Consider the following 141,883-nt stretch of genomic DNA (forward strand, 5'->3'; position numbering starts at 1 on the left):
GGAAATAATTGTGTTCTTCCAATAGCTTTTGCAATTGTTGAAAGAGAAACAGTGTCAGCATGGGAATGGTTTTTGGCATTAATTCGTTTTCATGTTACCGATAGAGCGGGAATTTATTTGATATCAGATAGACATCAAAGTATAAAAGGGGTTGTGTCAAATCTACACATTGGGTTGCAACCTCCAAATGCATATCATGCATATTGCATTCGTCATATAGCATTAAGATATAGCATTGAAGAAAGAATTCATCAAATTGGGTATATTTTATTTTTTTATCTAGATGATTGTTAAATTATTAGATATCCATTGAATTCGTGGATACATCTTTTAATGTTTTGAATGTTCTATATGTAGGTTATACACCATCGAAGGTCATTTTTCAGCAAAAGTTAACTAGATTTCGCAATGAATCTGAAGATATACAAAGGTGGATTAACAACAAACCAAAAGGTAGATTTCTCGAGCTCCTCGATGAGGGTTCCGATGAACATATCCTAAATCAGCAACCACACCAAACTCGGCATTAAGATCAATACCTGACTCTATAGGATGTATGTCTGATGGTATAGGGTCAACTTAACTGTATGGGGCACCTGGAGTCAAAAGCGAATGGTGCTCGTGAGGATCTGTGTGTAAGTCTAGATCGACGGGATTACCACTTTCTACTGGAGGATCTGAGGATGAAACAGGCTCTAATATGCGATCTTGCTCCTTCTTCAGTGACAGGAGAGTCTCAGACAAGTCCTTTAATTCATTAAAGGTAAAAGAATCATGTCCATCAGTGCTCAAGTAATGCAATCTCTCCATCACATCACCCTAAAAATAGTCAAAAGTAACTATTACTATAATTTTGTATATAAAATAGAAAGTAATAGTAAAAAAATTATATATTTCTGTAAACATATCGACAAAGCTGATACTGCTGCCTCCCTGGTCATCCAACGACGAGTGTGACTAATATACCATCGCATGTACTCTGAATTTGAGCTAAGTAAACCATATTGAGGCTCATTAGTCAATACCCAAAGTCGTCTACTCTCCCAAATTTCTAACATAGCACTAAACTTAGCTGATCAATCTTCTCCAGTCTTCCCTCTGAGGGTAAAGTCATGTAGCTAGTCAAGCTGGTAAGGAGTCCTTGGTACGTGCTGAACCATACCAAACTAACGCATTACTCTATTAGGTTAATGTTACTCACATACCTAAAAACATATAAGTGGCACCACTGCCCTCCATAAGTTCATATCGTCTCTACAAATAGGTGGTAATATATTGATGAGTTCCATATTATATGGCACCCACACAATCTGTATGATGACAAAAAAATAGGATTAATAATAAAATAATAAATTAATTAGTGTAATATACCCTATTTATAAAAGTTGGCTATAATACCTCATCATATGCTAGACGATAAAAAATATATCTATAGTACTAGACATCTTTCTTTCCCTTTCTGATACTGTGGGATAACCATTTGCAAGTAATTTTGACCATAAAAACATGAAGCCAAACAAATAACATTATAGAACACCTACAAATGCATAGAAAAACAATAACAATACCAACTTACCTAATACCGTACGAAAGATAGGGACGAGTATAGGGAGGATTGGTAGGTGCTATCTGGGGAAATCTATCCCAAGCCCATATCACAATCAACGCAGCAAGTCCTCCAATAGCAACACGATCAATGTTGGTGGCCATGCATAGCTCTCGGTAAAAATAACCTAGAACTGCAGAACCCTAACTATATTGACCAGTCAACTCAAAATCTTCAAGTAAAGGCAAGTACCTCACAGATACCCTACTGCTAGAGTGATCAGGAAGCATGAACCCTACAATAAGCCTCAATATATATGCCCTAGCAAACCGAGTAATCTACAGTAGAGTCTGATTATGCATGGCAATATGAATGAAGTGCTCGTCCAACCAGCTCATTTTCAAGAAACTCCCTTCTGATCCTGGTCTCATACCTAAGTTATCTTCCACAATCTGTGCCCAATCACCCTCAGTGGGTGCTATAACAAGTCTCACATCTATGCGTAATCCTAAGATAATAGCAACATCCTGAAGGGTAATAGTACACTCTCCAGGGGGCATGTGGAAGGTGTGCGTCTTGGGCCTCCACCTCTCTACTAATTCAGTAATCAATCTCACATCTACAGGAAGTTGAGACAAGTTAGTCACTCCAACAAAACCCACTAACTCCAGATGTGAAATAATTTCTTCCGGAACACCTTCTAATCCACCGAGAATATTTCGACTCTTCCTAACCCTCAATGTCGAGTGATCACGTTCATCCAAAATATGCTCAGAAATATGAATACTCTGAAACCGAAGAAGTGATGGATCTTGTGGCCCGAAATTAATAACCCTAATTTGTTGTGAAGATGATGTCATCTATACAACAACAAAAAATATTAGTAAAAAAATTTCATTCAATAATAATAATAATAATTTATATTTTACTAACATATTAATAATGCATATTTTATAAAGGTTAAACAAATTTACTAACAAATCATTATCACATTGTAATGACATCAATATATATTCATTACAATATATTATAAATACAAAAATCAGGTATATAAACAAAATTAAATAAATAAATTCTTTTTAAATATACTAACCTATATTCTATACATATTATAATTTATGCAGTATCAGTTTTATTTTAAATAAATAAATTCTTTTTAAATTTTCATACATATAACTAAAGATATATATATTTTTAATTATTCTAAATTTTTATATTAAATTGTATTTAATATAATTTATATAAATAATATTACGTTATTTAAATACAAAACTCTAATTATTAGCATAAAATTAAATTACATTTTAATTTTTTTTCATATTTTCAATTTAAATCTACATAAATTACATTTATTTTCTAATTATATAAATAATATTAAGTTTTTTAAAGTAAAAAATATTATTATTTACATACAAATTTTATATAAATACAAAACTTTAATTACTAGCATAAAATGAAATAATATTTTTATTTTTTCATATTTCCAATTTAAATCTACGTAAATTACATTTAGTTTATAATTATATAAATAATATTACGTTTTTTAAAGTAAAAAGTATTATTATTTACATACAAATTTTATAAATACATAAATTTCATATAAATTATGATTACTGCATTTCAAATTTCACAATTTTAAAATTTTACTTAATTTACAATATAGGTGTAAAAATTATTTATTACAATCAAACTAAGTATAAATTATTATATTTAATTTTATATAATTATTTTATTTAACTCAATTTTTATTATTCTATATTTTAATAAATATCTATAATAATTCCTACAAACAAATTTTATAAATATTAATTTAACCTATCTTCTTAACAATTAATTATAATTTTACATTTTAATCAACTATATCACATTTCATTTTTTCTAAAAAAATATTAATCTATATACAAATAAATAAAAAACTATTTAAATTTTAAATTCTTTTTTACTAACCTTTAATAAACCTTCAGCAAAATCTTCACTCACCCCCACTTAATCATCGAATTACCTGTATATAGTTTTAAAAAAAATTACAATATTATTTGTTGCCATTTATCAGATTTTCCAATTAACAAAATTAAATTAAAAATAATATATAAATACATATTATAGTTCCATACCTCTTAAATTCGTAACAGTATTTGACCCTTCATAATGCAAATCAAAATAAATTTTAAAATTTTTGTCTGCACGACAATGGAGAAGCGAAGATGGAGAAGAGAAAAATGGAAACAAAGAAGGAGGAAGAATGTCGGTCAAGGTTACTGAAGAATTAACCATGTGTCAATGTCTAAATGGTTTTGCCAATGGAAGGGCGAAATAGACTTTTGTCAGTAGCAGCGCAAATCATTTGAGATGTTGCCACATGTATCAAAATCTCCCTCAGTCGTCCATTTTGAATTTATTTTTATTAATTATTTTTAATTTTATTTACTTCCGCTATTCAAATGGCGAAACAATGGTCATTGGAGCCACGTGTCAACATCCAATTAATTGCGCTCTGGCTGTGGCAAAATTTGGTAATTATTTTGCCAATCAGGTCGCGAAACTAATATGTGTTTCACACGTGCTATTATCTTATTTATTTCGTACTTTTTGTGGCAAAATAAATATTAAAAAATTCATAAATAAATTACTTTCACCAGCCGTTATGGCGAAAAATGGATCCATTTGGCAAAAAAACTCCAGATTAGGAAATTGTTTCATATTTGCTATAAAGTGATAAATTATTTTTTAATTTACAATATTAAAATAAATTTGCCAAAACTATTTTATAATAATATTTATAATTTAATTAAAAACTATTTTTAAAATAAAAAATTATAAAAATTACTTTAAAATATTTAAATATAATTTTATATTTTCAAAATTTTAATTTTAATCTCTTTACTGTTATTTTTAATATATATACATATTATAAATTTTATTTGAAAATATTAATATTACATAGTGAAATTAATAACTTATATATTAAATATTTTTTTAAAAATAAGTCGATTAAATGCACACTTAATTAATCAACGACAAGAAATATATATTACTCTTTCAAAATAAATAATTTTAAAAATAATTAATTAATTCATCAAGATAAAAATAACTATATATGATAAAATTATATTTTATTTAAAATATTAATATTAAATAGCTAAATTAATAGTTTATTTATTAAATATTTTAATACAAGTTAAAAATTAAAAGATAATAGTTTTTAAATAAATTGTAATATTTATCATTAATAATATGTTAAACTCAATTCTACAATAAAATTTTATTATGTACTGATAAATTACATTAAAAATTATATAAGAAATAAGGAGTATTTCAATGACATAAATTTTATAATAGATTAATAATATTGAATATTATAATTTTTAATAAAATAGTACTATTTTTAAATTTTTTTTATATATCCCTGGCATTAAAATTTTAAAGTGGTTATAAAAAATCACGAAAAATGTTTATTTAACAATTTAATGTAAAAATAATGAATAGTGTTAATATATTTATTTATTGGTTTAGTGTATCTAACTTTTACATAGAAGATATCGATAGTCTTTCGTCACACACAGTTCTCCACGTCACCAGTCTGTGTCAATGCCACGTAAACTTTGGCTCTCTATCCAATTTGACACCAACCAATATACGCAATCAAGTTTTGCTTCTTCATTGCTCTTTTCTTCGTAAATATATAAAACACAAACATAAACATACAATAAAAACCATTGTTTTCTGCCTCATGTATGCACTGCCCCTCTCTGTTCTGATTATCTCATATCTAAGGTTTGCTTCTCTCTTTTTATCCGTACGATGATGAATTCGATTGCTTTAGCTTTTTATTGTTTTTCCCAAAATAATCATCACTTTGCAACTCAACTAAATCTACTTCTTATTTTTTTGTTTATCTCGTTATCTTATTCATCTTTCATTGAGGTATTAGCTTTATTTTATCAATCAATTTTTTCCTTTGGTAAGAGAGGAGCTCACCCCATTTCTTTCTACCACTGATTAAACAATAATCTTTGATTTGTTGTCCTGTGGGCATACTTGGACTTTTTAAAATAAATTTAATTTAAATTACAAAATTCGTTAATGAAATTTAATCAGCTAAATTCATCCTTCTAAAGTTTCTTGTAGAATTAACATGGTATAATTGCTTGATGTTGTGCTCATCCAGGGGCCGGCTAGTACTATAAGCACCAAGGCAAAATTAGTATTTCACTTGATGGCTATCACCAAGGTTTATGTTGTGTAAGTATGTTTCAACTACTACTTTATTTGCATTTTCGTTCTGATGCATAGTGCACTGCAGATGTTATGTTATAACCCAAGCATTCGTAAATATGATGACATAAAATTGAAATTTATGGTGTTGTGACTATTATGTATAACATCAATTTTTGCAGGTATTACTCCTTGTATGGACATGTAGACACTATGGCAAGAGAAGTGCACAGAGGGGCTGCTGCTGTTGAAGGTGTTGAAGCAACACTATGGCGGGTAATTTTCTAGATTAGTTAGAATGTGCAAGTATCTTGCATGTAATTAGCAAAATTGCAGGCAAATGCAGCTGCAATTGCACTTGCTATGTGTTATAGAGACCTCAAAAACTGCAATATAGTGGCCAAAATTGCGGTTTGAAGACTGCAATTTTTCAGTTCTAAGTTAGGATCCTTTCAATCTCAGTTGGTAGTTTGTTTTGAATATGCTGAAGACAGGTCCCTGAGATGTTTTCGGATGTAATATTGGAAAAGTTGAAGGCCCCTGCTAAACCAAATGATGTAGAAGACATAAGGCCAGAACAACTTCTGGAGGCTGATGGTTTTATCTTTGGTTTTCCTTCTCGTTTTGGCATGATGCCAAGCCAGTTCAAGGCCTTCTTTGATGCCAGTAGTGAGCTATGGGCATCCCAAGCACTGGCAGGAAAACCTGCTGGAATCTTCTGGAGCACCGGTTTCCATGGGGGAGGCCAAGAACTGTCAGCGTAAGTATCCATCCATCCCTACTTCACATTTCCTCACAAAGTGTTTCATTTGGTTCTTCTCACTTAAGCATAAAAGAATACAAACCATTTTACTGTAAATTAACAATAATAAGGCAAATGCTAACCAGTATTCACCAGTGTAAATAAGATACTGATTAAGAAATCAAAAGTGAAAACTATGAAGTGTAATAAAGCACCTCTCTCATAATTTCCAATGTTCTCTTAATGTGATTTTCAATTAAAGTTTCTAGTTGTTGATTCCTTAATTAGTATACTTAGCATATTTGTTAGCAAGACCCTGATCATAGTGAATGAATCAACTTGTCTCTACAATTGTTGATCATACATTGGAATTACTATTTTTACTTAAGACTTGATATTGCTTGGCATGACTTCCTTTTAACTTTACCAAGAACTTCCACTGGTATGAACTATTTCCATCTACAATGTCTCATGATTTGTGCAATCAGCCTATGGGCACTTGATTCTAGTTTTGAGTTCCTTTTTCTGTCATGGTTGCAGATTGACAGCTGTAACTCAATTAGCTCATCATGGAATGCTTTTTGTTCCCCTTGGATACACCTTTGGAAGGGGCATGTTCGAGATGGAAGAGGTTAAAGGAGGCTCCGCATATGGAGCTGGAACTTTTGCAGGCGATGGATCACGCCAACCTACAGAGCTGGAACTGCAACAGGCCTTTTACCAGGGTAAATATGTTGCTGAAATCGCAAAAAAGCTGAAAAACTAACCTTGTGTATAACAAATGCATAATAGATACTATGAACGATGAAGTGCTACATTGTCAAGAACTGATTGTACAGAAGAATTACTTTCATTTATAGACACACATTGAAAGGCCTCTTGTTGCTTTTCGTTTTCTGGGTACTGTGGCTGCAACAATGTATATCTTCTGTTGCCTTTTCAAGAAAACTCCTAAATTATTCTAATAACACAAATCAGAAAACAAAATAAATTATTCTGCATCAACTTTTTAAGAAGTTTTTTCATGTAACTTCTCCAAAAATAGATGTGTATAGGTTATAATTTTAACACAGGGAAATTTTGATCCATTTTATTTCTTTATTTTCTTTTTATTGTAAGTATTTGTTGAAAAGTTTACCTAAACAGGACTAATATCTGTAATATAATATAATCACAATTGTCCAGTGGAGTTCAGCAATTTTCAGCTTGGAAATAGAATCATCTTCTGGTGCCAATTAGTAACCTAAACTCTTCAATTTTGGTCTCTTCTGGAGTGTGGATCTAATTTTTGCCTATAGGCTTGGCCTTATGTTATTGGTGAGATGTAGAATGCATTCAATGATAGCCAAAACCTTTTATTCTGTTCTATTTAGTGGTTTATACCCAAATTTCTGGAAAAGAGAACCGCAAATGAGTATTACTGATGAGATTAAGAAGCTGTTTAGTATTTTATTTTTTATTTTTTTTGTTAACTTTTGATATTGTTGTAAGCAGAACAAAAAGTTGTTCTCTGGTTTATTAAGTAATAAATTTTAAGACTTTTTTTCTTTTACTTCATCTGTTTTTTTCTCTTTCCCATGACCATATTTTCCTACACACGTAAACATTACTCGTATATCCAACATCGAAAGTTAAATGTATATTAAAAATTTAAAAATATATTAATTTGTAATAAAAATATTAAAAACAGAATAATTTATTTAAAAATTATTAAAAATCTATTTATATGTGCGTATTATTAACTAGACGCAAACTCACTTCTACCCACTGTTAAATCAAAATCTAATTACTATCTTCAATTTAAATCCAGTTAACCTCTTGTGGGTGAAAGCTTTTTGTCAAGACATATTGTCTTAATAAATTTATTAATATTATTACTTTAAGGGACGTAGAATTTTTATATAATGTAATACCATCAATTTAGAAATTTCTTTTAATTTTTTTTAAATGAAACTAATTTAAAACTTATGAAACAAAAAGTAACCTACATTAAATATAAAGGAGTTAACGCTAACATTAAATAGTGTAATTACACACCTGTCGGTGTCTCCAGCTGTAATATTATAATAGCATGTTGATGATCAGTGCACACTATTATTATTATTACTATTATTATTATTATTATTATGTGAAAATTATTTGTTACTTTCTAATTATGTCTTTTTAATCTTATGCTTTGTTTGATAAAAAAGAATGAAGTAAAAAAACACAAATAAAGATTTATTTTTATTTATTTAGTCGAATAAAAAAATAGAAATTATTTTCAGGAACAAATTTTTTCTTTATAATTATTTTTCTTCTGTTTATTGTCTTGTTCCCGTACCCTACCAAACAGATGGATCATGGATAGTTTGTTTTTTTCTTTGGAACTTCCTGAATTTTCTATGCAGCTAAAAGTAATTGATTACACGTCTACACCATTAGTTCTCATTTCCCATCTGCATTTATCTTTTACAATGAAATATCAAATTGAAGTTTAAATCTTTAATCAAACTCACAAATAGCTACACCTCATAAGGCAACAGCTAAACAGAAACTTCCTCTGTTCAAAGTTCCACCATACAGTAAAATCAATGGTTGAGATGAAGGAGAAATCAGAACTAATCTTCTTTCCCTTACCAAGTATTGGCCACTTAGCTTCAGCCCTCCAATTAGCACAACTCTTAATCAAAAGTGACAACCATCTTTCCATCACAGTCCTCTCTATCAAGCTCCCTTACGCTCCCTCCTCAGATGAATACATCAAATCAATCACAACATCACAACCTCAAATCAAACTCATTGATCTACCTCGTGTACAACCACCTCCACAGGAGCTATTGAAATCACTACCATACTACCTCTTGACCTTCATGCAAGACCTCATACCTCATGTTAAAGCCACAGTGCAAAACATTCTATCAACTTATTCAAATCCAGTTATTGGGTTAGTCCTAGATCTTTTCTGTGTTCACATGATTGATGTGGGAAATGAACTGGGTATTCCTTCTTTTTTGTTTATGCCCTCTAATGTAGGATACTTGAGTCTCTTTCTTTCTCTCCAGAAACGCCAAATTGATGATGTATTCAATGATTCTGATCCTGAATTGTTGCTTCCGGGTTTCGCCAATCTAGTTCCTTCAAGCGTTTTGCCTAATGCTGTTTTTAGCAAAGATGGTGGATATGTTGCCTATTACAAGCTTGCTCAAAGGTTCAAAGACGCCAAAGGGATTATTATTAATACCTTTTCAGAGTTGGAGAAATACGCTATTGATGCATTATCTCATGGTGAAACCCCTCCTATCTATGCTGTTGGTCCTTTGATTGATCTCAAAGTCAAAGGTAATTTAGACCAAGCCAAGCATGACAAAATATTGAAATGGCTAGATGAACAACCACCTTGTTCTGTTGTGTATCTATGTTTTGGTAGTAGGGCAAGCTTTGATCCATCTCAAACAAGAGAAATAGCACTAGGACTTCAGCATTGTGGGGTTAAGTTCTTGTGGGCTATGCATTCTCCACCAATTAGAGACAATGCAGGGAGAACCTTACCTGAAGGGTTCTTAGAATGGATGGAAGGTAAGGGAATGTTATGTGAATGGGCACCCCAGGTGGAGGCTTTGGCCCATAGAGCCATTGGTGGGTTTGTATCTCATTGTGGGTGGAACTCTATTTTGGAAAGTTTGTGGTTTGGAGTACCTATATTGACATGGCCTATCTATGCAGAACAACAATTGAATGCTTTTAGAATGGTGAAGGAATTGGGATTAGCAGTGGAGTTGAGATTGGATTACAGAACTGGTGGTGATCTTGTAATGGCAGAGGAGGTAGTGAAAGGGGTGAAAAAACTGATGAATAGAGATAATGGAGTGCACAAGAAGGTGGAAGAGATTAAAGAGATAGCTAGGAAAGCTGTTCTAAGTGGTGGGTCTTCTTTCATTTCTGTTGGGAAACTTATTGATAATATGACATGTAGCAATTGATGAATGTCGCTTTTTTATCTCATGGATGGGTTGCCCCTTTCTTTGAATCAATGAATAAATAAGTTAAATTATTTTAGTTACTATAGTTATGATTGGAAGGCACTAATTGTATAAGCAAGATGTGGTTGTAACAAGACTGTTGGCTTAATGTAAGTTGAAAATTCAAATTGCTGGTGCATAGTGGCTTAGTTATTTTAGTATTAACCATGAAAAATTTTCTGATAAACCGGGGATTCTTTTGGCTCCTTCACTTGTCTTAAATATTACTAATTTATGTGGGGTGATTTCTTCAGTCGTGCAAATTCTGTTGAAGAAAATCGTTGAAGTACTGAATTTGGAGTTTCAATACAGGTCTTAGATATGACTCCAATATTAAATGCAAAGTTGAAGCTGATGGAAGCATAAAACTAATGACTTCACCAAACACTCCCAAGTGACACCTACTTGAACATGATCAATTTGATTGTCAAGCACATATAAACACTTGAACGGAGTTGAAGGAAGTCACTGTAAACATGGATAAAACGCAGAAGTTACAATTAGTTACGTTGAAATAAATTTAGATTCATCCCCATGTTAATGTGAAACCAAACACTGCAATCTTGGTGCAGCTCTCTTCTTTCAATAGTTTTTTGCTGCAAGTCAGTGTTCTGGGTGATAATAGTCTTGGAAATTTCTTATAACTATTGTTGGATATTCCGCTTGATCCGGTCAAGTTTATTTTAGAAATTTTGGTTAGATTATGTTATTTATTTTGAACAAGTGAAATATTTATATATAATATTTTTTACATTAGTTTAAGTTTAAAAATAAAAAAAAAAATCTTGTCATATATATATATATAAGAAAAGATTTTCTTACACCATCGATCGATCTAGTACTGGTAGCCTTTGCAGGTAGTTCGAACAACGAGATTGTTATATATATATATAAATGACTTAATTAATAAGAAATTCTTTAGTTAATAAATATATAAAATACAGATTATTTATTTTATGTCATTTTTTCTTTTTATTATAAAAATTGTGATGAAAACAGGAGTAGGCCTTATTGAGAGCGGGGAGGAACTATGGTAACCCAATTTTTTTAATATCAATCTGTTTATATACTAAAACAAATTTGGCACCCCGGTATCAATAAATTCACCGCTAGTAACTCTAAGTAGTTAGGGCACTAGTTAAATAATTGTAGTTTTATGTTTTTTTAACAAAATATTTCTAACTTAATCATTGCCCGTAAGCACTTCAGCACTGATTAGCATTTTCTCCCTCTAAAATAGCTTTACAAAGTTAACTGATTAATATTATAAATTAACGTAAAACTTTATCAATTTAAGTTAACTGATTAATATTTGTTTTAATTTTATAAAAAATTAAAAAATAAGAGCATATAAAATTTCAATAAGATATAAAAATGAATGGATACAAAATTTTGACTGTGAAAGTGAGATATTGTGGGCTGAATGCGCTTTAATTGAAAGAATACGTCAACTTGTCAAAGACGGATCATCCACGACTCCACGAGCATTCCAAATAATTGGATGCCAGCAAACGGTATCTAATCACAAGTTTGCTTTGTGTCATTTTTCCACACTCGCTAGACATTTCCACATTCTGGTGGGATACTAAAAGTTAAGAGCCAAAAGTGAAACATATAAATCCAAACACTCATTATTATCTCAGCACAGAGAAAATGGGAAGCACTGAGATGAGTAAACAAGCAGAGTTGATCTTCATTCCCTCACCGGGAATTGGCCATTTGACGTCAACTCTGGAATTTGTTCAGCTTCTAATCAACCGTTACAACCATCTTTCTGTCACAATCCTCTGCATTAAGTTCCCTTTAACACCCTTTTCAGACTCTTACATTAGATCAGTGTTAGCCTCAAAACCTCAAATCAAACTCATTGATCTCCCTCAAGTAGAACCACCTCAATTTGACATAACGAAGTCTCCAGAATACTACATCTGGACCTTCATGGAGAGCGTCAAACCCCATGTCGAAGCCACCTTGCATAGCATTGTATCATCGTCTTCTGAGTCAAACCCAGTTGTTGGATTAGTCTTAGATTTCTTTTGTCTCTCCATGGTTGATGTGGGAAATGAACTGGGTATCCCTTCTTATTTGTTTTTGACATCAGGTGTTGGGTTTTTAAGTCTCGCGCTTTCCCTTCCCAAACGTCAAATTGAGGATGTTTTCAATGATTCTGATCCTGAGTTGTTGCTTCCTGGTTTCCCAGATCCAGTTCCTCCAAGTGTTTTGCCTGATGCTTGTTTTAACAAAGATGGTGGATATTTTGCCTATTACAAGCTTGCTCAGAGGCTCAGAGACACCAAAGGGATTATTGTTAATACTTTTTCTGAGTTTGAGCAGTGTGGTGTTGATGCATTATCTGATGGTGAAACCCCTCCTATCTTTACTGTTGGTCCTTTGATTGATCCAAATCCCATTCCTAACCCAAATTTAGACAAAGCCCAGCATGACAAAATACTGAAATGGCTAGATGAGCAGCCACCTTCTTCTGTGGTTTTTGTATGTTTTGGGAGCATGGGAAGATTTGATCCATCTCAAACAAGAGAAATAGCACTGGCACTTCAGCGTAGCGGAGTTAAGTTCTTGTGGGCTATGCGTGCTCCACCAACCACAGAAAATGCAGAGAAAAGCTTACCAGAGGGGTTTTTGGAATGGATGGAAGGTAGGGGGATGCTATGTGGGTGGGCACCCCAGGTGGAGGTTCTGGCCCACAAAGCCATTGGTGGCTTTTTATCTCACTGTGGGTGGAACTCTATTTTGGAAAGCTTGTGGTTTGGGGTACCAATTTTGACATGGCCTCTCTATGCAGAACAACAGATGAATGCTTTTATGATGAGAGAATTTGGACTAGCAGTGGAGCTGAGAGTGGACTATAGGATCGGTAGGGACTTTGTAAAGGCAGAGGAGATAGAGAAAGGGCTGAAACAATTGATGGACAGAGATAATACCGTGCACAAAAAGGTGCAAGAGATGAAAGAGATGGCTAGGAAAGCTGTCCTCAAGGGTGGGTCTTCTTTCATTTCTTTTGAAAAACTTATTGATAATATGATGGTGCAGGAACTTATAATATAGTTGTATTTCATGGATGGAGTTGCTCCTTTCTTGGAATAATTTTACATGAAGAAGTCTTAGTGTTAGTGACTCATGTATTTCGTAGATGGAGTTGCTCCTTTCTTGGAATAATTTTACATGAAGAAGTCTTAATAATTTTACATGAAGAAGTCTCAGTGTTAGTGACTCATGTATTTCATAGATGGAGTTGCTCCTTTCTTGGAATAATTTTATATGAAGAAGTCTTAGTGTTAGTGACTCAGACATATGAAAGTTGATATTTCTTTATGTATTTTAATATTCTCCCTTCTCTTATAATAAGTGTATTGGTTTAAAAGCATTATTTTTGCATAAGTAATTTATATTTGAGTCTAAGCCATTGATGGAAGCAGTTTAAAAATAGATGGCTAAAATTAAAAGTTAATAAATGCAAAGAAGAGTTATGAGTGAGGCAAATGAAGAGAGATAATAACGTAAAACTGACATTTTGAATTCTGCATAAACTAATCTATATAATATAAAACATGCATAAATTTTTTAAATTTTTTGCATAAACCAATCTGCAGAGACCAACACATGAGTGTATAAAGTTCAAAATACAGAATTTTAATATCAATGCATTGTATAATTTTAAAATTGTATGTAATTAAGTCTAATTTATTATTTTTAAAATTTAAATATACAAACATGTGTTTATGAAAATGGAGTTAGGTAGAGATTAAAATCTGGTCTTTCCTCGTTGGAACTTAATATGTGGTCTTTCTTCGTTGGAACTTAATATGTGGTCTTTCCTCGTTCTTCTCGGTGACTTCCTTCACAATTTCATCTGAATCGAATGCTCTGCCTTATCAATCGAAACTGTTTCAATTTGTATAACAAAAAATAAGCTGAGATATGGCCGAAAAAATTTCATTGAAAAGTGAAAGACCTCCGAGATAACTGACATAGAAAATTATTTTTTTACTAGCTACTTATATATCGAATCTCTCATAAAGTTAATGTAAAAAGTATTTTTTTTAAAAAAATAACTTTCTATATTGATTCTTTGAAAAGAACTAATGTAGAAAGTTATTGTTTTATGCAGTAGTTACTTCTACATCAATTTTGTTGTTCAACTAATGTAAAAGATCTCAACCCCATTCCCAACTTAAACCTGTATAAGTTGTACATTTGTTCAATTCTATAACCAATGCTAAAACCTTTATGTATAATTTTAAAAGAATGCAATACACGACATCAGGTATGTCCTATAGGCACTATTAAATGATGAAAGCGTAGATTTGCATGTATTACTATTTTTAACACCTTAGTTCATATCACATTTTATTGCATTTGTACACCATAAATGGCTCCATCTTTGCAAAAGAAAGGTAGAAGTGCATAAACTATCCTACCATTGCTGAACATTGTCTTTTTTTATTTTTTGTTTTTGATATTTTTTTTGTAAATGTTGTACCTACATTGCCCAAATCTGCTACTTTGCTCATCTAGCCAGTCCATAGAGCTTTTGAAAATGCAGTACACCTAGATAAATTAGAAATCTAAATACAGAGGTTAAATGAGCATCTCACACTTAAAAGGTGCCCCACATAGGTCTTCCCCAAACTCCCCAATTAACTAAGGTAAACAACATAAAGAAAACACTAATTTCTATACTGGTTCCAGAAGAGCAAAGAAAAAGGAAATATTTTGTTAATGAGAATAAGTAAGTGTTTATAGCCGTAGCAATATAAAAAAGAAACTCACCTGAGCCGCAAGAACACGTACATTGAGAATATGAGAATTTTTACCTTATTAAAAATTAGGAAGGTTTCACAGTGACCACAATATTGAATTTACTAATATATCCTTTCAAACATATTATTTATATCACCGGTTATCTCTCTTTCATTTTTTACAGTTAGATTTTCATTAACAGTTCATAATGTTTCATTACTTTTTAAAAAGACATATATTCCTTAACTATTATAAAAGAAGGAAAGATATTAGAATTCACCGTTATTTCAAGAAACATGTCTATCACTCCACTTAGAGAACATGTTGACTGAATATATGTTGAAAATTGTAGTTCTTGCCATTTGTATGTGTAATAAATTTACTTAACCAATTGTTTACAATGAATCTCATAATTAGTAAACAACTAAATTTAATATAAACTATAAGAGTTCCATTTTAATGAGAACTATATTTAGATCTAGTCAACATACCTAATTGTTCATAAGAATTTAGTTTTGGGAAGTCTTTCAATCTCTTTCTTAATTTTTTTTATTTTCAATAAAATCTCTAGTACAAACTTTTTTTTGCAGTTGTTTCACAAGCCTTTTCTCTGGTCTAATTAGTAACCGATTTTTGACTAACTCGTGCTAGAGATCAGGCATTTGAACGTAATTTTATATAAAATAATCTTTAAATTTCCTTTGCAATTCAATCAATTTACTCACATAAGCAAAATAGCTGAATAAAACTAAATTTCTTTTACCTCAATCAAATTAAATTGTTGATAACTGTTGATAATCGTTAATAATCACTTCCAAATATTCTTGATGTTTTTCACATATTTCCTCATTTTTTGTTACTTGAATTTAGATTCCTATACTTGAAATATTTCAACTTTTTATGAAGTAAATTATCTTTTCGACAATTTATTAGAAACACATAAAAAATACCTCCTTTTTGACAAATTTTGGCATTTTTGTGTCTTGAATTATGAAACTATCAAAATTCTTCAAAATATTATCCTTTCGACTAAATGTAAGATTATTCTATTCGTCCTTTTGAAAATTTGCAAAAAGCTTAATCTTTTCAACAAAAAAACCTAAAGTTTTTTGTTTCTCCCTTATTTGACAATATTTGTCAAAATGTGGAGTTTTATTATCATATCAATTTTAGTAAAAAATGTGTCCTTTCATTTATCTAATAGTGACAAATTTTTTTAGATTAAGTATCGAATTTCTTCTTTCAAGAGCCATCACCAACTTTGTTAAACACAAAGCTCTGTAAATAAATAAAAAAATTATTTTTTCAAACATCAATTCTTTCATTTTTGTTCTATGTTTTCTTTGAATGATTTATGAGATACTATTTATTCATCTCTAAAGTTAGGAAATAAAATGGATTAAGCTTCATCAATACCAAAATGATGACTATCAAAGATAAAAAAAAAAAATAACTTCAACTTCTAAATTGTCGTAACTTTGATTTCAAGTAAAATTAAAACCAACTTGTGTGTGGGTATTTGTTCAGTTGGCAAGTGTATCTGTCAAAAAGTAATAAAGAGTTCTTAAATTAAGTTTCTAAATTATCGTCTCATAAGAATTATTTTCTAACTACTAAGAATTTTCTAATTCACAGGGCATTCCTCCAAACTGTGTAAAATTTTGAACAATAGTGATTAAGGCTGGCTTTAATTCAAAATTGTTGGCTTCTACATTAGGAGTTGTGATGTTTCCAAAAGTACCTCTAGTAGTAGATGTCATGTAGTTTTGAATCAATCTCTTTTCTTCTGTCATTTTTTGTTGTCTCAACTCTTTTGTTTGTCTTTACACAATTCTTTCGATCTCAGGATCAAATAGACAAACTGTAGAATACTTAGAACGAGTGAACATGCACTGAGAAAAGATTTTTTTAAAATTATAAAAAAATAAAAACAAAAATAAAAAAATGAGAATAAAAAAAATTAAAATTAAAACAACAAAACAAATAATTAAAATAAAATAAAACAAGAATTGTTCAAATCAATTAAATATAATATTTTCTTAATATTGGTAGAACAATCTCTAACAATTAGGTCAAAAACTTATTCGGTGGGTAAGTGTACTTATCGAGAAGAAATAAAAGATTCTTAAATTAAGTTCTTGAATTATTCCACAAGGATTATTTTTCAATTAATAAGAATTTTTTAATTCAATTATTTGAGCTTAAAAGATATAAAATTAATTAAAACAAGAATTTAATTATAACATCAATTGTAAAATTAAGAACAAGAGACATAATGCACATTTTGGTTGAACTTATTAGAGAAAAACCTAAAGCATGTAGATTTTTTCATTCAATCTTTTATGTTATTTTTTTTTTGTTTAACTCTAAATTCGATTTTTATGTGATTACTAATCATTCATACAAATATTATCAATACTTAATGGTCATAAAATATTAACATTCTTTTTTCTAAATTAACATTCACAATAGTCATACAAGATATTAATTCAAGAAAGTATAAAAGTACATATGAACTTGTTAATTTAATAATGATTGAAAGAAAAATATTGGTTTGGTCCACCTAATCCTTTATTTCGTTTTATCCTATAAATTCATTAACTAATCGAAGTACGATCGCTTGATAATATAATTAATTAGGATTTTACAGTTATACGCAATAGAATAAACACTAATCACATATAGAAATCAAACATAGATTAAAATTTTAAAATCTCATAAATTCATGAACAATAATTCTCGTAACCCTAACTATGAACGTAGTTACTCATGCTATAGAAAAAAAAAAAACTAAAACAATTATAAACAAAGTCAAAGAGAAAAATAAACTAGCATGAGATAAGTTTTCAGTCTTCAAGTACGGTTGCTTGAAACTTCAACTCCCGCCAAGAGTATGTTAAAGATCATATGCAAGAGAGACGAGATGAAAGGTGTATCAAAAAAATAAAAGACAAGATGTCAAATATAATACATGAGGTCTCTCTTTAATAGAGTTTAAAAATTCTAAAACTCTTTATAATTGGGTTTCCTGTAAATGAACACGGCTATAAGCAAGACAGTGCATGAACTTGAAGTACTCTGGTGTTTCTTGAAAGGATTTGGGCATGCTAACTATTGTGAAGTTTTAATTTTTCATCAATTTGAGCTTAAAACATATCCAAAATTTATTTGTGGCCTTTTTATACTAAAATACACAATTAATATATAAATTAATATAAAATTTAAATAAAATAAAGATCAAATATAAATATATTAGCTGTAAAGGATGAATTAAATACAAGCTTATTAGTATTTTTCTTTTCGGCAGTATTTGTTGCAAGAGTAAAACCTACCTGTGTGTTGTGTGTTGTGTGTTGGTATTCTCTTTTCAACGGAGATGAATGTATTTGTTGTATAATGTCAACCAAGACGCACCAGCTCAAGTGTAATTATTGAAAAATAAATAGTGTACGACTGATGCCAAATAAACTCTTGCAATAGACTCAACCCAAGAGAAAGACCACCACTTTATCATCACTTATGTGATGTACTTCAGTTGATGTCAAGTGCCGTTTATCTTGTGAGCCATGCGAATTTTTGCCCCTGAAAAATCTTCGGTCCATATGGGAGAAAGAACCAAATTGTCAAATAATGAGGGCAGTGCCAACGAACTCGATGTTCCCTCGGTCAAATCCTCCATTTATGTTTAAGGAGTTCCTGAAAGACATTTTAAACGACATTGATGAGTGCTGCATATATTTTTGTCTCAATAAACTACTCCAAGTCAACATTTATAAAATGACCAACAAAATGACCATGAAAATACTACCACTGCATCACTTTTCTTATTATCAAATATAGCTAAACCACATTTATATATTTTTTAAATATACTACTAATTCTCACTGTTTATTTCACATAAAATCAATAGAAATTAGTTTTATAATTTTATACTTTTATCTTTTATTTCATTTGTTACGTTAATTATTTTATTTTATACTTTTTCTTTTTTCCTTCTTGTATCTTGTATTATATAAATATAATATAATCAACACAGAGTCATCAACTTAGAAAAAAAATATTTTCTTCAAGTGTAATTTCAGCTATAACATTTTTCATAAATAAAATATATCAGAATTTTATATAATTAGTATAGAAACTCGTGAAATACATATATATTTTATTTTAATATATATATATATATATATATAATAATTAAAGAAATAAAAATTATACTTTTTATAAATATAAAGGCAAAATAAAAAAGGAGCCAAAAGTCATTGGTAAAAGTTATTTTTGTTATATAGTTATGGAGCTCATTTACTTATAATAATTAATAAGAAAATACTATAAATATTATTATATTTGACAATTTTTTCATGAAACTCTAATAGTATGGACGCTCGTTTTGTTTTAAATGTTTACTTTTTGTTATTATTATTTTAAATTTATTACTTAATAATTTTCACAAAATTGTGTACAATTAATATAAATTAACTTAATTATATTTAGTGACTCCAGAATGAAAACACCATGACGCTTTATACTAAGAAGTGGAAGGCAAGAAATAACTGAACACCAATAAAAGTCAAATTAAGTGGATTACCTAGTTGTACCCAGAAAAGTTAAAAAAGAAAGTAGATTACCTGCTCTTGATTATTAATCATTAGTTAATTGTGACAACACACCACTCACCAGCACGTTAAAAAAGTATTAATTTTAATTTCTCAACACCTGAGGTTTAATATTCAAATAAAAATGATGCCTTACCTTTTGCTTCTGTTGTGAAAAAAGTCACATCACATGCGATGATGCGAAGAAGAAATCCTCTCTTCAAATGTGTGAGTTGATGGGTCAATTTAGGTGGAACCGCTGCTTTCAAATCGACTCAAGACTCAAGCGCAAGTAGATTTCTCTCGAGTATAAACTTTAATTATTTTAAAGATTTTTTAATATTAAAATCTCCCTTTTCGATTCAAATCTATAATTGTTTTAATTTACCCTTTTATTGAAAATATTTATATTTACATTTCTTATTTAAATCACTCAAAACGCTTGCTACTTTTCTCTAAAATTAGCATTATTTATACATCATACGCTTTACTTATTTCGAAAAAAATATTTAGCTCTCTTTATATGGTTCTTACATATTAACGTTTATTCTTTTTTTTTTAAATTGTACATATTATTTATATGTATGATTAATATTTAAAACATCAATTTTGAATCTTTTATATTAAAATATTTTTAAATAATTATTATTCAAAATATGAGAACATTAACGTGAAGATACTATTGAAATCGTTTATATCACAAGAATATTCGTTTTTTATTTTCAGTTAAATAAAATAAGAATATTTTAATTGTGTAAGCGTAATTCATATTTTATTACACCAAAAAAATACTTATGGAATTATTCGTGTTAGCCAATCACACTCAACTCATTTTTATACTTAGCGCTAATCGAGTTTTATAAAACTAAGATTTAAAGGATTAATTGAAAGGGAAAAAAAAATGAAAGAAAGAAGGAAAACTCTTGTTTAGGGTTTAGGGTTGTTTTCCTTTCCTAGCAATGCACAACTTTAACAGATGTCCCTTGTCAATCACAAATCACGACTTTGTGCAATTCACTCAAAAAATAATAAAAATAAAGAATTTGATTCTTTTAAAGTAAAAAAATATAAAATAAAAATTATTTATTATTAATTTAAGATTAATTATGTTTATAAACTACCTAATTTTAAAAAACTCAAATAAATTGTTTTATATTATAAATTAACGTAAAACTTTATCAATTTAAGTTAACTGATTAATATTTGTTTTAATTTTATAAAAATTTAAAAAAATAAAAGCATATAATATTTCAATAAGATATAAAAATGAATGGATACAAAATTTTGAATGTGAAAGTGAGATATTGTGAGCTGAATACGCTTTAATTGAAAGAATACGTCAACTTGTCAAAGACGGATCATCCACGACTCCACGAGCATTCCAAATAATTGGATGCCAGCAAATGGTATCTAATCACAAGTTTGCTTTGTGTCATTTTTCCACACTCGCTAGACATTTCCACATTGTGGTGGGATATTATAAGTAAAGAGCCAAAAGTGAAACATATAAATCCAAACACACATTATTATCTCAGCACAGAGAAAATGGGAAGCACTGAGATGAGTAAACAAGCAGAGTTGATCTTCATTCCCTCACCGGGAATTGGCCATTTGACGTCAACTCTGGAATTTGTTCAGCTTCTAATCAACCGTTGCAACCATCTTTCTGTCACAATTCTCTGTATTAAGTTCCCTTTAACACCCTTTTCAGACTCTCACATTAGATCAGTGTTAGCCTCAAAACCTCAAATCAAACTCATTGATCTCCCTCAAGTAGAACCACCTCAATTTGACATAACGAAGTCTACAGAATACTACATCTGGACCTTCATGGAGAACGTCAAACCCCATGTCAAAGCCACCTTGCATAGCATTGTATCATCGTATTCTGAGTCAAACCCAGTTGTTGGATTGGTCTTAGATTTCTTTTGTCTCTCCATGGTTGATGTGGGAAATGAACTGGGTATCCCTTCTTATATGTTTTTGACATCAGGTGTTGGGTTTTTAAGTCTCGCTCTTTCCCTTCCCAAACGTCAAATTGAGGATGTTTTCAATGATTCTGATCCTGAGTTGTTACTTCCTGGTTTCCCAGATCCAGTTCCTCCAAGTGTTTTGCCTGATGCTTGTTTTAACAAAGATGGTGGATATTTTTCCTATTACAAGCTTGCTCAGAGGTTCAGAGACACCAAAGGGATTATTGTTAATACTTTTTCAGAGTTTGAGCAGTGTGGTGTTGATGCATTATCTGATGGTGAAACCCCTCCTATCTATACTGTTGGTCCTTTGATTGATCTGAATCCCATTCCTAACCCAAATTTAGACAAAGCCCAGCATGACAAAATACTGAAATGGCTAGATGAGCAGCCACCTTCTTCTGTGGTTTTTGTATGTTTTGGGAGCATGGGAAGATTTGGTCCATCTCAAACAAGAGAAATAGCACTGGCACTTCAGCGTAGCGGAGTTAAGTTCTTGTGGGCTATGCGTGCTCCACCAACCACAGAAAATGCAGAGAAAAGCTTACCAGAAGGGTTTTTGGAATGGATGGAAGGTAGGGGGATGCTATGTGGGTGGGCACCCCAGGTGGAGGTTCTGGCCCACAAAGCCATTGGTGGCTTTTTATCTCACTGTGGGTGGAACTCTATTTTGGAAAGCTTGTGGTTTGGGGTACCAATTTTGACATGGCCTATCTATGCAGAACAACAGCTGAATGCTTTGATGATGAGAGAATTTGGACTAGCAGTGGAGCTGAGAGTGGACTATAGGATCGGTAGGGACTTTGTAAAGGCAGAGGAGATAGAGAAAGGGCTGAAACAATTGATGGACAGAGATAATACAGTGCACAAAAAGGTGCAAGAGATGAAAGAGATGGCTAGGAAAGCTGTCCTTAAAGGTGGGTCTTCTTTCATTTCTGTTGAAAAACTTATTGATAATATGATGGTGCAGGAACTTATAATATAGTGTATTTCATAGATGGAGTTGCTCCTTTCTTGGAATGATAGTATATGAAGAAGTCTTAGTGTTGGTGACTCAGTAATTAGGACCTATGAAAGTTGTTATGTCAAGAAACATGTCTATCTCTCCACTGAGAGAACATGTTTACTGAATATATGTTGAAAATTGCAGTTGTAGTAGTTTGTGTGTGATAAATTTACTTAACCAATTCTTTCTTTTCTGTTCAATGTTTTCTCTGTATGGCTCATGCCATACTTTTTATTCATATATGATGTTAGAAAATAAAATGGATTAAGCTCCATCAATACCAAAATGATGACTATCAAAGATAAAAAAATAAAAATAACTTCACCTTTTAAATTGCCGTAACTTCGATTTTAAGTAAAATTAAAACCTACTTGTGTGAGGGTATTCTCTCTTCAGCAGAGATGGGTGTATTTGTTGCAAAAGTAAAACCAACCTGTGTGTCTGTATTCTCTTTTCAGCAGAGATACGTATTTGTTGTATAATGTCAACCAAGACGCACCAGCTCAGGCGTAATTATTGAAAAATAAAGAGAGTACGACTGAGCCAAATAAACTCTTGCAATAGACTCGGCCCAGGAGAGAAATCACAATTTTATCACCAGTTAAAACTCTTGTGATGTAGTTCACTTGATGTCAAGTGCCATTTATCTTGTGAGCCGTGCGAATTTTCGCCCCTGAAAAATCTCCGGTCCAAATGGGAGAAAGAACCAAATTGTCAAATAATAAGGACAGTGCCAACGAACTCGATGTTCCCTCGGTCAAATCCTCAATTTATGTTCTAGGAGTTAGAGAGACGTTTTAAAAGGCATTGACGAGCGCTGCTTATATTTTTGTCACAAAAAATAACTCCAAGTCAAAATTTATAAAATGTGAATGAAAATAAGATTAAAAATCCCCACAACCAAGCGTAAAACTCTACTGTACTTGGAATCATAATTTGGCGTCTTGTGGACCAGAACCGTAAAAATTGAGAGCTTCGATATGCCGATGCTTTTCATGTTTGCTAGCTGTCGAAAAAGATAGAATCACTGATAGATATAGACCAAATATATTATTCATGGTGCATTAGCATTGATAGTCGGAGACCGTTGAACCAAACAAAATATTTATCAAACCAACCGCACCATATGGAAAATTATCACCACTCTCGTATTTAAATCATATAACAAACAAAATGACCATGGAAATATTAGCACTGCATCACTTTTCTGATTATCAAATATAGCTCAAATTAAACTAGTACTCATTTCTCTCCACAAACAAAGAAGGAATAACATGCTCATACCCAGACCTCAAATACTGCCCCTTTACCTTCTTGAACTTTTCTCTCCTCTCCTGTCAAAATCATATCTTACTTTTGACTCTCTTCGATCACTATCATTTATATATGATCTGTTATCTTGTTTCCTATCATAATCTTCTCTTGACCTTGGTGCACATTCATCTTCAGGGTGCTTTCGTGATCTCCTGTCTTCCCTGTTACTATGAGGTTCTCTTGATTTCCTTCCAAAATCATCATCATCCTGCCTCCAGGGTCTTTGATCATCCCTTATAGTTATATCAGAACCTCTTGACTTGTGTTCAAACTCAGTATCATCTGGCTTTATTGATCTCTTGCCTTCCCCTCTGTTATGATCTTTTGACTCAGGTTCCATACCATTATAATCATTCCTTCTTGATCTTTTTTCTTCCCTCCTATATTGCTCTTCTCTCGACCTGTGTTCAAATTTGTCACCTTCATGCCTTCTTGATCTCTTTTCTTCTCTTCTACTGTTATTTTCTCTTCCCTCACATCTATCATCGTCATAATGCTGCCGCAATGTCTTCTCTCTTCTATCACTTTTCTTTGGTTGGCTGTCTAATCCAATGTCATGCCCATGGGCTCTAGAATGTGAATCGCTGTCTCTAGTTTCTGGAAAAAGATTTGATGGGTTGCTGCCATATTTTCTCTCTTTTTTGGGACCCTCATATTTGTCATGACCCCATTTTGAACTGTCTTCCTCTTGACCCCAACCTGTATTTGCAGCTCTCTGGATAAAGACAACAAAGACAGTCAAGAACTCAAAGTCAAAACATACAAAGGGATAGCTGGATAAACCATCTGCATTTAAGTTTTCATTCTTAAATTCAGCACATTTTATAACATCAACAACTTCTTCAAAAGTTCAACCATATGCAAAACACGTGAGGAGAAACTATACAAAGAATAGAACAGAGATGATAAAGCAGCAGCAAACAAGTATGCATAAATTTTGCTCCGCTTCCCTCAGATATAGTTAAATTACAATGCCCTCCCCTCTAACTTCATTAATTACATTTCCCTCCTCTGACAGATGAATATGGGCTACACTCAAGCCCATGTTAATATAAACAAACCTCTTATTGGTGGTGAACAACTAAATAGTATGGATAAAGAAAACATTCATTCTATGACAGTCATTTATGAAATAAAGAAAACATTACCAGTAATGGAAATTAAAGAATAATTTAAATTGATTATATAAAAATCATAATTTCATTTCCTTTCTCTGCAACTTGCGTCACCAGCAACTAATTTTAAGCACAAGGGTATTAATCTTAGGACCATAGAAAATTAAACAATTTTAAACACTCACACTATCCGCTTTGGAAATTCATCAAGAATTGTTAATTCAACTGCTTAAATCCCAGATTTGATTGTGGAGGTTTAAAACTAGTTGTCAATGATTCCAACAATGACAACAAGTAGGGGGAAAATCCCTGAGACGCTCATTCATAATAAATTAGACTAAAGTGTAAATATATTCATGCCCCCAAGAAGTGGAGAGTGATTTTTAACACTAAAGATGAATGCAGTGTTAATTGCCGAGTGATTTTTAACACTGGAGATGAATCCAGTGTTAATAAGAGTGTAATTTACTCAATATTCTAACAACGGAATGACAAAGAAAAATGAAAGCAAATTTCAAGTTAAAACTTAACACTAGAGATGAATGCAGTTTTGATCTTTGAATCATAATCAAAACTTGAATGCAATTCAATTCCAATTCTGTTGAGACTTGAGACTGAAATCACTTTTATTATTATAGTTAGAAATGCATTAAGAATTAGGATATAGAATTAAAATTTGTATTCTCATTTAAACTTTACCATACATGCTGATGCATGCATACTATATAGTTTGAAATTATGATTTTTATATAATCAATTTAAATGATTCTTTAATTTCCATTACCTTTATTTCATAAATGACTGTCATAGAATGAGGCCACAGCAAGAGCAGGAAAAATAAATCCTGACAGCAAGCCTAGCAAACATCAAGCAGAAACAAATATCTGATGTTCTGTATGTACATTGAAATACATAATCATAAATCTTTGCAAAGTCAGCGGAGTAGAGGTCATGGCTAGCTGAAGTCAACGGCTGACTTGAGCAGAACTGTTTAATACAATTGGTGACCAGAGCCACAGCAATCAGTGGTGAGTGGAGGAGTTAGGAGATTCAGTAACTGTACGTGACATAGTTGAGGGAGGAAGAAACAGAGTAAGTCTTGATCTTTGATCGGGCAAACAAGACAATTTTTTCAGAAATAAAATTTCATTCAAAAAGGAGAGACAAGAGAGTTCAAAATAGGAGAATCATGAATCCTACCAAGTCCTACAGCTATAAAAAATACAACAAAAAGAAGAAAAAAAAACTTCTCATCAACTTAGAAAGGAAAACCCGGACTCTTAGCGAGTCTTAAAACACACTTTAATTAACTCATGCGCTTCAACATAACTAAAGCATGTCTGTCATCAAGGTCACAGCATCTAAATAGAAATGAACAACTAATTATCTGAAGTAATGAACCTTTTAAGTCAGCAAAAACAGATCAACAACGAAGGGAAAAAATAAAATTTAGCTTTCGGTGTAACGCTCTTCTCTAGCTCTACAACCAATACCAAAATTCCATTCAGACAAAATCAAAGACCATTAATTCATTCCAATAAGCCAAAAAGCATTGCAAATGAGTACTTTAGTTATACTTTACCACAAATCAAACCTCTAAGCTCAAGTTTTCAAATCATGGGAGTTAGTACAGTAGCATATACTTATTTAAAAACAAAACACATGAAAAAAAAATCAAATTACTTTATGACATGATTGTTGAATGCTTATCTTACTTGTTCATCATGAGAAAATTTGCAGCTAGCTCCACGAGTACATTCTCCTCTTTGAAAAGCACGACAAACACCGCGCGCCTCCCTTTTCTGACGCGCTGTCTCTTCGTCTTCCTCCTCCTTCTTCTTATACTTATTAACGTGGTCCACCCTAATTACTCTCCCTAAAACCTGAGCTCCATTCAAATTATCTGAGACAATCTCAACAAAAAGAAATTCACCATTAGATTCATTAAAAAACTCATTAAAATAAAAAACATATTTTAGAATCACGTGACAGAAACCAACCCACAGCAAGAGTTGTGCTTCTTTGATCTTCATACGCAAGGAACGCAAAACCCTTTGATTTTCCAGTGCCTTTGTCTCTAACGAGATTAACATCAACAACCTCACCGTATCTAGGTTTAACAGGAATAATAATAATAATAATAATAATAATAATAACAATAAAATTGTTAATTAATGAAATGGAAGAGGAAAGAAGATTACTGAGCAAAAACAGCGAGAAGATCACCCTCGGTGAGATCGAAGGGAATGCCACCGACAAAAATGTAAGCGGAATCTTTGTATTTGGTGTGCCACGAAGCTTCTTCGCCGATGCCGAGTGCAGCTTCTCTGGAATTGATGTTCTGAATGCGCTTCACTAGGGTTAATGGGTTCATGTCTCTCTGCTCTACGCGAACTGTGCAAGCAATTAGCCCAGCAAAGAAAGAGGGAAATGCGATATGGCTAGGGCTATGCCAATGTGCAAACAAAAGCTTTTATCCAAAATAGAAAATCAATGACGCATGATCATGTTTTTATCCAAAATAGAAAATCAATTTCTTTTAAGTTTAGTTTAGTCTTTTCTAAAGTTTTACTTAACTTATTAATCTTTTTAATACTTTACATATTAAAGTTCTTTCATAAGTCATTAAGGTATGGGTAAATTTAACGATAAATATTTATAAGAAAAAAATAATATAAAAATAAATAATTTTAAATAGTTTAATTTATATTACTATAATTTTTATTTTACATTTTTTTATGAAATTATCTAAATTAAGTTTAAATCTTTTTATGAGACATATATTTAATATTAAAATTTTATAAATTTATTTAATACAACATTATAAATATATTATGTTTTGTAAACAATATTTTTTATAATATTATAATATTAATAAATCTTATGTAAGTCATTCTATCATATTTAATAAATGCTTTTTAATTGAAATATAATATTTTAAATGTTTAAATTTAATTTATTACTTAAATAGAGTGAGCGAAGGAAGTTAGATTTTAAAGTAGGTTTCAGCCGAACCTTTATTTGTAACTATAAACTGAAGTTGACCTATAAAAGATTAGAGTATGTTTGTTTTTAATTTTTAAAAGAGTTTTTAAAAAAAAACTAAAAATTATCTATAATTTTAGTTTTTAAAAAGAAAAAACTTTTTTAAAAATTAGAAACAAATATGCTCTAATATTTTACTTTTTAAATTTTGCATAAAATAACTTTAATTTTAAATTTTAATAATATTTATGTGTCCCGTGTGTTTTATTCATTTATTTTTATTCACAGGTGTTAGAGATAAATTACTGTTATGAAAATTTTATAATAGATTACATTTAAAAATTGGCCGTTGACGAACAGACATTAGTCATTAGATATGACGTAAAACACTGAAACTACTTTCCTCTTGGTGCCTTGACGCTAATGACCATATTTTCCAAAAAAAAATGTATAATTAAATGAGAAATGAGAAATGAAAAAAAAGTGCAATAAAACAACAGTGAAAAAATAAATTATAAAAAATATATAAGAATAAAATAACCCTTCAATATCATATATCTTTTCTACATATGCCCGTTAACAAATTTGCTGACCAAGATTTAAAAAAAGAAAAAAAAACTATTTTCGCATGCTTCTTTCTTATGCCTATAAACCATTGATCGGCACCAAGCCAGTTACTAATATTTATGTTACTTATGATTTGAATGTATATGTTTATGAACGCCTTCCACCATAGCGTCTTTTTCTCTGTTGAAATGAACTCAAGGCGTCTACAAACTCATCCTTCCCAAAATCTGGCCAAAGCTCTCGATTAAAGTAAAGTTCTGTGTATGCCAATTGCCATAACAAGAAGTTACTCACTCTAAGTTCACCACTAGTTCGTATTAGTAGATCAGGGTATGGAAACTCAGTGCAATTAGTTTCCAGTTCCTGTTCAATAATGCTTTCATTGATGTCTTCCAAATGAATAACCCCATCTTTTACTTTCTTGGCTACACTTTTACATGCTTGAACAACATCATATTTCCCACTGTAGCTCACTGCCACTATAAGTTGGAGTCCTGTATTATGCTTTGTTTTCTCTTCTACACTAGCTATCATTCTTAGTAGAGACTTGGGGAGCTTTGATGAATCGCCAATCACAGATATTCGAATCCCTTCCCTGTAACAAATGCAAGGATTACACAGTGTCAAAAAATGTTTATCCAATTCTCACTTCATTCATGGAAAAAATATTTTTTTTAACCTGTATAATTTACATGTAATATTTTTAAATAATTTCATAACTTAATACATTGTTATTATTAAATATCATAGTTTTTTAAAAAAAATATATTATGTATGAGTTTTTATTACATGCAATATTATATATAAACAAATCAAAAGAAAAATAATGAATAAATTTAAGTGTAATGACATTAGTATTTTACTTTAATAATTTATGTAATAAAAATAGGATTAAAATTCAGTAAAATTTAAATCTTAATTAAATAACAACATAAAAATGCCTATAATATTTCATTTAAACTTTGTCCATAATAAAATAAAAATAACAAGTTTAGGAAAATGTTCGATTTGACTTTTGGTCATAACAGTCAAAAGGTCAAGTGTCACCAATATATAATATCCTTGAATGAACATCTTTATCAGATGATTGCGTTTCTTGTTGGTTTAACATGATGTGATGCAGAGGAAAAACATACTCCATCTCTACTCTGTGTAATGTTTAGACGGCAAAGAAAAACTAGCAAGAAAACAAAATAGAACCCCCACTTGATCAATATAATTTCATTTTGTATAGTGACACCTGTCAAGCCTGTAACATAACTTAAACCTAAACCAGACGTACAAATAATAATAATAATAATATGGATAAGGAAAAAAAAAATTCTTTTAAAGATAAAATATATTGCACTTTAATTTATTTTAATATAAATAAAACTTTTAGTGATAGTGACTAATTATGAATGATATTTTAATTTAAGAACTTGACTACAGATTATTGATTTTATAACTTTATAAAAAAAAAATTAAAGTTTAACGTAAATAGTAAGGATTCAAAATTATGTACCCAAAGGTCCTAATAATTTCAGTGATAATAATTTTTAAGAATATTATTTATATTAAATAGAACTAATGTGTCATCTCTAAAGGAAGAGAATATAAATGTTCAAATAAAATAGAAGATTCTGTAATATAATCGAGAAAGCAAGGGAAAAAAAGAAATAACCGAGTAACTTATGTGCTTTATAAGCCACTAAAATTGAGCTAATGCAATGGTGAGGATTTTTATAATTTGTATGAGATCATAAGTCATTCTTGCATCGTAAACAAAAGCAATTTTAGTAACCATTCTTTTAACAAGAGAATCATGACTATTAAAATCAATTTGCACATTAATTTAGCATGTCTAGTAATTGTTTTTATGAAGCACTGGTAGAATAGATTCTGAAAGGAGTAAACATTTTAATTAATAAAATTAACAAAAGGTGTGAAATCTATATATATATATATATATATAATTTTTATCACACCTTTAAATATCATTCTTCTACACATTTTTCTAACGTCAATTATTTTAAAATTATTTTTATTAAAAAATAAAATCAATACACACCTGATAAAATCATGTTTAGACCCATAAAAATAGATGAAATTAAATTAAATTAATAATAATAAAATCATATTTTTAAATGTGTTTAAAACGATATAAAATGACTTATATTTCATTTTATTATGTTCATTGTTTCTCTTCTTCCTTCGTTGGATTTATACGTGAAATCAGATAATTCTTTTTCTAATTAAATTAATTAATAATATCAACAAAATTCATATATTTTTTTGTTTGTCAAGAAAACATAAATAACATAAAGATCTTTCATTTTATTAGAATTAGTATAATAAAATATATGCGAAATGAGATAAATTTTTCTTGTTTCAATATATATAATCAACAAAACTCTATATAACCTTTTTATTTATATGCTAAACAAACATAAATAACACAAAGAACCTTCATTTTATTAGAATTACACAGTCTTTAATATTTAATCATTTTATTAAACTAAGTAATTCCTATACATAAATATTAGAAACACGTTAAAAAAAAGACATAATTTGGTTTCAACTTTCATGATACTAGGATTATCTGCCACTGTATTTCATACACACTGAATGCAGCATGAAAGTAATTAAATTCTTTGGTACCTGATAAAAGCTTCAATCTCTGAATTTATGGCTCTTTCAAACAGCCGCATCAAGAAGTCAACCTCCACCTGCAGCATCACCACCACAAGTGAAACAAACCTCAGCAACAACACAACACCGTTCACTCTTCAAAATCAAAACACATCAATGAATAATGACCTTGGGCCGAACCCAGTTATCTGTGGAGAACGCGAAAACCGTCAGAACCTTAATCCCCCAATTGCAACACAGTCTCACCAACCTCCTCAACGATTGCACCCCCTCTTGGTGACCCGCCGACGGTAACAACCCTCTCAGCTTCGCCCACCTTCCATTCCCGTCCATAATCACCGCCACGTGCTTTGGCATCAGCTCCGGCACTAACTCTGCCGGAAGCGGCTCCGGCGACTCTCGAATTGCCACGTTCAGAGGAGCAGTGGCAGTGCCGCGTTTGGGGATGATGAGACGGTGTGTTTGGGAAGGGGAATAAGGATAATAATAATAATAATGGGAACAAAAAGAAGAATTAGGATTAGGCTTTGGACGAGGAACAAGAGTGTTGTGCAGATGAATAGGTAGCCTTAACGATAACATTTTAATTCGTGAATGGGGATACGGTTATCCCGGTTTCAAAATATAATTGTTTGTTTTGTGAGGTGTTGTTGCTGAGTGTGGCTTGGTTTATAAAGAGGACAGTTGTGTGCGGGTCGTTAACACTTGATAGCGTCGCTCCAAAACGCTGCCGTTCCGTACCACGATTGCTAACTGCAGCAACGAGTGGTCCACATTTACTTGGCTTCAATTTGGTGATGGGGGCTTGCTTTGTCTCTCCTTCCACAGCATTGTATCAATTACTTAGACTTTTCAACATACTAAGAAAATCAAATTTAGCTTTCTTTAAAAACATAACATGCATAAAAATTAATGTAACATGTTTTTAAAATATGTAAATATAAAATTGTTTCATTATAATATATTATTATTTATTATAAAATTTGACACAAATAATTAATGATTAACCACAGTTGTCTTTTTTAATGCAAATGTTTTCTATGTTTAAAAAAATCTTTTTCCTTTAAATTAGCACCCCATTTTTACCATAAAAACTTACGGAAGTTAGATGTAATTGATAGTTATAGACTTATAGTACAGATAGTCGAATTGATTAAAATCAAAATTTATACAAAAAATATTGAATATGTGTGAGAACTTTAAAATTTATGCATATAATGATAAGAACAAACGTAACTACATTTTATTTTATCAAAAACATTATTTGCGCCATTAAAGGAGTATTTTTTAAAAATATATTCATAGTATACTTTCAAAATATGTGTAATAAACAATATAAATAATAATATATTATATCATATACCATATTGAATTTTAATAGTTTAAATAATAAAACTTTTTTTTTCTTACAATTGAAAGTGATATCTTCGGTACACTCATGATTGGAAACCAACTTCCAACTTCACGCAATGAAGAGCCTCATAGATGGTGGTACATAGTTGGTGTAATTTTTATTTGATTTAAATGTTATTTTAATTTTTATATAAAACCTGTATTTTTAATTTAGTTTTATAATTTTTTTGTGTAAAATCGAGTTCTTGAATATCTTTTTTATATGATCCATGTTATTATCTTTTATTAGATTTAATCCCCTTATGGGCGGAATTGATTAAAATAAATTATTTTATAGTAATTAATAATAAAATTATTATAAAAATAATACTATCTGTAATTATATTTAAAACATCTTAAATTAATAGTTTAGTATATAAAATAGTTATTAATAGTTAATATAATAATCATAATTAAATATTTTTATTATTAATTTAATAAATAAATTTATATTATAATAAAAACTTTACTGTATTATAAATAAACATTTAATCATGCAGAATAATTGAATATTATATTGCAAATGAGGAGGGAAAAAGTATAAACAAATAAACAAAATAATAATCAAATTTGATATTCAATTTTGAAATTAAAGAATGGAGATAGAACCTTGTCATTAAAATAAACTCAAAAGAAATATAATAATCCATGTTAGCTTATAAAAAATAAGTTGGTAACTTTGAACTTATAAGTCAATTTTCATAGTCAATTTAACTTAAGCTTCTACGTGCAATTATTTATGATTGTTTTTTACAAGTTTTATTTTTGAGGTAAAACTCTAATTAAAATTAAGAGCAACATAAAAGATATTACATGTGAACTTTATTTTTAAATAATTTTTTTAATTGCTTAAGGTATAATACTAATTTATTTTTATAATTTGTCACGAATTAATATAACAAAATTTAATTTGTTTACATAATGAGGTTGATTGTAATTTTTATATATAAATTTTTTTATTTTAATTTTTACAATATAGTATATTTTTATATAAAGACAACATAAAAACGTGTTACATTAAAAAATTAAATTTAACAAATAAATTCAAAATAAAGACGCTATAAACGATAATAATAACTACTATTTTGAAAAAATTAATTAAAAAACTACTATATATATATATATATATATGTTTTTGTATAGATATCAAATTAAAAATGAATTTATAAAATACATTTTAATGAAATACATAATTTAAGTTAACGCATATAATACATTTAAAATATTTAATCATTTAAAATAAAATTATTTAAATTTTAAACTAAATAGATACTTAGTCATAACAAAGGTGAAGCATAGTTTGTTTAATGAAAAGCAACCAAAACATTGCACGACACGTAACATGTTCCACACGAGCCATGCAGTGGCCAGAAAAGGAAATCAAGGGGGCCCAGGGTGCTGTCACGTGCCATGCGCCCTGCTCCTCACCTAGCCCATTTATGAGTATAACTCCTTGATTTTAATCTGCTTTTCCCCTTGTTGTGTCCCCAAACTTAAGGTTTTTTAGTTTTTTTTTACTATTATTTAAAATTTCTTATGAATATTTCGTAAAAAAAATTATTTATTTAATTTTAAAAATTATTTATACAATTTATTAAAATATATATTAATTTGTAAATATTTTCATTACTAATAGCTTGCACTTAGCAGTGCCTGTTGTGTGTTATAAAGGTGAGTAAAAAAAATAAATCTAGTAAGTGGGAGGCAAGTCCCGTAAGGAGGTCACAAAACCACTGGGTGGATAGCGGATGCCACTGCCACCTGTAGCTCTTAGCTTCCTCTTTTAAATATAATTTTGTTTTTTTAATAAAAATATTTATATATTAAATATATAACACTTTAAATATTTTTATTTATTAATAATTTTTTAAAAATATTTAAACTCAAATTTATATTTTAAATATTATTTTTTCAATCACTACAAGACACGTGAGATATTTTTGTAGTATTTAGTTATTTTTTTAAAAATAAAGTGTATTTGGCCTTCAGTATGAACTAAATACAAGTAAAAAAAACATATAATGTAAGTAAGAACAATTCACTGTTTGGTAAAAAATGCTTTGATAATTAAATTAATTATTTTATAATTTTACTAATTTCAACTTTTAAGATTAAATTTAAGTCATTAATAATAAATAAGATTTTATTTTAAAAATTTAAATTACATTAAAAATGTAAAAGTTAAAAAAACTTATCATGATCAATTGCTTAAACTCAATTTGAATGACTAAAATTAATATAATTAAATTAATAAATAATATTTTATATGCATTTTCATTGTTTTTTAATTTATCCCAACTGGATAAAAATAAAGTGATAGCCCAAACTACGGATGACATGATTTTTTTTTTTAAATAATTTGGTGCAACGTGGATATGTATTGATGATTCATTATACATTAATCACGTTAATTATTTATCTATTACTTCCATTTTAATTTTATTAAATAGGTTTAAAAAATTAAATAACATATAATAATTTCTTTATATAATATATATTGATTATTCAATATACATTAATCAATATCAAATGAATTTAAACATCAAATTGTTATAATTTAATTAATAATTAAAAATTATTAATTTTTATCATTATTTTAATAAAAAATTAATGTCATAAAATTAAATATTAGTTATAATAAATTTTTTTATTAAAATAAAATATGTAATCTATAAAAATTATCACTAATCTTTAAATAAGTAAAATATTAACAAGTGTGAAAAATTAGCAGATAAATTCACGAAAATAGTTTGTTGTATAAATTTTTATAATAGATAAAAAAAGAAGAAGTAAGATTACATGTATTTATGTACTAGACAAATTATCAAGTATTGGCCACATGTGAAGCACGCACAATGTGTTCTTTGTAATGAACAAATTTTATTTATTTTTTAAATAAACATAGCCTTTAGGAGGAGGGTGGATGCTATACTACTTAATAATCACGTTAGACAAGTAATTTATCTATTTATATATTTTATAAATAATTTTTGAAACTATAGTTTTTTTTTTGTCAAAAAAATTGGTTTTTTTAATAACAATTATGAATAATTTTCTAACTAATTTAAGAATTCTTTTACTCATATAAATATGTGAAAATTTTATTTCGTTTTATTTTCATCCTTATGAATAAAGATAAAATTTTCAGTTTATTTTTTTCATCCTTCCTATATTTTTACTCTAATTCATCACTTTCCCTTTGTAGATGAGAGGGTTAAAATGTGGCTAGTTTATCCAGCATAGAAGAAATAAAGAAATTGGGAGAGGAGAAGTGAGGACATTTGTGTAATTGAATTAACGAGTGACGTGTGTTATTGAATACCAGCAAAACAAGTGGTGAAACCGTCCTTATTCTTCTTTCTGGTTTCTTCGTGCGTCTTTCTATTTCCCGCCTCCATTCTTCACCATCACCGCAAAGGAATTCTTTTTAATGGCACCCGTTACTCGTAGAACCTCTTTTCCCAAGGTTCTCATCGAGAGAGACTCTGACTCTGAACAGAGTTCATCCGAAGAAGAAGAAGAAGAGGAAGAAGAAGAAGAAGAAGAAGAAGATAGGGTTACTACTGCAAATGGAAATGGCAAGTCGCAGAAGGAGGAAGTGGGTTCCGACGCAAACAGGAAAGGGAAATCACCTATCACTATCACTCTCAAAAAAGTTTGCAAGGTTACTTCTTTTTAACTTATTTCTTACAAAGTTTCTTCTTTTCTTATCACTGTTGCAACTCCGTTACCGTGACGGTTTTTGGGTTGGTGTTCTAGGTGTGTAAGAAGCCTGGACATGAAGCGGGCTTCAAGGGTGCTACATATATTGATTGCCCAATGAAGCCTTGCTTTCTGTGTAAAATGCCTGGTAACTATTTCTCTCTTTACAACTGATTATTTTCTCTACACTATTATTTTTCTCTCCATTTTGAGTACGTTTCTAACTTTCAATAATTTGTTTACTTAGTTATATTTATACCATAAATTGAATTATAAAATTCATTGGAATAGGCTTAAATAAACTTCTTTTGTTATGTTTAGAAACTTAATAAAATAAGGTATAGATAACTTATGAGTCATAAATTATTTCTATAAGCTGTATTAAAGAACTTGCTAATGGGCAATCGGTTAAGCTCTTGAATTTATTGTTGTTTTGAATTGAAGGACATACCACTTTGACTTGCCCTCATCGTGTCACTACTGAGCATGGAGTTATTCCAGCACCTCGCAGAAAAACATGTAAACCTTTGGAGTATGTGTTCGAACGCCAGCTAAGGCCAGCCATTCCTACTGTATGCCTGAGTTTACTATATGTTTTTTTGTATTTTCTATTTCCAAGTTATTTATCGCAGAGCCTAGTATTAATGGGATTCTAGTTGTGATAATTTTTTTGTTTTTCTTTTCTATGCTAGATCAAACCTAAATATGTCATCCCAGAGCAAGTAAATTGTGCTGTCATTAGATATCATAGTAGACGGGTAACATGCTTGGAGTTCCACCCCACAAAGAATAACATTCTATTATCAGGAGATAAGGTTATACTGTAAATTTATGTTAGTTAGGATTAATTTTATGATTGCCTTCGTTTTTCTAGCCACTGATTTCTTCTTCTTTCTGCTTTGATCCTAAAAGAAAGGACAACTTGGAGTATGGGATTTTGGAAAAGTGCATGAGAGGGTAGTTTATGGGAATATACATTCTTGTATACTGAACAATATGAGGTAGGTTATTTTAATGAAATCATGGCCTTGTTGTAGCTGTTCCATTTTTTCCCTTCATCTTTGGATTTATTTTTATGCCCTAGCCTGAAGTCCAAATGTTAGGCTCTAAATGGTAAACTTTGTAGGTTTAATCCTACAAATGATTGTATGGTCTATTCTGCATCCTCAGATGGAACCATTAGTTGTACTGACTTGGAGACAGGAATATCATCCTCCCCAATGAACCTGAACCCTGGTGGATGGCAGGTAACACTTTTCTCTAAATTTTCTTCATATTTGATGAACTCTCTCTCTTTAATTGCTTGACTATTCGGTTATGCCCAAGGATTCAGGAGCACTATTTTGAATTGTGATATTTACATATTAGGACGCTCTACCTATTAAAAGAGATTCAACAATAAACATTAAAAGAAATTTAATGATAAATAATATCTTATAGATTTTGATTTTTTCCCAAGCTCAAGTGTTGTGTGATTCATGTTGCTAACATCACTTAGTGGGATAAGGCTTGATTCATGTTGTTGTTGGACACTTTACCTATTTTGCTGTTCTTCCTTGCTCAGTCCTCCATAACCAGTTTTGTTATGGTGTAAGATAGTAATTATTTTCATGATTATGGTGGTCTTATTTTTTTTAATCTTTTTTTTTTTGGAATGGGAGGCATGTGCTATGGTATTGTTTGTGAGAAGGAAGTGAGAGAGAAAGCCAATTTAACCTAGTTGAATTGGCTTTTAATCGGAATGATCTATAGTAGCATCATTATTTTGGCTTTGGCATATATTCTGGGAGATTACGTGGTGTCAACAACCAGAAAAATGTAAATGACGATTCACTGATGTTCCTGCAAAATTTTGTCTTATCTTTTTGCAGTAAAATTTATTTTTATATGCTTCTTTTGTTAGGGTCCAAACACTTGGAAAATGCTCTATGGCATGGATATTAACTGTGAGAAAGGTCTTGTCCTTGTTGCTGATAGCTTTGGTTTTCTTCACTTGTAAGTAACTTCTTTGGGTCCCCATCCCCCTGAAATTATTATTTTTGATGCAAACTGAAGGATACATGTTGGTTTCTCTTAAGTTATGAATGGTCTCATCAATCTATGATAACTTACCCGGATTTTTAGGCTTCACTGCTGATTTGTTACATTACACTGTTCTTAGTTGGCATGTCACTACCTGTATTAGTGTTTTTCTGTAAAAGAAAAAATTATTACTTAAGTGCTCCAAGAGCATGGTATCATCTTTCTATTGTCTTTCTAGGTGTGCAGATAGTTCTCAGTTAAAATTTATCCCTGAATCAATTTTGGCTGGCTTTAAATTTTGAACTTAAAACTTTCTTCTGATTCTCTCTTCATTGCATGACCATTTGTCAAGGTTTGTGATAAAGGTGCGATGTAATTGCTGCAGTGCACAACATCTGCTAGGATCTTGTTTAGGAGAGCACCACGTTTATCCTATTAATTTACTGTGTACATGAATGATTTGAAGGTGTTTGAGAACTTGAGATTTGCGGCCAGCTTGAGCTGACTCTATTCATTATAAAAGTATTAAGATATTTCATTGGAGACAAAAAATGAGAACTTTTATAATTATGGTTTTTTCTTGGTTTGGGAGTAAATTGTAGCCCTCTCATTTGTAGCTGTGCTTTTCATTTGTGAAACACATTAGTCCAGAAATATGCATAACCTGTGGCATTTGTAGGGTTGACATGCGCTCCAACCATAGGACTGGTGATGCAATTTTGATCCACAAAAAAGGTAGCAAAGTTGTTGGTCTACATTGTAATCCAATTCAACCAGACATACTTTTGTCTTGTGGAAATGACCATTTTGTGAGTTTTTTTTCTTTTATTCATGTATTGAATATTGAATATATAGTTAGTAATTTGAACATTTGTTACACACTGGATTTGGCCATTGAAATGTGTAATGGTTTCAAAATTCTAGGCTCGTATTTGGGATATCCGTCGATTAGAAGCTGGATCATCCCTTTATGACCTTGAGCATAAGCGTGTTGTTAACTCTGCATATTTCTCTCCTTTATCTGGAAACAAAATTCTCACTACATCACAAGACAATCGTCTTCGTATATGGGATTCTATCTTTGGTAATATGGACTCTCCCAGCCGTGAAATTGTACATAGTCATGATTTCAATCGGCATTTGACACCCTTTAAAGCTGAATGGGATCCAAAGGTGATTTTTTTGTTTTAAAATTTCTTCCAGTTGTTTATGATGTTTCTTTCCTTTCTTCTTTGGTCATTTTAGGAACTATATTATTTATGTAATTTCAGGATCCATCAGAGTCCCTTGCTGTTGTTGGTCGTTACATAAGTGAAAATTATAATGGAGCTGCCTTACATCCCATTGATTTTATAGATACCAGTACAGGGCAATTGGTTGCAGAAGTGATGGACCCAAACATCACAACCATCAGTCCAGTTAATAAGCTGCATCCACGTGATGATATCCTGGCATCTGGGAGTTCTAGGTTTGACTTCTCCTATTGATCCTAAAATACTGATAACGAAACTTTTGATTATTCTTCATTTTATCTGTTAGGAAAAACCTAATGATGAATTCATTTGGCTGGTGTAGTTTGACATGTCTATGGGCAAAATTCAAATCTTTAAGCCTTCTGTGATGGTGAAACCCTTACAGTAAAAATTAAAATTTACAAATGCTATTTAACTAGCTCTTTTAGAACCATCTATTTTTTCCTCCCAAGAGTGTGATATAAAGATGACACTGATGCATCGTATTAAACTGTGACATAGTTCACTCTACCAATGTTATAATGTTACATATGATTATCATCATGCCAGTTATCTTGTTAGATTCAGAACTAAACAACATTAATGGACTTAAAAAGCTCTAGTACCTTGGTGTCCAAAATCTGATTGGTTATTTGGTTCTTGGGCTTACCTGGCATTATTTTTCAGATCTCTGTTCATTTGGAAGCCCAAGGAAAAGTCGGAGCATGTCGAGGAGAAAGATGAAAGTAAAATTGTGCATTGTGGAAGAGCTGAGAAGAAGCGTGGTAAGAAGAATGGCGATGATAGCGGTGAATCTGACGATGAAAGATTCACGTCCAAGCTGAAGCAGCATAAGTCCAAAAAGTTTGAGTGGAAATTGTCTGGTTGCACTACTAAGGATAATCTGTGAATAATGAGCTCGGTCTTTGCGCAGTGTACTGAAGACGTTCTTTGTTCAATTTTTTTGAAGGCTTTTCCAAGCCAAGCTCCCTCCTTGTTTTGTTTTTTAGAAAATGGGATGGGTCCTTGATTTGATGTTTTTGTCTTGGAGCAGTGATGTTGTATCAGATACAATACACACTTGGCTGTGATATGCAACCATTCTCCTCGTGTAGTGCTATGTATTATATAAGAGAATGCACTGTAGCATTTTTTTTATACATAGTGATAGGTTTTGTTGGATTATTACTTTCTGTAAATTTATAGTCTCTCGAGCTTTAAATTGGCTTCCCATCTTCATGCTTTTGTCTTCGTTCATGCACAGACACAGAAACCTTAACAACAGAACCTAAGCAGGTATATACCTTAGCTCTAGTGGCGCTTTTGATTGGTGTTTTGTAAGGCGGAGCACTTGGGTTAATAAAGAATATTCTTTGCCTAATAAGTTTAATACAGACAATATTTGTGCATAATTGCTGATGCACAATTTCTGGGTGAGTTCGATAGACTTAGGAATGAGATTGTCGTGGAAAGGAAAATGGAGATCTTTTTTTAAAATTTTAAATGAAGTGGTTTAAACAATGTTTATAAAAATCAACTAAAAATTAGGACATTATTGTGTGTGTGTGTGTGTGTGAATATATATATTTTTTAAAAATTATTAAATTAAAAAATGTTTAAAATGGTTTAAGGCAGCACAGAAAACTGTTTGGGCCTGACCAAGCCCAGAAACCAAGCCTACTAAAAACCCTACCCCTAAATATATGAACAAACAACCTACAAAACAAAAGCATTCCCATTCCACTCCAGCGCAGTCACTCTCCCTCTCAGTCACTCATCAAGATGGCCGAACGTGGTGGCGGAGACCGTGGGGGTTTTGGCCGTGGCTTCGGCGGACGCGGTCGCGGTCGCGGTGACAGGGGTCGCGGTGGTCGCCGCAGAGCCTCAGGGCGCCGTGACGAAGAGGAGAAGTGGGTCCCAGTGACAAAGCTTGGTCGCCTCGTGAAAGAGGGAAAAATCCGAAGCCTGGAGCAGATCTACCTCCATTCTCTGCCAATCAAGGAACACCAAATCGTTGACACCTTGGTTGGCCCCTCCCTCAAAGACGAGGTCATGAAAATCATGCCGGTTCAGAAACAAACCCGGGCCGGTCAACGTACCCGGTTCAAGGCCTTCGTTGTCGTTGGTGACGGTAATGGCCACGTTGGTCTTGGTGTTAAGTGCAGCAAAGAAGTTGCCACCGCTATTCGCGGTGCCATCATCTTGGCTAAGCTCTCTGTTATTCCTGTTAGGAGAGGCTACTGGGGAAACAAGATCGGAAAGCCTCACACCGTTCCCTGCAAGGTTACCGGAAAGTGCGGTTCCGTCACCGTCCGCATGGTTCCTGCTCCTCGTGGTTCTGGAATTGTCGCTGCTAGGGTTCCTAAGAAGGTTTTGCAGTTTGCTGGAATTGAAGATGTCTTTACTTCCTCCAGAGGATCTACCAAGACTCTTGGAAATTTCGTCAAGGTCTCGCTCTCTAATTCTCGTTTTTATTTTGGTTATGATTTCTGGTTGATTATTAAATGAATATAATGTTTGTGTGATGTTGAATTTTTTCTTGTATGGACATTGTGTACTTGATGTTAGTGTTTTGCTTCGTTTTTTGGTTACTAATTTTTCTACATTTTTTTAAGTTTCTTATTACTCGTGAGTTTAAATCATGATCAATTCTAAAGCATCCTGCTCTATTTTTTCATTTTATTTTTATGCTGCCATATTTGTTTATATCTTGATAACTTGAAATCTTTTACCAATGTTTTATAGTATTGGATGTTGATTTCTATATTTGATTGAACTATTCATTGCAGTGGTGCACAATTTTACGTTTTTTACCTTGGGTTATGTGGCACAGCAAAATGGTTTTTCTTGTACATTAAAGTTTATTTTTGATTTCATGATTTATTATGCTGCTTGGGGTTGTTAATGACGTAATACAAGCCCCATTTCAAATTTAATGTATTTGTTATTATTTGTATCCTGATTAACATTAGTTGTGTGTTATTTTTGTTCCCTGACAGTGTAAATTAATTGAATTGCATTAATAATAAGTAATACATTTTGAAATAGTTGTATGTGCAATTTGTTAGCTATTCACGATTTATTTGTGTCCATAATTTATGCATTTCTTTTTACAGGCTACTTTTGAGTGTCTTCTGAAAACTTACGGTTTTCTGACCCCTGATTTCTGGAGGGAGACTCGCTTCTCCAAATCTCCATTCCAAGAGTACACCGATTTGTTGGCAAAGCCAACAGGAAAGGCTTTGATCCTGGAGGAGGAAAGGGTGGAGGCTTAAGCATGCTAGGAACCAGTAATTTTATGTTTTTATGCTTTTGTTATTTCCTTTTCTATTGACGGACGCAGTATATTTTCATGTACTTAGTTTTTCAAGTTTTGTCGATTGGATATTTACTGAGTTTTGAAATCCCAAATTTTCGACCTGATTCATCTTCTTGTTGTACCTAAATTATATGAAAAGTTTACATTAAAATTGTTTAACACTTTGAAATTCGTAAATTACCGTAGATGAATTTTATTGTCACTTTAACTCCTGATGATAACCGCAGCCGTTTCACCTTGGCTTTTAAATTGAGTTGCGTGGTGAATCTATATGCCTACGTTCCATGTGATGTAGCTTAGTGTGTTTTGCGCTCAGAACTGGCGCTAAATTTTCAGCATATTTTTTCAGTTGTACATTTGTCACTCGTAATTGTATGCGGTGGGAAAATCAAGTGTTCATAGTCATACGCTGCAGTAATATATATTTTGGCGTCTTTTACTTTGGATCAGTTTCGATAAGTTTTCTAATTAGCACTTCTTGTAAGGGAAAAATTTGGGCCATAAAATGAACTAAACTTATCTCCCGAGTTCTGATAAGAGTAAGAGCAGGGAGATAAAATGAGAATTTCTATGAATGGTGAAAGTATTATTTATGGGGAAATTTATTTAAATCGAACCTTGTCTACTGATTGGCAATGGTGTTTGCTTGACATGGAAATTGAGTCATCGTTTCCCAAGTTAGGGAGTTAGACTAGGTACATTGTGCTGTGGTGTGAGGTAAGTAGTCACGTCGTAAATATTGGAAAGAAACTTGTTTATACCCCTCGTGATACCTGCTCCGGCTCTTTTTTGTTTGTATGGGAAAGAAAAGAAGAAAATAACAAAATGTTAATTTTAGCAAAATTACAAAGGTATGGAAAATTTTCAAATGGCAAAAATCGTCTTTGACCAAAATTTGCTATTAGGACTTTTTCAATATTTTATTATTATTTTAAAAATTGTCATTGACTAGTTTTGATTTTTTAATATTTTTATTTTTATCTTTGAAGTTTTGTACCTATACTAAATGGCAAATTTTAAATTTCATATTTCTATAATTTTTCAAAAACATCATATTCTAATAACTATTATTTCTAAATTCCATGTATGGAAAAATAATCCACCTGCTCCTCCAAAGGTAATCAAACTAATTGGTAACGGTACAAGTCACTGTTTTAGGTTGTTGTGCAAGGCAAACTACGATGCTTTGCCAATCCAAAGTTGTGGCCCCTTTATACTTTAAAACATGGTGGGAAGGACCCTCCATGTGAGTAAGTCTAGAGCACACAACTCATGAAAATATAAGTTGTCTTAACCACACAACCGCTAATTTCCAATAACTACCACAAATGACCATTTAATAGAGCAAAACAAAGGATAAAATATGCCTTAAATCCTCAAACTTTGCAAACAGTTCGTAAGTTCACAGACTCTGGAACTTTACTTGAGGAATTTAATGCTTCTCTTGCAAGATTCTCCTTGTCCTCAGCATCTACAGCCACAGCAGCTCTCTCCAGCGCCTCCACAGCTAAGAAGAATTTGTAATCAGACTCCTTATAGAAGCTTGGACAACCATCTCGTAGTCTCCTACTGATGTCATCCACAGTTCCCCTGCCATCAGGACCATGGTGCATTAGCATTGATAGTCGGAGACCGTTGAACCAAACAAAATATTTATCAAACCAACCGCACCAAATGGAAAATTATCACTACTCTCGAATTTAAATCATATAACAAACAAAATGACCATGGAAATATTAGCACTGCATCACTTTTCTGATAATCAAATATAGCTCAAATTAAACTAGTACTCATTTCTCTCCACAAACAAAGAAGGAATAACATGCTCATACCCAGACCTCAAATACTGCCCCTTTACCTTCTTGAACTTTTCTCTCCTCTCCTGTCAAAATCATATCTTACTTTTGACTCTCTTCGATCGCTATCATTTATATATGATTTGTTATCTTGTTTCCTATCATAATCTTCTCTTGACCTTGGTGCAAATTCATCTTCGGGGTGCTTTCGCGATCTCCTGTCTTCCCTGTTACTATGAGGTTCTCTTGATTTCCTTCCAAAATCATCATCATCCTGCCTCCAGGGTCTTTGATCATCCCTTAATAGTTATATCAGAACCTCTGGACTTGTGTTCAAACTCAGTATCATCTGGCTTTATTGATCTCTTGCCTTCCCCTCTGTTATGATCTTTTGGCTCAGGTTCCATACCTTTATAATCATTCCTTCTTGGTCTTTTTTCTTCCCTCCTATATCGTTCTTCTCTTGACCTGTGTTCAAATTTGTCATCTTCATGCCTTTTTGATCTCTTTTCTTCTCTTCTACTGTTATTTTCTCTTCCCTCACATCTATCATCATCATCATGCTGCCGCAATGTCTTCTCTCTTCTATCACTTCTCTTTGGTTGGCTGTCTAATCCAACGTCATGCCCATGGGCTCTAGAATGTGAATCGCTCTCCATTGTTTCTGGAAAATGATTTGATGGGTTGCTGCCATATTTTCTCTCTTTTTTGGGACCCTCATATTTGTCATGACCCCATTTTGAACTGTCTTCCTCTTGACCCCAACCTGTATTTGCAGCTCTCTGGATAAAGACAACAAAGACAGTCAAGAACTCAAAGTCAAAACATACAAAAGGATAGCTGGATAAACCATCTGCATTTAAGTTTTCATTCTTAAATTCAGCACATTTTATAACATCAACAACTTCAAAAGTTCAACTATATGCAAAACACGTGAGGAGAAACTATACAAAGAATAGAACATAGATGATAAAGCAGCAGCAAACAAGTATGCATAAATTTTGCTCCTCTTCCCTCAGATATAGTTAACTTACAATGCCCTCCCCTCTAACTTCATTAATTACATTTCCCTCCTCTGACAGATGAATATGGGCTACACTCAAGTCCATTTTAATATAAACAAACCTCTTATACGTGATGAACAACTATAAATGACCCACTCAAGGAGAGATTTCCTTTCTCTGCAACTTGCGTCACCAGCAACTAATTTCATTTAAAAAGGAGAGACAAGAGAGTTCAAAATAGGAGAATCATGAATCCTACCAAGTCCTACGGCTATAAAAAATACAAGAAGAAGAAAAATAAAATAAAATTCTCATCAACTTAGAAAGGAAAACCTGGACTCTCAACGAGTCTTAAAACACACTTTAATTAACCCATGAGCTTCAACATAACTAAAGCATGTTTGTCATCAAGGTCACAACATCTAAATAGAAATGAACAACTGATTATCTGAAGTAATGAACTTTTTATGTCAGCAAAAACAGATCAACAACGAAGGGAAAAAATAAAATTTAGCTTTCGGTGTAACGCTCTTCTCTAGCTCTACAACCAATACCAAAATTCCATTCAGACAATATCAAAGACCATTAATTCATTCCAATAAGCCAAAAAGCATTGCAAATGAGTATTTTAATTATACTTAACAACAAATCAAACCTCAACGCTCAAGTTTTCAAATCATGGGAGTTAGTACAGTAGCATATACTTATTTAAAAACAAAACACATGAAAAAAACAAAATCAAATTACTTTATGACATGAAAAAAACAAAATGCTTATCTTACTTGTTCATCATGAGAAAATTTGCAGCTAGCTCCACGAGTACATTCACCTCTTTGAAAAGCACGACAAACACCACGCGCCTCCCTTTTCTGACGCGCTGTCTCTTCGTCTTCCTCCTCCTTCTTCTTATACTTATTAACGTGGTCCATCCTAATCACTCTCCCTAAAACCTGAGCTCCATTCAAATTATCTGAGACACATCTCAACAAAAAGAAATTCACCATTAGATTCATTAAAAAAAACTCATTAAAATAAAAAAACATATTTTAGAATCACGTGACAGAAACTAACCCACAGCAAGAGTTGTGCTTCTTTGATCTTCATACGCAAGGAACGCAAAACCCTTTGATTTTCCAGTGCCTTTGTCTCTAACAAGATTAACATCAACAACCTCACCGTATCTAGGTTTAACAGGAATAATCAATAATAATAATAATAATAATAATAATAAAATTGTTAATTAATGAAATGGAAGAGGAAAGAAGATACTGAGCAAAAACAGCGAGAAGATCACCCTCGGTGAGATCGAAGGGAATGCCACCAACAAAAATGTAAGCCGAATCTTTGTATTTGGTGTGCCACGAAGCTTCTTCACCGATGCCGAGTGCAGCTTCTCTGGAATTGATGTTAGAGATAAATTACTGTTATGAAAATTTTATAATAGATTACATTTAAAAATTGGTCGTCGACGAACAGACATTAGTCATTAAATTACTGTTATTCACAACCAGTAAATTGGATATTTCATAATTTATTATGTGAGTTATTATAGGTCAAGCCTGTGCAATTCTGCATGTGAAAATAGAATATATTTAAGTAAAAAATAAGCTATTTTAATTGGGACAATAATCAGTATAATATTACATTATGAGATGTAAAATATTAATATTTTCTTACTTAATACAAAAATCTAATACATAATATATATATATATATATATATATATATATATATATATATTATGTAACAATCTATTAATCAATGCATAAAAAACATACACATTACAATTCTAAACTGTTTTAGAGCACATCCCCTTATCACTCCACAACATGCATATTCTACAAACTCCATAAACACAAATAATTCTACAACACACAATAATCAAGTTCAGATAAGGACATCGACGCCCTTTTCTCAGTCATACAATATTCAATCATACAACTCTATCTTATAAATTTTAAGTCTCTAAAATACATAAAAAATTAAAAAACTAAACCGATTAAAAGTTAAAGTATCGTACTAGGAACACAATGATATAAATTATCTTTTAAATAGATGCTCCAATCACTTGCAAAGGCAAAAAAATTGAAGCTCCTAGAGAGAGAGGGAGAGAGGTGAGAGAGAGAAGGGGAAGGGGAAGGCGTGGTTTTATGGGTTTCAAACATTACAGACGAAAAAATTTATCTGTAAATAGTTTAATGAAACGGTGCATTTTAAAGGTTCATTTACAGATAGATTTTTCTGTCTATAAATTTGTCAAGTCTAGTTACAGACGAAAAAATTCGTCTGTAAATTGACAGATGAAAAGTCGGTTAAAAAGGGCAATATTTACAGACAGATTTTTCTGTCTGTAACTTCCGCTCCAAATTTCCCTCCTATTTTCAAATTACAGACAAAAAAATATATTTGTAATTTCTGTCTATATTGTTTCGCGCCAAATGACATGCTAACTACAAACGAATAAAAATCCGTCTGTATTACAGATGAATTTACAGACGGATTATTCAGAAAAAAAAATCGACAAATCTGTCTGTAAAATCCGTTTGTAAATAGCGCTTTTCTAGTAGTGTTTGGAAATGATGAGATGGTGTGTTTGAGAACGGGAACAAGGATAATAATAATAATAATGGGAACAAAAAGAAGAATTAGGATTAAGCTTTGGACGAGGAATAAGAGTGTTGTCGAGATGAATAGAGAGCCTTAACGAGAACAATTTAATTCGTGAATGGGGATACGGTTATCCCGGTTTCAAAATATAATAGTTTGTTTTGTGAGGTGTTGTTGCTGAGTGTGCTTGCTTTATAAAGAGGACAGTTGTGTGCGGGTTGTTAATGTTAGTCTTACATCATGTATAGCAAAAGTCAAAAATTGCTGCATGTTTTGTCAAAAACTTCTGCATGCCTTTCGGTGGCATTTATTGCTAGGCAAAGAAAGGCTGAAGCTTTGCCTATAAATAGCAAGTTTCCTTCGTTCATTTTGTGCATCCAACACCATCGAGTGTAATCCCACTAGAAGCAATACCTAGTATATAGAGAGAAAAATACAGAGAGATAAAATAGTATTCTCCTGTGAGGTGCTCTTAGTAAGTGAGTTTTTTTTCTTCTTATTTTTCAAGAGAGAGTGTCATTATTCTCTCCTTGTAAATTAGAGAGAAAGTGTAATATTTCTTTCACTTAGTAAAAAATATTTCCCTGGTCTTGCCCGTGGTTTTTCCCTTATCTGTTGAGGGTTTTCCACGTAAAATTATTGAGCTTCAGTTCCTCTTTTCTCATCTCTATTTTAGCTGTGTGATATTACTCAGTTACTCTGGTACCTAATAGTGGTATCAGAGCTGATGGTTCAGTAGGATATTCTTAGTATGCTCTGTGATTGCAGCTTAGTCTGATCTTCCACATCAGAAAAGATTAATTCTTTGTTGTTGGAGAATCATCCACTGGTTGTTGACGCTACGGTACTATTCATGGTTATTATTCACGGTGTGGTTATATACTTTTGCAGTGATTGTTAACGTATACTGGAATTATTCTGGTGCGCAGTAAAAATATACAATACTGTTCACATATATTGTACTATTTACGGTGAAATTGTGTAAACCGGTTTAGTTAAAAAAAATAGCGGCAAAATTTGAGATTGAGAAATTCAGTGGGAGTAACTTCTCCCTGTGGAAATTAAAGATAAAGGCAATTTTGAGAAAGGAAAATTGTTCGGCAGCAATTGAAGGTAGATCCACCGACATTACCGATAAAAAGTGGAAAGAAATGGATAGCAACGCTGTTTCTACCTTGCACTTAGCAATGACAGATTCAGTTTTGTCAAGCATTGCAGAAAATGATACTGCAAAGGAGATCTGGGATACCCTCATCAAACTGTATGAGGTGAAATCACTTCACAATAGAATATTTTTGAAAAGGAGGTTGTATACTCTTCGGATGAGTGAGTCCACATCAGTAACGGACCACATCAACAATTTGAATACGTTGTTTGCTCAGCTTACAGCGTCAGATTTCATAATACCAGAACATGAGGGTGCCGAACTTTTGCTTCAGAGCTTGCCAGATTCATATGATCAACTCATCATCAATATAACAAATAATAATATTGTTGGTCGCTTGCACTTTGATGATGTTGTCGGAGTCATTCTTGAAGAAGAATCTAGACGCAAAAATAAAGAAGATAGTAAAGAAAGTTCAAAGCAAGTGGAAGCATTGACGATGACGAGGGGAAGATCAACGGAGCGTGGCCCCAGTGGGAGCCAGAACCATGGTAGATCAAAGTCTCGAAGACGGAAGAACTTTAAATACTACAATTGTGGCATGAAGGGGCACTTGAAGAAAGATTGTTGGTATAACAAGAAAAATCCAGAGAAGTCTCCTGGAGCAAGTATATCTCAAGGGTGTGTTGCTAGTACCTCTGATGATGGAGAAATCCTGTATAGCGAAGCAACAATCAGTTCTAATGGAGGGAGACAACTCACTGATGTTTGGATAATGGATTCAGGAGCGACATGGCATAAGACTCCACAACGAGACTGGTTTTGCACTTATGAGCCTATCTCGGAAGGATCTGTGTACATGTGAAATGATAATGCCTTAGAAATTGCTAGAGTTGGTACCGTCAAATTGAAAATGTATGATGGTACTGTTCGCACAATTCAGGGAGTACGCCATATGAAGGGATTGAAGAAAAATCTATTGTCTATAGGGCAATTAGATGACCTCGGTTGTAAGACCCATATTGAAGGTGGGATCTTGAAAGTGGTGAAAGGTGCTTTAGTAGTGATGAAAGCAGAGAAGATTACTGCTAATCTATACATGCTTCTAGGAGATACATTGCAGACGGCAGATGCATTAGTTGCTTCAACTAGTCAAAAAGATATTATGATAATGTGGCATCATAAATTGGGCCATATGTCAGAACGTGGCTTGAAGATTGTAGACTACAATCTTCTTCACGAGCTCAAATCGGTAAATTTACCTTTTTGTGAGCATTGTGTGACTAGTAAGCAGCATATATTGAAATTTAATAAGTCTACTACTAGAAGCAAACATATATTAGACTTGATTCATTATGATGTCTGGGAGTCACCAGAAATGTCCCTGGGAGGAGCAAAATATTTTGTATCTTTTATTGATGATCATTCCAGAAGATTATGGGTGTACCCAATCAAGAAGAAGTCTGATGTATTTCCAGTATTCAAGGAGTTCAAAGCACAAGTGGAGCTTGAAACTGGTAAGAAAATCAAGTGCTTGAGGACAGACAATGGAGGAGAATATACAAATGGTGAATCTATTGCATTTTGCAAGTAAGAGGGTATTCAGAGGCAATTTACAGTGCCATATACGCCTCAGCAGAATGATGTAGTAGAGCGGATGAACATAACTCTCCTGGAAAGGACAAGAGCTATGTTGAAGACTGCAGGTCTAGGCAAGTCTTTATGGGCAGAAGCAATCAAAACTGTTTGTTACTTGATAAATAGGTCACCATCAACTGCTATTGGTCTTAAGATGCCAATAGAGTTGTGGAGAGGAAAGCCAGCAGATTACTCTTATCTACATGTATTTGGTTATCCTGTATATGTTATGTACAACACCCAGGAAAGAACAAAGCTAGATCCAAATTCCAGAAAATGTATATTCTTGGGTTATGCTGATGGTGTTAAGGGGTATTGCCTGTGGGATCCCACTACCCGCAAGGTTATTGTCAGCAGAGATGTAATTTTTGCAGATAATGAACTGCAAGGTGAGTAGAAAAATGATAGCACTTCTAAAGAAGCTACTACTGTTCAGATAGATAGAAAGTTTGGAGAAGATGATTTTTCTGAAGCAGAACCAGAGCACGAAGAACAAGAACCAAATGAGACCAATGATGCAGAAGCTCGACGATTAACAAGTCAGATAAGAAAACCATCTTGGCACTCAGACTATGTGATGACAAGCCACGATGCATATTGTCTTCTAACAGAAGAAGGAGAACCGTCAACCTTTCAAGAGGCTGTGAGCAGTTCAGATGCTTCTCTGTGGATGACAGCAATGCAGGAAGAAATGGAAGCCTTACATAGAAACAAGACATGGAAACTTGTAACACTTCCAGAAGGTCGAAAAGCTATTAGAAACAAATGGGTTTACTAGATCAAACGAGATGGCAATGATCAAGTGGAGAGGTATCATGCTAGACTGGTGGTCAAAGGATATGCTCAGAAAGAAGGCATTGATTTCAATGAGATTTTCTCTCCAGTGGTTAGACTTACCACTATCAGAGTAGTCCTAGCTATGTGTGGTACATTTGATTTACATATTGAACAGTTAGATGTAAAGACTGCTTTTCTTCATGGAGAACTTGAAGATGAAATATATATGCTCCAACCAGAAGGCTTTAAAGAACAAGGAAAAGAAAACTTGGTTTGCAGGTTAACCAAATCTCTGTACGGTCTAAAACATGCATCAAGATGTTGGTATAAGAGATTTGATTCCTTCATTATGAGCCTCAAATACAACAGACTGTGTTCAGACCATTATACATGCTACAAGAGGTTTGATGATGATACTTTTATCATTTTACTGTTGTACGTGGACGACATGTTGGTTGTAGGCCCCAACAAAGATCAAATCCAGAAATTGAAGGCACAATTGGCTAGAGAGTTTGATATGAAGGACTTGGGACCAACAAACAAGATTTTAGGGATGCAAATTCACCGAGACAGAAAAGATAGGAAAGTTTGGCTCTCTCAGAAGAACTACTTATTGAAAGTTTTGTGGCGCTTCAACATGCAAGACTGTAAGCCAATTTCTACCCCTCTTCCTATCAATTATAAATTATGCTCAAGTATGGGTCCTAGCAATGAAGCAGAGAGGATGGAAATGTCTCGAGTACCGTATGCATCAGCGATGAGAAGCCTTATGTATGCAATGATTTGCACAAGACTTGATATTGTCAGGCAATTGGTATGGTCAGTCGGTTCATGGCAAATCCTGGTAAAGAGCATTAGAATGCTGTAAAAAGGATCCTAAGATATGTTAAAGGAACCTCTGATGCTGTATTATGTTTTGAAGGATCAGAGTTTATTGTCAGAGGATATGTTGATTCTGATTTTGCAGGTGATCTTAATAAAAGGAAATCTACTACGGGTTACGTGTTTATACTTGCAGGAGGAGCAGTAAGCTGGTTATCTAAATTACAATCTATTGTAGCTTTATCTACTAGAGAAGCATAATACATGGCAGTGACTTAGGCATGCAAGGAAGCAATCTGGATACAAAGATTATTAGAAGAACTCGGGCACAATCAACCAAATATTACAGTGTATTGTGATAGTCAGAGTGCCTTGCACATGGCAAGAAATCCAGCCTTTCATTCCAGGACAAAACACATAGGAGTGCAATATCATTTTGTTCGAGAAGTAATGGAGGAAGGAAGGAAGTATGGATCTGCAGAAGATTCATACAAAAGATAACCTAGCAGATGTTATGACAAAGCCAATCAATACTGACAAGTTTAAATGGTGCAGGTCCTCCTATGGCCTATCAGAAACGTAATTGCAGCAGGAAATGGCAAGAAGAGAAAGATTTTTATTTTTTTTTGAAAAGATCACAAAAGTGACTTTAAGTGGGAGATGATTTTGGATTCAACATAAAATTGTAATGTGTGAAGATATGATTAGCTTAATCATAATCTTCAAGTGGGAGAATTGTTAGTCTTACATCATGTATAGCAAAAGTCAAAAATTGCTGCATGTTTTGTCAAAAACTTCTGCATACCTTTCGGTGGCATTTATTGCCGGGCAAAGAAAGGCTGAAGCTTTGCCTATAAATAGCAAGCTTCCTTCGTTCATTTTGTGCATCCAACACCATCGAGTGTAATCCCACTAGAAGCAATACCTAGTATATAGAGAGAAAAATACTGAGAGATAAAATAGTATTCTCCTATGAGGTGCTTCTAGTAAGTGGGTTTTTTTTTCTTCTTATTTTTCAAGAGAGAATGTCATTGTTCTCTCTTTGTAAATTAGAGAGAAAGTGTAATATTTCTTTCACTTAGAAAAAAATATTTCTCTGGTCTTGCCCATGATTTTTTCCTTATCTGTTGAAGGTTTTCCACATAAAATTATTGAGCTTCAATTTTTCTTTTCTTATATCTATTTTAGCTGTGTGATATTACTCAATTACTCTAGTACTTTACAGTTAACACTTGATAGCGTCGCTCCAAAACGCGGCCGTTCCGTCCCGATTGCTAACTGCAGCAACGAGTGGTCCACATTTACTTGGCTTCAATTTGGTGATGGGTGCTTGCTTTGTCTCTACTTCCACGACATTGTATCAATTACTTAGACTTTTCAACATACTAAGAAAATCAAATTTAGCTTTCTTTAAAAACATAACATGCATAAAAATTAATGTAACATGTTTTTAAAATATGTAAATATAAAATTGTTTCATTATAATATATTATTATTTATTATAAAATTTGACACAAATAATTAAAAATTAACCACAGTTGTCTTTTTTAATGCAAATGTTTTCTATGTTTAAAAAAATCTTTTTCCTTTAAATTAGCAAACCATTTTTACCATAAAAACTTACGGAAGTTAGCTGTAATTGATAGTTATAGACTTATAGTACAAATAGTCGAATTGATTAAAATCAAAATTTATACAAAAAATATTGAATATGTGTGAGAACGTTAAAATTTATGCATATAATGATAAGAACAAACGTAACTACATTTTATTTTATCAAAAACATTATTTGCGCCATTAAAGGAGTATTTTTTTTAAATATATTTATAGTATACTTTCAAAATATGTGTAATAAACAATATAAATAATAATATATTATATCATATACCATGTTGAATTTTAGTAGTTTAAATAATAAAACTTTTTTTTTCTTATAATTGAAAGTGATATCTTTCGTACACTCATGATTGGAAACCAACTTCCAACTTCACGCAATGAAGAGCCTCATAGATGGTGGTACATAGTTGGTGTAATTTTTATTTGATTTAAATGTTATTTTAATTTTTATATAAAACCTGTATTTTTAATGTAGTTTTATAATTTTTTGTGTAAAATCGAGTTCTTGAATATCTTTTTTAAATGATCCATGTTATTATCTTCTATTAGATTTTATTCCCTTATGTGCGGAATTGATTAAAATAAATTATTTTATAGTAATTAATAATAAAATTATTATAAAAAATAATATTATCTGTAATTATATTTAAAACATCTTAAATTAATAGTAAATATATAAAATAGTTATTGATAGTTAATATAATAATCATAATTAAATATATTTTTTATTATTAATTTAATAAATAAATTTATATTATAATAAAAACTTTACTGTATTATAAATAAACATTTAATCATGTTGAATAATTGAATATTATATTGCAAATAAGGAGAGAAATAGTATAAACAAATAGACAAAATAATAGTCAAATTTGATATTCAATTTTCAAATTAAAGAATGGAGATAGAACCTTGTTATTAAAACAAACTTTAAAAAAATATAATAATCCATGTTAGCTTATAAAAAATAAGTTGGTAACTTTGAACTTATAAGTCAATTTTCATAGTCAATTTTACTTAAGCTTCTACGTGCAACTATTTATGATTGTTTTTTACAAGTTTTATTTTTGAGGTAAAACTCTAATTAAAATTAAGAGCAACATAAAAGATATTACATGTGAATTTTACTTTTAAATAATTTTTTTAATTACTTAAGGTATAATACTAATTTTTTTTTTATAATTTGTCACGAATTAGTATAACGAATTTTAATTTGTTTACATAATGAGATTGATTGTAATTTTTATATGTAAAATATTTTTTATTTTAATTTTTACAATATAGTATATTTTTATATAAAGACAAAATAAAAAATATTATGTATAAACAGTAAAAATGTGTTACATATAAAAATTAAAATTAACAAATAAATATAAAATAAAGACGCTATAAACGATAATAATAACTACTATATTGAAAAAAATAATTAAAAAACAATATATATATATATATATATATATATATATGTTTTTGTATAAAGATCAAATTAAAAATGAATTTATAAAATACATTTTAATGAAATACATAATTTAAGTTAAATTATATAATACATTTAAAATATTTAAACATTTAAAATTTAAACTAAATAGATACTTACTCATAACAAAGGTGAAGCATAGTTTGTTTAATGAAAAGCAACCAAAACATTGCACGACACGTAACATGTTCCACACGAGCCATGCAGTGGCCAGAAAAGGAAATCAAGGGGGCCATGGATATAAAAGGCAGATAGACTGGAATAGAAATGAAGGCATAAAAAATCTAGAAGGTAATTGAACTATTTATCATTTTTATGAATGCTATCATCAAAATTTAGGGAATGTAGCTACTTTTGCACAATTACACTACCAGAAAACCAAGAGACTACTCAACCAACCATAGAGAGAGAACAAAATAACATGATGTTGAAAAAGATGATCAAGTAAGAAGTGTTCAATTAAAAGATTCAAGAAAGGAAGAAGACACCGCGCTTGCAAAAACAAAGGAGTAGTATTCAAGTCAAAAGAACTGTTTGGATGAACGGAAAGCCAACACACGTGATGTTGCTTAGGCACAAAATAAGCAATTTAACATACAATATTCGGGTACACAAGTCCTTGGAAAATAACCAAAAAATGGTTAATACCTCAGCAGGAGTTGCTAAAACTAAAAGATATTGGATTACTTCAACAAAAACACCAGGTTTTGATTTTGCAAGACCAACAGCACAAACAGCTTGCTCCTCCCCACTATATTCAGGACATTGCCCATCCCTATGGACGCAGCAGTATTAGATAAGAAGTACTGCAGCACATGCAGATATGAGTTCCACTAAATAGCTATAAAAGTCTTAAAAATTCGAACACATTAACAATTAAAAGAACATTTATCACATAAGAACATTCCTTACCAAATTTTTATACATAACAATTAAACAGCCAAAATAATTATAGAAAAGTAATAGTAGTTCAAACAGAAACTTGAAGAAACTAGATGCATAGAAAGTTTATCTTCAACCATTAAGCACCCTTAAAACCTTTTTTAACTTCATAGTCAAAGTTGTCCCAGTAACATTCGTACAATAATTACTCAAACTTGAAGCAAGGGCTATTGCAAAGAAACAGCAAAAAATACATGGTCATTGCTTGAATGTCTGCTAAATACAAAAGGCACGAAGCAACTCCATGCCAAAAAATTAATCGATATTGATTATTCATTGCTTTAATGTCTGCTAAATACAAAAGGCAGGAAACAACTCCATACCAAAAAGTTCATCAAGAAATTAAGAGTACTCCACTGTAAGTTGCCCAACCAGGTACATGATGTTCTAACTTACGACTTATGTAAAAATTAAGAGTCATTTCACGTTAATTTGACTTATATATTAAAAATAAGACATATTTCAAATTTTTTTTTTAAATGGGACATTTTTTAAGTTTTTTAATTTTAAAATTTTAAAAAAATCCACGCATGGAAGTTATTTTACTTTTAGAAATGAATACTTAAATTTCTATATTACATAGAGATGAAATATATAAAACATATTTGAAAAATTAAAGAAAAATGCTATCAGTGCTGTTAAAATATTAGTTAAGAAATTTAAAATAATTTTTTATTAGAACCAAAAACAAGTATTTATTTATGTGATAAATTAGTAATTTTTATTTAATAATTAAAAATTATTGACATAAAATATAAAAAGATAAAATTATTCCTAATTAAATCCATGTTGCGAAATTAGGACAACCTTGCGACAAAAGAAAGAGAGCAATGATTCTATGGCCAATGCACTGACGTGTGCTTTTGCAAACTCTCTGACACACAGTGACGCGTGAATATTTTTATTATTACCAAGAGTTCAAGATGACTTGTGTCATAAAAGAGGCATTATCTAACAAGTCAATTTTTATTTTTTTTAAATTTCCGTTCTTATATCCAACCGGTTCATGATTTTATCCTTTTTAATATATCACTTTGCTTTAAATTATTTTTCCATTTGAAAATATGGAATCCTTATTGATTTAAAGTTGTATATCATTAAGCAGCATATACAATAATTTTCAAGAAAAAAAAAAGGAAGTTTCAGATATATGTTTACTTTGTACTTTGTTTTTAGTTAATATATTTTTTATTTTGCTGGTTTTAGCGGCTAGAGGACCATTCACTTATTATTATTAAGAAATTTATATGCAAAGTGGCTCATAGGCTGTTCAATTTTGGTTTAATTATATAAACATGGAACCAAGGCTTCTAACACGGACACGAGGATTGATAAAGAGAAAGTAAACACGGATGATTCTTATTTTTTCATAACTTTCTTCTAGATAATGGTTAAGAAATTTAACATAAATATTTGTGATGTTAAATGGTGTAAGTAATGTAGTTATTACTTTGTAAATATACATTTAATAGTAAAAAAATTTAACTATTAATACATTTCAAATTTATTATATATTTTTATAACCAAGAAAAAAAAATACTTCATTTTTTTATTTGTAAAAAAGACAGAATGAAGTACCAAAAGATATAAAAATTTAATATTATTAATATATTTCATAATTTTTAATTATTGTCCTTAAAACACTTGTTAACATCATTCTGCTACTTTTTTCCTTTTTTTTTGTTTGAAAAAATAAAACATTATTCTTATTTATCTATTTATGTAAAGGTTTAATATTATATTAATTACTATTTTAAAGTATTATTTTGGTTTACGTAAAAAATTTGAGTATAATAAAAAATATTTGCATTGTCGGAATGGTTTAAATTTCAATTAAAAATAGTATAGTATAATATAATAAATAATAAATAATAAATTTTATTTAATAATTTTAACAAAATAATTAAATTTTTAATCTGTGTATCGTTTTGGATAAATAAATGGGAATGAAGTTGGTAATTTTGTTTTATTAATTTTGAGTCATCAAATATAAAGATATTAAATTTATTTATTTTTTATTTATCATTAAAAAGTTATCAGAAAGAAGTATTGTAAGAGAATATAACCAATCTTCAAAGTTAATCAATAGTTTCTTTTTTTAAAGTTTGATAAGTCATTTAATAGATTTAAACCCTTACCTATTCAACCTCATTAATTTCACGAAACCTTCATTCCCTGTAAACTAAACAGCTCATAATGTAATATTATACAGCTCGCAGTTTAATATTTTACAGCTCATAATGTAATATTATACTTATTATTGTCCCAGTTAACATAGCTTATTTTCGACTTAAATATATTCTATTTTCACATGCAAAATTGCACAGGCTTGACCTATAATAACTCACATCATAAATTATGAAATATCAAATTAAATTAACAATACTTTTGAATAAAAATTAAAGTTAATAGCACAATTAACCGTAGATACACGTAAACTTTTTGGAACACTGGAAAGAAATATTATCATAAATGTTATTTACTTTAGAAGATAAAAAAGGAGTAATTCTCAACAATCTAGAACAAAATGGAATGTGCACAAAAGCACGTGGATCATGAGTGGTTCACGATCAATGAAAACCTTGCATCTAAAGAATAGGACAAAGGCACCAAAAGGTTCAACGAAACCAGCATCGCGATACTGCATCTAATTTGCATGCAACGACACAGTGAAAAAGCAAGCTCGGTTCCCATTTCCCCAAGACGTAACAAACTTCAGCGCGGAACTCGGGGGCATTTCGGTCGTTTTCTCTGCCTTCGAAAATCGCGGTTGCTCCTTCGACTTCCATTAAAACCAAATTAAACCGACACACCACAAATCTGCTCTTTCACACAAACACACTCACTTTGTCAATTCTCACTGCCAAACAAAACCAAAACCACTAGACACGCGAAAAGCAGTTGTAGAGAGAGAGAGAGAGAGAGAGAGAGAGAGAGAGAGAGTGAGAAAGGTGGAGAGAGAAACTATGGCGGCTTCTGATGGAAGCGAGTACTTCGAAATAGCATCTTTAGGGAACGAGAGCTTCGGCAGAGCGTCGAACGCCGACACGGTCGAGGAGGACGAGGAGGAGCTGCAGTGGGTGGCGCTCGCACGATTACCGTCGCAGAAGCGCATCAACTACGCCGTCCTCCGTGCCTCCTCTTCCCGCCAGCGACCTCCGACGAGAGGCGCAGGCGAAGAAAGCTTAGTCGATGTGAGAAAGCTGAGCCGTTCTTGCCGCGAGCGCGTTGTTAAGAAAGCACTCGCCACCAACGATCAAGACAACTACCGCCTCCTCTCCGCCATCAAAGAACGCCTCGACAGGTTCCGGTTTCGAAATATCATTTACTTTATTTATTTATTTTATTTTCCGCGTTTGCGATTTTTCAAAATCACGGATCTGAGTTTTTATCAATCATTGTTGACTCTGGATCGCGATAGGGTTGGATTGAAGGTGCCAAATGTTGAAGTGAGATACAAGAACTTGAACGTCACTGCTGATGTTCAAATCGGTTCAAGAGCTCTACCGACTCTGATTAATTACACTCGCGACGCCGTCGAGGTTAATTTCGTCATAATTTTTTACTGCTGTTTTGCATGATGCATTGTCGTGTGATTGATGAGTGTGTGCGTGAGTGTGAGGGTGAGGTGATTTTGACTATTGTTTTATGCGGTTGCGCACAGAATATCTTAACCAAGTTGCGGATATTTCGACCAAAACGGCATTCCCTTACCATATTGGACAATGTCAGTGGCGTCATCAAACCTGGAAGGTGAATAACGCTTTCTTCTTTTTTGCCTGTTTTCGTCTGCGGCTCGTTAATGTTACTGTTATACGCAACCGCTCGAGAACATGGTTTTATCAAAATACTCGGTTATTATAATTTGTTTTAGCATGTGTTGAATCGAGTCACTTCTATTTTCAGGCGGATCAGATAAGATGAAATAGGTAGGGTTATAGTAATTGGGATTTGGGACGGCACTTGATAATTAATTAATCAATAGTTTTATCACGGGTGAAGTTTCTTTATTTGATAGGTTCAGAGCTTTCATGTGTGCTTCGTTGTAACCGTTATCCAACTTTTTTTTTCTGCCCAGGATGACTTTGCTACTAGGACCTCCGGGAGCGGGCAAATCCACCTTACTTTTGGCTCTTGCTGGCAAGCTTGATAACAACCTTAAGGTGCTATATCTATATTGGTATTGATAAATGAACATGCGTAGAAGGCATTTAATCTTCGTATTACTAACAAAGCCAACTGATAAGTAATTGGTTGAAGGTAAATTCTAGTGAAGATCTTTAGGCAACTATAAATTAAATGTAAAAAATGTCACTCAATATTTTTAGGACATTGTTTAAAATATTTATTTTTTTTTATTAAAAAAGAGTAAAATATTCTAATCCTATAATTTTTAATGTACTACAACATGTTTTTTTAATATTATTAAATTTTTAATTAATGCTTTTAAGAATTAATTAACATGATTATTAGTTAAATAATTGCAGATAAAATTTTTATTAAAAAGAATATGATTTTTTATCATAAATTTTAAAATTAAAATAATAATAATTTTTTTAGTAAATCTTTAACTAGTGTTATATGTCAATAACCTAATCAGTATTGTAGGTGCTACTTACCAAATATAACTACTAGTGAATTTTTCATACACTAGTATATTGAATACATTTAGTTCCTAAAAGTATTCACATTTGAATTTTCTTAAAAAAATATTCTTGTTTTAAATTTTATACTCAAATTATATATAAAAATTAATAATGATTATTTTTTTATATAAACTTTTGTGTGTATGTGATGGTTTATAAATATCTTAAAATAATTAAATAAATTTAAACCTTCTTTTAATTAAATAACTAATTAAAGCAAAAATTAACGGATTTGTGACTTGTGAGCGCTTGTGTATTCTTTTTTTATTTTTTTAAGAGTATTTTTTATAAGGACACCAGAGAAGATTGGAGGATTTGAATTGACTCCACCTATTCACGTGTAATCGTAGCATTGGAAACAAAAATAAGAGGAAAAAAAAAATTCAGATATGTATAGTGATGAGATTTTGTAGTAAAGGCTTCTCGGTGTTGGCTCCTGTTGAATAGATTGGGTGTTTTTATTTGGTTATTTGTAATTCTGCCGTGTTTTTCCAAATTCCAAGCCATACATTTTGGAGACGATACTTTTTTCTTTTTGTGGAATGGATACTGTAAGCTACTCTTATAATTTTTCTTCTTACCGTCCTATTCCTACAGAAGACTGGTAGTATAACATATAATGGTCATGAGATAGATGAGTTTTATGTTCAACGGACTTCTGCATACATTAGCCAAACAGATAATCACATTGCAGAACTGACAGTACGCGAAACTTTGGACTTCGCTGCTAGATGCCAAGGTGCAGAAGAAGGTTTTGCAGGTATGTTAATTTAATTATGTTGAAAGATTTTCTTTATGTTTGATAATTAAATTTCTAAGACAAAATGTGTTTGATTCTCTCGAATTCCTGACAAGTTTATCAATTGCTTTCTTCCCCTTCTGTCTTCTCTTTCCACTCTTTCTTACAGTATATACGAAAGAACTGAACCGCCTAGAGAATGAAAGGAACATACGACCTAGTCCAGAAATTGACGCGTTTATGAAGGTTGTCTTTCTAAATGTGTAGGAGTAGTATATGACAGTAACACATGCCTGCACGTGTTTATACAGGGCTATCCTTACGTCTTGTGCGAAATTTGATGAACTTCACAGGCATCATCTGTTGGAGGTAAAAGGCACAGTGTGAACACGGATTACATTTTGAAAGTGCTCGGTCTCGATGTATGTTCGGAGACAATAGTGGGCAGCGAAATGCTAAGGGGGGTATCAGGCGGCCAAAGAAAGAGAGTTACAACAGGTTTTTCTCTCCCCCTTCTTCAGGAGTAAACTGCATTTGTCGTCAGCATCTTTAATGTTCGTTTCTGAATGACTATCGTTTTACACCCTATTATTATTTGGGTGCAGGAGGTGAAAAAAAAAAAGATGAAAAAAGAAAAGAAAAGAAAAGTAGGGATGTCATAAAAATAGAAAGAAAAAAAGTCATATTTTAACATCTCAAACAGTTTTTAAACCAGATATTGTATTTTTTTATGTTAAAATATTTTTTATATTTTAATACTAATATAATAAATAAAAATATGAAATAAATATAAAAAAATATTTAATACTTAAAAATATTGAATGTCTTGTATAGATACCCATTTTAAATGTTAAAATAATAATTTTTAAAGAAAAATAAATGTAAAATAAGTGAAAACTATTTTGAGTGGATGGATGTTATGTTTTTTGTTTTTGCCACTGTTCTTTTCGTTTTCTTTTACTCTAGGTTAATTTAATGTTTCTAATTAAAAATCTAACGTATTATAGAGAATTATGTTTCAACGCCACGTTGTACTTAGATGAGTAATATAATGCTTGTACTTTGGTAATAGTGCTTGCAGTTAGTATATTGCATCTTGGATTGATTAGGAGTTTCTAGATAGTACCAAAAATGACGAATATTAAAAATGTTTTGACTGCATCTGAACTGGAAGACTTCAAATACTGAGATGACTCTGATTTAAGTCGTGCAGTTGCAGCAATCAATGACATCTTGTCTTGCTTCTTTTAGGAGAAATGATTGTTGGTCCAAGAAAAACGCTATTTATGGATGAAATATCAACTGGTCTTGATAGCTCTACTACGTACCAAATAGTAAAATGCATAAAGAATTTTGTTCATCAGATGGAGGCTACAGTACTCATGGCTCTCCTTCAGCCAGCTCCTGAAACATTTGATCTATTTGATGATCTGGTGCTTCTGTCAGAAGGGCACGTGGTATATGAAGGCCCTCGAGAAGATGTTCTTGAGTTTTTTCAGTCAATTGGTTTTCAACTTCCACCTCGTAAGGGGATCGCAGACTTTCTTCAGGAGGTGTATCTTCTTAACATCTTAACATATATACTTTCATGATCAAGTGCTTCCTTTTTTTTATTGCTAACATTAAGTGCTTCCTTTAATTCTTGCTTATATTCTTTTCTTTTGTCAGGTGACCTCGAAAAAGGATCAAGCACAATACTGGGCTGATCGTTCAAAACCGTATGAGTTTGTCTCAGTTCCTGAGATTGCAGAAGCCTTTAGAAATTCCAAATTTGGAAGTTATATGGAATCCATGCAGACACATCCATTTGATAAATCAAAATGTCATCCTTCAGCTTTGGCTACAACTAAATTTGCCGCCTCAGGATGGGAGATTGCTAAAGCTTGCTTTGCACGAGAAGTCCTTTTGATCAGAAGGCACAGTTTTCTTTATACTTTTAGGACCTTCCAGGTATTCTTGATTTGATATAGTATTCAAAACTAGTTTTGTTTGAATTCTTTCTATCATTCGTAAATCGGTGCACTCTTTATTAAGTGAAAGTCTGATATCATCGTAAGAATAGAGTTTTAGAAGCCAAACCCAGAGCACTAAAATACTTTCGGGTTAAAAATGTTATTGCATATAATTTTATGATATTTTAATTTTAGTTATTGATTTTTTAAAATTAATTATTTGAAATTTTAATAATAGCGTGATATAACGAAATATTAATACATAATACAATAAACAAATGATATGTGACATTCTCTTAATTATGTTATTATTAGAAACAAAGACATGTTAAATTTACAAAAATTAGAGACAAAAATTGAAACAAAAAAAATTTGAGAGGCTAAATTAAAATTTTTATGAAAATTTAGAAACCAAATACATATTTAAATCAATACTTCTTTATTGAATATTAGTGTTAAGTAGCATAAAGAATAGTTTCGAAGAAACAGAAATTTTTAGATTTCTGTTTGATTTGATTTTTTTTCATTTTTTTATTTTATTATAAAATTATGAACTATTTTTATTTTTAAAATTTAAAAAGAAATAATGAAAACAATACTTTTACTAGTTTTTTGTATTAATATTTACAAATAAAAAATATAGTAACTGTTTTGTAATAATTGGTAAAATAAAAAAAAGTAAAGAAATATTTTCTCCAATCCCATATTCAGTCTTTGTAGTTTTATAGCGGTCGACTGACTCATGTGCATGGTCTCCTATTCCCAACTTCTTACCATGATTCCATCTCGTAGTACCTCACGTAGGTAGACCTTCCACGGTCACTGCTTGTTCAGATTTATAGAGTGCATGTCTTAATTGAAAATTTGATAAACTCATAAACACCCACTTTATGAAAATCAATTTTAGATTTGGCTCATAATGTTACACTGCAATATTTATTGTAATTTATATTATTTGCTTTTGATGACATCTATGATTGTTATCATTTGTAATTTGATAAACTCATAAACACTCAAAAAATCTAATTTAACATTTGGCTCATCGAAGTTACACCACAATCCTCGTTGTAACTTTTAATTACTGGCTTTTAGGAAAAACATACTATTTGTAAGTTGGTGGAGTCTTTTTTTTTTTTTTTTATGTATTTACATTTGTGTTTTTTTTTTTTGTCAATATGTATTTACGTTTCTTATCTTGCCAAAGGTTGCTTTCGTTGGATTTGTCACATGTACAATATTCCTGCGAACAAGGTTACACCCCACAAATGAGCTTTACGGAGACCTTTATCTTTCAGCTCTATTTTTTGGGCTGGTTCACATGATGTTTAATGGGTTTTCGGAGCTGCCTCTTATGATAACCCGGCTTCCAGTATTTTACAAGCAAAGAGATAATTTATTCTATCCTGCATGGGCGTGGTCTCTTACCAGCTGGATTCTCCGTGTACCGTATTCCATTATTGAGTCTGTTATATGGAGTATTGTTGTATATTACACGATTGGATTTGCCCCTGCAGCGGGAAGGTATCGTAATTTTATTTCATCTTTTTGCGAATTTTCTTTTTAACCCTCGTAATCACTGCATTTTGTTAAATATTTCAGGTTTTTTCGCTACATGTTTTTACTTTTTGTAATGCATCAAATGGCATTAGGTCTCTTCCGGATGATGGCTTCTATTGCACGAGATATGGTTCTTGCCAATACATTTGGATCAGCTGCACTACTGATTATATTCTTGCTGGGAGGATTTATTGTACCTAAAGGTAGGTAGGACCACAAATTGTCAAAGAAAAGTTAACAACATTGCTCTTAGTGATTAGGTTGTTATTCGTTCAGGAATGATAAAGCCATGGTGGATTTGGGGCTACTGGTTGTCACCACTTACCTATGGACAACGTGCTATCACAATTAATGAATTTACTGCTTCAAGATGGATGAAGGTATTTCATTTGGCTATGTAACTATCTTATTTTTCTTTTACTTCATGTATTCATGTGTTAATATTGTCAAGGACTAACCGTACCCAAGAAGTTAACCCCTGAAGAATGATTTTTATTTCTGGTACCTTCTCACGTGATAGCCTCTGAGCTTTTATTAAGCGTGGTAAAAGCCTAGTCGTACTTTAACTTGTGCTAAAATTAAACTTGATTTAATTATGAAGAATGAGTGCAACAAAGGTTAAACTTTCACCTGGTTAGAGACTTTAATACCTTTCAAGAGTCAACTCATCAAAATCTTAAGCTGAACCACCATATGTAAACTTTATTTGGGATAGCTTTATAGAATATTTATGGTTTACAATGTTAAATTTATGCAGAAATCAGCAACTGGGTTCAACACAATTGGTTACAATATCCTCCACTCACACAGTCTACCAAGTGCTGATCATTGGTATTGGATTGGTGTTGGAGTTTTGATAATATATGCACTTTTTTTCAACAACATGGTCACTGTGGCCTTGGCCTATCTGAATCGTAAGTTTTGAACAATATTTCCCAATATTTCTCCATTTTAGATCATGCTTTCTCTCTTAATATTTTACTACCATTTCCTTTGGACAGTGAATTTCTTGTGTCATGGATATTTGCTTGTGTTATCTTTATTTCATCCCCCTTTTCTTCTTTGTCTCAATTACTTTTTAATACAGCACTTCAAAAAGCACGATCAGTTATTTCCTCGGGTGATGACTCAGAAAAGAATTCTTCCAGAGATGGTAATGATCCAGCCATAATTTGCATGAATAATTCTGTTGGACCAGAGATTCAAAGATTGATATTGTATTGACCAAAAATGTCTCACAATCCATCACTTGGTTGTTCAGCCAATAATCAGGTCTATGAATTGAGTACCCGTGCCAGATCCGCAAGAGAGGACAGTAATAAGAAAGGAATGATTCTTCCATTTCAACCATTGACAATGACATTCCACAACGTCAATTATTTTGTTGATATGCCAAAGGTAGGGCGACTTGCAATTTCTAATTTTATCAACTGAAATACTACACTTTATTAGGGCATACACAGCAGAAAATATTGGAGAGATCTTGCTTCCATTGACTCAATCGAAAAGAACTTTTTTACAGGAGATAAGCAAGCAAGGCATAACTGAAACTCGGTTGCAGCTCTTGACAAATGTGAGCGGAGTTTTCTCACCTGGTGTCCTTACAGCATTAGTGGGGTCTAGTGGGGCCGGAAAGACCACTTTAATGGACGTTCTTGCCGGCAGGAAAACTGGAGGGTATATAGAAGGGGACATTAAAATATCAGGTTACCCAAAGGAGCAAAAGTCATTTGCTAGAGTATCAGGATATGTTGAACAAAATGATATACATTCTCCTCAAGTAACAATTGAGGAGTCACTATTGTTTTCTTCATCTCTTCGCCTTCTAAAGGAAGTTGGCGTTGCTAAAAGACTTGTATGTTGTTTCATGACTAATTGTATATCTGATTGTATTGAATTATTTCCAAACCATAATTAATTGAAATATTCTACAGGAATTTGTTGAACAAGTAATGAAACTAGTTGAGCTTGATACTTTGAGACATGCTCTGGTTGGTTTGCCAGGTAGTTCTGGCTTATCAACAGAGCAGAGGAAACGTTTAACAATAGCAGTGGAGCTTGTAGCAAACCCTTCCATTATTTTTATGGATGAGCCTACATCTGGACTTGATGCACGTGCAGCAGCTATTGTTATGCGAACTGTTCGTAATACTGTTGATACTGGAAGAACTGTGGTTTGCACCATACATCAACCAAGTATTGATATATTTGAAGCATTTGATGAAGTTAGTTTAGTTACAGCTTTTTAATTCGTTTTCTGTTTTGATGGCCAATGGTGCAGCTTCTATTAAGGAATCTAAACCTTGGTTTCTGCTCTACCCAGTTACTTCTTATGAAACGTGGGGGACAAGTAATATATGGGGGCAAGCTTGGTGTGCGGTCACAGATAATGATAAACTACTTTCAGGTATGGTTAAAATATAGTTTTGTATCATCATTACTTTTCACTCCTTAATCACGATTATCATCAGTACATCAAGGTAGTAACTTAGTCAATGGAACCTAAGATGACACCATCTTTTCATGGAAGGTAATCTATATGATGCCATGTAGTGTTGCATTCAGTCAAAAAAATTGCACCTTAATAGAACCCATTCTCAAATGTCTATCTTGTTCCTAAACCGTTATCTTTTTTAGTTACAACTAGAAGAGTGATATTGTAGAATTTCTTTCATTGCTGTTGTTAGCCTTTATGCCCAGGTGGAAACTGGAACTTCCTGCTTTTCCATCAAATTTCCATTTTTTATACACAATCAAATAATAGGTTTGGCTTGTATAAATATGAAATTCTTCTTGTTAGGTCTACTACTTAGCTCAATTTTTTCATTTGTCCTCAGTTTGTTGCCACGAGTAGAGTGGGTCAGGCTGCACTATTCACAGTATTAGATCCTACTGAGTAAGATGTGATGTAGAAAGAACATACAATAGACATTGAGTGAGAAAAGATGAGAGAAAGAATCAGGACTCAGGTGAGTGGAGAATAATGTAGAATGCCAAGAAAACACAGTTCTTTTATAGTCTAGATTAATTTTTCATCATATCAGGCATTTCTAATTTCCGACAATATCCATGAATATGAGTAAGATAGTAGAATGCCTCTGCCTAATTGTTTCTCTGGATTTCTTTTTCTAAAACAAATGTCAAGATGCAAGCTTGCTTTCTTGTGTTGTTTATATTTTTGGCTTCTGTTTATTTTTTAATCTGCTCTGCAGGGAATTAATGGAATACCACCCATTCCAAGTGGCTACAATCCAGCTACCTGGGTGCTTGAGGTTACTACACCAGCTACTGAAGAGAGAATAGGTGCAGATTTTGCAGATATTTACAAGAATTCAGAGCAATACAGGTGCTTTTAATTTGTAGGATTTTAAGTGCAATTGCTAAAGTCTAAAAACCTTGATGTTACAATTCTAAAGATACAGGTGCTAGAATAGAAAGATTTCTTTTCAGATGAATGATTAAACTGTTGAGTCAATGGTTTTCTCAGGGGGGTGGAAGCTTCTATTTTGCAATTTGGACAGCCTCCTGCCGGCTCTAAACCACTAAAATTTGACACAACATATTCACAAAACCTGTTGAACCAATTTTTTCAATGCTTATGGAAACAAAATCTTGTGTACTGGAGAAGTCCAACATATAATGCCATGAGGATGTACTTCACCACAATAAGTGCTTTGATATTTGGTAGTGTATTTTGGGATGTTGGTTCAAAAAGGTAACCTTTCTCTGTGTTCTCATTTGTCGTGAAGGGAATTATTTTAGAATATACATTAAACCAAAGAAGAGGCAAAAATTGGAATAAAAAAATTATGGAACTGCCTAAGGATACAAGGACTCTGAGACCTGATAAAACGATTATTACTTGGGATCTTTTAATGTAAATTAAATCAGACGGGATTGACTTCACTAATTATTCTAAACTGAACCTTTATATATTAAAATTGGATTGTTATATAAGACATCAGAAACTTCTGTTTAATCAAAGATAAGATCAAAGGTTGTTTATGATGCCATTAATCTCTTATTTTAGGGCATCAACTAATGAGCTGTTTGTGATTATGGGAGCTCTATATTCCGCATGCTTGTTTCTTGGGGTAAACAACGCTTCTTCTGTTCAACCAATTGTGTCAATAGAAAGGACAGTGTTTTATAGAGAGAAAGCAGCTGGAATGTACTCTCCAATTGCGTATGCAGCAGCCCAGGTAAGTCTTATAATACTGGTAATTGATTCCATAGCTATATATTTTAAATTGCTGGTAAAGAATGCTCAATCCAATTGACAGGGGCTGATAGAGGTACCATACATTGCTGTTCAGACAATAGTATTTGGTGTAATCACATATTTCATGGTCAATTTTGAAAAGACAGCCGGTAATATTTCAACTTTCCATATGTAGATATTTATTGCTTGCTATTGTTTGGAATTCACTTGCAATTTAGTGTTACAAACAGGGACTGTCACCCATTCTCTCACCAAAAGTCTTTTTCTGTGTGTTGTAAGTCCTAGTTGAGTTATTTACCTTCAATTCATATTACATGGTTTTTTTGGCCGTCGTGTTGGCATCAGTAGATTGATTATTGACAATAGTGGAAACTTCTTTAGACCCAGCTCCTGGATAAGAAATGTTTTCATATACAGTTCCAAATTTTTTGACAGTGCTTTGACATTTTAAACCTATTGTATTTTGTATGTCATTCATATAAATGCTGTTGGTTTTAATGTAAGACGATATATCAAAGAAGGTAGTTAAATTAATATGAACCGAGCAAAAGGTTTCATTAATTAAATAGATTGTTGACGCGAACTATCATTTGTCCTCCAATTCAGAAACAAAAATATGTAGGATGTTTTCTCTCCATACCTGTCTTAATATACCTGAAGGCATTATCTCCCATTTTTTTAGCTTTATTACCTAGTTTACCAGATACATCTCAAGTGGAGCAAAAGGTAACTAATGCTAGATTCTAATATTTACTTGTAATATTATAATTCACAATATGTGGATTCAGAATGTAGAGAACATTTATGCAGAGAGTAAAATTGATGTCTTGTGATGTTGTAGTTATTGGTTTTAGTCATGGAAATAATTTCTGTCAACGAGATATGGAATAAGGATCCTTAATTTGACTCTCCTCTAAGCTTGTGATAGCAGGAGCATTGCGAATTAAGTGTTTCTCGCTTTAATTCAAGAGAGTTTTTGACAACACTTAGATATGCATATATCTTGAGAAGTAAGAAAGGGGAAGAGAAGAGAAAAAGGTGACAAATGTGACGTCTGATGAAATAAAAAAGAAAGGTAGGGATGACGAAAAAATGGGGGTAGAAATTGGGGTGTTAAGCAATCAGGATTTTTTAAACAAAATTGGGTTATTTAAATTTTCCTTGTATATATTCATTTATATTTTAATTATTAAATATTAATATAAGGTGAATGTGTGCTATAATTTCTTCAATTTTTCTGGGGAATTAAATTTGCAAATTTAATTTTTTTACTTTAAGTGTGCTTTCTTTTGAAATGAAAAAGAGAAGGAATAAATGGTTTGAGATGTTGCATGCTAATAAAATCTGTGTTAAAGTGGATAATTTTTTATTTATTGCAGGGAAGTTTTTTCTCTATCTTTTGTTCATGTTCCTGACGTTCACCTACTTCACCTTTTACGGTATGATGGCTGTTGGTCTTACACCTTCCCAACATCTAGCAGCTGTAATTTCTTCAGCATTTTACTCCCTGTGGAATCTTCTTTCAGGTTTTCTCATCCCAAAATCGGTGAGTAATACCATGCTCTTTTAACCCAGAATCGTGTAGTTGATACTGCAGTAAATTCTTACAATTGGATTCTGTTAATGCATTCATTGGTAAATTGTTCTCTATCTGTTTTTCTCTTAAGAGCATTTGCTATTGATCAATATTCTTAAGTTTTACTTGTGCTATTCGAAAAAGAAATAGAGAAATGAATGAACCTTTGCCAGCTATTATCCAAATAGTTTCATGGCTTTTTCAACGATATGAAAAGTTGTCAGTTCTCCCTTGGATTCTAATGATTCTTTACTCCTTGCAATGTCTCAGAGTATTCCGGGATGGTGGGTTTGGTTCTATTATATTTGCCCGGTTGCATGGACATTACGTGGTATTATCACGTCTCAGCTTGGTGATGTGGAAACCAAAATTGTGGGACCTGGATTTGAGGGCACCGTGAAAGAGTATTTATCTGCTAGTCTGGGATATGATAATAAAATCAATGGGTTTTCTTCTGTGGGGCTTTCAGTGATTGTGCTTATTGGATTTATTATTCTCTTCTTTGGTTCTTTCGCTGTATCAGTCAAAGTTTTGAACTTCCAAAAGAGATGAGTGAATTAGTTTGATAAAAATGAGAGAAGCTGCTCTTTAACTTAACATGGCAAGACGTAGATGACTCTGATATTGAATGATATAGATAAATATTTTGTTAAAATTATTTAATAATTTTTTAAAATTAGAATGAATTGTAATTTTGATTTTTATAATGAGGACGGATAATTCATGATCGAAGAGGAATACACTTCGATTAGTGTAGACTTGAGTCCAAAGGCTCACGATGGAAGGATACTGTGTTTATAAAGTCCGATACTAAATTGTGTTTATATTGTCAAGATATGTTAACGCAAAAGGGTGAAATTTCAACACTTACACTATTAATAATTTTTTATAATTTTTTTATTAAATAAATTAATTTTGTTAAATTTCATAAAAAAATTAAATTTAATTATATTTTTATCTTAATAAAATTAGCATATTATATAATAAGTTTTTATAAATTTTTTTGTTGAAATATAAGTTTTTAAAAATTAACAGATTAAGATTTAATTTCTAGTTATGTGATACTTATGCATAAAATGTCATTTAATTTTAAAATACGTTATTATATAAAATAACTATTTACAAACATGTTACTTAAAATTTTTTAAAAATTTAGTAAAAAGTTCCTCTTTTTCTCTTCTCTTTCCTTCAATCTAACCTTCCTCACTTCCTACCTCTTCTATTCTCTTCCCTTCGTTGCACTTTTAAATTTCCAATAACAATTAGTTTTAATGGACATAAAGGCTTTGCAAAATCAAAGAGAAGTCACGTATAATACCACAACAAAAAACATACTGTAGAGGTCACACACAACACTTCAACAAAAAGACACACAATAGTCACAGATCCAAAATTTCTTCACCATCTCTTTCGTTACACTCAATTAACACTGCAAAGAACCTATTCGTGAAGGAGAAGAAAATTCGTGTTTTTTATCTTTATATTAAGGGGTTGGAGTTACAAGGTAGGGTTGGAGGAGGGAGAGGGCTTAGGGTTAGAGGTGAGATTACGTGGTTGTGTTGAGGGAGGAAGATGGGGTTGCCAGAAGAAAAATGAAAAGAAGCGGGAGAGGAAAAGGATGGGGGAGGGGGAGAGGGGGTTGTGGGGAAGGGAAAGGGGTGGAGTTATGGATGCTGGAAAGGAGCGTGGGGAAGGGAAAGGGAGAGCGCGCGAGAATAAGAAAAACTCAAAACAACACAACACAGATAAATACATTATAAAATAATAATAAAAATAAAATCACTATCAATTCCTGTCCAATAACATATATAAATATATCACAATAATAATAATAAAAAAATCACTATCACTTCCCGTCCACTCACTAAGAAGCATGAACTACCATAATTAAAATTGAGATAATAGTTAAGGTAAAAGAGAGAAGATGGGATGATAATGAGAGAGCAAGAAAAAAAAAATAGAAGAATGCAGGGCAAGTTGCAAATAGTAATTTTTTTTGTATAGATAAAATAAAAAAATTTAAAAACAGTATTTTCTTTATTTTATTTTATTTTTTTAAAAAAATTTCAAATATGTCTATTTTTTTTCTAACACAACCGTTCAATTAGGATATAAATCTCCTAGTGAGCATATCACATCCAAGCTAATACAAAAGAGACATTAAGCCGCAATGACTTTTAATATTAATTAATTTTTTTAATAATAAAAAAATGCATCAACTAGTGATGAAGTCGTCACCTTTAATATTTTATCATTACACAATTAAGCAACACAAGAGAAGAGACCAAAAAAAATATATATATATAAAGCAAAAATATAAAAAAAAATTAGAAAAATTAGAATTTTGGAAAAAAAATATTTCAAACCCTCAACTGCTCAAATTTAAGATAGGTCGTATTAAAGCATAAATTATCTTACGCGTATAAATTATAATTTGTTTTATCCACTACGATTCATATATTAAGCAGATTAAGAAATATTTCAAATTTGTTGAAAATAAGACATTTTTAAAGATCTTTTTATTAAAAAAGATCCAAAAGAGTTCATTTGCTCCACATTTAAAAAATAACATATCACAATAAAATTTTATAAAATAATAAAACATTACTTTAAGCAATTGCTGTAACACGTTGCCTGCTAACTATGTGCGTTGTTATGCAGTCTCGTTACGTTAAAAGGTGAGAATTAGGAAAGTGAATTATAGCGTAGGCTACAAGATTTAGAGATCCTGTGTCAATTTTCTTACATGTTTTGGATGCTATGTTGAAACATACGAGGTTGGTGTTGGAGAGCATAATCAATGCATGCGTTCTAGTTAAATAAAATGAAGGCATTTGATCAGTAAATGAGCATTTTTTAAAACTGTTCTTTGCAGAAGAATTCCTAGATGCTAAACCTAGACGTTTAACTGGTGTTGCACCCTTTTACCCTTTTTCTGCTTATTCCCTTTCTTTTGTTTCTTAAGTTTTGGCCTTTGAAAATAATTATGACATTATTATATCAGTCTCCGGTGCATGTTAAAGAAAATCGTGTTTCTCTGTCGTTGTTTCAAATGAAAACAAACTCTTATATCTAATTTTTAATGGAATCATCTTGTCTTGTCAAGGTGTTAAAACCTTATTAGTAGAGTTTTTTCAAGAGTAAATTTTCACTTTAATTGTTTAAACTGTAAATATAGATTAATTTAATTTTTAATTTTACTTTAATCCAACTTTACAAAATGATATTTATTTTAATTTTATATATTTATATACAAACCAACAATAAAAATAAAATAATTATTTTTATAAAATAAAAGCCAAAAATTATGCATGCTCACAAAAATAAGACTAAAATAAATATTTACTCTACCAACCTATATGTGGACATATGCAGTGTCCAAGGGTGTCGACATCTGTTGACTCGGTGCCTCTTATTTATATAGATATACTTTATTGTTTATATCTTTTTTCAGGTGTCAAATAAGACTAAGAACATTGATAGGGGATAAGGACATGACACACAGCCCTGCATGTACATCAAACTTTCCTATTGGGCTTAAGGAAACCGAAAGGATTGCTCTCTAACAATATGCATAAACTTTTGTTATACATTTTTTTCATGTCACCTCCCCTTTTGCCATCTATTATTCCATAGGAAAGATTTTAGTGAAAACAATGCACAAATTAACCAAAAAAATAAGAAGAACAATATCTTATCATTGAGAATGGGAATAAAGCGTTGAGATAAAGTTTTTAAGGTCATCCTATTCTGATTGTAAGATGAATCATGCGAATTAATTTTATGATTTTGTGAAAGATATAGCACATGTTTGAAAGATATTTTTCCTGTCACTAACCCACATCAGAGGGCAGTTTTGGGAGGTTAAAATTTTGATAACGCTAAAATAAGCATTGTTAATTGAAGGCATACAATATATATTGTATAAAAATTTTAAAATATGTCATAATCGAACAAAATTCAAATCAATTTTATTTATTTACTAATGATTTGTTAGTTCACATATAGTGATATCTTATTTTTAATATGAAAAATGTTAAAAATGAACATATTCTTGCACACTTCATGTTATTAATCCATTTTAAGAAAGTCAAAATAACAATTTATGTATTTTAACTTTTCCAAAAAAGTAGATCAGTGGTATGAATGAAACGTACTGAAAAGTGTATTAAAAGAAATAGTATATTGCTTCCATTTCTCTTTTCAATATACTACTTACGTTCACATGCTGGATACATAATAGATGTAAAAACTAATAACGAAGACAATTTTATTAACATTGATTTTTACACCGGATGCAATAAGAAATTCTTATTCGTTGGTACATGAAAGTGAAAAGGATATCTATAAAGAGTAAGAATCCAGACAGAGAATTAAAAGGAAAAGAACATAGGCGTGATTTCAATCCCAAAGTCATTGTTAAGCCTTATTATGAAGAAAGAATTAAATAAAGCACTTTTTAGTATTTTATGATGTAGCTCAAAGCCTCAATTTCAAAGCCACATAGGTTCCACCGTGAATAGAAATTCGACCTCTGCAATTAGTCCAACTGAAGATTTCAGTTATCCATAGTGTGCCCATTACTTTTTCTTGGTAAGGGTAGCAAAATCATTCAAGTGGTGATGGCTTCAAAGGATGGTTCAGCTCCGAAGTTAATCTTAGGATATTGGTCTGAAACATATTAAAAATAAACCATGTCAATTCAAGAATCACTTTATTCAAAACTCTTAAAAATTTTGATTCAATATATATACTTACCGGTTAGTGGAGTTTTGAGAACAAAAAAGCACGCACCAATGACAATGTAACATAGAAAAAGAATCACTCCTTTCATGTAGTGTGAAGTTCCATCCTACCACACACACACATAAAAACACAAATTAAATTATTAATAGAGGAAAAGAAGAAGAAGAAGAAATGGCATGTATAGAAGGCATTGTGCATACTTGTAAAGTGAACGCTGTAATTATAATTGTAAAGGCAAGACATCCAGTTTCAAGAAGATTGAAGTCCAGATCCATTCGTATGCCCATTATCCATGCAACAACTACACTTAATGGAACCTGAAATTGATTGATTATTAGATAATCAAAATTTGTTGATGTTGACAAATAAAATAAAAAGAAGAGCACAAAGATATATTTGTTTAAAATTATCATTAATTACAGCCTTAATTTATTTTATTCTACACACTGCTAGAGTATGATTATGTTAAATGGTAATGCAATCTTACCACAAACATAGAAATTTGAGTTGCAGATCCCATAGCAACACCCAAAGATATGTCCTACATGATAATATGAACCACACAATGTCAATCATTAATTTTAGAGGTAATTAGTAAACTTAAGCTTACATACAAATTGAAAAACCGTACCAACTTATTCTTATAAGCAAATATGATTGAACCGGCATGTTCTGCAGCATTCCCAACAATTGGTAGCAAAATAATGCTAATGAAGCTGACAGAAATGCCCCAAGAATCTGAAGCAGCCTAATTAAGATAAAAAAGATAGATAATCCATTAATATAACTTATGCTTAGCTAAAGCCAATGAAAATTCAGAGTTCATGATTATTAGAATCATTCCAATTACATATAGTATGCATACCTCAATGGTTGCCACAACATATTCAGAAAGTAGAGATATGACCAATGTCATACCCACCAACCAGGAAAATGCACTCCAAAATCCAATCACGGCTTTCTCTTCATCGTCGTCCTCCTAAAAGTCAAATGATCAAAACCAACATCTAATTAAAGTGGTTATATAGTCTCAATCCTAAGTTTGCTTCTGCATGCTCAAAATATTTCACATAACTTATTCTATAATATGACCTATGTAAATATATTGAATACATTATAGTGAGGGTTAACAGTAGACAAAATTTAACATATATAATTATAATTAATTATACTTAATTACAAAATATAACTGCATATATATATATATATATAATTAAATTGCAATATTATAATTTTTTTATATAACAATTTTAGTATATACGTTGCTAATGCATCAATTCACCTTTTTGGTTGTACTTCTATGATCAGTATTGTTTTAATTAATTATAATTTAATTATTTATTTTCTCTCTTCTCTCATGTTCTTAACTCTCTCTTATTATGCTTCCTATATAAAAGATAATTTTAAATGTAATTTTAGTGGATCTAAATATATTATAGTTTTTGATAAAATAACCCACTGGGAGAGTTATTTTCTATCATGTTTACATTTGTTGTGGTGATAGTTAATTATCACTTTATATTAAGCCTTTAATTTACAGGAAATATTTTTTTACAGAAACCATGGGGCTAATTAAATGTAGTAAAATTGAAAGAAAAATAAATTGTGGCTAAATATCAATAATCACCTCTTGTGCATCAAACAATTTTCGATGAGTTTTTAATTGAAAGAAGATATATGCAACATATGCTAGAAGCATAACAACGCTGCTTGCTCTTGACAGCTGAAGAGTGCTTGTGGCTATAGAATAAGTGCCCCCTCCTAACGCGTATTTGAACAGCAATGGCAGCAAATGGCATAGCAACCCCAGTAACAGAAGCAGCGAGTTTACATCAGCCTGTTTCTGTTCATTCAACAATGAAAATAAATAAATGATAAACAGTGAACCATTAAGAAATTTTTTAATTTGAGAAAATAACTTTGTTTTTATTTTTAACTCTAAAATGATTTTTCTAATAAAAATAATAAAATATTCCAAAAGTTAATATGATAAAAATATTATAAATTTTTTTAAAAAATATTATCAAAATAAAAAATATTTTTATATAAATATTTAAAAATATAAAAATACTTTTTATAATTATAAATGGAAATTATTTTCTCAAATCCAAACCGAAATTAAATAAGATAAGAAGTAGGATATTTACTCTCTCATATCTCTGCTCTCTCTTAAGATTGGCTAAGCCACCACAGAGAAGTGAACTTCCAAGAACTAAGAGAAGGTTTGAGAGAATGGAACCGAGTAGGGACAACTTGACAACATTTACTTTGTTCTTGTGAAGTGCTAATAATGCTATTATCATCTCCGTTGCATTTCCACAGGTTGCATTCAGTAGCCCCCCAACTTCACATGCACATAAACCAAAACCAAATTGGTTTCCTTTACCACACAACGCCATATAATATATTATATGTATGAGTTACAGATATCAAATTCATGGTACCTGTTGGGCCAGTGAAGTATGCAATTTGCCTTCAAGTTTGTGCGTTCGAGGTGATAAAAAAAATTAAACATAAGTCAGAAACATATCAACTTCTATCGGTCATATAATATATTAAATGTACAGTGAGTCTGTGGAGTTAGTAGGTGACATGCAAACTTACTCAGTGAGGAAGCTGACACGTTCAGCTAGGGGAGCAAGTCCAAGCAGGCTGAAAGCAAATATCCAAGGCTACGTGCCATAAAAGCAATTAGATTTTACGGTGATATTTCAGATTTAATTACTTATGTGTTAAGAAAATTAATTATTTTACATCCATTAAACACGTGTAAAATGAATGAAGAAAAGAGAGATAATTAAATAAAAATAAAAATATAATAGATATTTATAGTATATGATGAATTCATTTCAACCAAGGCATATTGGGTAATGAATAAAGGTTGTCATACATTTTATTTTTAAAATGTATTTGATGAAAAAAAAAATACAAAACATAATACACAATATAATGTTATAAAAAATGAGATAAAATAAAAGTGAAAGTATTATATTGATATATAACTATAATTATTGTTAAATAATATAAGGAGAGAGAGTCAAACAAAAGCAAGTTATTATACAATTTTTTTATAATTTTATACTGGTTAATAATATATGTTTATATAATTAATAACATTTTTATTTAACAAATTAATATTCAACTCCTATATCATAATAATTAATTATTAATTTATTAACAACTCAAAAAACACATGTCATTAGTTAATTAATCATAAATTTATATATCATTAATTGGTGTAAATATTTGAAGAAAAGTGAAGTGTGCGAATATATATGATATTTAAGATAATACATATTTAGTATATATTTGGTTTAATTTAGCTTGACAAAATAATCATTTATTTTTCACAGTTTTATGAAAAAAAATTAAAATAAGTAATTTTTCCAAAAGAAAAAAGTTAGTCCAAAAGTTCAATTCAAATATATTATCTTCATAAAAAAATCAGATATATTATCACAACTGCCTATATGTTTAACAAATGGCATGTGTAAAGTGAGTTGGAAATTATAATATATATACTTACCCTTCCAAAGCTATAAAAATTTGCAACAACAGCTAAAGGGACTGCCGGAAAAAGCACCACAAGTTTAGTGCCAAAGAAGACCTCTCGAAAATTGGTCATCAAATCTCTAAGCATTTGAAAACGAGCGTTATTTGTGACCAAAACTATATCTGACTTCTTTCTAACCATGGAGTTCTTCACATTAGTACTATCACAAACCTCCATGTTGTTCTCCAAGTCTTCATCCAAAGTGGGTGGCAGTGACATTGATCTTGATGTGGTGGCTTGTGAGTAGGTGTTCATGTGCATTAATTGTGCAGAGAGGGGAAAAAATTATGCCTTAGACTTGTTTTCTCTTTTGGGGTGGTGAAAGTGCAAACGAGCTTAAATATGTAGGACTAACAAAGAAGCGTATTGATTTGGATGAATATATTATGGTAATTTGTGTTAGAGAAAAATAATTTTTGGTGCTTTCATTGTATACACATTAACAAGTTGCCATAGTGGCTTTCCAATGTAGTACTGTGAAGCTTCGTGGAACTTTCGCAACTCTTGCTTGCATGAGCCACGTATATGTGATGAGTGTTTTATTGTTGTGGAAGGGTGTTCCTATATATGTTCATGGGAAATTGGGAATCGGTGAACTTTTAACTTTTTGGTGTAGATATATAAGATAGACGTAAGAATTACTACTATTATAGTTATAGAATAAAGAAGGAAAAAACTACTAGAGGGGAACAAAAACCTCGTACTTGCTTGAGCTGAGGGCACGAATTATTAATGGTGGAACATGAATCTTCCTATGCTTAGTACATTTTCCACTACTTTTTTATTTTAATTTTAGTGTGGATCGTTTGTCATTTTGCATTGCCTGACCTTGCACCGGACAACGGGGAAATTCACCGATTAGAAAAGCTGGTCACTGATTTTATATATATAATTTTTGGATAAAAGATATATTTAAGCTAGTCTATCTATAATTATTAACGATGAAAATTATTTGCGATTCCTTTTCAGTCAACCAGTTCTAGACCATACCAAAAAAAAAAAAAAACCTGAGGATTAAACCACCGAGTTCCATTGGGAAATGCAACCCGAAAAAAAATCCTGATATATTATATATAATTTACACTCGGCTAAAATTTAAAATTTTATTACCTAATAATACGCGTATTTTAGTTCTAGTTAAGAATTATAATTGGATCTTTGATAAATTTTTAAGGGTTTAAATAATTTAGCTTTATATTATAAATTTAAATGTTTATTCTTATATGCAATCTTTTTAAAAAATATGTGATATTTCTCATGAAATTTTTTTTTATTACTTTTTAATATTAATATTTAAATTCAATTAATATTAACTTAGATTAAATTTAAAATCTTAATAAATTATATCAAATTAAAGAGACTTATTTTTAAAGGATAACTTAAAATTTAAAGATTACTGATTATGATTAAAAAAAAAACCCATTAGGATATGAATGTAATGGTCATGTAACATGACTAGGTAATGAAGGATTATCTGATTTTAACTACAAATTCATAATATCAACCCACTGATGTGCCACAAACAAATCAATCGGACATAAGAATGCAAATTACAATTGACATTGGCATAGCAACGGGTAACCTAAACTTCTGGGAATTTTCAACAAGAGAACCATACAATCATGCACTTCATTGTTCATGTCATTTAGCAAGATCATAGATACACACGCTGCCAAATACACTACTTCCTTCATACCAATTTATTTTCCGCGTTTCAAAGATATGTAATCACTGATTAGAGATGAAGTTTCCTACCACTCTGTCGTCTTTACCTTGGAAGAATTATACGTACTGCTATGTTAAACCTTGCAACTTGAGCACACAATTATGTGAATGTATATTTATTTCTTCAAGACTTTCTTATATAAATCCAATGTATTCTAAATCTGGAAGATAGACTATAACTGTTGGAGTCATTATCCGTGTTTTGGGTTTGTCTTATTTTTCTCAAGGGTGATGTGATACTTTAATTAGGTTCTTTTATTTTTTTACTTTTCACTTTGTTTATGTTTTCATTTTCTGAAAAAATTAAGGAAATAATAAAATGTATTGCTTTTTACTCCAATTAGTAATTTCATTTAATGAGGTAAGATTATAATCAAATTAAATGATATCACTAATAATTTTTTTTTATCAAAAATAAATGTATCCATTCAACTATCAAATTTAAAGTTCTCATAAAACAAATCAAGTTTACAAAACTTCATACATTAAAAAATTAATTGATATTTTATTATCTCACTTTATTTTAATATATGACATATTATTTAAAATATAAGTAAACAATTACTATATTAAGTAACCACTAATGTTGTATAACTAGGAATGATTGTCACAACAATTTACTATTTGCATTGCTTGTGACTCTTTTAATCAGTCGAATTATTGTTAGAAGAATCGTGATTACGGGCCGTGACTTCAACGCACCTCATAGTTATGAAATTTTTGTTATGAAAATTTTAAAAATAATTATCTCAGACCTATAATTTTGAGTGTCAAAAACTTGCACGTGTGTAAGAAATTAACAACAGCGGGTAATTATGGAAAGCGAAAGAATTAGATAGAATTAAACTAAATTATTGGATAATAATTAATGTTACCCGAACTGATTATTAAATCATACCTCAGTAAGTTAGACTGTTAAGAGTCAGTTCGTATCCATTGTTTCTTTTTTCTTTTTTGGATGATTTGATTGCATAACTCAGGCAAGAGACAAACTTTTTACTATTAAATAAGTGGATCAATTCGTACGAAATTATTCTCATTTAATCAATGATACTGTGTAATTTTGTAGATAATATCACTGATAAAAAATATATGTTTTGGGTCCCAGAAAAAGTTATTTTTGTAAAAAAGAGAAAAAGAGGGATATAGATCAGTCAATACGTGGGCCGCAATAGTCCAATAGGAGAATGGGCTTTATCAGTTTTACTGCGGGCCATTGCAAAATTCTAAAAACTAAATTATATATGAATTTGTGGATAAAAAAGAGTTAAATGAATTTATATCAAACATTAATTGGTGCGTTCCACGACTCTTTAATGCAATTGATGTCTGGTTGAGTGACGAAGATAAAGCAAAGCATAACTTATGCGACTATCTCTTGTTTCATGTGCCAGTTTCATTCACGAATCTATGGATTATGAAATCCATGTTCCTTTCCTTTTATTAAGCATGGCATGAAATGGAGAAAAGAATTCACACTTTCACTCTTTAATGACCAACAACTAAGGACTCATTTGAAGTTGAGCAATAAAAAATGAAAAGAAAGAGGAAGAAGAAGAAGACAGTATTAACAGAGACATTCCTAGTGGGAAGCGGCATGTGATAGGAAGTGAAAGTGAAAAATATTTTATACAATTCATTAGGACCTATGATACAACTTATATTAGATTTATATCAATCCTTTTTTATTATTATTATTACGTTCATATTAATATTACTTTATAAAATTTTATTGTAATAGTTTTATCTATTAAAAATATCATGTTACAAAATAGTAACTTTTTTAAATAATCTTTTAAAAATTTCATATTAAACTTAAAAATTTACATGCACACGCATGAAGTATGTTTAGTAAGAATAATTTTATTTAAATATAAGAATTATAAATTTATATTATTCAATTATAAACTAATGATTAAAAATAATAATTAATAGTTGCATATTCACTTAAAATATTATATATATATATATATATAACCATTTTAATAATTTAAATAAAATATAATGATGTATACTCACTATTTTTATTTCTCAAATTATATGACTTTAGTAAAGGTGTACATTGTGATAACTTGACGTCGTGTTGTGAGTTTTAATTGACAGGAATGATGAGATTGCACTCTGTTTGTTTTTTTTGCTTATCCGTACGGAAATATTTATAGATATATTTGAAATGAATATCTACATATTAATAAAATAAGTATGAAGGAATATTATGCTACTTGTTTTACGGGTATTCGCATACACATACTTTTTTTTATTAGATATATTTAAAATATAATATTTTTATTATTTAGTGATGAGATAAATTTTATTTTATATTATTTCATAATGATATTCTTAATCTATTAAATTATAATAATATTATTCTTTTAATATCCACTAATTATAACGAGTATAGATACAGATGATATATTAGCGTCAACTTTATATGCATCTTTCCTTCTGCTCAAAAAGTTTACTGACCATAATACACCATTAATTAATTCTACTTTTCAAAAAGGATGACACATATAAAATGGAATCACATTTTCAAGTTTGCCGTCAAATTGACAAGGTTCACCGAATCGGCTTGCTATTCAAGAGTTTAAATATAATCTCACGACTCCTGTAGTCTTGTGTTGAAACAATGAGGAGATAAAAAGAATAATGGATTTATAATAGTCATACTTGTTATAAAACGTAAAACTATCGGGAGTAAATAAGAAAATAAGGAGAATAATATTAGAAAAATTTTAATTTTATTTTATTATATATTTTTAATATAAATCAAATGTCTTATTCATAAGTTTAAATTTATAAAGATCAACATTAAATCATAATATTTCATAATGTTTTCACTTAGATATATGTTTATTATTTAATAATGTGTTTCATAATATTTAATTAGAAATTTTTTTATAGAATAAAAATATAGTGAAAAAAATTATATTATCTTTTAATACACTAGTAGATTATCTCTCATTAGAAAAATTTAATAAAAAAAATCACAATTTAGAAAAAAAAAATTAAGAGTATACGACATTTAAATAAAAATAACTTTTTTTAAAAGAAAAATCAAACATATCTTCAAATTTATTGTTATCTTTAAATAATGAAAAATTAACTTGATGAATTTATTATTATTCTTTAATATAACGAATCTGTTTTTTAAAGTTGTTAACTAAAAATCAATTATAAAAAGAGATAATGTATGATAGTTTATTATCTTGATACGAATAAGTATTAAAGTATGCATGTCTCCAAGTAAATATTAAATTTTTTTTATCTCATTAGATCTTATAATTAATTTTAAATGTTTGATTAATATCAATTTCAATAAACATATACTAATAATTAAAAACTGAAATTCACTAGCATTTCTTAATTACATAATCAAGAAAATTAACTTTTAAACGAATTACTTGTTCATTACTTGTTATTTCAGCATAATATTCATTTTTGCATATATTCTTGAATATTTATTTTAATATAATATAATTTTATTCTACAAGATAATAACATATTAACTTTGTTACAATTTTCAATAATTCTTGTACTACAAGATGATGTAGTATTAACATTGACTTGAATTTTTGCTCTCCTGCAAAAATCATTCCTTTAGCCTTACTCAAAGTATTCGCTTAAGCATATCTCAATTTACTTAAGTAAATGATATAATTTAAGTCACACGGAAGATAATTCAATCATAAATTCTTTTGTGTGGCTCTACTGCAATGTTTTTGTTTTAAATTTTTTAGTTGTTCCAATAAGAACATATTTATGTATTCTACTTGTGTTTGTCTCATCTCACGAGTGTCAAACGAAAGCTTAGACTATTAATGTTTAATTTAAGATGTACTCTTCTCTTCCACGTTTGAAATATTTTTGTTACTTTGATTGGGATGGTTACTTAGATGCAGGACGACTTTATTAATGGATTTTAAATTTACTTAAGTTTCTCTTTTATTTTCTAGAGATTAAAGGGATCTCAATCATTTTCCAACATGACCATATAATTCATCTTCAATTAGACGAATTAAGATTCACTTAAACAAATCCTAACCGCCCACGATTTGCATTTTTGCTAATGCAAATCTTGCATATCTGAGTTGGTTCATTTCCTTCAAAAATCGAAACAGTACAAGGAAAATAATGGATACACAATTAATCCAAGAGCAACTCCAAACCGAGTCAAATCTTGCATGTCTGTGCTAGACATCTTAAGCGTCGTGTTGGTTGCGTTCAATCTCCCACCAAAGCTGCCCTTCATCGACAACCTTCATCAACTAAGCACGTTGCCATATTGTTCCTTCCAAGCCCTCTTTCACAACTATGGTCCTCTCATGTTGCTACAGCTAGGCCAAGTCTCAACTCTCAACACTAGGTTCATCTTTGGATATAGTCAAAGAAATATTCAATTTTCAACTGCCCCAAGGCTATCGTTGTTGAAATCTTTCTATATGGATACAAGGATGTGGGCTTCGCTCCCTTCGACGAAGAGTGGAAACAGAAAAGAAAGATACGTGTTTTTATGAGGTTTGATTTCCATGATGTTCCTACACAGGTTCCACCTAATATTTCCAACGGCTCAATTTCACCTGACATAATTATGTCCGATTTACATTTTCATTTAAGCGAATTTCAATTTGCTTAAACGAAAATGAAAATCGTGGGTGGTCAAACATGGTGAAAGATAGAGTTTTAATTTGCTTAAATAAAAATGACACTTCTGTTTCTATGTAAATGGGAAAGGATTGAGGTTCAAATAAAGAAGTAAACATTCATTTCTTAATTTTCATATGAAGCTGTGTATATAAGCTCTATTTGCCGACAAAGCGTGAAATTTAGTGGATCATTTATCGACTAAATGGATTTAGTTCCCCCTTCAATCCTACCCACCTCACTTTAATGTGGTAACTAATTTTCCATGAACATTGTGCGTAATCCTTTCTTCTTCCATCAATCCCATCAATATTTATATATTAAATATGACTTCTTATTTTTAAATAAAAATACTTTTAAGAGTTATTTTAAATAAGAATGTTTTAATTTTTTATGACACTTTTCATACATTAAACAATTAATTTTTAATTAAATATTAATTTAAATTTTGAGATTTTGATAATTTATAGTTATTTGGCGAAGGGGGGTAGGATGTGGGCTGCGGATCCTCTCCTGCAGCAGGGTGTGACTAGCATTTTTTAATGTAACAAAGAATTGTGATCCATCAATGATATGAAGAACTGAGAATTGAAATCTTAAGATGAAAAATAAATAAAGAGATAGAGGATACGCAACGATAATTATAAATAGAGTAGGAGAAATAGCAGGCAATGATGGATATGGGAGAATCGTTGAGTGCTTGGTGTCGGCTCAAGAGGCATTATAAATTGACACCAAAATCTGGTTCTGGCGCGCGTCCTCTTCCTCTCTCTTTAACACGCCAAAACCTTTATCCGCTTCGTGTATTCGTCATTCACGTCACCCTTCAATAATCCATCCTATGACCTTATGGTCACTGATTCCATACCCATTCCCCGTCGTGGACTCATCGTTGGCAATTACTGCCATGACGTCCTCCACCGTGATGGCATCATCGTCGCCGAAACCCTCGGCGGCGCCGCCTCCTTCATCTCCGCCGTCCTCGACGCCCTCTCCCTCCCCTTCCATACGCTCTCCAAGGTGGGCCCAGAATTCGCCTACGCCACCGTCACTTCCAATCACCCCCCTCTCGTTGTTCCCACTTCCCCAACCACCCTCTTCCATGCCCACTTCGATTCTGCTAACCCCGACAGGACCCTAAACCGGGTCCGGGCCTGCGAGCCCATTAGGCCCATGGACCTCCCCAACGAGACCCGTTTCGGGTTCGGAATGGCAGTTGGAGTTGGCGGGGAGATACTCCCGGAGACCTTAGAAAAAATGGTGGAGATTTGTGAGCAAGTGTTCGTTGATGTTCAAGGTCTGATTCGTACGTTCGATGGGGAAGATGGGAGCGTGAAACACGTGCGGTTGAAGGAGAGTGGGTTCTTTCATCTGTTGCCGCGGATTGGGTTCCTTAAGGCATCCGCTGATGAGGCTTCGTTTCTTGATTTGGACGAGGTGAGGCGGTGGTGTTGCGTGGTCGTCACGCACGGGAAGGATGGGTGTGAAGTGTTTTGCAAAGATGGGGCATTTCGTGTTGCACCTTTTGAGGCTGATCAGGTTGATCCCACCGGCGCCGGTGACTGTTTTCTTGGTGGTTTCGCCGCCGGGATTGTGCGGGGTTTGGCTGTGCCTGATGCTGCTTTGGTGGGGAATTTCTTTGGTTCTTTGGCTGTGGCACAAGTGGGACCTCCCAAGCTTGATGTGAACTTGTTTCAGGTTTGTTTCTCGGATTATTTTTTAATCATATGTTAGTGATGATCATGCCTGTGTCAATGCAGTTATTATTAATTTGACAAGTGGGTAATTTGTTCAGTTGGTTAAATGGTTGATTGAATTTGTAATTAAATAAGTGGTTAGTTTAGTCTGACAATTGGTTAAATGGTCCTTGTGGATATGGGTTCTCGTGTTGTTTGTGTTTATGTTTTTGTTACTTGAGAATGTGTGGTTGGGTATTCTGAAAATTTGTTCCCCGATGTTCAGGGGTAGGTACTAAGCATACTTTTTCTAAAAACAGCATTGGTTTGTTTGTGAATTGGGCATGAATTGAGGGGATGTTTTTAAGTTTGCTGAATTTTATGGATTAGTTTGAGATTTTTGTTGAGATTAACTTCTATCAGAGCTTTCCATATTCTCACAAGTGTCTTGCTTGCAATGTCTAGAAGAAAATAGATATTTAGATTTTTATTTAAGCCCTAAGAAAACTTTAGGATTACTTCATGCTCCTTTTCTATATACACCTCGCCGTTTCACGTCATACTTCCTTTTCTGAAGTTTGTTGTCAATATGAGTATGTATACTAATTACTATGGAGAGATGAAGAGTGGATTTTGACAATTATAGGGGAATGGAATGAACAGGGAATAATTTAGTGTCCGTTTGTTTTAGATTTTGGTTGAATTGATTTTGAACCATTGAATGTGAATCCAAATTAATCTCAGGCACGGATTTCACATTGGAACATGTACCACGGTGGGTGAAACTGATGATTCTGTGTGTAATGGCAGCTTATATGCTGATTTAAAGGTCAAATGAACTAAAGCTAAAAAGATGCTTTTATTGATCAAACTGAATGAACCTAGCTCAGTACAGATGATGTTAACAAGGAAATGATTCCTGGTTCACGTAGAATTTCATCATTTTTTGGAGTCTGTCTGTTTAGTTTTACTGTAAACTCCTGTTTGAACTATTTCTTTTCTACAGTTACTTTGGTCTTAGTTGATCTTAAGAAAGAAAAGCATACACATCAAACGTAATGAATATCAAATTAAAATTGAATGATGGTAAAAAAAAAAATAAGGCATAGCAAGATCAAAGAAAGTGTCTGCAATCTGCAGCAATAAATATGAAAATTGAAAATTGAAAATAATGATCATAAGCTTGTGCCAGAGCAGATTCGGTGTGTAGCAAATTACGTGTATTTGTCACTCAATTGGCACTGTCCTTTTTATTTCTGTTCTCAGTTGTGTCTGCATCAGTGGCTGTAGTTTGCTTTTTTATACATTCATATGCTCTTCTTAGCAGTGTAAAAATAAATGTAATGATGTATCCCTGACTTTTATTCATATAATAATTGTAAAATTCAGATGCTTAAGGACGAGATGCACAAAAGGAAGGTGCAGGACGATCCCTGCTTAGAAAGAAGAGAGGAGTGGCCGGGGTTTCAGAAGCCCCCTGATGAAGATCAATTCTATGCATCTCTTGTTGCTGTCAAAGGCATAATTATGTGTGAGATTCAAGAATCTGAATGGAATCTTCTAAGTTCTCCTAAAGTGTTGGAGCAAAATAATGTGAAGGCAAGACTTTCACTGAATTCTGTCCACGAAGAATCAATTCCAAGCGTTGATCGTAAACCTTAATATCATGGGATGGTTGGAGTTCTCAAGCTCGTTGCAATTCTCCACCAGTCCTTCCTTTTTGTCTCAAGTGTAGAGATCTCTTCGCTTGAAGTAATATTTAATTTTATGGTGTTTTTAGTACACCCAGCCTCACGTGTAGCCTAATTCGTAGTTCTAGTAGCACTAAATTACTAATAAATTGTTCTTGAAAACATCAAGAGATTGAAATTCCATTCATGTTTTTATACTTTGCCATTTCCACTTTTTTTCCGTTCTTTTCTTCTGACTAGTTTCTGCTCCCGAAAACAAATAAGAAATAACAAAGTGACAGTGTCTAGGCACCGCCGTTCTACTGCAGTCGGACATTGCCACAGTTCTCTTATTTTGCTAACTTAAACCATATCATTTAGAGCAATTTATTATTATGCTCTGCTTGATTGGCTCTTGTTTGTGATTTAGCATTTTTAATTCAATTTTTTTACCCATTTTGTGACAAAAAGGACAAAAATATAACAAAACATTTGTACAAGATTAAAATATAATTTTTTTTAAGTATAAGAATTGATTTATAAATGAGGGAAGGATCAATTATGATTTTTAAAGGGTCAACTGGGTAACAGCAGAACTTCGTAGATTCTGTGTGGGAAGTGTGAACCTTACTATCTTAGGACCTTCTAAGATGATTGAAAATTTTCAGTGAAGGTACAAAATTGGTAATAGGAGTGTTTAAAATTTTATTTCACCCTTAAAAACTAGTTGTAGGTGATACTAAAAGTTATAAAAGAAAGAAAATATTTTTGAGAAGTTAGTTCATAATTATTCACTTTCTTTAAAAGTTTGTTTATATTGAAATAGATTGAGTGCAACATATGTTATTTTTTAGAAAGAAAAAAAAAGTAACAAATTTTGTAAAATTATAAGTGACAATCTAATTTAAACATGTTTAGTAACAAAAAAGAAAAATCAAACATGTTTCAAGCATGAAAATGCAGCTTCCCATGTGTAAATTAAAATATGTAGGGATATAAGAATAAATATTTTTTGAAAACAGAAGTCTTAAATGAGTTGTTAAAAAAGTTTACATACAATGGAAGTTTTCTTTTAAGTTAAATATATAATTTAATTTAATTTTCCACGTAATTCAAATTCTAAAAAGAGTAATGTTGTTGATATAATGCGTTTTTCATAACACTCTTTATAATATATTTTTTCTTTATCTTTTAATGTTTACATTGATTATTTTATCTCCTTTTTAATCTCTCCTTTTCTCTTTATTATATATAAAAAATTATACAATGTATGTATCTTTAATTAGAAACAATCTGTTTAAACAAGTAGAATACTATATAGACGATGAAACGCTCTTTTTAAGTATTTAATACATGTTTAGAAGAAAAAAAATGTACATGTTTCAAGCATAAAAATGCACCTTCCCATATGTAAATTAAAATATGTAGTAAGGATACAAGAACAATAATTTTTTAAAAGCAGAAATATTAAATGAGTTGTTAAAAAAGTTTACATACAATAGACAATTTTTTTTCAGATTAAAAATATATAATTGAATTTGATTTTTTAAGTAATTCAAATTCTAAAAAGAGTTATTAAGAGTGTCGAAAAAAATTATTTTCGACCGATACCCGATAACACCTATGCATAATTGTTATGATTGAGCAGATCGGTTAAATATGAGTTGGTCTAAAAAATTAATTTAAAATTTGAAATGGGTAGAAATGGACGGAAACGGATTTGAGCTTTTAATTTTGTCAAAATTTAAACCATCCGATTATATTTATATAAACTTGCTTTTGACTTTCAAGGATAAGGGTTCAGTTTTCAATTTTATTTTAGGTTACTTTTTTTTAGTGGCTCAAAGCCTGAAGTATGCAAGCCTAGTTTTATTTCACATCATCTTTTTATTGAGGGCTTCAAAAGCCTAAAGGTGTACCTACTCATCGGTCATATAACATCACATTGTTATCTACCATAACACTGCTTCATTGTTTAATGTTCATTGTTTCACTTTCTTTGCTCCAAAAACCTAACTCTTGCTTTTATCTCTCATCTATGCAAATTATAATGAATGTCATTGTCTCCCTTAAGTCGTGATAAGTACAAAGTTACTCTTCTTTTTATTATGTGTCTAGATTGAGTTCCACCACAGTCCTTTTCTCCTATTTCTATGGCATATTCTTTTTATGTACTCATCATCTCCATTTTTTTTCCTCTTCAAAGTTTATTTGAATGTCTCTTCTCACATATTTTTCATGTTTTTCTTATATCATGTGACGTTGGCACAATGGGCTAAGAAAGATATGAACAGTATAATCTTAGTCTTTGTTGAACTCTTAGACTCCAAATGGTGATAGTTCTAATATCGTCGCTTCCCTCTTTTCATCATAAGGTACTTCTCTTCTCATCTCTTTATTTATTATATTTTCATGTTTTAGTTCTATTGGTACTTCTCCCAAACTTATGAAATTTATTTTTTCTATTCTTTTTTTCTTTGTTTTCTTTTAAAGTTCTATTTCAATGTTTCTTTTTAGACTTCATATTCTTAATATTGGATTATTAGATTGTGGATGTTATTTTTAAAAAGGTAGTAAAAAAAAAGCATTTGGTCAATCAAAACGCAAGTAAAGGTATGTTATATCTTAGTAATTTTTTTATTTCTCATTGATTTTGTTTTTATTTTCCTTTGGCTTTAAGTATTATTTTATATTTTGTGATAAGATGTATTATGACTTGTATATATTGATTCTTTCAACATAAATATTGATAAATTTGATTCATATTATGACTTATATATCTTGAATAACTTTTTTGTTTCTAATTTAATTTTTTGTCTCCTCTATTATTATTGTTATTATATTTCTGATTTTGTGATATGACGTATTGCGTCTTATATAATTTTTCTTTGTATATTATGATTTTTATTTCATTTTGTTGATAAATATGTTAAAGGTCAAATAATGATTCCATTTATATATGTAAAGTGGATAAATTTGATTAGAGCTTATTCATTAAACTCAAGTACTTTTAAAACTCAATATAGTAGATTAAATTTAACAAAGACTTCATCATTGTTTAGTAATGGAGTAGTCTAGTCAAAGTTTACCTCCTATATACTAGAACAAGTACCAATAACATCTATAATGAAGGGGTTGCAAAAATCTCATGAATTCTGCACCAACAATAGAAGTTGGTGGTGAAAGTCAACCCATAAACCAACCATTTGTTGCAAATGAGGTTGCTAGAGCTGGTTCCACTAATCCTCTCTCAAGTAATAGAAAGAAAAGAAAATATAATGCAAATGGCAATCAAAGAACCTCAAGTGCTTGGGAGCACTTCATTAAATTATCTGAAAATGAATCTAAAGAACCTATGGCAACATGTAAATATTGTGGTAAAACATATTATTGTGACAGTAAGTTACATGGAACATTTAGCATGCTTAGTCACATTAAAGTTTGTAAGAAATTTACATATACTGTGAGTCACGATCCCAATCAAACTGTCCTTTCATTTAGGAGTGGAGAAGGTTCTAATCTAGTTACAATTAGCCAAAGATTTAATTATGAATATTGTAGGAAGGCATTGGCTTTTTTTGTAATCTTAGATGAAAAACCATTCAAAGTAGTTGAAGGAGAAGGTTTTAAATATCTTTGCAAACAATTGCAACCGCAATTGATAGTCCCCTCAAGACATATAATGTCCAATGACTGTTTTCAAATTTACTTAAGTGAAAAAATTAGGTTGAAGGCCTATTTTAAATCTGATTGTCACTACTGATTGGTGGACACCTATACAAAACCTGAATTACTTGACTCTTACAGTTCATTTTGTAGATAATGAGTGGCATTATCAAAAGAGAATAATTAAATTTTTTATAGTTCCAAATCATAAAGGTGAAACAATAGGAAAATAAGCTGAAGAAGTTTTGAGAGAATGGGGGCTTAGAAATATTTCTACAATTACAATTGATAATGCATCATCTAATGATGTTGCTGTAGCATACTTGAAAAAAAGAATTTAAGAACATAATTTGATAGTTTTGTCATAACGATATATAATGAGTCTAATTGAATAGGACTTTAGTCCACAGGCAAGTTTTATGTCACTAGATTCATGAATTAAAGCATGTTTGCATTGGTAAAACATGATATTTATTTTATCTTTAAATTATGATAAGCATGTGGTATTTTGAACTTTACAGTTTCTCAATCTATGAATATTTCTGATATTAAATATGGTATTCTCGAGTTAAGGGGTGACAATTATAAGATCTGAAAGGAAAGAATTCTTCTCCATTTAGGCTGGATGGACATTGATTATGCTATTAGGAAAGACGAACCACCGGCAATTACTGAGACTAGCACTCCAGATGCAGTTGATCTTTATGAAAAGTGAGAGAGGTCTAATCATCTTTCCGTGACTTTCATAAAGACCAAAATTTCTGCTGGTATTCGGGGTTATATTATCAGCATAATAAAGTCAAGGATTTATTGAAGGCCATTGATGAGCAATTTACTACTTCTGATAAATCTTTTGCCTGCACCCTTATAATGCAATTTTCATCCATGAAGTTCACTAGGATTAGAGGGGTGCGTAATCATATTATGCGCATAAGGGATATAGTGGCTCAACTGAAAGCTTTGAAGGTTACCATGTTAGATTCCTTCTTGGTACACTACATTTTATGCACCTTGCCTCATGGATATGCCCCATTTAAGATCTCTTATAACACACATAAGGATAAGTGGTTTGTTAATGAATTGTTGACCACATGTGCTCAAGAAGAGGAAAGATTACTGATGGAAGAAGGGGAGAGGGTGAACTTGACCACTTTTGTGAAGAATAAAAAGAATCAAGTTAATCACATGGGAAAGCTTTCTGTTTAGCCGAACATAAAAAAAAAGTCAAAGTGTTTCTTTTGAAAAAAAATAAGGACACATGAAAAAAGACTACCTGAAATTCAAGACTTGACTGGACAAGAAGGGTAATCTATTTGCTTTTATTTGTTATGAATCTAATATGGTTGATATTAATCATGACACATGGTGGATTGACTTTGGTTCTACAATCCATGTTTGTAATACCTTGCAGGTTATGCAAAACGCAAGGAGACCAGTGAGAAGTGAGCAATGCATCTACTCGGGAGTAGGATGAGTTTACATGTGGAGGCCGTTGGGACGTGCAGTTTAACTTTAAGTAGTGGCTTTGTTTTGAATTTAAAAAAGACATTTTATGTTCCTAGTTTTTCTAAGAATTTGATTTCAATTTCAAGACTTGCACCTTTGGATTTTTTCTTTAATTTTTCGGACTCTGGTTTTACTTTATTAAATAATTCCCAAATTGTTGGTTTTGGCAAACTATATGATGGTTTTTATTCTATTACTTTGCAAAATAATGTCACTCATAATTCTATACACGTTACTGCTGGGGTAAAATGATGTGTTGTGAATGAAGAATCCTCTATATTGTAGCATCGGAGATTGGAACACATCTCTATTGAGAGAATTAAGCGATTAGTAAATCAAGGAGTACTTAGTACTTTGGACTTTACTGATTTTGGGACTTGTGTGGATTGCATTAAGGGTAAGCAAACTAACAGGTCTAAAACTGGTGCTAAGAGGAGTTCAAACTTGTTAGAGATCATTCATACAGATATTTGTTGTCCAGACATGGACGCAAGTAGTCCGAGATATTTTATCACCTTCATAAATGATTACTCATGATATATGTATCTCTACTTGCTTCGTTTTAAAGATGGAGCATTGAATGTCTTTAAAGTTCTCACTTCAGATCAGTGTGGAGAATACTATAGTAGATACACAGAGAATGGACAAGCACCTGGTTCATTTATGAAATTTCTTCAAGAACATGAGATTGTTGCCCAGTACACTATGCCTGGTTCTCCGGATCAAAATGGTGTGGTAGAAAGAAGGAATCAAACTTTGATGGACATGGTGAGAAGCATGAGGAGTAATGTAAGGCTTCCTCAATTCTTATGGATTGAAGCACTTAAAACAACTGTGTATATATTAAACATAGTTCCAACTAAGGCTGTCTCAAAGACTCCTTTTGAACTGTTCAAAGGTTGGAAACCTAGTTTGCAATATATACACGTTTGGAGATGTCCGTCTGAAGTGAGAATTTATAACCCACAAGAGAAGAAACTTGACCTTAAGATTGTTAGTGGGTATTTCATTGGATATGCTGAAAAATCTAAAGGGTATAAGTTTTATTATCTATCTTGTATCACTAGAATTGTGGAATCAAGAAATGCAAAGTTTCTTGAAAATGATTTGATTAGTGGGAGTGACCTGATTCAAGACACTACTCTTGAAACAGATCATTATAAAGTTAAGTCCTCTGAGTCAAATGATAAATTAGTAGTCATTCATGTTCCTCCAGTTCAAGAGTGCATTAGACAACCAGTTATCCAAGTTTTATAAGCTGTTGAATATGATTTGGTAGATCAAGTTATTGACGAGGAGTCACAAGTAAACGTTGATCAACCAGTTGAGAAAGTGGTTGAACAACAAGTTCCTCATCAAGATAATGAGACAACATTAAGAAGATTTACTAGAGTCAGAAAGTCGGCAATTTCTAGTGACTATGTGGTGTATTTACAAAGATCAGACTATAACGCAGGAGCCAAAAATGATCCTGAAACGTTTTCACAAGCCATGAGTTTTAAGGAATCGAATTTATGGTACAATGCTATGAAAGATGAGATGGATTCTATGGCATCTAACAAAGTCTGGAATCTCGTTGAGTTGCCTGATGATGTAAAAGTCATTGGATGTAGGTGAGTCTTCAAAATTAAAAAAGACGCACAAGGTAACATTGAGAGACATAAGGCAAGACTTGTCGCCAAAGGGTTCACTCAAAGGGAAGGAATCGATTACAAGGAGACCTTTTCTCCTGTGTCTAAAAAAGATTCTCTTCGAGTGATTATGACATTAGTAGCTTATTTTGACCTTGAGTTACATCAAATGAATGTAAAGACGGCGTTCCTCAATAGTGATCTAGAAGAAGAGGTTTACATGAAATAACTTGAAGAATTCTTCTCTAGTAACGGTGAACATTTAGTTTGCAAGCTTAATAAATCTATATACGGATTAAAACAAGCTTCCTGTCAATGGTATCTAAAATTTCATGAAGTCATATCTTCATTTGGTTTTGAAAAAAACATCATGGATCAATATATATATCTGAAGGTTAGTGGGAGTAAGATTTGTTTTCTTGTTTTATACATGGATGATATTTTGCTTACGGCTAATGATAAGTGTATGCTATATGAAGTGAAACAATTTCTCTCAAAGAACTTTGATATGAAAGATATGAGTGAGACATCTTATGTCATAGGCATTAAAATCCATAGAGAAAGATCTCGAGGTATTTTGGATTTGTCTCAAGAGACCTATATTAACAAAGTTTTATAGAGGTTTAACATGAAAGATTGTTCACCAAGTGTAGCTTCCATTGTGAAGGGTGATAGGCTTGAATTGAGTCAATGTCCGAAAAATGACTTTGAGCGAGAACACATGAAAAATATTCTGTATGCTTCAGCTGTTGAAAGTCTTATGTATACTCAAGATTGCACTAGACCTGACATTGCATTTGCAGTTGGAGTTTTAGGAAAATATCAGAGCAATCCAGATGTTGACAATTGGAAAGCTGCAAAGAAAGTAATGAGATATCTTCAAGGAACAAATGATTACATGCTTATGTACAGACGAACTGATGCTTTGGAAGTGATAGGCTACTATACTCTGACTCAGACTTTGCTGGCTGCATTGATACCAGAAAATCTACATCTGGTTACATTTTTATGCTAGCCTATAGAGTTGTGTCTTGGAGTAGTGTGAAGTAGACCTTAACTACTACTTCCACTATGGAGGCTGAATTCGTTCCTTGTTTTGAGGTTACCTCACATGATGTATGGTTAAAGAGTTTTATATTTGGGCTTAGAGTTGTGGACTCTGTATCTAGGCCATTGAAGGTGTACTGTGACAACTCTACTGCAGTATTTATGGCTAATAATAACAAGAGTGAAAGTCAAAGTAAACACATCGACATCAAATATTTAGCCATAAGAGAACGTGTTAAGGAAAAGAAAGTGGTCATTGAGCACGTTAGCACTGAGTTGATGATTATCGATCCTTTGACTAAAGGCATGCCACCAAAGAATTTTAAGGATCATGTAGCACAAATGGGACTTGGTTCCATGATATGACAATCATTATGGGTACCTTCATTATTTTTTATCAGACTTTTTTTTAGACTTGATGTTTTCTCTTTCGTTTTGTGCACACTTTTGTTTGTTTGAGAAATATTGTTTAGTTTTGACCTTAAATGAACATGTGGTTTATTCATTAAGTTGAGAGCTAGTGTTAAAAGACTTGATATACTGTGATACATGGAAGATAATACTCATTATTAGAGGAATTGTCACCATGATTCATATATTTAGTTTCTTATTATAGTTGATAATGAGATTAATGGATCAAGTGGGAGAATATTAGCAACTGACTTCTGTTTGTAGTTCCGATTTTGAAGGGACATTATGTGATCACACAACCCCATTATCTGCATTCGTTTGTTCCATGCAGAGGTGGTTTTTACTAACTTTTTGGGATGGGCTCAATGATGGAAAAAGCCCTATAAATATTTTACTCTCTCATGGTTATAGATCTCCTGAATCTGCTCCTCCTTTAGAATAATACACACCATTGTGATTGAGTGAGTGAGGATTTGGAAAGACCGAAAACTTCGATCGCGAATCAACTTGCAATGGCTGGAGGTTAGTATTAATCAATCCATTCTTCACTTCCGTATAGCTTTGACAGTTTTTTACACTTAGATGTTCCAACAAGATGGAACTCAACCTATATGATGTTGGAGCTATAGAAAAATTTCAACCAGCATTTGACAAGCTTGAGTTTGAAGATTTAAGTTATTTAGACTATTTTGGGAGTGTTGATCCCCCTACAAGTGTAGACTAGGAAAATGCAAGAGCTTTTATCAAATTTCTAAAAAATTTCTATGAAACCACTAAAATTTTTTATCATCTATACATGTATCCATTATTTTGCATTTCATCAGTTAGCTAATGTTTGTTGTGAGCTAAAACAAATTTGTTTGAGTTCAGGTTCTATTTTGAGTAATATGGGTTGGAACATGAAGAAAAAGTATGACAAGTAATAGGGAGATATTTTCAATCTAAATCAACTTATTTTCTTTGATGTCATTTTTGATTCTCTATACAAGTTAAGGTATGTAGAGTGGTCATATGATGACATGAATAAAGATGACCCAAATTTTGCAAATCAACTATCCACTAGTGCCAAGTAAAATCTTTTCAAAATGTATAATTGGTATGTTACAGTATATGAGCAACAAAACAAGAATGGACATTCATCTTCTAATCCAATGGATGGCTCTTCCCATGCTGATTCATCTAATCTTATTGAAAGTTCTTATCATTTGGCAAGAACATATGCGTTTAAACAACATTTGAAGGAAAAAATTTTATTGATAAAAAAATGAATTAGAGAGGTACTTAGCTAAAGCATGTGTTGATGGAGAGGATAAATTTGACATTCTTAAATGGTAGAAAATAAATTTATCTTGATTTCTTATATTGGCATCTATGACCAAGAATGTTTTAGCTACTCCTATCTCCACTGTGGCCTCAGAGAGTGCTTTCAGCATTGGTAGTAGAGTGTTGGATATATTTAGAAGTTCTTTAAGTCCTAAAATGACAAAGACATTAATCTGCACTTAGAATTAGTTGAGACCCACTTTACAGAATTTTAAAAATCTCAATTTAATTGAAGAAATTGAGAATTTTGAGAAAATTGTAACATGTAATTATTTTCATTAGTTTTGATCATATGGCTTTGTATTTTATTTATTTGTATGGTAATTTTGTATATATTTTTCTGTTAAATTTTTCATTGAAGTCATTTTTTTCAAATGTTTTCAAGAATTTCAACAAGTTAATGAAAGAGCAACAAATAATGCAAAAGCAATAGAAACTGCAGTTGGAACCAATGTCCATTGGCTAAATGAAAAAATTTCTAAAGGGTTATTTTGTAACTTTATCTATCTATTACCTTATTTTTTTATTACTTTTTATTATTATATTTATCACTTTATCTTCTCTATTAATTATTGAAAATAGTCATTTTTTATGCATCTTTAAACACTTTTTGTGAGTCATTTATGCATTATTGTACTTGAGCTAAACTTATGAATTTAATTTGGTAAGAGTTGTCATATCTTTTCTTTTTTTCCTTGTCAATTAATCATTTTTGTTTCAATATCAATGCATAACATTTTTGTACTATTGCGGCTTGCTGCTTATGCCATCAGGTAATGTAATTATTAATTTGCAATCTAATATACACACATGCCATTATGTTTAATTGAGTTGGATATTCTTTTTAATGTTATTTGAATGTACATAAATTATTAGGCAAGCTTGAACATCTAATATACCTTGAACAAATCAACTGATCCAGAACACAGAAAAAGATAAACAAAGCAATAGCTAACACAATGAAGAAGATTTTGTTAGATTGTAAAATATCTTTAGTGTTAGACACTTGAGACAAGTGTAAACAATCAAACTTGATTAACTTATAAATGTTAGTATTACTGTCAATGAACATTATGTCTTTGTTATTATATTTTTATTTTGAAAACTAAATATTGAATAATCAAGAATGATAATACATTTAAACTTTACATTTTTCTTTTTAATGTTATTTGGATGTGCATAAATTATTAGGCAGGGAGTCTTGTTTATGTCTTAAAAATTTTAACTTTTGATGCTAATTTTTTTGGATGAATCTATTATAAAAGTTTCGTATCACAATAACGGCTAAAACTCAAATAAAAAATTTTATAAAAAAAAAATCATATGTAATACCTTAAAAAAAATTGTTGAGATTTATGTAAAAAATATCTTTAAAATTTATAATAAGGAAGTTCAACTTAAACTAAACTGATAAGAATCTAAATCTGTTTAAAACTAACAAGCTTCATGGACGAAATTGATTTAATATATTCACTCAACAATTAATATCACTTTCAACAAATTTACCCTGAATCCGACCCTATTCGTTCGACTATCAGCCCTAAGAGTTATGTTGTTTGTATAATGTTATTTTATAACACTTTTTATAGTATACAATTTTTTTTTATCTTTCAATGTTACATTAATTATTTTATCTCTTTTTCTCCTTATTATATAAAATAAAATAAAATTATACAATGTAAGTTCTTTTTTTTAAACTGCATGATCATTAACTAGAAACAATCTTGTTCAAATAAAATATTATAAATGGTAAAATTCTTTTTAAATATTTAATATAACTACATTCATATTAACCTTGAACAACTTCATTTTAATTTTTAAATTTATAGGTATATTATTAATAATTAAAAACAACTAATTGAGAGAGGCAATATTCTTATTTATTTTAAGAGGATATCGAGTCAAGCACTTAAGCTGTGTTCAAAAGATTTTGTTCATATTTAGATTAATTTACATGTACCAAGAAACTTTTATTAAAAATAACATTTATTGTTTGATAACTTTCTTAGAGTTGTTGATTTTACATTAAAAGAAAATCAATTTTCCACACAGTACATGTATTTTACGGTAAAATTAATAGAAAATTTTAATTTAAACATACATTTCAAATTTTCAATTATATTTAATAACTCCAAATTAATTTTAGTAAAGTGAATAATATCACTAAATTTCAAAACAAACAAAAACTAAAATAGTCATTCATGTAAACAAAACCGATTTAACAAATTGGTTATGAATGCCTATAATAATTATTTTAGCGGGTCAGCTGTTGGCTCGGCTAGTTTGTAAAATCAATTTCAGAAACTGGTGACTGAAATATAAATTTGTTTGAAGGGGTTGCGCCGCCGTCCCACCTTCGACGTTGAGCCTTCTGAGGCCGTAACCCTCTGCCAACAGGTACTCTTCCCTTTGCTCTCAAGTACTACTCAACTTAGCATCTGTTGCACAAGCACCAGAGCCTCCCTCTCTTACGCATTCTCTATCTCCCTCTGCTTTAGCTTACTTCTATTTGGATTCATTAAATTTGAATACCTTTCGTTATATGTTATGAAATTATAGTTCGTGAATACTGTTAAAAAGTTTTGTCAACTTTAATTTTGTTTATGAACGTCAAATGCAAGGGAAGAGCTATTCATCCTAATAAGAGTGTTTCAATTAGATTGTTGCTGTTCTTTTGCCCTAATTTATATTATTTGTTTTGCTAAGTTTAATTCTAGTGCAACTTCAATTAAATTGTTCACTATTTCTCCCTTCGCCAAGTTGTTGCCCGACAAACACAAATGATTGGACTCATTGGTCTGAGTTTGGATTATGCTACACGTCTTGTGCTTATTAGTAGTTGAATTTCCATTATTTGCCAAATGGACCATTAGTTTGTGCGTGCTATCTTTATGTGTAACAGTTGTTCCCTACGCGCAACAAAGATGGCAGATTCAATTTGTAGATCACTGAGGGATGGAGCATTAGAGGGAGAGCTAGCGCCTACACTCACAATCAAGGATTCGCTCGCTTCACCTTTTGGCTTCCATGTATTTTCTCACATTCTACTTCAACTCTCATCACACGTCATGGCACAAAAATCTCAGTCACTGTCAGTTTACTCTCCTGAAAAAAAAAATTGTCAATTCTTTTAACTCATAATTCTTGTTTTAAATCTCAAAAGCTTATATTTCTTTTCTTCTGTAGTGGTATAGTAATTGTTGCACTTTCTCGAAGTCCATCATCTTATTCTGCTTTGTTAAAGATGAAGGGAGTAGATGTTGCTGCTTCTAACAAATGGTAAATACTTTAAACTTAATTGTTTTAACTGCATTTCTTGTGCCTTACCATTATTTCTTTGGTGTTATTTGACTTATATCTTAATTTTAAATAAATTTGGATTTTTTTAATTCAAAATTATATGTTTTTTTTTGCAGGATTCACATTTTGGATTGTTATACAGATCCTCTTGGTTGGAAGGATAAGAATAGGAAATCTAGAAACGTTACAGATCCTTCTCACCAAATTTCACTTGCTACTAGTTCTTATAAAACCGTGAAGGATATGGAAAAGTTGTTTTCGGTAATTACTGAACTGGGCAGAGGTATTACTGATAGATTGTGCTAGCAACAGTTAGATTATAAATTGTTATCTTCTTCACTTTACTAAATAAACGTTCTTACATTCGTTTGTGGATTTCATGCTTACATTTTTTAAAATAGTTCTTTTTTGTTTTGAATAATTTCTCCAATTTGTATACCTGCAGGATTGGTTGGAGAAAATAAAGCCCGTTTCTGTGTTGCCATAGACTCTGTACGTTTTCATTCTGTGATTGTCAAAATATTTTAAGATAGACATAGCTTTAAATGAAGTTGAGTTGGTTTGATGGCGTGTTGGAATGAATATTCTTTGTGTCTTTGTGGCTCAGTGCTTAACATGTTCACTGTATAAGCAAATAGCTGAATACTCTATTAGTGTGCTACTTATGACACATTTCTTTGTTTTGATTTCGATGCAAATAACCTTGGAACTAGTCTTTTGAGATTTCCCATCACTTCCTGAGATAGCCATAAAAATTTCACCTTATCTATGATTATTATACCAATTTGAATAATAGACTATGTCTTGTTGTATTGCATGGAGTCCGTGGGCTTACATTCTCAGGTTTGTACTGCTTTAATAGTTATTATTTCAGCTAGCAGGAATTTGTTAACTGTGGCCACTGAAAGGGTGATAGAGACTTGAGAGCACTGCTCTATCTTTATTCATTTCAGCTCCCATAGCATGGTAACCTTAACTACCAAATGATTTAAATTCTGAAGTTGTCCTCCTCAAAGTTAGAGGCTTGGGTGAAAATTGGAAATTCATGGATGAAATGCATTAATTTATCTTGTTTAAATTTTTATATTTTCTTCGAAAGAAAGCAGTTATAAAGATATTATGTTACAAGTATTTCTCCCTGTAATCTGGAGCTAACTGTCTAACCTGTTTCTGCATGCAACTTTCAGATTTTCCTTTTACACCTACAATTTTTGTACAAGAAGCTTTTCCAATAACTTCCAATTTCAAACTGTAACGTGACAACAAGAAAAAATTCCTCCTCAAGAATTCTCTGTGTAATATTTTATCTGTTTTTGTATCTGTAATACTAATGGATTCTTCTTGGACATTATCAGCTAAGTGAGTTGTTGAGGCATGCATCTTTGCAGTCAGTTGCAGGCCTTCTTAGCAATTTGCGTAGCCATGGTATTGACTCTTGAACTGTTATGAATAAAGTTCCTTGTATAGTAGTGTCACAATTTGAAATTATTTAATTAAGTAAATTTTTAATAGTATCAAAACAAGTGGAATAGTTGATTCTTTCAGTAGCTAAAATTTATAATTTTATAGCATTGGTTGACTTGTTGCATTAACAATTTCTTCCTTAAATTGGTTGCTTTTCTATCATTGCAGATCAAATTTCAAGTATTTTTGGATTATTGCATTCTGACCTTCATGAGGAAAGGGCTGCAGCTGTTCTTGAGTACATGTCCTCCATGGTGGCCAGTGTAGACCCGTATCATCATTCTGCAGATGGTCAGAGAGGATATTTAGAATACTCCGCATCTGAGCAAAACTTTACTAAAGGAAAATTTAATGTCAGGTTCAAACGCAGAAATGGGCGAGTTAGACTAACGGTGATCTCTTTCTTCCTGTTCGTTATTTATTAGCTTTATTTGGAATAACAAATCTAAAATTTGATGCACCGATATAATATCTCTCTCCTTGTGTCCAGTATGAAGAATTTAAAGTTGAACCTGGAGGAATCAGCTTTTCGTCTGTTTCATCAGTAGACGGAACAGCCATTGCAGGCCTACTGCCAAAGGTTGGTCTATAGTTTCGTGTAGATGGAAAACTAGTACTGTGAATTTATGTCTGTCACTAGAAGTAAAAGCCAAAGTACTAACAACTTTTTTGTAGTTAGAGATTATAAATAGGTTTCACGAGAAAAAGGATCCACAGGAGATATTTCTTTGGTTGAATTAAGAACATAGCATTCACAAGGCCTATTTTTGAAATAATAAATTAATAATAATAATAATATATAAAAATTAGATGCTAGGAATGATGGCACTCGAGCATAAATGTGTAACAGTCTTAGTTCTAACTACTTCCCAATGTGCCAGTTTGGGTTTTCACCTCTTCGGTTGAACTGCCGAGTGCTTCTTACATTGCATATTTACATGGTATATTTTCAGTGCCCAAGTCTAATGATAGAATCGAAGTGTTTTATATCTTTGCAACGGGCACAAACTGTCTTGGAAATATCTCGTGCTAAAGAAATGCATACTTATTTTAAGTACTTTCTTTGTTCACCTACTGTAACACAAACATGAAGATAATTTTGATGACAGAGTTTTAGGAAACTGTCGGAGACTAAGCAAGAAATGCATTGTGATATGAAGTTGATTTCTTTTCATTGACCGTAAATAAATAATAAGAAGAAATTTTATGTATTTTTAACAGGTACAATTCAATCTCCAGCTATCAGAGAAGGAGCAAATTGATAGGGCAAAGGTTGTGCTTCCTTTTGAACACCAGGGTATGAAATTGTTTTGTATTTGTTCCATTTTTTAGTGTTTCAATATTGTATATACTCAAAACTCTTTATTCTTTAAGGAAATGGTAGACCGATACAAATTTATGACGGTAGAAGATCCCTTGAAGAGAGCAGCAGTGAGGCAACACCCATTTCAAGCGGTAAAAAGGAGGATTCTGCCATGGGTGAGATTATATATTTTCGTGATTCGGATGATGAGATGCCAGATTCTGATGAGGACCCGGATGATGATTTAGATATATGAATATACTCATATGTTTGATAACTTTGGTGACATGAAGGATAGTTTAGGTTTATAACTAAACAAAATTATAAGAAAAAAAAAAGGCCGATACTGTTTAATTGCTCTCAAAAGTGAAATGCAGTGGGATCGCGTTCCAACGTTTTGTACAGCCTACTGAGGAACCTAATATGGATGATTATGCGAACGTTTCTGACCACTGCTCAGTCTCTACAATCCTTATTGTTGCTTCAACTGGCAATAGAACTGTTGACATGAACGGAAAACAATACCTCACGTGTGGAAAGCCCTCCTCTATGTACCCCATAGCAATTTGAATCATTCAATGCATGCTTTGCTGAATTTCAGACCCTGCATGTTAAGGATTGATGTAAACTACATCCCAATTACTTTTATTGGGGATTTGAAATCCAAACATCTTTGACGAAAAAAATAATGAAAAAATCGCAGTACGTAATGGCTTTTTTACCAAACTTTTACGAAATTAAAAATTATTTATCATAAAATTACGTATTTAGTAAAAATTTAAAATTATTAATGTAAGTCTATTTTTCAAGTACGATTTTCTTATATATTATTTTTTTAAAAATAAATTAGTAAGTCAAATAGATTAAATATTTTAAAATATGTAAGTCATATGTCATATACGACGAATCCCAAATTTACATGTTAAATTCGAAATAATTTGATTTATTTTAAGTTTCAATTTCGGTGTCTTGCAGCCTTTGAGAGTGAAGTAAACTGAAACTTAAAGTAAATAAATTATTTAATAATAATTAATGCTTAAAATAAATAAATTATTCAATAATAATTAATAACGAGGGAAGATATTTATTTTTCTAAATATTTATTTTTAAAAATATTAAAAACGAGTGATAAAAATATAATATTCTCTCATCTTAAAAATATGTTATCACTTGAATAAATAAAAATAATAAAAAAATTTATTTAATATGCAACCAATAATTAATAAAAATAAAAAATGAAATGAATTTTTAATGTCACTAAAAATGAAACGAAAAAATAAAATAAAATACGGAAGCAGGTGTAAATTTTGAACTGAATCATAAGTAACACGGGATTGACAATATGTATTGTGAAAAAAATGGTTGCGGTTTGAATTATTTATAATGAAAACAATCATTTTATAAGATACATGAAAATCTTTTTAAAGGTAATTTCTCCTGAATTTATAGGATTTGAAAGGGTAATTTATATTTTTTAAAATCAACATTTATAATTTATTTTAATAATTAAAAATTAAAAAAATAATTATAACTCATTACTTATTATATGTAATAATTATTTTACATATATAAAAAATATAAAATATTCTAACAATTTAAGGCACTTTAGAAATTACTTTTAAAAAACATTTTAATCAAGTATTATTAACTCCGTTAAGGTTAAAAATAAACCATGTATGAAATTACCTAGGTATCCCCCACTAAAAGATATGCACGTTTTATGCCCTGCATTGTTGCCCGCTTGTCATTAGCTTTCATTTTACTTTCTCGGTGCCGTCCAACTCAGCTCCACGATATTTATTTTTCTAAATATTTTATTTTTTAAAAATATTAAGAACGAGGGAAGATATTTATTTGATTATTTATTTATCCTAGTATTTAAATTATAATAAGATATTTGTCTCCACTCGGCACCGCTGTCACTTAACTCGGTAACAGCTCCCAATCACCAGGCGCCAACTTCCCAAGTCTGTAAAATCACTCGACCCTCATTGGACCGTCACCATTCAATTTCAACCACCAAACTTTCAGCGGGAAAACCGCCGTTGTTGTTTCTCGAGGTCAATGCCACAGGCTTCCAAGTCCTCCCTCCCGCAAGAAACGTAACCACAATACAACACTCTTCTCCAATCCGCAGAGAGACACATATCGTGTGAACAAGGGTAACGGAATGATTCACTGCACTTGAAAATCGAAATTCGTCGGCGATGGACGAAACCGCCGCAACAACGAAGCCTGAGTGGCTAAATAACCACGCGAAGATCGCCGGAGAGAGCATCGAAGACATCAACGGTGGTGGCGACGATGATTCCGGCGACGACGAAGAGGAGTGCGACGAGGAAGCTTGGGATATGCTTAGCCGGAGCTTCCGTCAGGCGCAGACGGTGCTGGACGAGAACCGTGCGCTGATTCAGAAAGTGAACAACAATCACGAATCGAAGGTCCCTGATAACATGGCGAAGAATGTTGACCTCATTCGTCAGATCAGCGGTAACATCTCCAAGGTTCTCTCTATTTACTCCGATTTATCTGTAAATTTTTCCGACATTGTTCGCCAGCGCCACGTCTTGGCCTCCACCACTGTTAACCACCACGATTGTGACCGTGAACGCAGCGACGATAAGGCGGAGAACTCAGGGGATGATTCCGCGGCGCACGTGGCGGAGAAATCGGAGTAATTCTTTGTTACTTGACATATGCTGTATGATTGTTATTGTATTGTTCAATGCCTAGGGTATGATGTGATGTAGTTGATAAAATTTGAAATAAAATGGATGATTCAGTTGTGTGTGTGTGATTTTATTTTGAGGTGTTTTGGTTTGATTTGTGAGTGGGAGTAGGCTTTGCTTATGAGGTCGTTTGGAGAAAAGATAATGAGCTGAGTTTGATCATATTATAGGTAAATGTTTTGTGTGTGGTGGAGAGGGTGATTTGAGTCTTGACTTTTAAGAAATCTGTCTGTGCTCATTTCTTGTTCTGTGTTTTCTGTGTTGTAAGGATGATTGAATTGATGGCTGCGGGAATGCATATCCCTACATTATCCACCGCAGATTCGAGGTATTTATGCGAAGTTTGATTTTGTGTTTTCATGGTTGCTCTATTCTTTTATTCTTTTGTTTCAATGGAGGCTCTGTGGAGCTGGGAAGTAGGGAACGGAAGGGGGACAAGAGAAGGATTGAACCTATGGCATCACATTCACCATGGTAAAATGGTCATCGTTCAGTTCTCTGAGAGCTAGTAGTTTGTTATGAGTCCCACGTTGAGTAGAATAAGATGCTCAATATGATACTTAACCCTTGAAGTTCTCCCACCTATAGGACTAGTCTTTTGGGTTGGGCTCCCTTCATGTGCTTAAGTCATAACAACTGGTGCTCTTGTTGAGAGTTGGGCCACAGAAAGGGCTACCTTTAGGCTGGATCAAGGTACAAAATGTGCCGAATACGGATAGGTTAGTGGAACCGCTGAAGGATACCATCGGGTCAGTGTCGATAGAGTGAAGCTGCCATGGACATCAGCTCTTAAAGGAGAGGCTGCAATGTTATGAGTCCCATGTTGAGTAGAATAAGATGCTCAATGTGGTACTTAACCCTTGACGTTTTCCCACCTATTGGACTAATTTTTTGGGTTGGGCTCTCTTCATGTGCTTAAGTCATAGTTCGTTGTCTCATGCTTGCGTTGTTTTTGGTATTGTTGTTATCATTCTTTATTCTGATATCTTAATAATCAGTAGACTAGATAGCGCTTAAGATTACTGGTTGATTAATTTGATATGAATTCATGATCAAAGATGTGGGAAGAGCATAAATGTAAGGGAAACAGGTAGAAGCTAGTTTACAATGAGGCTTCTATGAGCTGAATAATGTCCTTTATTTTTTTAAGCGGTCTGCTTTGAATCTTTAATTCTGAAACTGAGACCAAACCACCTTAGATGGTTTCCATCATAGTGGGGTTGGCATCTTTCATGGCAGTATGCTGGTGTTGTGATTCCACCAGAGTAAATAGTTTTATTTGGGATTTTTAACTTTGAGACAAGTTTCACGCTACGAAACAGAAATCCAGACATTCATGAATTATGAATTAGGTATTCTGCATGTAGTAGTGCCTGTCAGCTCGCAGAGGTTAACATCAGGGATGCCTACAATTCCTACATCAAGGGAATAAATATTGAAATCTTGTCCTATCTGTAAAGAAAGGTCGTACTGTACTCAACTGCTTTCTACAAACTGTTGTAATTCTCAACATATTGGAGGTATAAAATACTTTGAAGGAAAACATTTGAAATTTAGTTTTCATGGTACTGAAGATTTTAAAATCAATTAGCTACTCATCTCCAACAAGGTTAACAGATTTCGCACAACCACTCTGATGTTATGAATTTATTGTAATCAGCTTTTTTATCAAAATCTTTGCCTATATGGGAATTTTATTTCTGGGTCACTTCCCATATCACGTTGCTCCTCTGACAACACTTGATGATAACCAAATTGACTTAGTAATGTGATCATAATGGGAACATCTTTCAACTATTTTGCAAATTCTCTAATGGTGCATATTTTGCATAAATGGTGGAGCAAGCAATAATTGGTAATATGTAGTCCAATAACATTTTGTGATCAATGTAGTGAAGTCACCTAATGGGATAAGGTTTTTGTTGTGGGTGGCGGTGGTGGTCGAACAAGACTAAAGAAACTGGTGTCTTGGGGTACCCACTTGTGCAGGAAGATGGAGCTAAATCCGTGGAAAGGAAGTGGCCTTTTTCCTAAATTTGTGTAGATAATCTGTTTCAATGTTCAATGAAAGACTATATTCAAAGACACAGACTATGGCTATGATGGACCTGGTATTTTATCAGGATCGTTGACATGGACCAGGGATGGTGACTTGGTTTGGTAGACCTGAATTTTAGACTGACGAGTTTTATGGGACTTATTATGGATGCCATGTAGGGGTTTGTTATAAACTATTGTTGGTAATATATATAACGTAGATATAGATTGCAGATGATCGGATGCTAATAGAGCACTAAGCTAGTGAAATTCTGACGGAGTGATACAAATTCTGTGGTACTTCTGTTTAATTGAGTATTAAATGTGATGAAGAAAAAGTGTTTAGATGACTTGTTTTCCACATGACACAAGTTTGAAAAGTTGATTTATAATTAAGTCGATATTATTTTCCTTGTGCTTTAGGACTTCATGGTCCAGAAACGTAAACAGGCTGATTAGTACCCGTTGACTTTCCTTGGTGATTAATCTTTTATGTTGCTAAGGAAAAAAAAAAAACTCTAATTGTTCTTTCCTATCATTTTTATAAAAAAATGAGTAATTATGTTCAGTAAAAAATAGTTAAATATCATAATTTGATATTTTTTTTTTTTAAATCATAGTATTAAATAGTCAAATTTTATTAATAAAATAAATATTTATTACATAAAAATATAAAAGTATAATTATACTCTTTTTCAGACAAAATCTTAACATTTTAAATACTTAACACGAGTCCTAATAAAATCATAAAAAAAACTCTTTATTTTATATTAAATATGATTTTATCACTTCAAATTTTTTAAAATTAATTTTCATCTTAAAATATAAAAAAAATAATTTTTATATATTTATTAAGGCAGAGCTTACCAATGAATCATATAATAAATATTCTTATTTATTAGGAGTAGAGCTAACCAATGAATTGTATAATAACTCTAAAATTACTTTTGGAATAATTCTTACTAACCAACTACTACAATAACTCAACACTTTTAATAAGAATGTGATATATAATAATGTTTAAGTAAAAAATATAAATATAACAATGCAATGCATTTCTAACATTAGAAGAAATAATATTAAAAAATTACTATTTATTAAATTTTATTATATGCCCTTTAAGTTAGATAAATAATTTTAGTAAGGTAACATTAACTAATATCCATAAAGCGTTATTTAAGAAATTAAAAGCAATTTTTTATTAAAAAGTATAATAATACCTTTCCTTCTTTCTTTTCAATGTACTCCCAAATTTTTTTTTAATATTATTTATTGATTAGTTTTTTTTATCATTTCCTCGAAAGTATGTATTGGCAATATATTTATTTATTATTTTATTATAATAGTTCTTAAAGTTAATTATTTTTTTTAAAATATGAACATTACTATTAAGTGACAATTATATCAAACAAATCAAAAAAAGAACAAACTAAAAAATTTATTAAAAATTTATTTGTTATACTTTTATATTTTTAATATAATAAATGTTTTTTTATAAAAATATTAATTTTGTATAGCTAAAATTAAATTTAAGAATTAAAAAAATTTTAAAAATATTTTAGTGAGCTGCACCTTTAGATATATTTTAAAAATTGATGGTTATAATTTAATAACATATATATATATATATATATATATATATATATATTAAAAATAAGTACACATTAACAGGCATAAAATACTATATTATATCTTCCCTTAATTTTAATTAATTTTTTTTATCAAACTATATAATTGATGTAGTTTTAGATAGTCATATATATATATATAAACAAATTCATTTATTATATGTATAAAAGGAAGGTCTCTCTTAAAGATACCAACCAAACAATACAAGAAGGTGAGGGAGAGAGAGAAGCGTGTGGGAGATTGATTTGGATATAGAGGGACAGAAGCCCAACTGCTTGTATCTAATTATGACAACACTTGATGAGGGAATGAACTACTCTACTACGTATGAATCATTATTATTATTTACCAATTTTAATTTATAAATGCTTAAATAATATTACCTCATTAATTATAATTATTAAGTTGAAACAAAAAGCTGGTCAAGGTATGCTTAGTTCCAAAAATTATTAAAGTAGAAAATCGGACCAAAATTGATGAAAAATTAGATTGAACCGGTCAATTCATAGCTTTATTTTTAATTTTTTAAACGTTTTAAATAAATAAAGAATCATATATTTTTCATAATTTAAAATTATAATTAATTTAATTTTTATAATTTTATATTAATTTATTATTTAATATATTATACAACATTTAAATATATCTTTTATTATCATCGTTTTGATCCTCATTCAATCACAGTTAAATTATCGTAAATCAGTATTCAATAAACGATTTAATTTTAAAAGATTTTTTAACTACAACTTTTAAATTTAAATGCTTAAAAATAATACACGTATTACATTGAAATTATAACTTTTTGTGAAATCTTTCTAAAATTAATTATTTGAACTCAACTTTAACATTTTTCAACTTTAAATACATTAGTATTAATATTTATTTAAAATAAATGCTAGCAATAAAGTTTTAACACACTTTTCACCTTTTATTAAAATTTAATGAAAACTAAAAAAAGTATGAAAAAAAATAATTAATTTAAGATTATAAAAATTTTCAATAAATTTTAGATTGAGCGCGACGGAGAGAAGGTAATACTAGCTGTAGTCTTCATTTAGTATCCCACATCTCTCTGGTACGTCTTTCCTTTTATCATATCACATTACTTAAGACATAATGTTTATTTATTTTGTCTTTGTATTTTGACTGTATATGAACCACTGTACGTTATTTATTAATAATGGGGTGTGTAGGACAGAGCAGCGTGGAACGAAGGAAGAAGAAAAGAGCAGAAAGTGGAAGCTTATAAGTCAGTCTCACCCTTCACAATCCCAATCCCAATCCCATAACCACTTTCACATTACACATTCACATGACAAGCTACCGTGTCTGCGTCTGTTTCCACCGCAGGTTCAAAGTGGCCGAGGCAGCGCCGCCACAGGACGTGCGGGACCTCTTCCTCAGCTACTCCGATGGTGGGTCCCACATCACCCCCGACCAGCTCAGCCGCTTCCTCTCTGAGGTTCAGGGCGAAGACCACCACCTCGTTGACCCGCAGAAGGTGGTGGAGGCAGTAGTGCAGAAGCGCCACCACATTACTAAGTTCGGCAGACACAATCTCTCTCTCGACGATTTTCATCACTACCTCTTCTGCCCTGACCTCAATCCCCCCATTGGATCTCAGGTTTTCATTCTTGTTCTCTCACTTCAATCTTCAAATCGAACACTTTAACTTCTTCCATCCATTGGATCTACTACCTTTTTCCTTCTTTTCTAAGAACCATCTCAACTACCTTTGTTTTTTTTTCTCTTCCTTTTTGTCTGGCTTCGCCAATTTTTTTCCCTTTAATAAAATGATTCTTTTTTTAACGTTTGTAAGAATACATGACAAAAATTTTCAAGTATAATAATTTTTATTAAAAATTATAAAATGAATCTTGTTAATGGCTGCCTTAAAGAATTAAAAGTAATTTTTTAAAGAAATACATTTGATCACATTTTAAATAATAGAGAAGAGGTTTATTAATTATATTTTTTAAAATTATTTTTAATTCTTTAATCAATGTCCTTAGGATTTGTTTTATAAAATTTAATACATTAATAATATGAAATATTATAAATTTTAATAAAAAAACCATTTATTAATTTTTTATTTTATGTCTTTTGACGCGGGCTAAAAAAAAGTGTTTATAAAATATCTGATATCAGTTAAGAATATATAAAAAATAATTTTCTTTATGAAGATAGAATCAATTTTTGAATTAATTGTACTTCAGGTTAATCAGGATATGACGGCTCCACTGTCCCATTATTTCATATACACTGGCCATAACTCATATCTCACTGGCAATCAACTGAGCAGTGATTGCAGTGATGTTCCCATTATAAAAGCTTTGCACAGAGGTGTGAGAGTGGTGGAGCTTGATATATGGCCCAATTCCACTAAGGATGATGTTCTTGTTTTACATGGAAGGTATTAAAATCTTGTACTCTTCAAAACATTGCAAAATAACTATCTTATGCATGTTTTCTCTTTTTTAAAATTATAGTTTCTACAAGTTTCCTAAGTATCTGTTCACCTGTGAATGTAGGACATTGACAACTCCTGTGGAGCTCCTTAAATGTTTGAAATCCATTAAGGAACATGCTTTCACTGCATCTCCCTATCCAGTCATTATAACCCTGGAAGACCATCTTACACCAGACCTTCAAGCTAAAGTTGCTAAGGTTATTTGTTAATCTGGGAAGAATAAATCACTGTTCACAAAAATTTGGTATTAAATATTGGTGTTGTTTTTATATTAGATGATTACTGAAACATTTGGAGATATGCTGTTTTGTCCGGATCATGAAAGTGTAGAAGTTTTTCCTTCACCTGAAGATTTGAAGTATCGGATCATGATATCAACAAAGCCTCCAAAAGAGTATCTAAAATCTGAAAGTGTGAAGGATAATTCCACAAAATTAGTGAAATCAAAGGATTCTGATGAAGATGATTGGGGAAAGGAGGTCACCGAAGTTGCAAAAGCTCAAAATGAAGATGATATAGTGAGCTAACAATTGCACTTTACAGCAGCCTCTATTTTTTAAAGTTTCTGGGGCTATTTTCTTGTGTTCTATTTTATTGCATGGTGACTTTGACACAAATGGACAGGGTGATGATGATGAGTCAAATGATGATGAATCTGAAACAACCCAGCAGAGTGATTATAAGCATCTAATTGCTATCCATGCTGGGAAACCCAAAGGTAGTCTGAAAGAAGCACTAAAAGTTGATGATAAAGTTAGACGCCTTAGCTTAAGTGAACAAGCCCTTGAAAAGGCTACTGAGTCCCTTGGAACTGATCTTGTTAGGTAATAATACCCGGTTTCTTATCAAAATACTAGATATGCTATTCTACCATAAGTATGCCAATGATTTCTACTTCTCTTGTGCTTTTCTAAAAACTTTTAACAATCTGATTGTACTGCTTTTAATTTGGTATTATAGATTCACGCAGAAAAACTTTTTGAGGGTGTATCCCAAGGGTACACGGTTCAACTCCTCCAACTACAAGCCACTGATTGGCTGGATGCATGGTGCTCAAATGGTTGCTTTCAATATGCAGGTTTTACATTTCTGTTTCACTTCTCCCCTTTATTCTGAAGGCAGCATATTGATTGCTTTTATAGTGTTGTCCTAATTACACTTTTCAATATTAATTTTTGGTTGCTTGTGAGTGCTGAATATTTCTAGTTATTTTTCTGTGACGAGCATAATGACCACAGTATGGTGCCGAAGGTTGCAAAATTGATGATTTAAAGTTTCTTAAAATTTGAATATATAAAAGTTACAATTCATTCTCAATTTACCACAACATTATTATGATGCATATGATTAGGAGTTAAATTTCTGTTGAGTGATCAACGCTTCTTCTTTCATCTTGATTCATTCTTCTTTAGGATTTAAATTTCTGTTAATTTTTCAAACGTCAGACCGTATGTCTTTGTTCCAATGGCAGGGATATGGCAGAAAACTTTGGTTGATGCATGGAATGTTTAGATCCAATGGGGGATGTGGTTATGTCAAAAAGCCAGACTTTCTTATCAGTGTAGGTCCAAATAATGAAGTATTCAATCCTAAAGATGAGCTGCAAGTGAAGAAGACTCTAAAGGTGAAGATATTTTCTAAATGAAAGAATTAGCAAATGTGTATTTATTTTTCTTACATGATATCTAATTTAATCTCATGGGATAGGTAAAAATATATGTGGGAGATGGATGGCGTATGGATTTCAAACAGACTCACTTCGACTTGTATTCTCCACCAGATTTTTATGTCAGGGTAAAAAGAATTATAATTATCCTCTACTTATAACGCAACTCCTTATAAATTATATTTGTATCCTTTATTATTTCATGAATCATGACAATGTTGATTTGTTGTTTGTGTTAACTTTTCTAAGTTTCAATCTTTTCCCAGTTGAAGCTTAGACAACTTTGATTCATCAGGAAAAAAATTTCTCTGCAATGCCAGTAGTGGGGATCTAATATTAATATTTAATACTTATTTTTTTTTTTACTTATTGCATGAGCTTATAAGTCAATTTCTGAGGCAGGTTGGTATAGCTGGAGTGCCAGCTGATGTGACAATGAAGAAAACAAAGATAATAGAAGATAATTGGATACCTGTTTGGGAAGAAGAATTCACCTTCCCTTTAACTGTCCCTGAACTTGCTTTGCTCAGAGTGGAAGTACATGAATATGACATATCTGAGGCAGATGATTTTGCAGGCCAAACTTGTTTACCCGTTGCTGAACTGAAGCAAGGGATTCGTGCTGTTCCACTTTACGACCGCAAAGGAGAGAAGTTCAAGTCAGTTAGGCTTGTTATGCGATTTGAGTTTATTTAATTAAGCTGTTCTTTTCTGTGTTTGGGCATATTTTTTGCTGTAAAAAAGAATAATACAACTTGCTTTTGCCTTTGTTTTTTCTACTGGTTTTAACCAGACGGATTCAAATTTCAAAAGATGAATGATGTATATGTTCCTTAACTTGTTTATTTGATTATGTAACGTAAACAGGAAATAGTGTTAGGATTCTGGATGACACCATTTGTTCTCTCAAAACCTTAAGTAGCCAAAATCAAAATCTTAGGCAGTAGGCACTAAGATCTTGGTCACTTTACTTGTAAAATTTTCACCTGGTGTATTCCTTTTCAATGTGAGATTTATTTTATGCATACATCCAAATGGAACTTCGACACGAAACGCTCTTCATATGTTTTAAGGATGTCGTCTTAGAGACTTCTAGATATTCATATCTTTAAGGAATCAAGGCTTATAACATTTCAAGCCAATCTCTTAAAGGGACTACAATTTTTATTTTATTTTTTTCTAATTATTCTAACAAAAGACAATGAGAAATTAAGAAATAGTATTTTTGTAATTAAAAATTATATAATATTTAATATTATTAACGTAATATTTTATAAATCTTAATAAAAATTTACTATACATTAATATTGTACAACTTTGAGCATATATTAAAAAATTTATTTTTTTAATACTACTTTCGTTCTTATTCATATATTGTTGATTAAGTATAGAGAGAGAGAAAAAGAATTTTATTTCTATTTATTTAATCACTTAAAATTTTAAACTAATATTTATTTTTCTTCAACTAATGTCATTCTGTTCATTTGAAATATTTATACTATTTAATGTTTTAAAAGAAAAAAAACCTAATCAATAAATAATGTATAAGTTTAGTATTTAATTCAACAAAATGATTAAATTCGTTAGTGCGTATAATTTTTTTTCTCTCCAAATAGATAATAGGACCATAGTTAATATTTAACTTATTAACATTGTTATTGTAAAGATCTACTACGCGTGCAATTTTATAATTATGCATGAAACATATATTTGCATGTAATGCTTCTTTTGAAATTTTAAGGCCCATAAAAATATCAAAGAAATGATATTCCTAAAAAAATCAGCTTACAATAATTTATACAAAAGCATAAAAAGATAAAATAATATAACTTTTAACATGCATTTTTTAATTAATAAAATAAATGATGACATAGTTCTTTTGTATGAATTGTTGTAAAATTTTTTTGTTAAAATATCACATCTCAAGAGATCAAAACGATGCATAGAAGAAACAGAGTTTCACACTGTGGAATTGGTACCAGCTTGTTAAGTTTGTATATGTGACATACCTTTTCTCTCCTTTATACTGAATTATTTTTCTTCTAAAAGAGCTTTACCTACACATCACAGTGAATATTCCTAACGTTTAGTTGATCGTAATTCAGTGCTACTTTAATTTCTTGGGAAAAACTAATGCTCTTGGTAGGGTCTGAGATGAGTTATCTGGAGAATGGAGATGTTTCTTATTGAAATGTGTCATCAAAGAAAACACAATGCACGACTTAAAGCAATCTCTTTCTTCGTTACACCCATAAAATTTACTTTCTCAATCAGAATGATTTGTGCTGAGCTGAGCCCAACCGAACCCACAGTGCAGACGCGGCAGGTTGAACCATGAGAGAAGCAACTCTCACTCCCGTGACTACCGGAATCCGTATAAAATTTACTGGTTTTAAAATTTAAAAATAAAATTTATATTATTTAATGATATAATTATAACAATAATTTATCAAATATAATAAAATTTAAATAAAATACCTTTTATTTTTTTATTTATATATTTGTTTATTCAACTAAATTTATATTGTACATTCATTTATGATTATAATATAAAATTATTAATAAAATTTTTACTTTATAATTATTAAAGAATGAGATAATATTTTTAAAATAGATAACTCGTCATACTAATAATTGTAAGAAGTAAAAATTACATTAACTAAGTTGAAAACAAAAGTAAAAAGTGTATTTATTTTAGTGATGTATGAAATTTTAAAAGTATGATTTCAATATATCAATATATAAAAATATATGCTAATACTTAAAAATAAAAATATATCAAATTTTTATTGTTATAGATATTTACAACATTCCATTTTTTATGCGGTTAACTTCATCTTAAGTTGGAGGAAAAACTCTTACTTAAATACAATTTCATAATCTAGGACCAAAAAATTAAGATTACTTTTTGCTTGCTTAATTATGGCATCCTGTACATTCATAGGCCTCCTGAGAAGGGATATTGGCCAAACTTGAACTAGGCTTTGCTTGGTTGATCTGGGATTAGGCAGGTGAGTCTATTAAGTTCAAGCTCTTGAATTGATGGGGGTTAGCCTTTTACCTAATTCATAGATTCTTTAGTTTTACAACTAGGTGCGACTTCGTATGTCCTTAAGCTTTCATCAGCTTACTTTTCACATGTTACCAACTTTCATTCTATATTACATTTCTCTTGTAGATGTTGACTGATCTGCAATAGATATTTTTTAATAATGATTCTTATTCTGACAAGATGAAAGATAGTCATGAAGCTAACATGGCTTTCAACTAATTCTGTAGAATTATGATAATGCATTCAAATCTATTGCTTCATCATCTTGGGGGTTTGCTTACTCCAAATTGAAAATATTTATGATACAGTTTTTAATGTGTTCTGTAATTCTTGGATTCTTTTGAGTCAGATATCAAGTGAATGATCACATTGGACTCTATGGCTATAATTGCTCAATATCTCACACTAGATATATAGCCACTGATAGTTCCATTTAGTGAGATTGAAGTTTACATGCTCCTGGAACGAAATCTATTTATGGTTCATGTCGTAATCATCCCTGTCAGAGAACATTAGGGCCGCCACATAATTATCTTCATGCCATCCGCAATTCAGCTTGAAACTGAAGGCTGCTTTATCAGCTCTGAATCCATAACAGAGGTTCTATTTTAGACTTTTATGCTTGTCCTTGAGAAAAAAAAAAACACTGCGAAACATATAAACTATGAGTTTTTGCCTAATTGAAGCAGTCTTCATTTCTAAATACTATACACACTACTATTCCATTCCAAGCATTCTTATCTCCTCTGCTCTATTATTGATCCTGCACATAAATGTTTCACTTAATAACTCCCCATCATTTTTTTTTCGTGGAACTCTTCCTGTCAGATTTGACCAACAAAGCATCAAAAAAAGATTTGATTCAACAATATATCACCAATTATAATGGCTTCTTCAATTGACAAACAAATATTGACTTTTACTATATAAATATATATATTTCCTCCGATTTTTTTAATGTCTAGTTTTAAATGTACACTTGAATTAAATGCACACTTTGAAATTGAACATTTAATTTAGACTGATGGGAGTACTTAATTTGATCTCTGTTACTTCTATTCTTCTTTGATAACTTACTTTTATTGCAACTTCATCGTCGTCATTAATATAAAAATTGTTCACTCCTTTTATGATAAATTTGTTACTACCACAATGTGCAGCCTGCAGTTCCATTTCAGATTCGCTTAAACGCGGGGTAGCTATGTTTGAGTTTTTCTTTGTTGAGCTTCAGGTCCATCTTACCCAAAAAGAAACTGACAGGCAAATTTGATAATAATATTATTATCACATTCGAGTTTCTTATTTTATAAAATGTAATATTATTATCCAATTTCAAACTACCACAATTCCAAATATACCGATAGATCAATTTGCCCCTTTACTTTTCATGGGGAAAAAAGTGTAAATGACATTCAATTCAATTAAGTTAAAAATGGAAATTGTCCACTAATTTTCTTGTGTTCATGCTCTGAAGTTATGGAAAAAGGATGGTACATGGCATAAGGATGATGCTTCTATAACCAGATCACTGTTTTGACTCTGGTCCATGATCAGGAACAAGTGAAGCAATTTCATTTTGTATGGTTCTCATACTCAAGTTCTTTTCCTTTTGCTTGATCTACTGTTGGGGTTGCCTTCACCCTGCTTTTTGTCTTTCTTATGGCTTCCCTTGGGTGGGACAACATTCTTACTGGATCTCACACTAATAAGTCCACCTGTGGGTATTTTTCCACCATTATTTTCTATAATATTCTTAAGACCAGATTCTCCATCTTGAATGGCATACTGCTGGAGCATTTCAGGAGCAAAGACTGCTTCTTGTTTTGACTTCATATCATCCTACCCAGTAAATCAATTCAATTTAAGAGCTACTACAAACGGGAGATGGAAACAAGGAAGCATGATAATCAAGCTAAGAATATTCAACATGAGAAAGCAAATGAGGAAGGTGCATACCTCAACTTGTTTAGCTGCATTGTTCAGATCTTCGTCCACAGAGATGCTATGAGGTTTCAAAACAATCTAGGGACAAAAGCAGATGAAAAGTAAAAAGAGTAGGAGCAACATTAATGAGTGATCCAAGGTATTGAATACACAAGTCAGTGCACATAACTGCACATTCGTCTGAGGAGTTCACTAACCACTGAAACTTTGTCATGAATTCTAGTGAAAGTAGCAAGATATTGAATACACAAGGTAACATTATCAACAAACTTACTTCTTTCAGTCGAGGCAAGGTTGATTCAATCTCCTTGGATGCAAGGCCATACAGATATTTGTAGAACTTCTTCATTACCTTTATAAATAAAGACAATATTTGTTGCCTTTCCAACTTCAGTTGTCCCTGTTAAATGAAGGGCACATAAAGAACGTGATTCCAACTTTTGAAAAAGGCACCAATGGCAAAAGACATCAAACATGAAAACCACATTTATTCATGCCAAAAATTAGGTAGGCAGACAACAGTCTATTAAAATCAACAACAGAGCCCTATTAAAATCAAATGATGAATTTTTTAGTGGCTCATTAATTTGTTATGAGGATGTGTATCATGATAAACTGACTAATTACATGACAAAAGAAGGATAAAGATAATCTACATCTAAAGTGTATCTAGGGATAGGATTCAAGCCAAGGACTAATATTCCTTAGCCATTAGGTGCTTGCCTGTCATCCGAGTGTGATATTTTCAACCAAACAAGTCAGTAAGTAGATAAACAAACCTCAATGTATGAAATGCCCTGATTCTGCAAACCAATGCACAGTAATACAGAAGCCTGAGCATATGACAGTGTAACTGGAAGCTTTTCTTGGAAGTACAGATGTGTAAGGGTGGGAACAATATCTAAAATCTGTCAAATAAAAAGGGTCAATAACATACTTTGAAGGACCCCAAGTCACACAGGTTTTCAAATTATTTATATGAATGAACTACGCTTGGCAGTTGGCACAATAAATTGATTATATCCAAAATTAAGTAGTATGTGTTATGGCGCACTAAGTTTGGTGTTTCCATGAGGCGGCCTCCTTGAATCTCCCAATCATTTCTCATTCATTTCTATAAGCATCATGTAACCCTCCCTTCAGCTTCCTTTAAGGTGTTTTACCATGCATGCACGGGCACACAAGATGTAATTCTAATACAGAAAAGATAATTACCAATGCAAGGGAAAGTTCTTTGTTTTGTGCTTCGGAAGGCGGAATCATTTTCAATCACCAAACAAAGAATTGGACATATCTGAGATCTTACCAGATGGAAGTCAGCCAGATTGTCAACATAAGCCTCTAGTCGCTTCATATCATGTGGTGATAAATATTCTCTAACTGGGCCCAAACATTTATCAGAATTGATCTTCCCAGGTTCTTGGTCCATGAAATTGATTTTTGGATCTATTATGCTGGATAAATCACCACAATAAGCATTTCAATAATGGAGATAAATATGAGGGATGAAGAACCCACAAGTTCAAGAAGCTTTAATTTTAATTGATGAGTATGCTATTCAACTGCCTGGATCACTCAACTAATTTTAATTTCTAAGATCAAAAGAAACATCGCTTTCTATAATAAATTAAAAAATGACAGATGCAAGGGCAGCTGTGGCATCTTGTACAAGGCATGTGGTCCTTTCTATTTTACAAAAATATTTTATTTAATAAATAAAAAAAAGGCACTTCCCATTGCATTTGAAACAGATTATCTGAGTCAAATAGCAGATAAGATAAAAGTTTTCTAGCACTTCCCATTGCATTTGAAACAAAAATATTTTATTTTATTTTATATTTTTTTTAAAACAATCAACATCAGTATAGCACAGAGAATGGAAAATTCTTAACTTCCTAACACTAACCTCAAAGCAAGCTTGTATTCCATGCCACGAAAAGTGGAAGCCAAAAGTCCAGCAAATCTTTTCTTGAAATCTGAAAGTAGTGAACAAATCATAAAAAAAAACAGTTAATTATAAATATTGAACACAAATCATATAGCAAAGTGTCATGAAGCTGAAGCTGTTGAATAGAGACACCTGCGAAATGTTCCCACCTTCATAAAATGGACCAAAAAAGTCCCATTGATTTGATCCATCAACTTCAATTTCATCATTGTTCAAAGGTTTCAGGACCATGCATGTATGCTCACCAGTCACAGCATTCTGTTAAGTAAGCAAAATGTTATTTGTAAAATTAAATTCAGTATTATTGTCTACAGCCTAAGAAAAACTAAATCTTAACTGGAATCTGGCCAATGTAGAAAGGAGCAAAATTATGCTTTCTCCAAAAGCGAAAAAGCTCCAAGGTTAGGCCAAATGAGACACCAATGTAATGGAGCTTCTCTGGGCGTCTTTCACGCAGATGTACTAGCAAATGAGGAAGATCCGTTCGAGGTTTTATATTTTCTTCAAGTAATGAAACCTGTATTCATTGTATTATTAAAAAGGCTAAGCATACACTGGAAACACACACAGAAATTGATAGACTTAAAAGCAAAAACAGTAACAAATGAAATAAAGTTTGTCATTTTTGCTCAAATTGTTACCTTCACTGTATGTTTGAACTCAGTTATCTAACACCATCTTAATGCTTATAGGAAACAGTAAGGCTAGGAGACATAAGCAAGGACCTAATTGCAAGTACTTAATAAAGACACTTTCTTCACTATCTCCCAATTATGAAATGCTTTCTTCAACAATATCCAAAATACAAGTATCAGCAAGTAATTGAAACTGACGTACCAGTGCCTATCAGCTAGACTATAGAAAGATTCCTAGATAGCTCCTATACCAATATGACATAATATATTTATAAAGAAATGAACAGAATTACTCTGAACATATCAGAATTCACTAGTAACATACCTTCTCTGCAGCTTCTGTAACTCTAACTTGTGGAGCTACTACTTCAACTTCAACTTCAACATCGATCTCAGAGATAGGAGTAAGTTGTCCTTCATAGTAACTGCAGAAAGTAGGCCATGTAAGTGATCAATTGATGGTGATCTAAATTTAAAAGTTTGACATTTTCTGTTTAAGGCTAAAATCAGCACCGCATTTAAGCATCTTCTTAAGCAGAGTATCTAAGAAATGGATGATTCCAAAACAAGCTAAATAACTTCCTGACAGGCCCATGTCCAGAACTGGCTATTTAATGCAATTCCATATATAATTTATATTATTTTTATAAGATTACTAACGTAAGTTATTAACTGAAAATTTATAAATCATAATTGGATATAAAATAGATATGAAATTCTATGTGAAAATTTAAGGATTCTTCTAGCATATTTACATTTTAGTTTTGACATACAGATTATGATTTAACAAATAAACTGAATTTGAATATTTTAAAAATATATTTAATATACCGATATTAAATTATAATTTAACATAATTAACAATTATAAACTAATATTCATTCTAAAATAAACCATTTAAAACAAGTCAAAATATATAATTAAGTATGAAAAACCTAAATATATTCAACACAATAAATCATTAGATACTCTGTAATTTCTCATAGGTGGGTTGGGTTGGGTTATGTGGGACGAAAATGTTCAAACCCACAACCTACCCACCTATCGTGGGCTAGATTTTTCAACCCAACCCAACCCAACCACATTCAACCCACCAAGGGGGCCACCCCTAATGGCTTTCAAAGCAAGATAGCAATCAGGTTCTCACCGTGTTAAAAGCTCAACTGCTTGCGAGCCATACCCAAGCTGAAAAAGAAAGAAGATGAAACGTAAGAGAGGTGTCACTACTTTGGATAAATCAGGTTAGTAACAGAACCATATGCCTGACAACAGATGTTACCCTCATGGCACTTGGGTGTGTGGCAATGCGCACAATGCGAGCGCCTGAAAGTGAGGGGAAAACTGTATCTCTAAATTGCTCACAGAATTTCCAAGGAATTTGATCCCCAAAAGGTTGGTGACCATGGCTCAAGCTTTTGATTGCTGATTGGCTAGATATCTGCCCCTCAAGACAGACCTATAAGCTATGGAATGTTAGAAGTCACACAAAATGAAACGCATGCTAGACAGCAAATAGGAGATAAACATAACCCAAGTACAACTATCAATGGAAAGAACCCTAAAAGTATCAGCATATAGAAAATTTCATATGAATATACGTGTATCCTGCATTTCCATGCTATGACATGTTTGTTGCTTCACAATTTTTTGCATCATAATCAAGCAAGGATAACAAAGCTTATGGCGGTCAAATGAAACTTCACACAATACATTGGCATTTGAACTTCATAGTTCATACATTAGTTTCAGCAATAACATGTGATATAGCGAGAGGCAAAGAGCGGATGAGGTGGCGAGAATTGCAGATATTAAGCTGATGGCCAAACCGACCATGGCCAGAGGCAAAGAGTGGATGACAAGGAGAGAAATGAGATATAAGATTATGTCAAAATAGACCATGTGCAGAAATCTAACAGAAAAAATAGGATGGTTTATACGAAAGATGCCAACCTGGATGACACACAAAATCTCAGGAAGTCGATTACTTGATTCATCAACAGGTCCTGTAATTCAAATAGCATTATAGATCTGGTTCAAGCCATGCCAATTTAAACAAAGGAGGGAAAAGGAAGAAAAATAACTAGAAAGGAAATCAACTCTACCAAGTAATACAAATAAGTGGTGAGCTGGAGCATCTGCCATCAGCTGCAGATCGTTTGGAGAATTTTTGTAATGTGAAGCAACATATAAGGCCATCATTTGCTGCAAGAATACTAATATTTTAGTACAGCATATAAATACATGTATAATCAACTAGAATTCAAGCCAAAATCATCAGATAAATCTGGTATTACCTGCAAAAATAATTCACTATCTTTATGGCAGGAAAAGAGGGTGTCCCGATTAACATAGTATAGATCACACTCACTGGGTGGAGGTAACCTGATTGCAGAACAAAGAACCTTAAACTGAGATAAACAAAAATGGTCTCATCTTACAAGGTGATATGATACACACTGCATCTAACCTGCTAAGATTAGGGATGACATTTGAAACGTCTAAGCATAGTAGAGTGTTAATCCAGCGCTCTATGGGATCCCCAGAACCATATCTGATGGACTCGTTGAGTTCTATTTTCTTAAATAGACGGCCTGAAAGATAGAACTCAAAATCCATCGATAATAAGCATGATATGTAGCACTGGCATCGACACGGAAACAGACAAGCAGACACACCAAATCTTTAAACTGATAGGGCAAGGACACGACATATAAACGTATATATATTCAATATTTATATGGTTTTCAAGTAATTAGAAATGCCAAACTATTAATATTAACTACTTTCTAGGCATTTCTCATGAAATATCATTAATATTAACATCTCATAACCATGTTCATACAGACCCAAGATGTGTTTGGAGTATCTTCTGACTAATAAGGGAAAAAAAATATTCGGTCAAAAACGGATATATGTGTGGCATGTGCCATTTGGGTGTGTTTTGAGTGTCAGACACTGACACGGGTCGGACCTGTGGACACGTCACTAAATTGGTGTGTCCATGCAACATAAAGCAGGATCCTAAATAAAATAATAAATAAATAAATAAGTACACAACAATCCGTAACAATCACTGAAAACCAACCATTTCAATGTCCTAATCTAGCTACTTCAACTGCATTGCCGTTCTCAGAATCACATGACATGCATATTATATATTCAACTTGACTAATAAAAGGTAGAAGTATTATGTACCAGAACCAGTGCCCTCTGCGATCTTAGCAGATGCATGGCTTTGGTCTTCCAATTGCTGCAGAAGTTTAAGCGATAAAGAGCGCCCAGTACCTTCGTAACTTTCCAAGAGATAAAAAGAAAAATAAGTTTACTCAGTAATCAAGTAACGTCAGAAGTTGTCTCCTTAAATGAGATATATAACAAACTTCATCAAAGAGAGAAAGGACCCAGCCAATAATTCAAAAGGCTTGGGGCTTGTTTGGAAGTGTTTTCTAGTTTGTATTTTCTGAAACAAATTTCAACTCCAATTTTCAGAAACAAGAAGCAAAAAGTTCTGTTTGAGTAATTAGTTCCCAGAACCAGTTTCCAAAATAATAAAACAAGAAACTGTTTGACATAAGACAACACCCTTCCCCTTCCTTTTTTTTACTTCTCCACCTCCTTCTAACTCTCCCTCTCCCTCTCCCTCTCCCAAGTTAGACCAGTTTTCTCCAGGTCCGGTCGTGGATCTCGGCGGCCCAACTCCCTCACGGCTGCTGTCGCACACCCAAGAATCTGTTGCGGCGACGCTCCGTTGACGGTGGTAGTGATGGTTTTTTTGTTCTCTTGTTACACTTTGTTCTTTTTTATTGTTGCTAGAAAGAAGAGAAGGAACAAAAAGTTGAAGAAGAAGAAGAAAGAGAAGAGGAAATTGTTTGTGCCCTTGTGTAGCATGGTAGGTTCCCATAAAAAACCGAACTTGGTGATCCTTTCTGTTCTTTTATTTACTTATTTATTGATTTCTTAGGTTGTGCTTGTTGTTGGGTATAATTTGGAAGGATGGGGAGGGGGGGGGGAGAGTGGATCGGGGCAAATAGATCCTTGCAGGAATTGAGACATTTTTTAAGAGATGAGGGAATATTTTATATTTTTTTAATATGTAAAATAATTATATTATTAATTTTAATAGTAAAATTAGTAATATATTTATTAAAAAAAAAACATAAATATTCCTCAAGTTTAAAAATACCGTATCAATCACCTTGTTTTGGGGATAATGCAAGCAGAATCAAAGATACGGATGGGGGGGGGGAAAGGTCACAACCTTTTCACATTTGGTGGTTGTTGGTCGGTGAGTGGTTGAGAAAGAGAAAGGAGGGCGAAGAAAATATAGTAGGTGGGTTTCGAAGAATGTGTCAGCATTAGTAAACAATATATCTACAATAGTGCCACCGCCGTTTTCAGTGTTTCCGAAAACAGAAGAACCCAAAACATAACTTTTGGATTTTCTATTCTAAATAAACAAAATCTATTTTTTTTGTTTCCAAAATCAATGCCATGAAAACAGCCAGCTAAACATGTTTTTTTTTTCTATTTTCAAAAACAAAAAACTGTTTTTAAGTTATCAAATAGGCCCTTGATAATCCTTCATAAAAATCAGTCATACCCATTAACTGTGGATGACAGGAAGACCAGGAATGGCCCAAGCAAAGACTTTACAAGTGGCAGTGGAATCGCAGCTGCTTCATCAATAACCAATAATTCAACTTGCAAAAGCTTTTGATGCTCGTGCGGGAGTATATACTGAAACAATAAGATGAAAACAAGTCCAGAATCACATCTACATGTATCCTTACAGCAACAGTAAGTATCCTTGACATTCAAGACTTTTATTAATGCAGAAGCATATGCATTACCAATGAACTAACCTGAATTGTCTGTCTATGATGCTTGTAGATGTTAATCCTTACAGTAGCTTTCTTGAACTCAGGATTCGTGCTTTTCACCACATCATAATCAATATGTTCCTGTTAACAAAGGAAAGTGTAGCACTCTTTAACTCATATCTATTGTCACTTGTTTGATATATTAGTCTGCAAACTTTCCCTATTTCTCGTTGTTCCCTTCAATAACTCACTTTTTATTTCTAGGTACACTATAACATTTTGTTCATATCAAAACTTTCCTAGACAACCATCCGTCCACAAGTTGATATGTACTATTTGATTTAAATTGACCAAAGGAACCATCGCGAAATCAAATGCACATGGCCAGGAGACGTACTTACGATCCCAGCCAATTAACTAAATTTAACTGCCCATTTGCCATTCGAAGTTTCCGTAACTTAAGTTTCTCAATGAAACAATAATGATAATAGCTGTTAATTAATGAAGAGAAGAACATGTACCTTGTGCCCAAGTGCATCAAAACCTTGGCATATAAATTCAAACAAGGTTTTCAAGTTCTCTGGGCTGGGTGCAGTTACAAAGATATTTGAATACCTACATAGATAATCTTACAATGAGATCCAAACAAAACCGGAATAACTAACAGAAATAACCATATCAAGAATGTATGAAAAGCACAATACCCCACGGCAACTGCTCCAGCAATTGATAAACCAAGAGCAGCTGATTTCCCACGACCACGAGCAGCCAACAATGCAACAGTACTACGAAGTGTCTTGTCCAGAACTGCATCCAGAAAAGTGATGACAGCTTTTCCCTATTGCCAGAAACCAGATAAAGCTCATATCCATAATGCACGAAAACCAATTTTGTTTACGGTGGTAGTCAATGCAAAGTTGACAGATAAAAAACTCCTACCTGGTCCAACGTGCAACATTTCTTAATCAACGGCCCAACTGGGAAATCTTCATTCAGCTGTTCTTTAAGGTTTTTCAGCTCCTGTTGTGCTTCTGAGAGTCCCTCCAAGTCCTACAGCATCAATTCATAGGTAAAAAATCAAATGAAACTTTATTAAAATTTAAAATGAACTCTATGCTCGGAAGCCAAGAAAAGAACAAATATGCCTTCCAACAAGCATGCATTAAAACCCAAAATCATCCACAGTCCCCTCAAAAGAAAAATATAAAAGGAAACAGATAGTTAAAGATGATATCACAGTACCTCCGGAACTGGGGTAAGAGACCTAATGTGAGATGAAATCGGTAACACATTCATCTCATCATCCATGACCACACATGACTCGCAAGAAGCAAGTGATAATAAAAAGCGTTCATTAAAGCGCCCAACAGCTTCAGAGTGAGATTCAGTTCGGAATCTATAATGGACATCCTGCAATCAGTGAACAGAAAATTTGCATTTTATAAAACGTTTAACAGGAGAGTGTAGGTTATTGGTTGCAGAACAGCCACTCTGCATATGAAGAACTTTGGTAATGCCTCTTACATAACTATCTAGAGTTCAATGTCAGATGTATATAAATCATAGAAGGGAGTAAACTCTACTTAGCCAATATGTTCTTGCTCTGAATTTTAGTATTTTGCAGTTGTTCTTACAAGATACCTTAGCTGTTCTCTTGTGCTTCTTTAACTTGTTAGGTAATAATAGAGCATGTTTCTTAAAAAAATATAACCAATGAATAAATAGTTAAAGCTTAAAAAAATAAAGTTCATAAACATCAATTCTAATGAATCTACATTCATACCATCACCATGGTGTACAGACTGGTCAGTGAGGATAGAGAACGAAGCATCAAAACAATCAACCCTCCTCCTTCCACAGTCTCAATTGTTCTTGCTAGGAGATTAGGTGTCAACGCCTCGAAATCCTGAAAGGAAAGACAATGGAAAAATTGATGTCTCTCAGTTAAAAAAGGAAGAGGGAAGACACCTGAAAAAGAACAACAAAGTGAATTAATTAATAGCATGTGTCATATACCTGAAGTACACACATTCCAAAGGTATTCCCGAGAATTCTTTCGGAATCCTTATATAAACAATAAGTTAATCCCCCACTCTCTATAAACAACGAAAACGCATCAACTTTATCAGGATCCAAAAGACCTTCCCGCTTATATCTCTCTCTCTTAACCTGCTTGGCATGTTTCTTCTTATTACTGCATTCACAATCATCTTAATAAAGTTAATGTCAAAACCATAGTTGATCGTCCAGAACAACTCAAACAACACATACACAGCGTTAATGTCACAGTTAATCCCACAAAGAACAGACACGTGAATTATATATACAGAACCTGCTGAGTTCAAGTTTGGTCTTGTAACACCACAAAACAGTTGGCCTGGATTTGATTTGTGCCTTGCTAAGAATGTAATGAAGATTCACAATCTGCGCACGTTAGAGACAAACATTCAACAACATGGACCTATCACTGCAGTGCACTACACAAGATAATTCAACGGCGTGTGTGTGATAGAGACATACCTGGTAACGTGACTTGTCGCCGACGATGACGAACATGGACCTGTGCCTGCTTTTGACGCCATTCTCGATAAGAGTTCTAATTCGCTCGTCCACCTTCTTCCTCATCTCTTCCCTGTGGCGAAATTCAAGTTCTCTAATAAGTCACCAACTCTCAGAGAGAGAAAAAAGAAGGAACGAAAGAGAGATGATAGGAAGTGAAATCTGAACCTGGATTAGATGGACAGCGGATGTTGAACCGGAGACGGTGGCGAATAAGTAATGTGTATGGGAGTTGAATAACGCTGAGTGGCACAGCTTGAAGATGCTGCTGGTGTCGCGGGGTGAGGTTACCTGTAAAGGGACTCTTGACGCTCAAGTCAGAGAGTATTTGAGCAGTACAAAAAAGTGCCTTCTTGTTTGTTTGCCTGATATGGATACCTATTTATAATAAAGCTAATGGCTGCGGTTTTCAAATCAATTAATCTAATCTAATTATATAGATTGAATCAATCTATTTTATCTGTTTTGAAACTGATTTTAAACAGATATATTATATTATAAATTAATTATATTATCTAATAATTAATATAAAATTACATTTATATATTTTATATATTTATATTGTATTAAAAATTAATTTTTTTACCTTAAATCATTCATCCATTACACAAACTAAATAATAAATTATTCATTTTCTAATTAAAATAAAATAAAAAATATTAGTAATATAATTTTTACTTTTATTTATTTTTTAAAATCATCTTAGTCTCTCTTTTTATTTAATCTTATTCATTCTAGTATTCTGGTTCAAAATAAAGAATATATTTAAAACATTATTTTAATAAAAAATTGTTAACAAATATTTAAAAATATTATATTTTAAAAACATTAAATGTGTATTAAAGGGTGATTATAATTTTGTTGATTTGATTTGTTAAGTTTATTCCTTATCTCATCTATCATGTAAAATACTTTTTGGAAGGAGAAAAGAACAAACAGTTTTTATTTAACAAAATTAAATATTTAAAAATATTTTTTATTTATATTAATGTCAAATAAATTACTATTATAATAATATAATATTATGTAAAATATTTTTTAAAATGTTTTATATCTTTTTATTTAGTTTAATATATATATATATATATATATATATATTGTCTAAATTATATATTATTTTCACTAAAATCATATTTAGATGTTACATTGTTATTTATTGGAATTCAAACTAGATATCATAAAACAACATATATTACCTTAAAAAATAAAAATATATAACATGTTAATCAAACAACTAAAAATATAGAAAAAATAAAGATCTAAAATTATTTATTATGATGATTTAAATATTATTTTAATTTTTATATAATTTTTTTATTTTTAATTTATTATATATATAAAAATTATAAATAAAACTTAAAAATATTATTTTTAAAATAGTATTTCCTATTAATTTTACAATTATATTATTGTTATTACACAAATTTTATGCTGAAAATAAAATAATATTTAAATTGGTGTCCTGGCATGAAATTAGCCACAACCGAGAATCAAAGAATGCAAGAATTTGGCCGAAATTCTGATACCCTTAGTTGGTTTATTAATTTGGTTCGGTGGGATCTATTCATTGTAAAATAAAATCTACGCAGGGCAAAACTGGTTTTGCAAAAAGTAAATTTAGTTTTGTAAAATAAAATTTAAATAAAAATTTATTTTTTATTAATATAATTATTTATTATATTAAATTTATAAATTTAATATATTTTTTAATTTAAAATTATTATTTAAATTAGACTCATTAATTTTTTATTTTTTATTTTTTATCAAATTGAATAACATATTAAATATTACATTACATAGACAAAAACATCACACAAAAAATATATTTAAAGTAATAATCAAATTTTAAATACAATTATAGTTCTACGTCAAAATAGTTAAAATATATCTACTTATTATATTATATACTTTAAGTCAATTTTAAATATGTCATTTTAAAATAATAAGTCAATAATTTTATATGTAATCTATTAAATAACTTATGTTAATGTTTATATTGTGTTTAAATGGTTAGGTAACAATATAAGTTTATCTGAAAATTTGCATGAGATATTATTAAGTATGTATAAAATTTGATGTGAAAAAAGAAATAAAAAAATATTATAATAGTGTGATTTACAATAATATAGATAATTTATTTTCAGTAAAATAATATTTTCTTCAGTAACAGCGTTTTAAGTAGAATGTTTATCTTATTAGATATATTTTTTGAAGTAGCTAGTGGTAATATCTTTAAAAAATTTGATTGTGCATTTGAATTAGATTAATGATACTTTGATATGTATTTTTAATTTTTTTTAGAAATATAATGAATTAGAGTATTCTTGTATTCTTACTTTATCTTTAATAAAAGGTTTATTCTTAATAAAAAAATTATATTAATATTTGTTTTAATTTACCTAAGGTGTAAAAATTAAACTCTATTTAAACATACCATAATTTAGTTTATATCACATTTGCATCCATAGTAAATATCATATTTGATAGAAAGATAATTGTTGTTATATTTCTATCTATTAGTTTATACTTTTTTATGTATTTTAAAATTTTTATATATAATAGTTCTAGAAATTAACTTTTTTTATAATAATAAAAAAAGTTAATATACTTTCTTTTTTTACTTATTTTTATTTTAATATAATATTATTTTTCATTTAGTATTTTAAATTTATTTATTAAATTTTATTTAAATAATAAAATAATTAAATATAAAAAATTATGTTGTATGGATCATAAAATTAAAATAATAAATTTATTATTCTTTCTTATGCATTTTTATTATCATTTTTTAAAATATGATATTAATAAAAACATATATTTTCTTTTACTTATACTTAACCAATGTGTTCATTTCAATCTAGCATTTTAAATTTTAATTTCTATCTATTAATGAATAACTAAAGATAAAAAATATTAAAAATATCTATTATATTATTATTAATTTATATACATCATAGTTTTGTAAAATAATTTATTTCTTATAATAATAAAAAATAATATACTTTTTAAGTAGTAAATGAAATATTTTTTTAATGTCATTATTAAACTTATTTACACTGATCTCTAATATTTTCAAATTTTTTTCATATCATTATATAGTGTACACCTTTACAAGCTTTTTCTTATGTTATTTTTATTTAATTAATTTATAGAATTCAAGAAAAATTTCATGTAATAATATTAATATTCTAGATGTGCTGATATTTATTTATTTATCTTTTAAAATTTATTTTAATTATTAGTATGTAAAATTTAAAATAACATATTTTATAACTAATAATATGTATCACACAAAAAATAAATTAAAAATACACTTATTTATTTATTAGTATTATTTAAGATACAACTTATTATTATTTTTATTATATTAATTTATTGCTTCTGGAATTTTAAAATATTATTTTAATTTTATTATTATTAAATTAATAAATAGTTATTTAAAATAATTTCTTATTTTAAAATTAATTTACTTCACTATGTTAATAAAAAATGATATTATAGAATGTATATATTAGTATTAATATCTAAATTACAATGATATTTATTTATTTATTAAATATAATTTGATTAAGTACGGGACTTACCAATAAATCATATAATAAATATTTTTATTTATTAGTAGTGGAGCTAACCAATGAATTGTATAGTAGCTCTAAAATTACTTTTGAAATAATTTTTACTATGCACCTACTATAATAACTCAACACTTTTAATAAGAATGTGATCTATAATAAATTTTTATTAAAATCATGAATACAATATAATTCAATGCATTTATACCATTAAAAGATATAATATTCAATAAAAAGTACTATTTATTAACTTTTATTATATGCTATTGTACAAGTTAGAAAAATAATTTTAGTAAGGTAAAATTAACTAATATCCTTAAAACGTTATTTAAGAAAGCAAATTTTTTTTATTAAAAAGTACAATAATACCTTTCCTTCTTTCCTTTAAATGTACTCCCAATATTTTTGAAGATTATTTATTTATAAAATTTCTAAGAATTTCCTTTAAAATATGTATAGGCAATATTCTTTTGATAAAACTAATTTATTTTATTATAATAGTTAATAAATTTAATTCTTTTTTAAAAAATATGCACATTACTATTAAGTGACAATTATATTTAACAAATTAAAAAAATAACAAACTAAAAAACAGTACTCTCAATCTTTAAGGTTAAGTAACTAATAATTATAAAATTTTATTTATTATACTTTTATATTTTTAATATAACAAATATTTTTATAAAAAATATTAATTTTGTATAGCTAAATTAACTTTAATAATTATTTTTTAAAAAAAATAATGAGCTTACACCTTTGGATATATTTAAAAAATTTATAGTTATAATTTATTATTATATTTTAAAAAAAAAAAATATGCATTAACAGCCATAAATACTATTATACATTCTTTACTTTTTAATAAAAAATATAACAAACTATATAATTGATCTATTTTTAAGATGGTCATATATATAAACAAATTTATTTAAATAACTTTAAAATATCTTTAATATATTCTTATTACTTATAATTTTAATTTTTTTATTTTAATACCTAACATTTAAAAAAATTTGAAATTTGTACCTGTTGTAAATATAAAAAACAGAATATAATCCCTATTAAATTCTAAATAAAATTCCTATAGAAATTCTGTCACGAAAAATTCTACACCATGTGTCAACCAAAAAGTACTAATTATAACAATATTATTTGTTAGGTTATAAAATCAAAAAATTGAAATATATATATATATATATATATATATATATATATGAAAAAGATCTTCTTATACTCTAAAAATTCTCACATCTAATTTAAACATTTTATTTAACTTATATCTAATGTCAAATGAAGTTATAAATAATAACCCAATAAATGTAAGTTAAATAAAAAGTTTAAATTTGAGGTATATATATATATAGTTTTTAAGGCCTCTATTATGTGTATAAAAGGAAGTTATCACTTAAAGATACCAACCAAACCATACAAGAAAGTGAGAGGGAGGCGTGTGGGAGATTGATTTGGATGTAGAGGGACAGAGGTGTATCTAATTATGACAATACTTGATGAAGGAATTAATGAACTACTCTGCTACTTACGAATCATCATTGTTGTTTACCATTTTTAATTTATAAACACTTAAATAATACTACCTCATTAATTATAATTATTTTGAATCAAAAAGCTGGTCAAGGTATGGTTAGTTTAAATAAATTTGATGAAAAATTATATTGAACTGGTCATTTCGTAATTTTTATTTTTTAAACAAATAAAGAATCATGCTCTTGGTAGGGTCTGAGATGAGTTACCTGGAGATGTTTCTTATTGAAATGTGTCATAAAAGGAAGCACAATGCATGAATTAAAGCAATCTCTTTCTTCGTAACAGGGATAAAGTTAGGAAATAAAATTTACTTTCAGTGCTCTCTGCATTTTCCTTATGAACATTATATGAGTATAAATTCTCACTTTGGCTCCAAGCAATTCCTAATAAATTTTAAAGGCTCCCACATTTCTTTAATTATTTTCTGTTCTCTCTCTTTGTGTTTCCTTCTCAAGAGACATTATCAACCACAACAATGGCCACCACATCTAGAAGCGCTTCTAGGAATAAAATGTCTAAACAGCACTTCAAAGTGTGTTTTTGTTTCAAAAGAATGTTTAGGCTCAACGTGGCTGAACCTCCAGAGGAAATCAACATTGTTTTTGATGAGCATTCACAAAATGGTGTCATGAGCATGGATGACTTGTACCAGTTTTTAGTTCAATTTCAAGGAGAAGAAGATGGTGATGCCACCAATAAACTTGCTCAAGCTGTTTTTGACAGTTTCAAGCATCTCAACATATTTCAAAGGAAGGGTCTTCATGTTGATGCCTTCTTCCGTTTTCTCTTAAGTGACCTTAATGGTCCCCTTGCTGAGGTAATATTCGTTTCACCAGTAGAAAAAGCCTTTTTTTACATATTATTCAATACATTTTTTAATAATTAATTGTTTTTTAAATAGTCAAAACACTTATTTAGCTCGTAAATTGATCAATTTTTAAAAATATTTTACTTTTTAAAATACTGCCAATCACAGAAAATGGGTTGAAGAATGTAAACAAAATATTATTTTGTTAGCATTATAATTTGGAATTAATTCTTCTAATTATGTTGTGGTTTTCTCGTATTTTGGTGTGTTTTGGTCTTCTGGAAACCCAGGTGCACCATGACATGAATTTTCCGTTGGCACATTATTTCCTATACACGGGGCACAATTCCTACTTAACTGGAAATCAAGTTAGCAGTGCTAGCAGCACCTCACCAATAATAAAGGCATTGAAGAAAGGAGTTAGAGTAATTGAGCTAGATTTATGGCCAAATTCCAGATACGATGATGTGCAAGTTCATCATGGAGGGTATGAATTTAGTTTTCAATAGAATATTATGGATGAGATACTTAAATTTCCTAGTATAACAATTGTATGTGCAATTTTAGATATTCAAATCTAGTAGTCATCACCTTCAAGAAAGCATTACTTAGCCACATTCCCATCTGAGCTCAAGGGATCAGCTTTTATATATAACTATGCACGTGAAGATATTCGATCAAAGATTAAAAACCTAAATGGTCGAAAAATGGATTCTTCAGGAATATAATATATGAGGAAATGTTGAGGAAACATATGGAATAAATGAAAAGTTTATGTTTAAACTAACTTATTTTGAGATAGCATTTTAAGCTTCTTAAGAGAGTTTTTTGAAAAATGATTAACTTTTTTAAAAAAATAATGTTAACAATCTTGAACTAAAATTTTTAAAACTAATTTAGGTCAAGCTTAAGTTTGATGTATTTTTTATTTGAATACGAGTTTAAATTGACATATTTTTACCTGATTAATTTTAAAAAAATTGTGACAAATTAAAATAAAAATCGATTAAAACATTTTGCACAATATAATAATTTAAAAGTAATATGATTTGTTATTGTAAATCATCTTTAGTTAAAGTTTCTTTTTTTTTTTAAATCTTTTGACTTAACATAAAATTTATTACTTAGTTATGATTCAATATTTACTCAAGCTATTATCAAGTCAAATTTGAGTAAAAAAATAATTCGATCAAAATATTAACTCTAGTTCAAGTCAAGTCAAATCAAGGCTATGAACATTCCCTGTTTCTCTTCTCATCTTTACAGAGAATAGGCTTAGATGTATTAACATTTCCCTCTTTCCTGCAACAAGATTGTCCGTTATCTTGTGTAATATTTATTTATTTATATTTCAGTTTGTTCAAATCCCATGTCAACTTAAAATATACTTAAAATAGTTCTTATAAAATTTGAGTAATCTTCCTACTTACGTTAGCTTTTATGATTAAATTTAATCCATTTCTAATTTGATATCATAATATATTATTTGTTATTGTTTGTTTTCATTCATCAGAAGTTCTAACTTAAGATGCAATCAAATATCGTCTATCTATTACATTTTAGTTGTAGCATATTGTGAAGAGATTTTAAGTAAATAAGACAAGAACAAGTATATATATATATAGTTGAAAATGCAAAGAATCTGGTATACCACTAATCAAATTTCTCGTCATAATTGGATTCACTATAGATCTTAGTCCTTACTGTATATGTGTCTCTCCACTTTGTTTCATGTGCATTGCAACTTTCAGCATTGATATAATTGAACTAATTGACTTGCTTTAATTCTGTAGAACTCTAACTTCATCAGTGAAACTCAAAGCATGTTTGAATGCCATTAAGGAGTATGCATTTGTCACCTCTCCTTATCCTGTTGTCATAACTTTTGAAGACCATATAACTCGACCTCTTCAAGCCAAAGTGGCCAGGGTTAGTACAACTCATTACAGATACATGCAATTTCTAGCTAGTGTTTTAAATTGTCTGCAAGATCGTAATATCAAGGTTTTAATATTTTTTGCGACTATATTTAAAATTATAACATTCAATGTTATTAATGAATTGAATTTTGTAATATTTTATTGTTTAGATAAAAACTTATGTTCCATAAATTTTTATTGTTTGCACTTAGATTCATTGGAAAAAAAATTGATCTTCATAATATCAAAGATCGTAAAATAACCCCAATTATGACGCAACAGCAATATAAAACACTGGCTACACCACTAACAAGGTTTGAAATGACATAACATTTTTCAGTGGAAATTAAATAAATATATTTGAATACAGATGGTGGATGACATATTTGGAGACATGTTGTTTCGCCCTCATTCACAACCAATGAAGCAATTCCCTTCTCCAGAAAAATTGAAGGGAAAAATTTTGATTTCAACTAAACCACCAGAGTCTCATGAAAGTGAGGGTCAGAAGGAAGAAGGACAGAGGCTTGAGGACAAAGGTGACAAATTTAGAATCGATTCTAAGGTGAACAAGAATTTGATGAAAAGTTTGCTTATAATGATGAGTTAGTTAACTAATTAAGAGGTTTCTAATTAATGAGTTTGTTGTTGTATTGCATTTTAGTCTCATCAGGATGATTTATCTGAGGATGAGGAGGATGGTGTTGAATACAAGGATTTGATATCCATTCGTGCAGGGAAGCCAAAAGGTAAGTTGGAAAAGTGGCTCATGGATCAGGATGATCAAGTGAGGCGTCTTAGCTTGAGTGAGCAAGAACTTGAACATATTGCTAAAACTCATTCAACTGACCTTGTCAGGTGATTTCAACATTTTTTTAGAGCTTAAATGTGTTTTGCTTCTCACCTTTTTATAACTTTTTATTTCAATCCTTCCCAACTTTTCTTTTATCTTTACATTTTTATGAGTTTTTTTTTTTTCAAGTCTCTTTTATAGATATGACTTTATTAAGAATTGGCATGTCACATTATAATTTAACATCTGCTAAGAATTAAAGTGCTGAATTTTAAAAAAAAAAAATTCAAAACTAAAAAAGCATTAAAAAAATAATCCCGTGCCATCTTTTTTCACAGTACTCTGGTTGGACCTATGGTGTTTTTTTTATATATATATAGAAAGAATCAATTTAATCTTCTGAAGTTACATAAATTATGATATTAGTTCTGAAAAGAATTTTGACCATCAAATTAATCCTTTAATTTTTTTATCACTATTTTAATCCTTTAAAAATTGTCACTAAATTAATCTTTGAAAGATTTGATTACTGTTGAATTCGTTCTTAAAACATTTCGTGACAAGTACAATTAATAATATTTAAAATCTTTGAGAGACTGTCGTAAAAATAAATCTTTAGAATATTAATATCATGATGATTTAAATATTCAAAAAACTAATTTAATAAACAAAATCTTTTAAAAAAATTACTGCGGGGCCACACATCTAACATTATAAAATAAAATGGAAGGTGTTCCTATGTTCTGTTACCATATTATATATTCACCATCAAAATAGTTTATATTGTTCCATCCTATAGATTCACCCAAAGAAATTTGCTTAGAATATATCCAAAGGGTATGCGTCTGGACTCGTCTAATTACGATCCCATGATTGGATGGATGCATGGAGCTCAAATGGTAGCATTTAATATGCAGGTTAGACTTTGTTCTTCATCTATTTAGCAATTAATGATGAAAAAGACAAACACAGACTGCACATTTGAATTGTGGTTTAAAGGAGGATCATGGAAAGCAAGCTGCAACAGCAACCTCCTCCTTTAAATTCAATTTGATAGGAACTGACTTGAAACTAGTACTCTTGTGATAGTTTAATAGCGTGCATGCACAACAATTATGACACTAGCATAAATTGTAGTGGTGTAAGTGCTTGGTGTTTATTAGCCATTGCATTTGATTTTCTACAAGAAGAATTTTCATTACCCTTCATGTGAAACCACTTCCTTGCCTGTTACTTCTTAGTCTTAGATGCAGTTTTTTTGTTGATTATGCACATGTTTAGGTGATTCAACAGGTATCAGAACAGTTGAGGCAAAATGAGTTAGAACACTAAAAACCAAAATGATAAGGGGAAGTATATAATGCAGAATAATGTAGAATGGGAATTAAACTCAACATTTTAGTATCCTATAATGACTTGCATCTTTTAGTTAAAATTCACACTAGAATCTTGGCTGCATTCTTACTGGATCCTGCAATGCCAAGAAATTCAGTTTCTACTTTCCATTACTTAGAATTGTGAATAGAAACGAAACAGGGTTTGATGGATATCCATGTTCACTTGCAATTTCGTTTTCTTAAAGGGAGGTGGACACTTTCTTAGGTACATGGAAGGAATGTTCAGAGCCAATGGTGGCTGTGGTTATGTTAAAAAACCAGACATCTTGTTGAATGTTGGCCACGATAATGAGGTTTTTGATCCAAGAGCAAGCCGAAAACCCAAGAAAACTCTTCAGGTGAAGGGAATGTGCACAATCACATATATTTTTTAATTGTCTGTTAAAAATTAATAAATAAATAATATTATTAAAAAATAAGGTTAAAATATATTAAGAATATTTAATGATATATTTTAAACATATGAATTTAATTTTGATATACTATTAATATAAAAAAATTATAACGTTAATTGACTTTTAAAGTAATTATTATAAAAGTTAATAACTTTGAACTATTGGGGTATTTAAACTAAATTTTTAATTAAAAATAGTTTTACCTTTTTAATCACTTACCTAAAGATAATGGTTCATAAAACTATATTTGAAAGTACAAAAGTTATCTTCCGTCTATTTTTTGAAATTGGGCTTCCTCTAATTTAAAGATAATGACAAAGCAGGTTTTGGTATACATGGGTGAGGGGTGGCATTCAGATTTCGGCCCAACCCACTTTGACATTTATTCTCCTCCTGACTTCCGTGTACAGGTAACACCTTTGATCCACATGCAAAGATATAAAATTCAATTTTTGATTACTGATTGCTATTCCTCTGAGTTATTCCCCTTCTATCTTCCTGTCAACTAAAGGTTACAATTTCTGTTCTAGTGTTGTTTAATATAGCAAAATAACTACGGCATGACACCCCATCAATGTTAAGATAGAAACTTTTCTACTCCAATTAATGGAAAGATAATTGGAACTATTGAACATATTGATATATGGGGTTTGTCTGAGTTATCCCATAAAATAAATAATGCCATCTTAATTGGACCCATGAAGTTAA

General features: G+C 31.2%; 18 protein-coding genes across 26 annotated transcripts in view; 12 read left to right on the forward strand and 6 right to left on the reverse strand.

Annotated features, from left to right (window-relative positions):
- Nucleotides 1–1,884: 1,884 nt before the first annotated feature.
- On the reverse strand, nt 1,885–2,406 carry LOC113874413 (serine/threonine-protein phosphatase 7 long form homolog). The gene has a single exon (XM_027512635.1). The coding sequence runs from the start codon at nt 2,404–2,406 to the stop codon at nt 1,885–1,887; it is 522 nt and encodes a 173-aa protein (XP_027368436.1).
- A 2,840-nt stretch (nt 2,407–5,246) lies between these two features.
- Nucleotides 5,247–7,505, forward strand: LOC113846727 (probable NAD(P)H dehydrogenase (quinone) FQR1-like 3). 2 transcript variants are annotated; one of them, XM_027475305.1, is made up of 5 exons: nt 5,247–5,321; nt 5,720–5,788; nt 5,944–6,037; nt 6,256–6,521; nt 7,044–7,362. In XM_027475305.1, exons 2-5 carry the CDS (start codon nt 5,763–5,765, stop codon nt 7,267–7,269), a joined length of 612 nt encoding a protein of 203 aa, XP_027331106.1. In that variant the 5' UTR covers nt 5,247–5,321; nt 5,720–5,762; the 3' UTR covers nt 7,270–7,362. The 2 variants fall into 2 exon arrangements, with proteins under 2 accessions (XP_027331106.1, XP_027331107.1); XM_027475306.1 differs by having other exon boundaries at nt 5,261–5,320; nt 5,715–5,788; nt 7,044–7,505.
- Nucleotides 7,506–9,076: 1,571 nt separating this feature from the next.
- Nucleotides 9,077–10,465, forward strand: LOC113848278 (UDP-glycosyltransferase 71K1-like). The gene has a single exon (XM_027477733.1). The coding sequence runs from the start codon at nt 9,077–9,079 to the stop codon at nt 10,463–10,465; it is 1,389 nt and encodes a 462-aa protein (XP_027333534.1).
- A 1,659-nt stretch (nt 10,466–12,124) lies between these two features.
- On the forward strand, nt 12,125–13,876 carry LOC113847597 (UDP-glycosyltransferase 71K1-like). Its single transcript, XM_027476795.1, has one exon. The coding sequence runs from the start codon at nt 12,158–12,160 to the stop codon at nt 13,568–13,570; it is 1,413 nt and encodes a 470-aa protein (XP_027332596.1). The 5' UTR covers nt 12,125–12,157; the 3' UTR covers nt 13,571–13,876.
- A 7,335-nt stretch (nt 13,877–21,211) lies between these two features.
- On the forward strand, nt 21,212–23,111 carry LOC113847393 (UDP-glycosyltransferase 71K1-like). 2 transcript variants are annotated; one of them, XM_027476481.1, is made up of 2 exons: nt 21,412–21,850; nt 21,950–23,079. In XM_027476481.1, the coding sequence occupies exons 1-2, from the start codon at nt 21,418–21,420 to the stop codon at nt 22,813–22,815; spliced, it is 1,299 nt and encodes a 432-aa protein (XP_027332282.1). In that variant the 5' UTR covers nt 21,412–21,417; the 3' UTR covers nt 22,816–23,079. The 2 variants fall into 2 exon arrangements, with proteins under 2 accessions (XP_027332281.1, XP_027332282.1); XM_027476480.1 differs by having other exon boundaries at nt 21,212–23,111.
- A 763-nt stretch (nt 23,112–23,874) lies between these two features.
- On the reverse strand, nt 23,875–27,750 carry LOC113848402 (zinc finger CCCH domain-containing protein 25). Its single transcript, XM_027477890.1, has 4 exons — nt 27,467–27,750; nt 27,266–27,375; nt 26,981–27,168; nt 23,875–24,865 (listed from the first exon to the last, which is right to left on the reverse strand). Exons 1-4 carry the CDS (start codon nt 27,637–27,639, stop codon nt 24,143–24,145), a joined length of 1,194 nt encoding a protein of 397 aa, XP_027333691.1. The 5' UTR covers nt 27,640–27,750; the 3' UTR covers nt 23,875–24,142.
- An 812-nt stretch (nt 27,751–28,562) lies between these two features.
- LOC113848403 (dehydrodolichyl diphosphate synthase 2) lies at nt 28,563–32,094 on the reverse strand. Its single transcript, XM_027477891.1, has 3 exons — nt 31,617–32,094; nt 31,458–31,525; nt 28,563–29,412 (listed from the first exon to the last, which is right to left on the reverse strand). Exons 1-3 carry the CDS (start codon nt 32,028–32,030, stop codon nt 28,965–28,967), a joined length of 930 nt encoding a protein of 309 aa, XP_027333692.1. The 5' UTR covers nt 32,031–32,094; the 3' UTR covers nt 28,563–28,964.
- A 4,096-nt stretch (nt 32,095–36,190) lies between these two features.
- Nucleotides 36,191–41,028, forward strand: LOC113848401 (protein DAMAGED DNA-BINDING 2). Its single transcript, XM_027477889.1, has 11 exons — nt 36,191–36,504; nt 36,600–36,690; nt 36,987–37,114; nt 37,235–37,357; nt 37,455–37,543; nt 37,669–37,789; nt 38,446–38,537; nt 39,244–39,373; nt 39,489–39,737; nt 39,836–40,032; nt 40,484–41,028. The coding sequence occupies exons 1-11, from the start codon at nt 36,271–36,273 to the stop codon at nt 40,704–40,706; spliced, it is 1,677 nt and encodes a 558-aa protein (XP_027333690.1). The 5' UTR covers nt 36,191–36,270; the 3' UTR covers nt 40,707–41,028.
- A 492-nt stretch (nt 41,029–41,520) lies between these two features.
- LOC113848404 (40S ribosomal protein S2-4-like) lies at nt 41,521–43,271 on the forward strand. Its single transcript, XM_027477892.1, has 2 exons — nt 41,521–42,244; nt 42,913–43,271. The coding sequence occupies exons 1-2, from the start codon at nt 41,579–41,581 to the stop codon at nt 43,069–43,071; spliced, it is 825 nt and encodes a 274-aa protein (XP_027333693.1). The 5' UTR covers nt 41,521–41,578; the 3' UTR covers nt 43,072–43,271.
- A 1,028-nt stretch (nt 43,272–44,299) lies between these two features.
- LOC113848405 (zinc finger CCCH domain-containing protein 25-like) lies at nt 44,300–47,318 on the reverse strand. The gene is made up of 5 exons (XM_027477893.1): nt 47,185–47,318; nt 46,987–47,096; nt 46,698–46,885; nt 44,954–45,693; nt 44,300–44,705 (listed from the first exon to the last, which is right to left on the reverse strand). The coding sequence occupies exons 3-4, from the start codon at nt 46,842–46,844 to the stop codon at nt 45,205–45,207; spliced, it is 636 nt and encodes a 211-aa protein (XP_027333694.1). The 5' UTR covers nt 46,845–46,885; nt 46,987–47,096; nt 47,185–47,318; the 3' UTR covers nt 44,300–44,705; nt 44,954–45,204.
- A 12,548-nt stretch (nt 47,319–59,866) lies between these two features.
- On the forward strand, nt 59,867–72,144 carry LOC113847176 (ABC transporter G family member 31-like). Its single transcript, XM_027476097.1, is given in 23 exon segments — nt 59,867–60,204; nt 60,322–60,442; nt 60,565–60,653; nt 60,979–61,063; nt 62,144–62,306; nt 62,455–62,531; nt 62,639–62,783; nt 63,537–63,838; nt 63,954–64,235; nt 65,442–65,997; nt 66,071–66,174; nt 66,552–66,708; nt 66,882–66,947; nt 67,056–67,192; nt 67,317–67,649; nt 67,729–68,019; nt 68,118–68,201; nt 69,007–69,140; nt 69,282–69,509; nt 69,825–70,187; nt 71,341–71,342; nt 71,396–71,562; nt 71,863–72,144. Coding segments are annotated over 23 exon segments (4,506 nt in total).
- Nucleotides 72,145–75,826: 3,682 nt separating this feature from the next.
- On the reverse strand, nt 75,827–80,249 carry LOC113846535 (vacuolar cation/proton exchanger 3-like). Its single transcript, XM_027474925.1, has 11 exons — nt 79,865–80,249; nt 78,943–79,010; nt 78,783–78,811; nt 78,486–78,682; nt 77,966–78,181; nt 77,204–77,317; nt 76,970–77,086; nt 76,826–76,879; nt 76,539–76,655; nt 76,351–76,444; nt 75,827–76,263 (listed from the first exon to the last, which is right to left on the reverse strand). The coding sequence occupies exons 1-11, from the start codon at nt 80,150–80,152 to the stop codon at nt 76,205–76,207; spliced, it is 1,353 nt and encodes a 450-aa protein (XP_027330726.1). The 5' UTR covers nt 80,153–80,249; the 3' UTR covers nt 75,827–76,204.
- Nucleotides 80,250–86,934: 6,685 nt separating this feature from the next.
- LOC113847491 (inositol 3-kinase) lies at nt 86,935–89,829 on the forward strand. 2 transcript variants are annotated; one of them, XM_027476637.1, is made up of 2 exons: nt 86,935–87,958; nt 89,326–89,829. In XM_027476637.1, the coding sequence occupies exons 1-2, from the start codon at nt 87,110–87,112 to the stop codon at nt 89,596–89,598; spliced, it is 1,122 nt and encodes a 373-aa protein (XP_027332438.1). In that variant the 5' UTR covers nt 86,935–87,109; the 3' UTR covers nt 89,599–89,829. The 2 variants fall into 2 exon arrangements, with proteins under 2 accessions (XP_027332438.1, XP_027332439.1); XM_027476638.1 differs by having other exon boundaries at nt 86,947–87,958; nt 89,335–89,820.
- An 11,628-nt stretch (nt 89,830–101,457) lies between these two features.
- LOC113847105 (elongator complex protein 5) lies at nt 101,458–105,933 on the forward strand. Of its 3 annotated transcripts, XM_027475977.1 has the most exons (10): nt 101,458–101,587; nt 102,093–102,281; nt 102,377–102,469; nt 102,607–102,773; nt 102,936–102,982; nt 103,846–103,915; nt 104,123–104,346; nt 104,445–104,534; nt 105,176–105,251; nt 105,329–105,862. In XM_027475977.1, exons 2-10 carry the CDS (start codon nt 102,115–102,117, stop codon nt 105,511–105,513), a joined length of 1,119 nt encoding a protein of 372 aa, XP_027331778.1. In that variant the 5' UTR covers nt 101,458–101,587; nt 102,093–102,114; the 3' UTR covers nt 105,514–105,862. The 3 variants fall into 3 exon arrangements, with proteins under 3 accessions (XP_027331778.1, XP_027331780.1, XP_027331779.1); XM_027475979.1 differs by lacking the exons at nt 105,176–105,251; nt 105,329–105,862 and adding an exon at nt 104,636–104,752; XM_027475978.1 differs by having other exon boundaries at nt 101,471–102,281; nt 105,329–105,933.
- Nucleotides 105,934–107,347: 1,414 nt separating this feature from the next.
- Nucleotides 107,348–110,425, forward strand: LOC113847035 (protein ELF4-LIKE 1-like). 3 transcript variants are annotated; one of them, XM_027475870.1, is made up of 3 exons: nt 107,355–107,931; nt 108,098–108,156; nt 108,255–110,425. In XM_027475870.1, the coding sequence occupies exons 1-2, from the start codon at nt 107,465–107,467 to the stop codon at nt 108,108–108,110; spliced, it is 480 nt and encodes a 159-aa protein (XP_027331671.1). In that variant the 5' UTR covers nt 107,355–107,464; the 3' UTR covers nt 108,111–108,156; nt 108,255–110,425. The 3 variants fall into 3 exon arrangements, with proteins under 3 accessions (XP_027331670.1, XP_027331671.1, XP_027331673.1); XM_027475872.1 differs by lacking the exon at nt 108,098–108,156 and having other exon boundaries at nt 107,355–107,747; nt 107,872–107,931; XM_027475869.1 differs by lacking the exon at nt 108,098–108,156 and having other exon boundaries at nt 107,348–107,931.
- Nucleotides 110,426–112,964: 2,539 nt separating this feature from the next.
- LOC113847188 (phosphoinositide phospholipase C 4-like) lies at nt 112,965–116,484 on the forward strand. 2 transcript variants are annotated; one of them, XM_027476119.1, is made up of 9 exons: nt 112,965–113,276; nt 113,869–114,065; nt 114,184–114,319; nt 114,398–114,640; nt 114,762–114,946; nt 115,083–115,200; nt 115,594–115,746; nt 115,830–115,916; nt 116,191–116,484. In XM_027476119.1, exons 1-9 carry the CDS (start codon nt 112,965–112,967, stop codon nt 116,482–116,484), a joined length of 1,725 nt encoding a protein of 574 aa, XP_027331920.1. The 2 variants fall into 2 exon arrangements, with proteins under 2 accessions (XP_027331920.1, XP_027331919.1); XM_027476118.1 differs by having other exon boundaries at nt 114,398–114,601; nt 114,666–114,946.
- A 3,949-nt stretch (nt 116,485–120,433) lies between these two features.
- LOC113874414 (RNA cytidine acetyltransferase 1-like) lies at nt 120,434–130,842 on the reverse strand. The gene is made up of 26 exons (XM_027512636.1): nt 130,708–130,842; nt 130,520–130,611; nt 130,204–130,381; nt 129,971–130,093; nt 129,430–129,597; nt 129,127–129,237; nt 128,892–129,025; nt 128,709–128,802; nt 128,230–128,328; nt 127,968–128,104; nt 126,563–126,660; nt 125,835–125,958; nt 125,662–125,749; nt 125,470–125,569; nt 125,318–125,370; nt 124,647–124,823; nt 124,515–124,552; nt 123,693–123,792; nt 123,070–123,249; nt 122,882–122,990; nt 122,691–122,760; nt 122,091–122,238; nt 121,564–121,692; nt 121,059–121,184; nt 120,797–120,862; nt 120,434–120,679 (listed from the first exon to the last, which is right to left on the reverse strand). Exons 1-26 carry the CDS (start codon nt 130,810–130,812, stop codon nt 120,434–120,436), a joined length of 3,093 nt encoding a protein of 1,030 aa, XP_027368437.1. The 5' UTR covers nt 130,813–130,842.
- A 5,532-nt stretch (nt 130,843–136,374) lies between these two features.
- The window catches only part of LOC113874416 (phosphoinositide phospholipase C 2-like), a 5,988-nt gene continuing 479 nt past the window's right edge, over nt 136,375–141,883 (forward strand). The window contains exons 1-8 of the mRNA XM_027512637.1: nt 136,375–136,680; nt 136,962–137,158; nt 138,465–138,600; nt 138,961–139,155; nt 139,288–139,448; nt 140,183–140,300; nt 140,966–141,118; nt 141,499–141,585. Coding sequence (XP_027368438.1) covers nt 136,375–136,680; nt 136,962–137,158; nt 138,465–138,600; nt 138,961–139,155; nt 139,288–139,448; nt 140,183–140,300; nt 140,966–141,118; nt 141,499–141,585 — 1,353 coding nt within the window. The remainder of the gene's footprint in view (nt 136,681–136,961; nt 137,159–138,464; nt 138,601–138,960; nt 139,156–139,287; nt 139,449–140,182; nt 140,301–140,965; nt 141,119–141,498; nt 141,586–141,883) is intronic.

Source organism: Abrus precatorius, unplaced genomic scaffold, assembly GCF_003935025.1.
Source record: "Abrus precatorius isolate BTA unplaced genomic scaffold, Abrus_2018 Scaffold8, whole genome shotgun sequence".
Taxonomy (NCBI): Eukaryota; Viridiplantae; Streptophyta; class Magnoliopsida; order Fabales; family Fabaceae; genus Abrus; species Abrus precatorius.

What these genes read in the sequence shown, in the direction of transcription:
- LOC113874413 (XM_027512635.1), bottom strand. Translation starts at nt 2,406, where the DNA reads ATGACATCATCTTCACAACAAATTAGGGTTATTAATTTCGGGCCACAA.
- LOC113846727 (XM_027475305.1), top strand. Translation starts at nt 5,763, where the DNA reads ATGGCTATCACCAAGGTTTATGTTGT. An exon ending in TTGAAGCAACACTATGGCGG is followed by an intron (nt 6,038 to 6,255) that starts GTAATTTTCTAG and finishes TGCTGAAGACAG; the next exon opens with GTCCCTGAGATGTTTTCGGA. An exon ending in GGAGGCCAAGAACTGTCAGC is followed by an intron (nt 6,522 to 7,043) that starts GTAAGTATCCAT and finishes TCATGGTTGCAG; the next exon opens with ATTGACAGCTGTAACTCAAT.
- LOC113848278 (XM_027477733.1), top strand. Translation starts at nt 9,077, where the DNA reads ATGGTTGAGATGAAGGAGAAATCAGAACTAATCTTCTTTCCCTTACCA.
- LOC113847597 (XM_027476795.1), top strand. Translation starts at nt 12,158, where the DNA reads ATGGGAAGCACTGAGATGAGTAAACAAGCAGAGTTGATCTTCATTCCC.
- LOC113847393 (XM_027476480.1), top strand. Translation starts at nt 21,403, where the DNA reads ATGGGAAGCACTGAGATGAGTAAACAAGCAGAGTTGATCTTCATTCCC.
- LOC113848402 (XM_027477890.1), bottom strand. Translation starts at nt 27,639, where the DNA reads ATGAACCCATTAACCCTAGTGAAGCGCATTCAGAACATCAATTCCAGA. An exon ending in CTTCTCGCTGTTTTTGCTCA is followed by an intron (nt 27,376 to 27,466) that starts GTAATCTTCTTT and finishes TGTTAAACCTAG; the next exon opens with ATACGGTGAGGTTGTTGATG. An exon ending in AATTTTCTCATGATGAACAA is followed by an intron (nt 24,866 to 26,980) that starts GTAAGATAAGCA and finishes GTCTTTATCCAG; the next exon opens with AGAGCTGCAAATACAGGTTG.
- LOC113848403 (XM_027477891.1), bottom strand. Translation starts at nt 32,030, where the DNA reads ATGTTATCGTTAAGGCTACCTATTCATCTGCACAACACTCTTGTTCCT. An exon ending in ATAACTGGGTTCGGCCCAAG is followed by an intron (nt 31,526 to 31,616) that starts GTCATTATTCAT and finishes GTGATGCTGCAG; the next exon opens with GTGGAGGTTGACTTCTTGAT. An exon ending in GAGATTGAAGCTTTTATCAG is followed by an intron (nt 29,413 to 31,457) that starts GTACCAAAGAAT and finishes CATTTGTTACAG; the next exon opens with GGAAGGGATTCGAATATCTG.
- LOC113848401 (XM_027477889.1), top strand. Translation starts at nt 36,271, where the DNA reads ATGGCACCCGTTACTCGTAGAACCTCTTTTCCCAAGGTTCTCATCGAG. An exon ending in CTTTCTGTGTAAAATGCCTG is followed by an intron (nt 36,691 to 36,986) that starts GTAACTATTTCT and finishes TTTGAATTGAAG; the next exon opens with GACATACCACTTTGACTTGC. An exon ending in TGTATACTGAACAATATGAG is followed by an intron (nt 37,544 to 37,668) that starts GTAGGTTATTTT and finishes TAAACTTTGTAG; the next exon opens with GTTTAATCCTACAAATGATT.
- LOC113848404 (XM_027477892.1), top strand. Translation starts at nt 41,579, where the DNA reads ATGGCCGAACGTGGTGGCGGAGACCGTGGGGGTTTTGGCCGTGGCTTC. An exon ending in CTCTTGGAAATTTCGTCAAG is followed by an intron (nt 42,245 to 42,912) that starts GTCTCGCTCTCT and finishes TTCTTTTTACAG; the next exon opens with GCTACTTTTGAGTGTCTTCT.
- LOC113848405 (XM_027477893.1), bottom strand. Translation starts at nt 46,844, where the DNA reads ATGGACCACGTTAATAAGTATAAGAAGAAGGAGGAGGAAGACGAAGAG. An exon ending in AATTTTCTCATGATGAACAA is followed by an intron (nt 45,694 to 46,697) that starts GTAAGATAAGCA and finishes GTCTTTATCCAG; the next exon opens with AGAGCTGCAAATACAGGTTG.
- LOC113846535 (XM_027474925.1), bottom strand. Translation starts at nt 80,152, where the DNA reads ATGCACATGAACACCTACTCACAAGCCACCACATCAAGATCAATGTCA. An exon ending in ATTTTTATAGCTTTGGAAGG is followed by an intron (nt 79,011 to 79,864) that starts GTAAGTATATAT and finishes TATGGCACGTAG; the next exon opens with CCTTGGATATTTGCTTTCAG. An exon ending in GAGAGCAGAGATATGAGAGA is followed by an intron (nt 78,182 to 78,485) that starts GTAAATATCCTA and finishes TTGAATGAACAG; the next exon opens with AAACAGGCTGATGTAAACTC.
- LOC113847491 (XM_027476637.1), top strand. Translation starts at nt 87,110, where the DNA reads ATGGTCACTGATTCCATACCCATTCCCCGTCGTGGACTCATCGTTGGC. An exon ending in TTGATGTGAACTTGTTTCAG is followed by an intron (nt 87,959 to 89,325) that starts GTTTGTTTCTCG and finishes TGTAAAATTCAG; the next exon opens with ATGCTTAAGGACGAGATGCA.
- LOC113847105 (XM_027475978.1), top strand. Translation starts at nt 102,082, where the DNA reads ATGTGTAACAGTTGTTCCCTACGCGCAACAAAGATGGCAGATTCAATT. An exon ending in TCTGTGTTGCCATAGACTCT is followed by an intron (nt 102,983 to 103,845) that starts GTACGTTTTCAT and finishes GGACATTATCAG; the next exon opens with CTAAGTGAGTTGTTGAGGCA. An exon ending in GCTTCCTTTTGAACACCAGG is followed by an intron (nt 105,252 to 105,328) that starts GTATGAAATTGT and finishes TTATTCTTTAAG; the next exon opens with GAAATGGTAGACCGATACAA.
- LOC113847035 (XM_027475869.1), top strand. Translation starts at nt 107,465, where the DNA reads ATGGACGAAACCGCCGCAACAACGAAGCCTGAGTGGCTAAATAACCAC. An exon ending in CACGTGGCGGAGAAATCGGA is followed by an intron (nt 107,932 to 108,254) that starts GTAATTCTTTGT and finishes CTGTGTTGTAAG; the next exon opens with GATGATTGAATTGATGGCTG.
- LOC113847188 (XM_027476118.1), top strand. Translation starts at nt 112,965, where the DNA reads ATGACAAGCTACCGTGTCTGCGTCTGTTTCCACCGCAGGTTCAAAGTG. An exon ending in ATCCCCCCATTGGATCTCAG is followed by an intron (nt 113,277 to 113,868) that starts GTTTTCATTCTT and finishes ATTGTACTTCAG; the next exon opens with GTTAATCAGGATATGACGGC. An exon ending in GTTCTTGTTTTACATGGAAG is followed by an intron (nt 114,066 to 114,183) that starts GTATTAAAATCT and finishes CTGTGAATGTAG; the next exon opens with GACATTGACAACTCCTGTGG.
- LOC113874414 (XM_027512636.1), bottom strand. Translation starts at nt 130,812, where the DNA reads ATGAGGAAGAAGGTGGACGAGCGAATTAGAACTCTTATCGAGAATGGC. An exon ending in CGCAGAGGGCACTGGTTCTG is followed by an intron (nt 125,959 to 126,562) that starts GTACATAATACT and finishes TCTATCTTTCAG; the next exon opens with GCCGTCTATTTAAGAAAATA. An exon ending in TTTTGGTCCATTTTATGAAG is followed by an intron (nt 122,761 to 122,881) that starts GTGGGAACATTT and finishes CACTACTTTCAG; the next exon opens with ATTTCAAGAAAAGATTTGCT.